This window comes from Cygnus olor, chromosome 16, assembly GCF_009769625.2.
Source record: "Cygnus olor isolate bCygOlo1 chromosome 16, bCygOlo1.pri.v2, whole genome shotgun sequence".
In the NCBI taxonomy this organism is placed as follows: Eukaryota; Metazoa; Chordata; class Aves; order Anseriformes; family Anatidae; genus Cygnus; species Cygnus olor.
In genome coordinates, this window is record NC_049184.1 from 3,182,043 (window position 1) to 3,310,777 (window position 128,735).

Below are 128,735 nucleotides of genomic sequence, written 5' to 3' on the forward strand. Positions count from 1 at the left end.
TGGTTTTGGGGCCTTCAAATATGAATTTAAGGTGCAGCTGTTTCTACTATCATACAGAAACCTCATGAAGACAGTAATTACTTTAACCTCTCTTCCCTATAGCTAAGCTATATAAATTCCCTTCTCTGTCAGCTTCCTTTGCGGTCTCTTCTCTTCCCCCCACAAAACCTCCTCAGGAGGACCTGGCAGTTCCTGTGCTAAAATTATTCATGGTACACATGCTTTTAGGACAGTACATCATCATTACAACAGGGATCTCATGCATACCGTAAGTGGGCAAGTTAGCATTTGCTTCACCTTCCTTTCCTTACTCTGCAAGGGAGGTGGACAAAAGCCAGAGGAAAGACAGGCTGACAGAGCCAGCGGAAGCTATCTATCACAAAAACCAACAAGAAGGGCGTTTTTTCACTTTTCTTCCTGAGCCAAAAGGACAGCAAGTCCCATGCAACTCTGCTTTCCCAGTATTCACAATCTTAACAACCAGAGTAAAGGCAGGTAAAATAAAGTGCATGAAGGCAACTGTTTGTGTGAACAGATAATGATGCAAGTGCTAGGATAATTTTGCAATAGCTCAAAATAGCTGAAACGAACCCTTCTCTGCTATTTCTGTCTAGTTCTGGGAACCTCCTGTTCCTAGACACATTGAAAACTGGAATAAAAGGGCATTTTATCAATGAAAAGGTCAAGCAGATCATTTAACTCCTGACTCGCACTATACCTTCTAAAGTATGTGAAACAAAGAAGACTTTATACTAGAGTATACAAATGTTAAACGGAAGGACTTACTCTAATTTGCTACTTCTTCACAGCCCAGATGAACCTGCCATGAATTATTCATTTAAAATCCACATACCTGTAACTAGTCAGACTGGTGTCTAACCTCATTTCAGTCGCTTCACTGCATTTTTCCCCACACTGTTGCTATTGCAAGTTGGAGCAAAAGATTTCTCCTCTACCTATTTCTCCTTTCCTCTGTTTCTGGGAGTTGTTTGGTTCCCAGCTCACTTCAGATATTACCAGAATGCAAACGTTACCAGAACACAAGCAGTGAACGAACTTAGTGCTCTACTTTACCCTGCTGGGCACAGAGATGATCTCCAACGGTACCTTCCAGCCTCAGTCATCCCGTGAGTCTGCGACTGTGGTAATATGTACACAGATGGGGGGTAACAAATGCAAAGCCTTCTGCCTGCTAAGGTGCAAGACAGCGTGACTCTAGGATGCAGGGAAAGTCTCTGGAGAATCTAGACAGCCACCGTGAGTCTGAACATTTAAACAGCCTTAAGCTGTGCAGGGAATGCACAGTGCTTTCCAGCAGCCAAAGGCCTGGAGTATCAGAGTTCAAGTTTCCTGCTAGATTTTGTACCAGCAATTTGACTAAAAAACTTGCTCTAGAAAAAACAAAAAATTAAACTAGGGAGGTTTGATTTCAGGTGAGGCTGTACTTCAGTCTAATCTCTCAGGGGAAAAATCTTCCAGCAATGCAATTCCTAAATAATTGCTCCAAATTACATTCTTAATATCACGATTCTAAGAAATAAAAGTAAAAAAAAAAATAACCATGCTCTCATATGGTAAATAAAAGTCTCTCCTATACTAGGACAAAATAAGTGTGGAGTACATTGTTCTAAAACAACTGGGTTGATTGCAGAACACAGACTAGGTCGTGTTTAGGCTTTTCTGTTTTCACTTAGCACTGGTGCCTCTTGACAGCAGTCTCTGCACATCTACTCATTGAATTATTGGTCCCCATTTAAATGCCTGTGCCCTGTGATAGCCCTGTCATTACCTGCATCCCTCAGCCACATGTGATTAGAGGAAACCTAGCAATACAAGCAGCCCTATCTTCCATATGTAAACTGATTCAAGAGCAGGTTAAGGCTCCAGCTTTGTGGGACATCACTAGCAGAAGATGAGCAATGGTACCACTGCTACAGTCAGGGAGAGGGAGCACCGCAAGAATGCTCTTTTAGTTTCGCAGCTGAATTTTGGGCCACGACTGCAGTTAGATTTCTGAGCAGAGCTGGGTCAACTCCTGTGGTGTCCTGGCAGCACTTTCAGGAGCAGCCTGCAGAACTGCTGGCCCTCCCCAGCATCACTAGCTCCTTGCTTCCCTCCAGAAAATAAACCATTTGATTTGCAAAACCCCTCTTAATACCACAGCAAACCTTTGTGCATTCCAGTTCCCTGGTTGTGCCTCTCCGTAAAGCTGCTTTGTCCCCTTTGCACTTAACAAGACAAAGAAGATGGTTAACAAGAACTTTTGCAGATACATTTTATTTTTATTTTTAAGACCTTCGCAAGCCAAGTCATCTGCTCTCATGGGCTTCTTGCTGATACGTCTCACTTTATTAGTGCCTTTGGCCTTGAGTGTCTCAGCTGTTTGATCAATACTGCAGGGGGTCAGTGATATTTTCTCACTTTTAGTGGCTCGCTGCCTTTAACTTTGTCACCTGATGAACAGCACTACCCCTGGAACGCTTATCTCGTATCGATTTTCTCCAGGCTCCTGCTGCATTTCCAGATGTCCCACCATTTCCCCCCCTGTCACCACATGCCCATTTAATGTTAACTTATCCCCTTTCTCCTGGCTCCTCATTCTTACAGAGGCTTCCCCCCCCCCCCCCCCCCCACTAGCAGATTGTCAAAAAAACAATTTCCTTTTTCCACCTGACTCATTGTTATCCTTCAGCCGTTTGTTGTTTGTCAGCCGGGCGCCCACAGCTCCGCGCTAGGATGGGACGAGGAGAGGGGCTAAGCCAAAGCAGATGTCCAAAAGCCACCTGCAGCCCCATCCAAACCCACACCTGGTCCTACAGCCAGCCTCCTCCTGCACCAGAGCTGCGGTGGGTACGTGCTTAGGCTCGGCCGTAACGCATTAAGCAGTATGCACGTGCTCAGGGCCGTGTGGGGTTGGGAACGATGTGGCCTGGTGACAGGGACCCTCAGCCCCCACCGCTGTCGGGTGCTTCAGCCCAGCCTGAGTCTGGAGCAAGTGACAGCCGCCTGCTGTGAGCCCCGGCAAGCAGCTTGTCATGCGCTGTGCCTCCCGCTGCAGGGGAAGGGACTGACGGCTACCAAAAGCTCCATTTGTAACGGAGTGAGGGTTTTAATGCTGTTGTAACTCTGTCATACCTGATACAGACTGCTTTGCCAGCAGAAAGGACCACAAATCGAGGTGTCACCTCATCCCTAGGCTTGCACTGAGCTGCATGGCAGAGCAGAGAGCTGGGTGCTGCAGGTTTACACTAGTAAGCTCTGGTTCTTTGCATGTTTTTTTCCTGCAACTGAAACCGTTTAAAAAGATTTCTATGATAACCTTACATATTCTGTCCCCTAGAGTTGCACACCTTCCCTTAGTTGGGCAAAAAGGATCATAACCAAAAAGTTTACCTTCCTCACCGAAAGTGAAACCTTTCCTCCTATCTCAGTAGCACAGAAAGCAAAACAAAATGCATTTCACATGGTATGGAAAATGGAGCAGCCCTGCCAATGGTTTCCAAATGTCTTCCTAAATCGAAGTAGACTTAAGCCAAGTCCAACGAGGATTTTGGGGGAACCCTGCACACACAGGGTATTTAATCACACCACACACACATTGCTCTAAAACAGCTAGAATGTGAAAAAGCCTTTCCAGCCACGTCACTGGCAGTAGATAGCTGGTTATAAAACTAACAAGGTGCTGCCCAAGAAGAATCAGCTCACTCCATGCTCAGTATCTGGGAAATACCCCAGGTACAGTAATACTCCTCCGGCCAGCCTCATTTCCAGAGCTTTGGGGTTCACCCCACACGTGCTTCCCCCAGCAGCTAGTAAGGGCAGAGTACTGCTCACATCTTTAGCTGAGAAGTATTTTCTGGTCAGAAACAAGTTGCAGACACTTTCACTTACAAATGTGTCTAAATTTAAAATGAACTAAGAGCAGAGCAAAAAAAAAATCACCTGGAATAATAAAAATATCCATACCATCCAAAACAGTATTTCTGATTTTGCATTCCAACAGAAAAATGCAAAGCAAAAAGTTTTCACCTGATAGTTAACTTTTAAATTTTCAGCTTATCAAGAAACAAAACAAAACAAAAATCCTCTCTCCCTCCCCCAAGTCAATGATTTACACAGCTTTTTTCAGTCCCGTTAGAGACATATCAGTGGGGGGGGAGTCTTTTGATTTCACTGGACCAGATCTAACAGGTTTCCCTAGTGTTTTCCTGTGACTCTGTTGTAGACCATGACTTTTAGCCATTAGACGTCCTGAGCTTGTGGATGCAGAGATGGTGAAAAGTGATGGCTTACCTTGTTGTACTTTTACTGTAGGTCACTGGCTTGAATTTCCCTATTTTTAGGCAAATAGTGTGGTGAATTTGGGGAAAACCACTATGTTAATAAGAGCACCAAATGCTGCTATACTGTACTGCTGTGCAGAACAAAGGGAACTAAACCTGGTCCAAATGGTGCAAAAGGAAGATGCTGCACTGGGCAGTGACTGAGGCCAGATCATCCCCCGCCAGGGAGAAGCCAGAAGGGAAGATGCACTATTAGACATCCAGCTGAACTCTCACAAAGGAGGCTGGAGGTCGTGATGAAAGAGGTGACCACTGCTCTGGAGATGAAGCAGCAAGACTACCCCCAGGACGTCAAGCAGGAGGGCCAGGGAACAATTTTTACCATTGAAGGGTTTCACAGAAGCTTCAGTTTCCCACTGGGACAAGTGAGAAAGGAATCAGAGGCAAAAAGCCCTCTGCTCAGCATGAAAGCCAGAGTTCCAGGGGGTGAAAGAAGAGAGAAATGGCAAGTAGTGCTGAGAGGGCACCTCTCCTCTCCTCTACACAAGGATGCTTCACAGATCCTGGCCTCCCAACTTGCCTCTGCTGATGCCACTCAGTCCCAAACGGAGTTATGAACTGGTCTCTCCCACTTCTTTGCTCCTGAAGCAGATTCTACACATTTCTAGGGCTGCTGGGTGGCTTGTTCCTCTCCCGCCTGTGAGAAGCTTTGGAAACCTCCAGGTCTTACTGTGCCTCCCTCCAAACCACCCTAGAGGCTGGAGCAACATGGCACAGCCCTCCCCAATGCTCAGCATTTCCCTCCAGCAGCTTTACCCATTTTCCCATCCCTCAGTTAGGTGCAGCCCTCTCTGTCTCCTGGCGTTAAACTCTGGGATTTAATATATATGTGCTCTTTTATTCATCTAACAAGTTTATTCCTTTGTCAGGTGCAGCCTCATATCAGAGGGCTGTGCCGAGATGGATACACAGGGAATTTATTGCTATAACAGGCTTATTCTTACAGCATCTATTCATTTATGCAGACTTCCCTCTGTTTGGCATCCCTGTGCATAAACAGCAGGGGCAGCGAACTCCCACGCAGCAGCCGCAGAGCGAGCCTGCATTGCCCTCCTGCGGCCAGCCGCTGGATCCCAGAGCCTGCACATTAATCATAGCAGCAGGAGTGTAAAATTCAATTTTACCTCTCCATTCATTCTGAGATGAGTTGAAGGCCGGCCTTGTACATATAAACCACACTTTACTTCATCAGAGCCCCGGTAACAAATGGAGTGTCTTCTTCGGGGAGTTTAACCATCAAAAAACACCGCGCCATTTAATTCCACGCGTGCCTAGGGTCAAAGAAGTAGCTCTTGGCATCAGCAAATGCTTCAGCCCTCAGCTGCGCAGTAAACTATGTTTTAGAGATTGTTCCTCAATACGAAATGATCAGTCCATTTATCTGCTAAAGCAGCCTGTCTCTTTGTTCAGTCTCCCAATATTTTTTCCGCTGACCTGATCTGGACAATAAACCAGAGTCATCTTAAGATATTCACCGTTCAATTTGTTACTTGAGTGCCCCCAAGCCCGGCAGTCCCTGCTGCCAGCATCACAGGCTGCCCAGCCTTTGCCACCAAGCTGAGTGCCCATGCCGGAGTCCCTTGGCCCATGGTGGGGCCGGCACGGGCACGCTGCCCACTGTGCCCGGCGTATGGTGGTGGGCTCTCTGGCTGCAGTAACCACACAGCCCCAAGCCACTGCCGTGCCCCAAGGCCCCTGCCAAATGTTCTTCTGTCCACCCTCCCTTACACCAAATACACAAGCAGTACTCGTGCATGGGCTGGGGTCTCTCTGCTCCATGGGGTGCTGCTTGAAGAGCTGCATTCACAGTCCTTCCCCTAAGCTGATAAAACGTTGGTTACCATCTATAAAAGAGTCTGACCTATACTAGGAGGCCCCCCTTTTCGTCCTAAAACTCCTCCTGGAGGTGGTGAGTTTTACCACCTTCTGCTGAAGGAGACTTGGAAGCACTACTGCAGGCTGCTAAGTGAATGCATCAAACACAGAGCCATCACACAGAGCAGGAACTTACTGGTAGTCTATCTAATCCTATGGACATGACGAGTTTTGTAGCAGAGCGTGGTGCTGAGGTACCAAGAGCTAAATCCAACAAGTCTTCCATGTCCTTAGCAAACATCAATGAAAGGTGTGACTGTGTTCATCTCCCTCGGAAGAGCCTCATAACTCATGTGCACAACTGTATCCCTGCTGGACATCAGCAGGCCACCGCTGTCTCAGTTCTGTCTTTCCAGTTCTGGAACTGGTTCATCTATGTCTACACCACCTTGCCAGCAGGATTTTAGAAACTCATTTCCAGGAGATTTTTCAGTGTCCCAAAGAGCTGAGCTCCCAGCTGGACTACCAATACAAACTCACTTTTCCCTGGCTATCGTAGGTGGGCTCCCAATAAACAGGCTGAATGTCATGAACATTATCCTTCAGTATCAACAGTCCCTTTGCATTGCACAGAAGATTAGACACCTACACAAGGCTGTGGTGTCCACTACTGGAGCCAGATGTCCAGAATTTTGACCGCACAGATCCCTGACTCACCTCCAGAGCCCTTTCATGCGTGTAGCTGTAAATAACTAATGCAAGTTTACACTACAGTGATGGAGGGATTTAATCTTCAAAGACGTAAAAAGAGTATCCAAACCACAGAATCATACTTGCTGCTCAGACAAGAAACTTCCTAGAAAATCTGCTCCTCATAATCATTGTTTTTGATTCATTTGCCGTTCTTCATTATGCATGTGCCACTGTGTTGCCCCACTTTGGAATCCCACATTGCCTATTCAGCATGGCAAGCACCAAGATTTTAACAGCAGCCTGCTGATAGCAGGAGCTTTCTCAACACTTCTCACCTCAGTTGCATCACACCAGCACTCAGCTAAAACAACACGGGCACAGTGAAGCAAATGAGGAATGCCCGAAGCCTCACACATGGCACTTCCATTTTGTTACAAAGGCCCAGAGGGCTGGAGCATGCACAGCACAGCGTGGGGAGAGGAAGCCTAAATGTCTGCGCAGTTGCAGAGGGGGCCATAACCCCAAATTTTCCATGGAGTCTAGCCTGCTTGCACAGAGATGTACAGATCACCTGCGTCAAGGAACTCGCTGGCTTCCATCGGGATGCCTCCTGACAGTGTGATGATCCACGCTGACTCACAAGCTGGTCAGAAGAGAGGATCAGACACAGGTATCTGCTTGGACTGTTTGCTAGTAGTGGCACAACTGCTCTAGGACCGCAGCTGGCTGTACATTCCACAGAAACCCTCCTAGCCCTAAGATCTGTGCTAGATGTGAATGTTTTGGTTTTGTTTTGGTTTTTTCCTTTCCAGAAAACTTTTCTTAAAAAGGTTTTGACTTTTTTCCATGGAAGATTCTAAAACTTTATCCATATTTTGAATTTTCTCCCTAATTCTATTCCTTTTTTTTTTTCCCCAATGGAAAAGGATGAGGATTATCCCTCACTTGTAAGTCTGCGTCTTTCTGCCATGAGAAAGCATGGAGAAGAGAGATACCTAGCAAGATGCTTTCTCCCACCTAACTACGTTAGGAAAAGGGAGAGATGGAAGATTTGCTTTCTATACTACTTTTCCTCCAGTGCCCACAAAGGAGGAATTAAAGGTTGACAAGGGACATAAATAAACGCAAAAAACTAAAATAGAAATTGAAGTGAGGGAAAAAGTGCAACTCAAATCAAGTATAGCGTTTAAAGATCAGTCAGCACTGAAGCACTGAAAAGTATTGGATGTCAGCAATCTGCTAATTCCTATTTTATAAGGGTTTTCTCTCAAAGTGTTTCAACTAGCCTTGGACAGGAAACTCAAAACACACAAACCCACTTGCCAAAAACATTTCTGCATTCCAGAAAGCATCACATTTGTGGGTGTCAGTATATCTGACAGACATTACAATCTTGTACTGCCGTAGGAGATAAAATTTCACCCCTATTTACACTTCAGTAAAATGAAATACAAGAGGATTTCCCCAGTGAGACACAAAGTCAAGAGCTAAATTCAGATGTTCTAGTTCTGTTTCTAACTCAAAATTCATTCCAGAAAAAAAAAAATGGAGGGAGAAGACTGATACAAAGTGTTTATCCTCTAACTTCTGTAAAAATTCACAAAACATCCCGATCCAAAACAGTTCACAGGACCACTGGCCTCTGTAAAGGTTTGTCTTCCTCGAGAACCATTGGGAAGACCTGCACCCACAGAAGGTGCTTGTGCTGTGGCCGTCTTCACATGCTCCCAAGTGCCATCATGGTGGCTTTGCCCTGGTCAAAGCTCTGTAACACTCAGCTCAACTCTTTTTTCCCCACACCTGATGCAGGATTTCTGGTAAAGCCTAAAGTACCTGTCTTGCCAGAAATTATTACTTAGGTACAATGGCTCCTTTAAAGCTTCCCAGCCCTAATGGCAACTTCACTCAAATTACTAAGGCCTGGGCAGCTGGTTCACTTATATTGGATCGCTTCTTGCTACACGTCTTCCCCCTGCATACCACTCCTCACAGGAGTAAGAGCCCTTAAATAGACATAAAAGGACTTGGTGACAAATGGCCTGAAATAAAGAAGCATCTAGAAAAGGCTTTTGGATGGCTATAGGGCAGGAGGCTATAGAGCAGAGTCAGAGCAGAAGTCCTTACCAGCAGTGTGTCTGCAGCCCTTCTCTGCCCTCTTCAGTCTTCAGCTAACGATGAACATTTGCCACTCAGACCTCTTCTCTCATCTTTGTACGTCTTCCTTGTGGTGCAGCACATCCTCAGGAGGCCTCCAAATAGGACTTAAATTGAAAGGTGTACACGCAACGACGAACAACACGAATGCCCGATGTGCCTACACACATGGAACCTGCACAGTGCACGCTACACACGTGCTCACAAACCCTGGTCACCAAAAAGATCCAGTGATGAACTTGGGGTTCCCGAGAGGCCTGAGTGGTACAATTTGCCATTTAAAGATGACTGAGAAGTCACTTTTCCCTAGATGTTTTGTTTACAGGATGAGAGCCTGAACACATTATGAGTGGAAACTCCTCCAGCTCATCTGCATTCTCAAGGCTGAGGAACATGGATCTGCTGTGACCACATGGGCTCCCTCAGCTGACAGGAAGGACGCCCTGCTTGTTCTCCCCACAGCAAGAGACACACTCTGCCTGATCAAGAAGGGCACATGCAGGCTCTAACAGCTGGCCTCCCGCTACATGGCCTGCAGTGATCCCTGTTGGCTATAATGCACGTCCAAGCCCAGGCACCATCTCTGTGTAGGTGCTCAGCCTGTCAACCAGCCAGTTACAAAAGCAGGTTTTGTTACAGGGCCAGGAGAGGCGACCTCTGGAAGCGCTCCAGCCACAGGCCCCAGGCACGCAGCGGCAGGAGGCCTTCCACTGCTCTGTCTAAAGCAAGAGGCTCCAAGGCTTCTCCGATCGATCCCTTGCCACTGAAGTGCACCGCTTTCTCCTCAGTGTCTCCCCCTGCAGTGCAAAGGGTTAAACAAGCATCAGCAGATATTTTCAAGGAAACAAAGTGATTTTAAACAAGACGAAGCCCTCCTCTCCCCTTGCTGGCCCTGACCGCCCTGCCTGCACTCCCGGGGAGCCACAAAATGCCTGTGTGTGTCAGTGTGCTGACCGGCGTCACTGCTCCCCATGGCCACCAGGACCTCACGCTGCCTCAGCCCACATTTCTGTGTCAGAGCAGCTGCTGTGACTGGCACCATGCACAAAACAAGCCCGGCCTATGATTTACCTTTTCCCCCAATTCTGTCCCTCATTCCACTGGCAGAGGGAAGTGAGCAAAGGGCCGTGTGGTGCTTAGCTAACCAGAGGGTCACACTGCAAGTGCTTACGGGCAGCTGTTTTCAACTCGAAGGATTCTAGTAACTCTTCCATTCATTATTATGAAAATATCTCTACTAGATAAGACAATTGCAAAATTTAACTTTATTTAAAATCTGAGAGCTGAAGCCAGAAGTCACCACCAAAAAAGAAAGTGAGAAAAACTTTTAACTTCAGCTATGGTTGGTCACTTGGGTAAGCTAAGTATAAAAGCCACTGACAAACACCATCAATCTCCTTGACTTATTAGCACGCTCCCATCCAGAACACTCTTCTAAACCTCCAGCTATAGTCCACAATAAAAGTTGCCATTTTTATGGTTAAGAGTATAATTGAAAGAACTGCTATAGAATGTATTGACTTATGGGTTGGCTGTTGGGTTTTGTTGTTTTTAAACCAGCGGGGCACACAGCACTGGGCTTTTTCTCTAATCTCTGCAGTTGAAATACTGACTTTATCCTATATCCACAAGAGCTTTTCCCTTTCCCCTTCCTGCGCCCATTTATCACAAAACTGATTTAAGAAGAAAAACGTTTTAAGAATTGACCAATTATTTCTTCCCCCAGTTACTACTACTCAAAACTGACGCCTGCCATCTACTGGCATTTTTCTCAAAATGCAGTCAAGCCTTGGGCAAAAATGCTCATTTCTCCGAGAAATCTTACAGAGCGGTGAAATTATTGACAGGAAAAAAACGTGCAAGCTCTTGCGTACAAAAGCTCTGCAAGCCTGAGAACCAATGAGACGCTGGATATAAGGTCAGTTTTTCTGTATGCCATTTATGTACATCTTCCAACTAGTTTGTTCCAAATTGTTTTGTAAGAGAAACTTAACTCCAAACTCTTTCTTTGCCAGTTGTTGATAGTATTGCCACTTGATAAATAGCAATATAAAATTATGGAACCACACTAATAAACGGTGATTCCAAGCTGCCTTCACTGGAGTTACTCAAAAGTGATGAACTAGTCCAGCAAAGGCCACTCACCAGAATGATGGGATGCCACCAGTTACCCACGCACATTCATGCTCCCAAACATGTAGGTTCTGAAGGGTTAGTGGAAAAAAGATACAACAAGTTTTCCTTGGTAAAGAAAGCAGTTGGAACATCAGGAAAGATTTTGACAACTACATTTGAGAACAGAATCACCCTTCAAATCCAAAGGCAGTGCATGGCCTAGTTTTACCCCCAGCATGGCAAGGTGGGTTATCACCTCTGTGTTCCTGCATCAGCAGCTGCGGGACGCAAACAAGCAGTGCAGTCCTCAGCTCCAGGACTGCGGGTCAGTGATCCTATCACAAGATACAGACATCACACAAAGGGGACAAGCACAGTGAGGCTGCTCAGCTAATTAATTCCTAATCAGCTTCTGGAAGTTTAGGTTCCCACCAAGCAAGCCAGCAGCTCAGTAACCGCTTGTTCAGCAGCAGTCAGAGGAGTAAACAGGCAAGGCACTGCAGTGAGTCACCTGGTGAACCAGCGATGAAGAAATTTTGCACGTATTTGCACCTTCCCTACAGATCTCTCTGCTTCTCAGCACTTTTCCCTCCCTTATTCCCTACGATGGGGGTTCCTGACAGCTGGCCCAGCCCTCCCTTGTGGTCAGAAATGTCTTTCCAGAACACCTCTGGAATTACTGAAACTATTACTGAAACAATTCTAACGTGTTACAGCCCTGTCCTCCCTCATGCACCCTCCCCGTGGTAGCATCGCTGCCCTATTTCTCCATTTGCTGGAACAGGAAACTATTCACTGTTTGCGCTTGCCCACAAGCTAGAAAAGATCTGAACCACAGGATCCAGAATGAGTCACACATATCTGACTCTAACAAACAACTTTATACTTTAAAGATGCACACAACCTGACTTACTGCTTTTTTCCCATGCCCGTCTACCAAGTGCTTAGTGTAACATATACATAAAATCAATCCATCTTAAAAAAAATCATATCTTGAAGTTCAGAAAACACCGCTCTGTGCATGCCTCAATTATGTATTCTATTCTCATTTTATTATCTTTACAATAATGCACTATTTTTTTTATCATAAAAAGTATTTTTTAATCATAAAGCACTGAGAAGTAATGGCAGATAAATCTCCCTAAGCACTGTATTTACACCTTTAATTTTAGTCAATAAATGCTCTCTTTCCTCAGATTAAACAGGCAGAGCTCTGGCTGTTTTCCTACCCCTTTAACGGAATTATTTTTAGTCTGAAAGAAATACATTTCAATTAATAATGTCTTACCTGAATTTTTATTCTGATTTAGCATCATCTTATTCCACCACTGACAATACTAAAGTCATGAGCAGGAACCCTGACAGCACTTCCCCATGGACTTCAGTATAGCTTTTTTCCCCCCATAGTAATTTGAAATTGATGGATTGTAGGTTTACTTTTTAAAAACATTTATCTCCTTGTCAGTGGTGGCATGACTTCTATTTCAAACATCATTTTAATTCAAGAGTGATATTTTAACATCATTCCCTAAAGGCCAGACTTTAAATCTTAAATTGTTTCATAAACTTCTTTGCATTCATCTTCAAATGCCTCCAACCTCCCCCTCAATAGCACACCGACTGTTTATCCAGCAAAGAGCCAACAACAAGGCAGAGTTGCCCATCTCCTTAATCAAAGTTATTTAAAGCATAGAGCTACACAGACAGCTAGCAGAGAGCTGCAGGCCACAATTTTATAAAGTAAAGACATTTTCAGTCCTTTCAAGTTTTGGGTCTCTGACTTCAAGCACCTTCAAAGGGTCCACGTTTCTGATGAAAGCAGTGCTTTCTCTCTAAAGATACCTTAATATGGATACTAAAAACACTTACTCTTGCCTACATGTCTAGTATAAAGTCTACGTGTTCGACCTGTGTGCGCACCTCCAGCAATCCCTCCATAGTCTGTAAAACTACCTACCCACTGTGAAGACAAGTCTCCATTTCTGTTTTTGTTTATAAGACCTATTGCACTCATTCTTATAAAAGTACAATTGCTTGCAGCATGTTACAAAGCTTTTACATCCCTGGGTTCTGAACTTGGTAGGAGTCACAATCATTCCAACAGAAAATTTTGCAGATGTAAAGCCAGGCTGAAGTACACCTGGAGAAGAGAGTTCAGACCCAGCTGAAATACTGAAAGCAGCAAGTTATAGTGGCCACCCTCTGCATGCCAAGCACCATCCAGACCAGCACAGTACAGCCACCCAGTATGCTGGGAAACCACACTCTAGTCAGCCTGAAGTAATGCACTCTCAAGCTTCCTTGATTCAATGGTTTTATTTTTCGTAAGAATATTTCCAGAGGACGGAGCGACACAGACACTTTACAAGTCTTCATGTTTAGCTCTTTCTCTGATCCTTTAACAGAAAAAAAAACCTGCAAATTGATTATGTTTAGTAAGTGCCAGCAATGCTCTCAGCTCTGGCTGGGAGACAGACCCTGCCCCAAAGAGCTTCCATTCTAAGAAAGTAATACAAAGGTGAGGATCCCAGGGAAGACAACAAAGAAGGTGACATGGTTTGTCGTGCTGCTGGTGGCTTACGTTGAGACTGGTACATCTTTTTGTGCTGGCAACCAGTATGGAAACACTGCATAGACAACACATCGCACATGACAGAACATGTTCTTTCTGCAGGTGTTTGCAAAGGAGAAAGTAAAAAGCTCTCAGAGTTTTCAAGGCAGTCCTGTTATGAGGAAGGCATTTACCCTACGTAGAAATTTCTGCCTATTTACGTACTGTTGCCTTTTTTTTTTTTAAAGAAAACAAAATCATAGCTAATGTGCCCAAAATATTCATCACATCAATTGCCTTACAAAAATAAAATTTTAAAACAGTAAGTTGTGCCTTTCTAAAATAAATATTGATACAGTAGGAAAAAATAAATACATGTATACAAGCTATCTTATTAAAATGCAAAAAACACAGTTCTTTACTGAAAAGTAGCCATGGAATTCTGGTTAAAGCAGGAAGTGTTCAGAGCATCCTTCTCTTGCAGTAACACATGCAGTCCCAGGCAAAGAACAAATTCTTTTTCTTATTTATATGTATATATATACACATACACATATATGTGTGTATACACACACAGTGTTCCTTATTAGTAAAGTACAGAACATATTCATCTTTGCTGAATGAGACACTAGAAAACGTGTTCCCTGATGAAATTTTCTGGGATTTCCAAGCCGAAAGAGGCTAACAGCTTTTTCTTGTTAGAAGAAAAAAAAAAAAAAAAAAAAAAAAAAACAGTAAAGCCCCATCTGCAAATCTGAATAACTGTTAACAAATGTATAGTCCCTTGACTGAGGAAAAAAAATAATCCTTCCTAAAAAGGCTGAGCTGCTTCTCTTCCTCCCCCTCCTAAAATAACTATTCTCAAGTATGGAAATGAGACATTTTAAATATTATGCTACTTTCTATAGGACTGTTACAGCAAAGGAAGCAAGGGACAGCTCAGCTTCAGACAGGAGACTTTTACTGCTTGGGAGCACAAGCTGCACCAGTTCAGGATGGTCCGACATGAAATCAACGTTTCCATGGCAGTCCCTTGCATTTCAAGGGCGACTTCCTTGCCCTGAGCTACCTGCTGTCAGGAGTCAGTCTCAGTTTGGCCGGTAGTAGTCACAGTGCTCTAGGTAACAGGAGGCAGGGTACCCTATTCCCCACTCTCATAAGGCAGCCGTACCACTCCAGGAAATCAGCTTCCCTCTTGAAGGCTTTTTTTGTGGTCCTGTATGTCCTCTTACTTTTGTTTTTTGTTGTTGTTTGCCTATTTATTAAAAGGAGCAACATGCCTAGATTAACAACAGTGGTCAATTAGGCAAAGAATAAAACGTCCACAATGCAAGCTCTACATAGGTTTACAATGTACTGGTCATGCATAAACCCCTACAGATCCTGGCAGGCATTTAAACATTTAACTTTATGTAGGATCAAATTGGTAATGAACTAACTGCTGAATGGACTGTAGCCAACTTCAAATCACTGGTAGGTTCTGCATCTGCTGTCACAAGTCATGTCAAATCAGTGGTCATCCACTTTAGCTCTTTTTGCTTTCAAGGAAAGATGCTACAAAAAGAAAAGAAAAACTTCTTAGCACATACACCACAAACAGAAAAAAGTTCAACTAGAATGTTTTCAGTTATTAATCATAAATAAATCCTTATACAAATATTACCCTTCCCAAGCCCTGCTTATTATTAATAGAGCTAAAATAAATACATGAAATCCATTAAAAAAAAAAAGAAACCCACATGCATCCCAAAATAGTATTTTGGCTTGGTATAAAATAGCATCTTCTAGTACTTCTGTATTGACTGCAAGCATATGAAGATTCCCCAGCTGAAGCAACTTGCCAACATGTGAAAATGCATAGAAAGATAGATGTGCTCCCAACAATGCATCTGCACAAACACCAGGAACACATACATGAAGTACAAGATTTTAACTAATGTATTAACTCTGCTGCTGTAGTTTCACTGGAGCTTTGAACCTATTTGCTCTTAAAGAAAAAGGCATGCAAAAAAAGTGCAATGGAAGAACATCCTCCAAAAGCACTGCAGAAGTTGGAATGAAACACAATTGTCTGAAACTGTAACCAAACTGTAGAAAAAAAAAGTCTTTTAACAGAGAATCTAATCAGTTCTAATTTGTTTTTTTTTTTGAACATGATACAGGAATAAAAATCCTCGGATTTCAGAAATATTTAAGCAGAAAGATGTGTTCTTCAGTATAAAAAGTCCAAATGACTATAAATCAGCATAAATTTTTGTGCCTTGCAATTGTTTGTATATACAAAATTTACATCTATAATTCAAAGCTTTACACAACAGATATATATCTGATTTTCAAACATTTTTATAAATACACCCAAGCCTTTTGGCTGATGAGGATAAACAAACTGAGGCTGACCAAACTGAAAACGTTTTTGAAAAAGTTTTCCTCAAAAATAGCACCACCTTCGGTAGCTTCCCTTTACTTTAGGATGAATGCAATGCTTACTTCATCCTGCAAACAGAGATCCTCTCTATCAAATCTAAAGGATGGCAATGCTAAGAGTTGGGTGATTTTATGGAGTATCTGCAACAGTGGTAATGCTGCCTTGGAAAACATGTTCTCTCAGTCAGGTAGGTAGTACAGTTCAAGACGACTCTTACTCACTTACAAAAAGCAATTCAAGTTTTGCCTGAATGAGTCACTGAATCACATTTCCCAACACCACCTATTTAAAGGAAAACCTCACACCGAGTTTTAGCCCATGGAGAGGTCATATCCTAATGAGATGTTGTGTTACATATGGGATGTTACAGCATGTAAACATGTGAGTCAAAAGGATGAATTATTCCAGGAGCAGATTAGATAAAACAGGAACATTGGCTCATCTTTTTACACCATGCTTGCAGAATACGTCTAACAGCAGCTAAAGACTCAAGGGACTACCCTGCAGGGTCATTACTACCTTTGTCAAATGCATTACAGAGTAAAAGGCAAAAAATACTCAGCTACTTAATAAATGTATTTATAGATGGCAAATGTCTGGATAACCGAGATGAATAATCAAGTTCAGCATTCGTAAAAATAAGAAAAAACACCTTCTCAAGTCAATTATATGGACAGATGCCAATTCTGTTGTACACTGTAACCACATAGATATGTTCTAAGACAATCCATGTAGCACGTTTTTCTTTTTTTTTTTTTTTTTTTTTTTTTACCAAAAACCCCAAAAAGCAAGAGAAAGCAAGCCTGAGATTCTAAAAAAAAAAAAAAAAAAGTCAAATAGCGTAGCAGATGTATAAATCAACCATTTTTGCAACCTGGCTGCTCATACGCAGAAACAAATCTCGTTTTGCATCAGTCTGATACGCAAGTGCATTTTTTCACTCAGCATTTTGGAAATAGTTCACTAATTCATATGATTAATATTAATACCCATGGGAAACTCACATGCAAGAACAATTTGGTTATCTTGCCTGTACAGTATCTACATGTAATGTGGTATCAGAAGCTTCGGCATAAATAACAGTTGGATAATTGTGAAAACTGGATTGGCATTAAATATTATCAGTGAGTAAGTCTTGATTGATGAATTTGCATAGGACAGAGCAGCTAAAGAATGATAGGAAAAAGTGGTAACTTAAGAGATACCTGTGAAGAACAGAACCACACACAAGATGGTTGAGGTTGGAAGGGACCTCTGGAGTCCATCTGGTCCAACCCCCCCCTGCTCAAGCAGGGACACCTACAGCAGATTGCCCAGGGCCCAGTCCAAGCAGCTTTTGAAGATCTCCAAGAAGGAGACTCCACAACTTCTTTGGGCAACTTCTGCTAGTGCTCTGTTACCCGCACAGTAAAGAAGTACTTCCTGATGGTTAGACAGAACCTCCCGTGCTCCAGTTTGCACCCACTGTCTCTTGTCCTGGCACTGGGCATCACTGAAAAGAGCCTGGTTCTTGCTTCCTCATGCCCTCCCTTCAGGTATTGATTAGATTGATAAGATCTCCTCCTGGCCTCCTCCTCTTCTTCTTCCTCTAGGTATGTATATCACACATTACAGAACTTAAAATAAAGGTTTGCACAAATAGCAGCTATTCTTTGACATTTCATGTTTTAACAGATCAGAGCTGACTTTTGCAGCTCTGAATCATGAGCAGAAGGCCTGGGATTTGGACAAACATTTGCAAAGCATACAAAGACTTAAAATTGTGAAAAGCATGACCTCTGCCAGTCCTAGTGCTGCTCCCAGAAGTAATACCAACCACCTACATTTAAGTGTAAAATAGTTCAGGGTTTCATTTACTGGAAGAATATACTATTTTGTAACTTCAAGATCATGCCTGTTGGCTGGATACTTTTTGTATCATTACACAGATGACAAAAAAAAAAAGCACTTAAAAAGTTCAGATACAAGAGCTGTTAATACAGCAATGGTACCGTTTGGGCTTTATGCCGATTCCGTACCGTTCCTTGCTGGTAAAAATGAGGTGCCAGTTCCAAGAGCCATGCTGATTCAATGGCAGTCACATCTCTCATGTAGTATTTGGCAGTCTGTATGACTTCATTGTAGACTACCCTAGGAGAAAGAAAAGAAAGAACGTGCTATAAAGCAATGATGGAGGCAGGTATATAACAGCATATTTAAATAATTTCACATGCAAGCTGCCAGACGTAGTATTCACAGCACAACAAGGAAGTCTGTAAGTTGTATGGTCTCTTACCTCTTTCCTTCCAGTTGTTTAGAGTACTCTACATTAAGACAATTTCTAGACTACCATTAAAAACAGTTCCACATACTACCATGACAGACTGCTACAAGGTATAAAAAGAAATAATGGGGCCAAGGAGACTCAAAGCAAATCTTTTGGAAGACAGAATATTAGCTATTCTGTAATATCAGAAGGAAGGTTGTCAAAGGCACCAAAACCCTGTGCCCGTAACAAGCTGGGCACAAATACAGCATGACTACCCCTGGTGTCTGCAAGCAAGCAAGATAAGGATTAGAAAAAGAAATCAGCTTCATACCCTGATAGGAAATTTAGGAACAAAGAGTCACGTGGACTCGTTCATTACTGCCTGCATGAACAGAACGGGCAACCCATTTCTGAAGATACCCTTCTGCAGGGAAAGTCATTTTTACCAAGGAAGCACAAACCGACGCCCTGAACAGTTAGTCACCAAAACCAGAAGTCGTTATCTGCCTTCTGTAAACATAAAGCTGCCACAAGGTTTGTGGTCTCTCATTAGTTGGTATTTTTGCTCTCAAAGCAAATAGGAAAGAGTCCAAAATTCTCTTCTCTGCCAAATGCAGCCAGACTCATGCTAACCAATCCAACTAAAGAGAAATCAAAGGAAGAGAAACAAGAACACACGATGTATACCTGTAACAGATCAAGAATTGAAGTTCTCAGTACAGGAGGTGCTCTGAGGCAGAAGTAGCGCTGAAAGCAGGGTTGCCAGGTAAGTTAAACCCGTCTTAAAAGATGCCCTTAGCAAGTAGGGTGTTGGGGCTGGCAGTGACAATACCGCGTAGCCTTGGAAGACAGCTCCAAGAAATTACTGCTGCCACCAAACAGCCAGTGAAGCAAACAAGAGCTTTCAGGTTTTACCAGTTAAGGCTTCCAGCTATCTACAGTTCCAATTTCTTTATGTCTGGAAGCACCCAAGGCTAGGATGGAGATTCTACTCTGACCTCACTTAAAAACTGAACCCTGCAGTACTTGAGCCCTCTGCTAAGAGATTGCCGAAGGTGTGTGCTGGAGCAAGGAATTCTTCCAGTACTTTTCTACCACTGGATTTTCTTTCCAGATGATTTTCTTCTCAATTTATTCCTCTTACTGTCTGTCACTCTCCCATAACAGAACTTCTTCCAGGATGTCATCTTCAGCAAGCTAAAAAGTTTCAGAAGTTTATCTGCAAAGCATTCTTTTCATCATTTCAAACAGTTCGTGTCTTATTTTTAGTCGCAATGACAGGAGGTTAAAAAATGGCAAAAAGGGGAGAGAATCAGGCTGGTTTCATTGGCAAAATTTACTTTAGCTACACTCTGCTAAACTCAGCCCTGAAGAATCGGTCCAGTTCACACCAAGTGAGAGCTGGACTCATTTCTATTTTGTGAGCCAATGTAATTGATGGCTAACTTCCAATCAGTTACGCTTCTGCAAACCATACACACAAGGCGTAGGAGCCCAGTTCCAAGATAACAGATGACACGGGCCAAGTTTACCCTTCAAATTCTCAGCTACAGGACAAGAGTCCAAATACATCAGGTTCATCATGTTGATCTGGCAGTTGGAAACACATTTCTAGTTATCCGAGCATTTTTGGCATAAATAGAACTGTAATATCCCAGCTATTTTGAAAGTAAAACTATTAATGTCATCTATCTTTTAGACAACCATATCTCCTCTCAAAGGATTTTGGATCATTAAATTTATATCTAAGCCCTCTACCAGTAATCCAAATGCAAGTACTGCAGCATTTGACAGGACATTTACTTATTAGGTTTAATAAAAGCAACTTAACTCTAGCCACATCTAGGTACAGAGACCACTCAGAGAACAATCTGCAGTGCAAGACATGGTGCCTATTAATAGAGTCACTTGCCTCACCTTTCCAGCCTCTGCAAGCTTTTTGATTGTTAAACATCGTTTTATTTCCCTGATTTATTTGGATACTGCCTACAAAAAGTTGCAAAGGAAACACCAACCAAATTATCTCTGTGAGAACCATGACCTGCATTTATCCCTCTCTCCACAAAAAGTCATTCATGAAAATGTCTGGATGCTCAAAACGTCTTCTAAAGCTCACAAAGCAAGTGCAAGTTGCTTTCACTTACCAGCGCGGAGGTTTCTCCGCATACAACACTGAAGTGGGGTGGATATGAAGCTCGTGGTCATCACGGATAGTCCTTGAAAGCAAGATACTATTTCAGACCAGGCACAGATTTATTATTTAACATTTGGTTTCTTCCATCCACAGTAAGAACGTTAACAAATGGCAACAGTGAAAGAACTGGAGCAAACTAAAAATATTCACATTTAATGAACAGGCTTTCAGTTGAAACCAGGCTTAAATCCTGGCAAAAGGAAAAAATGGTAATTTAATGATCTAGAAGAAATCTATCTACATTAAATGAAAAGCTAGTGTTTCAGGCTTTTATTCAGTGCTCTGAAGCACTACAAAGATGCAGTACTTGCTTGTATTAACACAAGTAATTCCTATTAGTAACAGCTTCCTGCTATCAATAATTCTATTTGCTAAAAAGAAGAGAAAAATTGAAGCAGTTTCAACATACAAATATTCAAAGATGTAGTAAATCAAGTGCCACATGTTTCTTACTACAAGTGCCTAGAAGAGCACCCATTTGTTGATCTATCCAGTCAAAGCTTTTAAACCAAGCAACAGCTGTAATGAAAGTACATATATTTACCTGTAAGCACCGGTAGAGTGGAATTTAGCTGCGTTAGCAAAGAATCCAGAAACTATGCATCTCAAAACAGGATCTGGATCACCTGAAGAAAATAAATTTTTCTGTCAAATTCGTCAATGTAATGGCAAAAATCCCTTAAATTCCCCTTAATCATCTAAAACAACTTTTCACACTGCATCAAACTTTGATAGCAAAGGCTTGAAGGCAAACCCTGCAATCTCTTCTGACTTCAGTTTCGCAGCAAATCAAAATTACTGTGAAAAAACAGTTGCCACTGACATCTCCATGAAGATAGTTTCACAGTCCTGAGAGCAACCTTGTGTGACAGCTAAGCATTGAAGTCTGATTTTTCAGAGCAGTTAGAGACAAGTTTTGGGAACTAGTCATAGCATCCACATCCTCACAGCACAGCTGGAAATCAGATCCCAATGTCTATGCATTTTGAACATCGTAGAAGAAATGTGTTTTTTGAAAAGTCAAACAGGTCACCCCATTCCTTCTTTTATGATTTTTTAAAATCTGTCCTTTAAATATATAATCAACGGTCATAATCGCTTGCTGGAAAACTTACCTAATGAAGACTGGACTAAATTCAAATTGTAAAAATGAGCTAAGTTGCTCTTTTACAGGCATTTTTATGAGCTAAGTTGCTCTTTTACAGGCATTTTTATGGAAAAAATATGGTTTTAATTAATGTTATTTTTAAGCCATAGAGAAAAAAGGTTACAAGAAAAGCAAGAAGCAGACTGACAATTTGGAAACTATCCTCAAAATGTATCGGACATGTTTAAAAAAAAGCAAACTTTCACCTTCACTGGACTTCTTTGGCACTTTAAAACGTACAAGAAGCTTTTTCAGCTGCTCTCTTACAACAGAAGCTCTAACAAGACCTTTGTAGTTCAGAAAGTGTTCCTGACACCACTGAGAGCTCTTGCTGTGCTGTAGAATGAGAAGAAAAAATTACAATGAAATACCTCCAGCAAAACAAAAAACAATCTCTCTTGGATCACAGTCTTGTTCTGTTTTCTTTTGTCTCCTACAACACTATTTATTGTTCTTTTCCCTGAAAATTATCTGCCTACACAGCAACTAACATGAGTTAGTAATCGACAGTAATTACAGAACGTTTGAAGCAACTTCTAAATGGCAACAGAACAAACACTGTGAAGATATGTTCAAATAGTTGTTCCTCATTTCTTCACATGTAGTGAAAGAGAAAAAGCATTAATCATTTCATTTTCACACACAAGTGCATCATATCATAAATTAGTCTGTTTTTAATCTGAAAATGTAAACGAACTTTTCTGTTTACTGTTTTCATTAGTTCAAATGTTTTCATTATTTCTCCAGAAGCCAGCACTTACTCCAAGAATCTCTGCAACTGGCTACTTCTGAGAGAATTACGCAGGTACAAAATCTAAAGGGCAAAGTTTTAGTTAGTACCTGAGCTTTGGTTAGTACCTGGAGCTGGGGAGAGGAAAATCGCTTGTTTAAATACTAGAGCCATTACACTGGTTCAACTCAAGACTGTTGCAAATATATCATTACAGAAGTGCTTTACACCAACAAAACATACTTCTCCCCAGCAGGTATAGTACTTCAAAACTAATAGGTAAAACCTCAGCTTACAGAAAAGTATTAAGATTGCTGTTAAACCTTAGGGTAAATACATAACGTTACTGAAAAAGAGGACGTGTTGATCAATGAGGTAATTATTTAAAAAAAATGCTAGACTTCGATGCAGTTTATCACCAGTAAAACTCAGATACGTTTATGAAAAAGATATGATAACATGAATTTCACTTAGAATTTGAATACCCGTTTTTCCTAGACCTTTTCAAAAATTCCAATGGAAACAGTTCTCTACAGACAAGAATTTTGTGCTGTACCCAAACCACAGAATTCTTTCTATTTCCCGTTCAGAGGAACTACACAAGGTCTGTAGCAAAATACAAACAAAGCAGAACTATCATTTAACAGATTTGGCAAGTCCTCAACTTTGAGGATGCTATATCCAGAACTTCCAGAATCGGAACTGGGGCACGTTCGAGTTCCTTATGTTTCTGCAAATCTACATACACTTGAATCGACTTACTTTCACAAAGGCTTCATAAACATTAAGCATAGTGAGATGATCACCTTCTTCCACAGCAAACTTTCTGTGTTGCCTGGCCTGAAGAAGAAATATATTTTTACAGGCAGATTGATTTTTGCAATGATCATGTCTAATACCCTCAGTTCCCATCATCTCTATGTTGCCTAGTGACTGTCAAAATTCTTACCTGAAAGAGTAGTAGTTCTAGGCAACATCAATATTCTACTAGCCCACCTACATTGAGGTGGTGTTTTAAAACTTAAATTAGAAAAATGAACTGAGAAGGAATGCCAAAAGCGTATGAGAAGGATGCATTAAAATTAGGCTCTTGCTACCTTTGAAGAATTTGCTACATCCTAATACTTTTTTTTGTTTCTCTCAAAAGGAAAGAGACTTGGGGAGATTTTTTTAATTTGTTTCTTTTTATCCCCTCCTTTAACAAACCCTCGTGCTGGTCAATATTGGATTATAACCCTCCACATCTCTGATCCTCAGAAGGAGACTTTTAACACTGGCAAGGAACTCCAAGGCTCCCACTATTACTCAGTTTCTCCTTTTACCTATAACCAATAGGTAGAGTTTAAAACTGTTTCATTTTCATGTAAACTTGCAGTATGCAACAGGCATCAGTATAATACCTTACATATGGAACATACAAAACAACATGGTTGAACTTACAGCTTGAGATTTTTGATTTGGAGGGATCATAAAAATATTCTGAATCTGCATCATGGCAGCAATTGTTAAAATTTCCTGGGAGCAGCCAAAATTTCCTGAGGAGTAAGTGGAAAAATTCAGTACATGAAATCTTTTATCATTCAACTTATCACCATACAAAATAAAGAGGAAAAGAAGCACGAAATATTTTTAAAGCATATGAAAATGAAATATCTAAACTCATGGATTTTCTTCGCAAGTATAACAATGAATGTTTTTAATGGAAAATTACAAGACAAATATGTTAGACTTAACAATTATTGATGTGTTAAATGTGTTAGACACTATCAGAGAGGTCCATTAGTTTAACGATTCTTTTTACTAAACACCACGCCAAGATGAAACACTGTATATTTCAAGTTTAGCAAATGTCTAATACTACTCTAGAGTTACTAAAGGCAGTATTCACTACTCAACACAAGACTACGAAGAAAAGTCTGAGGTGGTTTTATTTTTTTTCCTCTTACCTGATTCCAGAAGCATCTTTGCAAACATAGGATTCAGAGGAAACTCTGCTATTCTTATTCCAAGAGGCTCTGTTAAACGGCAGTGCATATCCAGACCTGCAGCACATTAATAAACGCATCTGTGATACAGGCAAAAGTAGCACAGAAAGACTTCTTTCGGAATTTAAAGCGTACAAAAGAGCAGAATTAAGAGCTAAAATACAGCAAATACACCTAGGAATAGAAACAGTTTTGTGACTTATATCTGCTTAGGTCACAGAGAAAAATAATTCAATATAATCTGAACTAGAGATGCACAACTGTTGAAGATTCTCTGCAGTTTATCCTGCCTCATGCATCAGTAAGTGAACTGGCAGCCACGTTCCAACTGTAGCCCTTTTACTGGAGCTGAAGCAGTACAGGACAGAGGCATGGCAGCTTGATTTTCAGCACACGAGAGAAGCCCCACAAGAAGACTAACAGGAGCAAAGGAGCAAGACTTTGGAGCACCGCAGATTGCATAAATAACCATAGGGTAGTCTGAGGAAACATAACTGCGACCCAGGCATTATATAAACATGTTATTTGTCAGACTGCTTGGTGGCAAGAAAACCACAGTTGTACTTCAGCTGTGTTTCACAGAGAAAACCAAAACCACAAATCATTTCAAAGGAGAATAACTCTGATAACTTGTGTCAGCATACCTAAAGCCATAGATACCTCTATCACGTTTACTTTCTTTTATTATGTGATATACTTTTATTGAACTTCTCATGACAATGTAGTAAATCCCTCACCACACCCCTACACTAACACTTTAAGACATTTCACATGTCAAAATATTTTCCTCAGAGGCAGGTACAACAGTCAGCTTATGTGAAGTGATGAAGTTAATGTATTTAAACACGAACTAAAAGAAATGGCAAAAATTAAAGGTATGATTAGCTATCATTTGACCTGCACAATAGAAGAGGCTTAAGTGCTACCACCATTGCTATAGAGCCATAGAATATCCCGAACTCGAAGGGACCCATAAGGATCATTGAGTCCAACTCCTGGCACCACACAGGTCTACCCAAAAATTCAGACCATGTGACTAAGTGCACAGTCCAAATGCTTCTTAAACTGTGACAGGCTTGGTGCAGTGACTACATCCCTATGGAGCCTGTTCCAGTGTGCGACCACCCTCCCAGTGAAGAACCTCTTCCTGATGTCCCGCCTGAACCTCCCCTGCCTCAGCTTGACACCATTCCCGTGGGTTCTATCGCTGGTCACTAAAGAGAATAGATCGGCACCTGCCCGTCTCCTCCCCCTTGTGAGGAAGCTGTAGACCGCGATGAGGTCTCCCCTCAGCCTCCTCTTTTCCAGGCTGAACAGGCCAAGTGACCTCAGCTGCTCCTCATACGTCTTCCCCTCTAGGCCCTTCACCATCTTCGTCGCCCTCCTCTGGGCACTCTCCAACAGTTTAATGTCCTTTTTGTACTGTTGGTGCCCAGAACTGCACACAGTAGTCGAGGTGAGGCCGCACCAGCGCAGAGTAGAGCGGGACAATCACTTCCCTCGACCGACTAGCAAGGCTGTGCTTGATGCACCCCGGGATATGGTTGGCCCTCCCGGCTGCCAGGGCACACTGCTGGCTCATATTCAACTTGCTGTCAACCACAACCCCCAGATCCCTCTCTGCAGGGCTGCTCTCCAGCGTCTCGTTGCCCAGTCTGTACGTATAGCCAGGGTTGCCCCTTCCCAAGTGCAGAACCCGTCACTTGCTCTTGTTAAACTTCATGCAGCTGGTGATCACCCAGCTCTCCAATCTGTCCAGATCTCTCTCTGCAATTTACTATCTTAAAATAAGTAGCCCTTCATTTAGAGATATTTAACTGAGTTCCCAAGTATGGAAAAGGAGAAATTTACATCTTTTTAACTTTCTACAGGTACATCAAGCCATAATCCATTGGTTTCTGCTGAATTCTACAAATCTCAAAGCAATTATGCATGAATATATACAGCTTGTGCACAGATGCCTTTGTAGCAATACGCCTAAATATAAACCAAATAAATCAGAGCTCTGCTTAAAGATATTGCTAAGATTATTATTGAACATGCTCAGCAGAAATTACTCAAGAGTCTTGTCGTTAAGCTTCAAGTAACAATCACTAGTAACATGTGATGGGCTGAAGGAGACAAAGTTATTTTAAGCTTAGCTGGAGTGGTTGTTTCTGATAGGCAATAACTTACACAAATCTTCACCAAAATCCTGGATCTGAAGTAAAGCTGAAAATTAAGTCACTTTTTGCCTACTTATCTGTATTCCCCTAAATTATACTTAAAACTTACACCAGCTGACAACTGAGACCTTCAAAGGAGCATCAATGAAGGCTAAGAGGTGCTCCTGATGTAATCTGTTTGCACCACTGTAAAAATAATTGGTCTGAGAACAGTGATGTGTTTATCCAACAGAACTATCTCAGCCTTACCAGCGTTTGCTCTGCACGTTTCTGTTGGCACTGCATTGGCACAATACGGTCCTGACCCTAAACTGCACATTTGCATGCTGTTACAATGCAAATGATGAAACACATGTTCATACTTGCGTAAGAGATTTATTCATGACTGCACCTGCAAACTCTTGGGCAGCTTCACCTCTGCAACTTAAAAAAAATAAAAAAAAATCTATAGTAAGTCACTGAAAACCTTAAACTTCAGCAAAAATTTGAGAGTGAATCTATATCATGCACATACATTCCTTTCCATCTCAGACACCAACATCAGCCCTTCTCTGCTTTGCTACAAAAGCTGGACAGCCAACAAAGTAACAGCTCTACACTTTCCTGTGAACCTACCATGAGCATAACGCTTTTGCCAAAACATCAAAGAGCTAATCAGTGAGTTTATTGACCTTTCCTCTCCATTTCCCTAAGGTGGCTTTGGCTGCAAATTCATCCTTGCAACACACTTTGGAGCCAGTGTTCAGGCACTTGTTCCAAGCTTGAAATGGCTGCCAAGAACCAAGTGCCTTGAGTGAAACCTTCCTTCACAAGATGGAAATGAATCAGCACAGAACAAAATCACAGCCAAGAGAGCTACAGTTCCATGAGAATAAGAATCGTGCTGACTGCCACAAGTTACAACATGGCATTTGTAAGTGAGGTAAAAACAGCCCCAAATGTCTAGAAGCTTCCAAACTTTACAGCCTCTTTTATACTACCCTTTTCCTAATGTTTACATTATGTAGCAAATACTGTTAACTTAGTATTTGTAGTTAATTAAAAAGTAGAGCAGACTTTCATGTTGATTACTTGTTCTTGCATCAAATTTTTGTTTTGCTTTAAGTTGGTTGTGCTCAAAAAGATTAAATAGCTGTCAGAAAAGAACTGTTCTGATAAACAGAATTAGATGACATACGTTCTGCTAACCACAACAAAACAAAACTGAAAATTTTGTATAAAACTATTGCTAGAGCGTGATTTTAATGTTAGCAGTATTCAACAGGAGCATAACAAATACAAACCAAGACGAACACGTTTAACCTCTACCAAATTTGAGAATATGCTATGACTAGTAATTTAGAAAATATTATAAAAAGATACTCTATGAAGTAACTAATAAAAAAGTACTTTGAATTATACTCTCATGGTTTTCCATGTGCCTTAGCATGGTTTCCAGGAGGATCAGTCCCATGATCTCGTCAGGCACAGAAGTAAGACTGACTGGCCTGTAGCTCCCCAGCTCTTCCTTTCTTCCCTTTTTAAAAATAGGGGTTATGTTTCCCCTCTTCCAGTCAGTGGGAACTTTACCAGACTACCACAACTTCTCAATAGTACTTTCATGAGAAGAATCAACAAGGCAATATGCAGAAGATAACTACAAAGTACACTTTTAAACAGTTAAATTCTAGTTTTATACTCCATTCAACCGATTTCTAGTTGCTCCCATAAAGTTACTGCTGCTTTTTGCTTGCTTACCTGTGTAAAATAACCTTACAGTAAAAGAAAGTAAACTCAGGAAGCTGAAATACTTTTCAAAAAATAAAAAAAATAAATCTTTCACTGGTCAAATCTGCTATTTCTCTTACTCTGTTCTCAAAAGCAAACTTAATTAACATCCATCCAATCACCAAATCCAAATTAACAATGTTTTTCATAACTTCTGTAAGATAACTAAGTAAAGCAAAGTATATTCTCACCTCCTAAAGCATACAGCAATTCCAAAGCTTGTACCATTGACTGTGCAGGAGGTGGCTGTGAAGAAAAAACACGAATTGTTTAAAGTTATCATCACAGAACACATGAATTTTCACAAAAATTCTTCCACAAAATCATTACATTCTAATTATCTACTTTCTTAAGCAAAATGAAAAGAGTTCTCAGACTCTTCCTGTCAGCTTTCCATTAACCACCAGTGCTGCAAGCCAAATCCATCTCAACAGGCTCATCATGATTACTATGACACTCTCAAGACCCTATCAGCATACGGAATTAGGCCAAGCTAGAAAAGGCAAACTTTCTTTATCCAGAAGTGACTGCCGTAACAATTGCTTCTTAACTTTCTCTTCTAATGCTATCATATCAGATTTAGTTATCAATATAAGAGTAGCTAGAAACTTCACAGAAATATAAGAATTGGTATTGCTCTTTTTAATGAGACAGATTTAGTTCTGTAGATATTTCTTTTCGCCCTACAAATTTAGTGTAGGACAACTAGTTAGTTTTGCAGAACCTTAATGTGTTTTTCTTCCCAAGCTGTTCTCAGCACTTCTAACAGCAAACTCCAGAATACAAACAGTTGTTATTTCTAAGTTGCCACACACATTACTTGTACTAGCTGATTTCCATAAAGCTATTTTACTGCCTGATAGTAGGCAATGAGGCATGCTTTCCAAATTAACAGAGCAATAATTACTGGTTAATGGTTCTATGGGTTACCAGCAAGTCATCTCACAACATCTGTTCTCACTAAAGAAAGACGACAGGCTCCATTGTCTAGGACTCACTGAAAGAAAGGGGAACCTGAGCACGTTGTCAATTCCCAAAGCCTTCAGCTGCAAGATGACAGGTGCAAGGTTACTGCGCTGCATCTCAGGAATGGTGGACTTCGGCAACTTCTCAAAGTCTTCCTCTGTTGCAGGAGAAAACAAAGCCGTTTGGGATTCAACTCTTACCGTGGGCAAGCCAACATGACAGAACTGTACCCATTTCAAGTTAAAATGGGATTTGAAAGACCAAACAGGTGTTAAAACAACTAACTCAAAGATGATGTTTCTCCAATTACTGTATTTAAAATTACTTTAATGTGAAAATTCTGTTTTATCTACACTGGTGATTCTGTACTTGACCCACATTTCAATTGGAAATGTAAATTCTTCATAAAAATCTGGAAATACTTTATTTTTCTTCCAATAGTTTGATATAATACTATAAAAAAAAGCTTTGATTTTAAAAAAGGGACAAGGAAAAGTTCAAAACAAACATGTTCTCAATATAAAAATACTATTTTTAGTAACTATTCAAGTCAATGAGGTTTTAAAAAGCGTATTGAAAATAATGACTAAGGATTGAAAAACAATTTATTCAGCAATGCCTTTTTTTTTTTTTTTTTAAAAGGCATACTTACTATAAATTCTAAGCCTGCAGAAACACTTCGTGTAAGGTCAAAACCCCCATAACCTCTCTATCCATCTCTTCTGCATTACAGAAGGCAGCAGAGACACATTCCTATGCTAAACTCAACCCAAATCAAGACAAGAAATACCTCACTTATTTTTCATGTCCCGACAGAAACTTCCTCTATCTCTGGTCTCTCTCATACTTTCACTAAGACAAAGGTCGCTTACCTTTTCTGTACTTTGGTCCAGTCAGTGCACCTTTTATTTATTATTTTTTTCTTTAATGTTTCTTAAAACACTCATCATTAGGCCATCTCTGGAGCACACGAAAATAACTTAAGTATAGTCACGTAAGAGATTATGTTGACAGGAGCACTAAAACCACAAAGGCTGACTAATCCTGAGACGCAGTATCATCATGGCCACCTACAGAGTAAAAGTGCTCAGTGCCACTACAAATGTCGTAAGAGATCACGGTGGTATCACCTGAACTCTTAAACAATGCTCTACAGTTCCACATGGAAAAATACTGCAAACCAATATGGGAAAAGGTGCTCTGTTTCAAAGATGCAAGGACCACACATGTGAAAGACAACTATGAAATAACTTTTTTTTTTTAATAAGATGTATCAGCAAGAAAAATGCTCTGTAGTACATCCAAACACCTACCTTGTGAAATGCAAGCAGATCTCACACAGATGTATTTTAACAGTATCACCCAGACCTAATGACAAATTATTAATCTCAACAATCTACTAAGCACTTGCTTTAGTCTGCCGGCTCTCGTCCATTAAAATGTTTGCTAAATTTAAAGCAAAAGCAATTACATTAACTCTCGGTTCTTCACTGGACACACAAATTTAGGGAATAAGTCATGCCTTTGTTTAATGTGGCAAGTGCTGGAAAGCACATGTATGTTGCAAAAAGATGTAAGCCTCAAAGCTGCAGTAAATCTAGAGAGAACCTCAGGCACGTAAGCTACTACTGTGCTCAACTGTAAAGCCTTTTCTCATTAAACAGCTGAGAATAGAGACAGTTGGATTGCAGCTTTCTGAACACTGCCAGGTGGCTGACAGATCCATTTGTAATACTCATTTTTCTACAGTGCCAGCCTAAATAATTCAGGATAGCATTTGGGGTTGGCACCTATTGCTCTGAAAAAGAGATCACATAAGGAAGTTTTCCTCAACCATCTGATGAATCCTTTATTAGACACACAGTCTAAAGGGGACTTGAGTCACAGAGGAGAGTGTCATATGCGAAGCAAATCCTCAGAAACCAAAACAGGAGTGTTTTTTCTTTTTTAACCAAGAAAGGTAAATGAGTAAACTTGTCACTCTGAAAGCTGTCAGCAATTGCAAGCCTGAAATGTTGATACAACCTCACTGCACTTTCCCTGCTCAGTTTGTATTTCTGTTTCATAAAAACGATTCAGTTTCCAATGCTTAGCATGTACAAACAATGCACTTTCAAATATGCCAAAGGAATAATCAAGGGAAATTTCTATCTCTTGCTGAAAGAAGAAAATGCAGTTTTGTTCCCCTTTAGCTAATGCTAAAACAAAATGCAAGTCATACCAGCAGACTCATCTTCCCTACACAAATTACTGACCTGTATAAAGTCTGTAACATTTTCCAGAGCGGTTCCGGCCGGCACGCCCTGCTCTCTGATTAGCTGACGCTTTGGACACTGGTACCACCACGAGGCATTCAATGGCTGTTTTTGGATTATAAGCCCGAAGCTTCACAAAACCACAATCAATTACAAATGTAATTCCATGAATTGTGATAGAAGTCTCAGCAACGTTGGTGGCTACTATCACCTGCAGATATGAACACAAGGAGGATACTGTGAAATGCCCCGATTTCCATTACACTGTCAAGTTACCATCAGCGCACCAGGACTGAAATACAAGCCTCCATTTGAGATTGAAAGAACTCAAATACAACAGTTTCAATCAACACACACTGCAGTTAAAAAAGACACAGCGGACGCAGCAGAAATAGCTGTCAACTTGAAGTAAGCCCAGTGTTTCACAGTTTCACAATTAATTTCTTATTCAGATTTATTCTCCCTTCATAAAAGCAGTAGAACTTGGCTGTGTTTACAAAGAAAACCATTATCTGACTGCAAATTGAATGTTATTATGTAGTGAACTAGAGTATCTTCTCTCTGCTTCTCAGTTATAGTGAGCTGTTACTTGTAACACTCATGCAGGGCAGGAGATCAGAGGGGGGCAGAGTTGATTCATTGTTCCATGTTCAGTATTCCTGCAGACATGTCCTAAAATATTAAAAAAATAATTACTCCCTGCTGACAGGGGGAATTTTAATCCTCATTTCACCTGAAAATAAAAAAAAAGTAAGTCTTGGCAATTAATTGACACATCCTGGAGAGAAAATAAGTATTTATCACTCAATGTTTTCCAACATCAGATGAACAGTTTTACTCATTAGACTCCAGCAGGCACAGGAAGTATAACAACTCAACGCTGTGTAACTGACAGCTTATCTCAGCCCCAACACAGGCTCTGCCTAAGCAGAAAGCACTAATAATTGTGACCAATCGGATGACAGTTCTGTGATGTTTAAACATCCAAACAAGACTTTCAGAAGTCAAAACAAAGCATTTTCTATGTAAGCCAAGCAAGTCTTAACTTGTTTCTTAAGTGAAAACAGAGCATTTACCCACTGTCATTAGTTTTTCCTTTACTAATAGAAAATAGACATAAACAGTCCACAGAAAGGAAAGAAAACAGGTGAAAGCAGAAGACTTCAGGGTGTAAGAAGCTGCAACTGGATATAAGCAAAAGCTGCAAGTGGATACAGACATACATAGCATGTAAAACAGCTCTTAAAAATTGAGGAGTTGAAGTAGGCAGGAGAGCTAGAGCTAACTTATCTAGGAACGATGGAAGATGAAAAGGGAAGACAGAGAACATGATCTCAGTTCGCAGTATGAAAATGACAGACACTATCAGGAGATGCAAAAAATTTTCATCCATAGAAGTTCACAATAGTCTTGTGATGTGAACGTTATATATGGTGCCTGTGAAACACAGACGCCCTTCTGGGTGGTAGAAATGAAGACATAAATTACAACTGTACCTTCCTGACATTGCGAGAAACTCTCTCAAACACCTTCATTTGCTCCGGATAAGGCAGCCCAGCATACATGGGGAGAACACGGAGGTGTCTTTTCATTCCAGTACGAGAAAGGGCCCGAGCCTGTTCTATAAGCATTGAAACAACAGTCTCCACTTCCTCCTAGAACCACAGCAAGACAAAAAAGGGCATGTGGGAATTTTTCACTTTAGTATCATACAGCTATCACCTGTGCAAAAAAAAAAGCACAAGAATAATCCTCATATAGTTTTAGTTGTTCAAAATCCAGGACCACATGAATAGCTCCCTCAATTTCTAAATATTCTTATATTAATTGCCATTTATGAAATATATATTTATATAAAATATTTATATCCATTTATTCAAAACAGCGTTCCTTCACAAATACATGAGAAAAATAGCAACGGAAGGACTGAACAGAGCTCAATAAGGAGGAGGCAGGCCTGGTTTTTTGTGCATCTCAACGCGTGAGAGACCAAAATGAGAAGCCATATTTTGACTGTGCTGTGGATCTTGATGAGGTATGACACAGTACCAGCATTAACACCTATCCTCACATTTTCTCAGAGATTACATTCAGAGATCAACTGTGGCATCTCACTCAAAAAATACAGACAACAAGATGTTTAGACATTGCCTTATCATATATTAAATTCACTTTTTCAAAGTTGAATCAGTAACGGGGATGAAAACTTTCTTGTAGAAACATGCAAGACGCTAGTGAAGCTATTCAAGGTAGCTTGCTCTGCACTGGAAGAACAATAAGCCACCTCCCATTTACTCTTCTGGGCTGCAAAGTGAGCTGACAGGCACAAACAGAGCAAAAGAGACTAGCAGATCTCATAGCAATTTGTTTTTCTGTCACAGACTTCAGATTTCAAGCCTAACAAATGAAAATTCCATTTGCCCTATTAATGATGATTCACTGTCAATTTTAACAACTTTGTAGGTGTGACTAGCACCAAGAAACAAGCTGTTCCGCGTATCAACAAGGCCATAACCATACAGCATTAAACAAGGGAAAACATTATCCATTACTAGCTCTGATAAATTCAGACCTAATTACATTTTCTGAAAGTCCTTGGGACTGGCCTAATTCTGCTCCCATTGACCCGGGAAGGTTCATCATCCTTAACGACTGTAAAGTAAGCACAGCTAGGGAAAGATGGAGACTTTGCAAACCCAATAATACAGCACTGTAAAGCAAAAAAATTGCTTTTGTCTATACCTGGCCAGTTAAAAATGCCAGTATATCACCATCATTCTCCATCTGGTGAATTTTCATTGCAGTTTCCACAGTTGATTTTACGTAGTCTGGAACAGGACTGTGGGGAGAAAAAATAGCAGAGATGTTAGTAGAAAAGTAAATACAGATGCCTCACTTATGTAAGAGTAGAATAAAAAGCTAGCTTTTGGACACTGCATATCACATGCACAACATTTAATTCAGGATGTATTCTTGGGAATCAGCCTTCGACAATTCATTTGTTTCCTTGACACCAATGTAAGTTTTAAAAAAAATGTCTTTCTACATGTGTTCTGCTGCTGTAAGCAACATCCCATCATTTCAAAGGCTTTTTTTAATGCTGTTTTTCCAAGCAAATATGCAAGTGTTTACTTCAAACGTATAACTCAGCTATGACCACGGGCCTGCTCTAAGAAATGTAACCATAAGGATTTACACATGCTATTACCATATTTTTCATATGATCAATTTACCGTTTATTAGACATGTTCCCAAACACATCCGAGAAATATGTCATCTCCCCAGAGTGAACTGACATGACCAGAGCTGGTTGTACAAATGTGAATTCATGTATACAAGTTAGAAGGTTCTTTTGAGAATTCTGTTTTAATGATTTCCACTTCGGGGGCCTTTGAGAGGCTATATGCGTTTATTGCAAAATGAAACTGATGGATGAAGAAAAGACCTTTCAATTTGTCCACAGCTTTCACTGTTTCATCACTTTTGTACTTATGTTCCTGCTCTTCACAAAACCAGAAGATTCATTCAATCTGAAAACAACACTACACTTATATCCTTAATTTCTTGGTATGAAGGCTATGAAAATATTTTGAAAGAACAGCTCTGTTTGCCAAATCAAATGTTACACCTCCTCACTGCTGGTTTGTGTTTCTGACCTTTAACTTAGTCAAAATGACACCATGGTCAGACACTCTCCTAATCATCACTGAGAAGATCAAAGAGAAACACACCTCTGTAAGTAAAAGATGTCCACTGGAAACGTTCTCCCCTCCACAGTAAGGATCACACTGGTATCTTTGCTGGGGTCACCGGTGTCATTTTGATTAAAGAAATCCCTGAATTTCTACATTAAAATAAAGACAAACTCTTTCAGTTTGATAAATTCAAAGCAGTGAGGGAAAAATCTAAAGACAATAAGAAGTCAAAATACTATTACTTGAATATATTCTTCACAAATTCGACAGTCTTTTAATAAAGTACTAAATAAAAAAAATGATTTTGTTGCCTTATATTCTGGTTGGGATTCAGGCACTGGAAAAAGTAGATGTATAATCTTTTTTCTGGATCTAGCGAAGCTAAGTAGAACATAGAAATCATTGTTCTTACAAGTTTGAGTGAGGCTTGCACATTCTCACCTATATTTTTTGGATAAGTAAATTTTACAGTTTCTACTGAAAACCAAGATCTCACTTTGTAAAAGCAGAGTTAAGCTGATTTATGTAAATTTGGGACTTGTGTTGTGAGGCACTTCCATAAATTTTAAGTTTATCACCATGAAATATTTAAATACACAATAACAAGAGTGAACAGCAAGAACGCAAATAAACCATCTCAAATCAGAGATACCACAAACTCTCTATATTTAAACAAATGTATATACAGTCACTAGTTAGTATGAGTAAAATTACTAGTACTTTACATTCACTGCAAAGGCAGACTATTATCACGTTCTCTGATGTAACGTACAGAATACACGGTATTATACGTACTACCAAAGCACAGCATATTATCACTATTTATTGCATATGGTGTTTGTCACTAAAGGAAGTCTCAGTACACCTGCATCATCAGTGCTAGATGCAGCTCTCACCACCACATCTCATGAAAGACGTAGTGGAGTTTAGAGAAGTACAGAGAAAAGCAATGAACACGATAAAGGAGACAGAGTAGCTGTCTTACGAGGAGAGGCTGAAAAGGCTGGGACTCTGCCTGGGGAACAGAAGGCACACAGCTGAGGTTTACAAAATCAAAGGTGAGAGAAAACTTTTTTTTGCTTGAAAAATCCCATACTACTTGAACTAGGAGGCACTTGATCAACCTAGCATATTTAAAAGAGCATCTCATTAAATAGTAGGTGGCAAACTTCTGGAAATTGTTCTCACTTGAGGTCACGGAGACTTACAGATTCAACAAGCAGATTCAAAGACAAATTAACAAATGGCAGGTCCACAAACAAATGCTAGAAGGAAACAGCAGGAATGTACTGTCTAAAAACCCTATTATAACCATTGTGGATGCTGAGGCAGCTCAAAAAGAAATGGACCCACAGCAAACGGACGGGATCTCCCTAAATAGCATTTCCCAGTGCTGCAGCTGCTGCTACATACAGATCACTGTGCTGGATAAACTGCTGCTCTGATCTAGGAGAAAATTTCTGTTCTTACTCAAAGTTAAACTATGACATTTTTAATAAGTTAGATAAATTCCCAGAGGCTGCAAGTCAATCACAGAGTTTATTTCTCACTGAAATAAAACCTCCTTGCCTGTCACTTACTTTTAATGGTCTATGGTTGTCTCAAATTATTGCTATCAGTAAAACAGAACTAAACCAATGTCTCTTACTAGATTAGATTAAGCCAAAAGAACATCTTTTTATACAACAATGCCACTAAGATGAAAAAAGCCATGAATATATGAAAAACAGATTCATATTTAAACTTACTTCCAAAGAAATTTGGTAATGTAATACGTAAAGCAAATACAGCAACCTAACTGTAGCAGATTTTTTTTCCTGCACTCCTTCCCCTCTTCACCACTCAAACAGAAGCAATACTTCACAAGAAGAAAGCAGCACAGAAGATAAGCTGTATATAAACAGAGGTGGAGCTGCCACTTCAGGTCACTTCATTACAAACGAAATTTGAGGGATATACCTCTGCATCCAAGGTGGCTGAAGCCACAATCAGTCGAAGATCCCCACGCTTCTTTTGAATCTAGTATCAAAGAGAGCAAAAACATCCATAGTAAAAATTATTTTCTGAGGTATAAGGCTAGAAGCAAGTTTTAGAGCATCAACCAGAGAACTGTGTGTGGAGCTTTATATAATTAAGAGTAAAAAACAACTGGGGGTATTCAGTGAGTAATCACAGTTTACTCTTAATTTCTGGTGGTAGTCAGATCCTTAGTAGATTGAAAGTCAGCAGCTCCCTGTGAGATTACTTCACACGATCATCAGCAGCAGAACCAAGATTGTCTTTTTGCTATTACCACATAAAGAGAAAAGCCAGCCTTACAGGTAGGAAACAGAGCAACCCGAGTGTCAGATGTATAATGTACAACAGGCTGTAAGATAAATGAGGAACTAGAAATCTCCCTCTCTCAAATGGGTCCACTAACCAGCCATCAAGACCAGAGGTCTAGCAAAAACGATTGCAATGAAAAAGGTTAGAGGACACTAAAAAAAATAACCTTTTTTAGTAGGCCAATGGCAATATCTGTATAGAGAGTCCTTTCATGGGCTTCATCCAGCATGAGAACACTGTGAATAAAGCAGAAAGGTAAGATTTTAGAAATGGTTAGATTAACACTAGAATCTCTATCTTCCTATGTTCTATGAAATATCATTGTTTGAAATTTGTTGTTGGCTTATTAGTGTTTACAGCCTCTTAGAAAACTGTGGAGATTAAAAAAAAAAGAACAAAAGCAAAAAGGGAGGGAAAAAGTAGCTAATGCATGTGGTACAAACACAGTGTTCTTTATTCAGGCTGGTTTTTGGAAAGGGGTGGAAGAAGCAAGGTTTATCTTCACTATACTGCATAGTTTTTTTTAAGAATAAACCTGTGTTTTTTTGTTTGTTTTATTAATTATTATTAGCATAAGAAAGAAAAAAAATTAGTTTAAAACTAGTATATGAATCAATTCAGACTCCACAAGGTACATTTATGTTTTGTTCCAAAAATCACAGCACCAAATCCTGCTGGGTTTGGCATTGCAATGATCAGTTGATTTTCTAACAGTCTTTACAACATAGAGAATTCAATCTCCTGAATAATTTTCACATCTTTTTATTTAACCTATCGTACCTCAGCCTAAAAAAAAAAAAAAAAGCTGTCTAACAAGTTACACTTCAGCAAGCATCATTCCATGTTTCCTTACCTGTATCTTGTTAATAGAGGATCAGCCATCATCTCCCTCACCAGCATACCATCAGTTAGGAACTAAAAGTGAATGCAAAGAAAAATGTTAAAAACCAAACAAACGAACAACACACACCCTAACAGATAGTCCTAATGACCCATGTGATTTTTTAATATGAATGTTTTTTTGCCTGCAGTTTTACTTGTCTTTCATTTTCTAATGATCTATTAAGCTGAATTACTTCCAGCTACAGAAGCCAAATCTATTTCTGAGTATTAGCCTGGAGATAAGCAGAGAGATTGGTATTGAATCAGTATTGAACTGTTGAAAATGAGTTGTTTTCACAATGAAAATATAATGGACTGGAAGCAATGGAACGCTGCAACAGAAGTTTCTTCACACTCGCCTGCAACATGACCATCTCCTCTACAGATAACATTCTCCATGTCAGTCCAGTTTTGACTCTCTCAAAGTAAACTACTTAACAGCAATCGGGCATCTGACCAGAACACAAGCCTTAACATTCCAACAAAATACAACATGTTAATTTAATAATTTCTTCTTACTAGCCAGTGGGAACAAACCAGCTTCCCATAGCCATCAAGCAGAGTTTGACTGAGGACTCCAACTTTGACTTTGAATTGGGCAAGAACTTGTTGTCAAGGTAAAAATCTCCAAATTTCCAACCCCAAATGATGAATCATCATCATCAAAAATGAATAAACATCTTTATCTTTCAAACTGCTATTAGTCTCAGAAAAATAAAAATTAAAAGACTAAATTCTCATTCACCCTCATTCCTCTTCCAACGTAACTAAAGCAAACTCTCGTCTGTACACTACAGAAGCAAAATGTTGCTCAGAGGGCTAAGGAACAGCTGCAAAGCTCACTATTTAATCCATATTAAATTACTCTCAGTTAGCCTGCTCATCTTCCCTTTTATTTGCACTTTTAATCAAAATCTATTTTTATGGTGGTGAGAATAGTTGTGCTTTGATTCACTGCAGCCTTTCACTATGACTTCGAATGGTGTATCAGGTCACACTAGCACCGTATCAATAGCTAGCAACTAGCTTGAAAATCTCCTTTACTTTTAAAAAGGTGGCTGCCAGACCAGCAGAATACAGCACGTTCTAGTAAGGTCTGGAGAGCCACAACCATTTAAGCACACTCTTGGGGTACCCACCCGGAAACCAGGAATGCTACCTGTTCTCTTTACTGGGCATTACAAGGTTCTCATTAATTTTGCAAAAGTACTTTAAGAGTTTCAGCTAACCTTTCCAGAGGAACCACATACTGTTTCACCTTAATTCTTGTAGCCTGGGGATCCGTGCAGTCATCGAAGCGAATACAATATCCAACTTCATGACCCAACACTGCACCCCTTTCATCAGCAACTCGGCCTGCGACCTGAGAAAAGAGATCCGCATAAACAAGAGACAGCTCACGGCAAACTTCACTCTGTCATCGTTTTGTCCATAGGGAATTGGCATTAAAACAGGAATAGAGCTACTGCTTCTAAAGAACTACTTGTTCTTAATGAAACACAATTCTGTTTCACACCACAGTGCATACCTAATATAGACCTGGTAAATACTTTTTAAGATGTTTCAGAACAAATCTGTTTCACACTGCTTCCACTTAGAAAAGCTACAGAAGTACTTTTTTGTGATAAGGACTCAGAGACCTACAAAAGCGGCCCCTCAATCAGTCACAAAGCTGGGGAAGGACTCCATACCTGCAATTGTGGGAATGCAGTTTAAGAACACAGCATGCAAACAGGACAGGCACATAGCATGCAGAAAAAAAGTCATCAGTTAAGCTAATCTGTCCCTGAACTTATTCAGACTTTTTTTTTCTTTTACATGAAGATGCTACTCTCCATTTCACAATGCAGAATTCCCTATGCAAAAGTCAGACAGAAAAATGGCAGAATAATTAAAAGCAACAACAATTTTTGGAACAGTAGAGCTCTGGGCCAGTTTTAAGCCAAGAGCTCATTTAGCTAAAACTTGAATCATTTAGATTTATCCTACTGAATATTATGTATTATCAGATTATGATTTCAGCAAATTGCAGAAGACATTTAAAAGCTAAAAACACAATAAAAATCCAGAACACATACATTAGTTCTGTTTAAATTCCAACAGCAAGCTATCTTCAGTCATTTGAATGACATTCTAAACCATACTGGTAGGCAACAAATTCATTTTCACTTGGAATCTTAACACTCCTTCACTTTCAGGCAAGCCTTCAGGACAACTGTCAGCCTGAGTTATGCAAGCAGAACTTCAGGAATTTCTAAACTACACTTTATGTCTCTGCAACTACTGCTCTTCACTTCTGACAGCCTCCATAGCCTAGCTGAGAAAGCGGGTAAGCAAACTGATTAAAGTTAAAAAAAAAAAAAAAAACAGTTTAAATTCAAGTAATAAATCAAAGTAATAAATCATCATCAGCGTCTCTCATCTCCCTGCAACCGCCATATAGCACAGGCAGTTTGCAACATTCTTAAAGAAAAATCCTACTGTGACTATATACTAAGCGCTAGTTGAGTAATCCTATTTTAGACTTAAAAATAACATGCTAAGAGAGAAAAGGGAAAAGAGAAATAAGTTTGCCAGGAGAAGTCACTGCAGTATATGCAACATCTTGCGTAGAACCATCCAATGTCAGATGAATGTCCTATGAAGGGGAAAAGGAAGGACACTGCAGGCAGACTGCCCAAAGCGCAAGACGCAGCTCACTGCTAGGGACCGTTTCCTTAACCGCAGCGGATCTAGCCAAAGACCGCTGGATGAGATGATACAGCCAGGTAGACAACTGCTCAATCTTCTACATTTTTACAAGAGACATATGCTGATGTACTGCAGTTACAGTTTAATGCCATTAATAAAAAAAAAAGGCAAAATGAGGATTACAAAAAGGCACCTCAATTTTCTATAGAAAGAGAAGGAAATCAGGTATGAATTGCTAAAAAGAGGTACACCACCTCCCATTTCTTCCACTGGCGATGTTACTGCACACAGATTTGCATCGCTACTTTACTTTCAGAGAGCAGTTAGGGGTTACGCAAGCATTATTCTAGTTGAGACTCAAACACAGCTCAACCTTGCACAGTCCTAACTCCCTGTACAGTTCTGCTGATGCCACTCAATTTCATTTCTATGCTTTTACCTCTGCAATTCTGGGATTGGAATCTTTGGCAAGACCTACTAATCCGGTTGAATTCAGCATATACTACCAGCAATTCTGGAAGGAAGATGAGCAGAAATGTCTATTCACTCAGGAGCTCACAGAGTTGTCATTCCTGCCTTTCAGCAAAACTGCTACGAAATCGGAGGTTATAATGACAATAAAGTGAAAAAACTGTAGAGAAACTCACTGAAACAGCAGCAACTCGACGAGGCTGTGTCACCCCAACAACTCTTCCTTCAGCTGTCCAGCCAGCTTCTGCTAGGTACTGCAAACCAATATGAAGGATAAGAAATGAGTCACCTGTGTCATGATTACAGCAAGGTGTTGGTTCTCCACGCTCTACGTTTCTTCCTAGTTCTGACACAAAATGATGTATGACCCTAGGAAATCAGTCACTTGGAGATTTTGTGCATTATTTATCTCACCATTAAAAACAATAAAGTACCATATTACTTCCTAAGCACATTAGCTTCCAGAAAGCATTCTAAAAGCAGTTCTTTGGGTCTCAAGTATTAATCTGATTTTTTTTCTTTTCTTCTCTTTATTTTATAACCTCTCTGAGGAAAACGAAACTAAGCAGCACAAGACCAGTGCTCACGCTGAACAGATGACATTCATCATAACCCAAGAACTAACTTCTACATATTCTTGGACTTCCTTCATTCCTGTCACAACAGAGAAAGTTTTAAGAAAATACAGAAATATATACTTCAAAAATCTCCAAGAGCAAAGCTCATTAGAAACCTGCACCTTTTTTCCTACTCAAAAACATATTCTCTACAACATTTTAAACTCAAGTCTGACAGAATAAGGACACCTACTATAGCACAGTAACTACTATTTGTACCAGCATAATCTTGTTGCGTGTGGTCCTTCAGTGTAGCGAAAGAAAGCTTTGTATTACAGATATATCAGCTCCTGCTATGCAAAATTAAGCTTTATTTTTCTCTCCTTTTGTTCACACACACACACAAAAAAGCACTAGTAAATTCCCACTCCTACAGTGCAGTTCAGGGATGCTCTTTTAACATTTCATGTAAAATTCCCTGAGGGAATATTTGATTTTACCAAGCTGAATGCACACTTACTTGTGGAATTTGCGTTGATTTCCCACATCCTGTTTCCCCAACAATCACCAGAGTTTGATAGTTCTCCACTAGATAAAGTATGTGATTTCTTAGCTGAAAGATGACATTTTAATCTCAAAAACAGATTTGTACAAAAATAAGAAAATAAATTAACATTACAGTAGTTACATAACGGCACAGTAAACTCATTTTACAAAGTACTTACTGTCAAAAGTTAAATCATACTTTGAAATTTACAAGCATTATATGTACAACATATAGTAACTTACATCTACAAAGCTTGTAGATTTGCATTAAGGTAATAAACTTTTGCAGGAAATTTCCTGCATAAAGGAAATGCAACTATTGCTGTATGCTGTAAAATGTTTCTATGCTGCTTTCTCAAAACAAAAACATAAAAGCCAGGCACCACGCAACAGATTTAGTATTCCAAAAAGAACTTCTGTACCTTAAAAACAGGCAGCTTTTGTCTTTGTTGTTCAATAGAAAGGGAAGCATAAGGATTGTAGATGATAGTTACACCACTGCTCTCAGCAGGACTCTGCCTCTCCTCTGAAACACTGACACCAGGACCTTCTGTGCCTAAATGACATAATTTTAACAGGAAGAACACACTTCTGTCAGCTGCATCACAGTACTGCCAAAATCAGTATGTTCCTTACAAAGAAGGATCATGGATAGCAGCACGCATCAGAAGACCAACTTTTCTAAGAAAATAATCAAAAACATTCAATAAAACAAGCAAAAATTATTTCAAATGAAATATCTTTCTTGAATAAGTATATGAATCTTTAAACGAAGATAAACGGGGAAAAAAAAGGAAAAGTATACAGCAAGGTCTTGGGACCTTTCTTCTTCTGTGCAACAGCTCAGATGGAGATTCAACAGCCATCTCAGGAATATACTCACGACTTTAAGCCAGCCAGCCATTTAACAGAACTTCTCTTGACTAACATGAACTGCATAAGCATTCAGCCTTGTCAGCTTATGAGGTACACCACTCACTTCAGCTCTGTATCTACCTTAGTAGTTGAAATTTGATTTATTTCTGCTTCAAATTAACATAAAACTGCTGACAACCAAAAACACTGAATTATGTAAGCAAACCTGAAGCTAAACCTCATCTCGGTAAAGGAACGTATCATCTCTGGCTACACGCTCAACTGGGAAAGTCTGAAAGCAAAGAGAAGGCTTCTCCTGTTTTGTAGGATGTGTTTGTTTGGGCTTCTCCCACTGTTTAAATACAGTTAGTCCCTATTCCAAGCTGCCCAGCAAGATTCATAGCCCATTGACACAATCTGAAGAGCCGTTAGCAATGCCTCCGATAGCTATCTGCTCCCCAGTACACCTGGGGAAGTTAAGAAACTCAGAAGCCTCTTGTCCTGTCACTGGGCACCACCAAGAAGTACCTGCTCCAGCATTCCCTGCTCCCCCCAGCCGGCGTTTGTGCACAGAGACACACCCCGAACCTCCCCTTCTCCAGGCTGTCCCTGCCACCCCCTGCACCGGCCCCACATCACCTCTGCGGCCCCTCGCAGACCCGCACCAGCCCACCCCCGCCTCTGTGGTGCCGGGCAGCCCACGGAGCGCACCGAGAGGTGCCGCAGGACGGCCCGGCTCCCCCAGCGTCCCTTCCGCATAGCCCAGACCCGCAGGGCCCAGAAATCCCTCCGGGCCGAGGGCACGGAGCCCTCAGCGGCTAGAGGCAGCCACGGGGAGCACAGGAGGCCGAGGAGGCCCCCCCCGGCCGAGGCCCCGCCGCCCTCACCCGGCTTCCAGAACTTCACCGGCCCCACGGGCGCCGCCATCTTGAGGCGAGAGGCCACGCGGCAGCGAGAGGCGGGGACGCACCGCCCATTGCCACAGCCCCGCCGCCCGAGCGGGGAGGCGCCGAGCGCGGGGCGGGCCTCGGGGCCGCGGCTGCTCCCCTGTGGTAACAGAGCCCAAAATTAACAGGCTGAAAGAGTTCAGCCTCCAAAGCGTCCTCCTGTCGTTAATTAACTAAAGATAATTGCTTCCCTCCCCGCCACGAATGATGCCACCTCACTGCGAACGTGAGGCATTGCACTTCACGCCAGGCAACTGAGGGACTGAAAGCAATTACAGGAACAGTTACAGCCAGCGTTATTACAACCAATTAGAATTATTACTGAATCAAATTTAATCTAGAGTTTGAATTATTTAAGTATAAGATAGAGTTAAAAAAAAAAAAAAGTAATAGTTTCCAATAAGTAATGCTGTCAAAAATTCACACTTAAGGAAAAAATTAACCACATTTTATATTCCTAATCATTCTCCATAAATAACTTAACACACAAGCAGTGCATCTGTGGTGACAAAAGCAGAGTACACTTTGTAACACTGTACTTCCCAGTAACTCCTGCTATGTCTCTGGATAAGCCCCTGATAAAACCATCATTCAGTTATATTTAAAAGACATTCTTAAAATTCTAGCTACTTATTTCAATGGAGTTGTCAGATTGAAAAAAAAAAAAAAACCACTATCAAAAGTAAACACAATTGTTACCACAGAAGTTTGTACCATCAATATATTAACAACTGCTGAGAAAAAAGTCCTACTTTATGGAAATAGTGCCCTATTAAAATAATGAGATGAACAACAAAGTTAAAAAGTTGTATTTGAGAAAACAGATATACAGACAATCATCGCTGTGAAAGTAATATTGCACAAACAACATTTTGCATAGAGTACAAAATTATCATTTTGCCTTTACGGAAAATATAGTTAAGAATAAAAATATATATTTAAAACTTTTTTTTACATCAGGATAAAACCTAAGACTATTAACCTATAAACTATTAAACATTTACAAATTAGGAGTCAGAACTATTACATTTCCGTGTTTGTTAGCGTAGAAGGACACACAGTAGTTGTATCCTAATCAGTACATTATCGCATTGTCAGTAAAGACCATTTCTGTACACTCGCATGTTCAATTTAATATTGTCCTACTGGCGTTTAACATAGACCCATACAACATTCCCTAGCTAAGTTTATAGATTCCCCTTTGAGGCCCAGAATCCACAAGAATCTACTTAGGCAAGAATATACCCAAGATTTCTGCAGCAGCAGAGCCCCAAGAACATCTTGAGACATGGCTACCATGGTTGGGTTACCAGGAGTTTCTGCACTGGAAGGCTGGTGGAACGTCAGTGCATCTAAGTACAACAGTTTGGGAGGGTGTTTTATTCATTTATTTTTCTTCTCCAGAAAGCAATGGATTTTTAAAAAATTGAGCTGACATGAAATTTTAAAATTAAATGCTTCTGACTTCCACATTATTACCTGTCAGGTGGAAGTAAGGTTTTTTTAGAAGTAGCAGCATCTTTCCAGATTTCAGATCTAATCAGCTTTTCCCCATAAGAGCAGGCAGTAGTAGCAACCACAAAATAGGTATGTAATGCCAAAAAAAATGTATTATTTGGCTTTGCTACAAATATTAGTAAATTCTTAGTAAGATGACCCCTTGATTGCAGGCATTTAAAATAGATTTTTTGTGATGGTCAACAAGTATTCTTATTACCAAAGAGAAAAGGTAATTTGAAATTCAGTCATGAGAAAACTGTGATGGCCTGATGTGTTAACTCGTTCTGCCAGCTGCACAGCTTCATGTGAAGAAGACGTAACATTTGAGAACTAGGACTGGTAATTATCTATTTTCTAGATTATGACTACTTCAGTTCTGTCATGAAACGGTTTGTGGAGCACAAGATCAAGCTTAGAGTGATTTCAGAAATGTACAGCAGTCCTGATATTCATCCTGAGAAGCCCTTTAAGCAATATATACATATTTAAGGTATCTGGGTATAGAAAATAAAGTTTGAGCCACTGAGCCAAGACATTGCTAACCCATTAGCTTAAACCATTCAAGAACAGGTTGAAAAATGAAAAACTGCAAGTCAATAATGGCTTTCCAGGCGCTGGGAATTCTGTTGTCTTTGGTATTAAAGCACTTCTCAGCCTAAGACAATACCATAACTGTATCTGTTGCTCAGCAGTATAGAAGTGTTCAACTGAAACCACGACTCCAGTGTCCCTTTGTCTCAGTTTGAGGTTGGTTTCCCAGCTGCTCGCACACACATGCTGTAAGACAGTATGTCATGTAAGACGTGGACCATGGGACATGGTTTCGAGGTTCTGCGTCTCACTGTGAGTGAACTTGCAATTCATCTCTCTACGATCCAGTGTGGTCTCATAACTTGAGAGCCATTCCTCTTAGTCAGTGGCGGAGAAGCATGCATTGCATTATTTGACACATAGACTGCCTCCCTTGAGGCATGCAGCCAGTTTCGCTTCCTTTTTAGATTTCCTACAAATGCTCTAAGATACAAAAACTCCATTCTCAGGAAGTTTTCCCTGGTTAAGTCTCTGGAAGCCACTGTTATCCTGACCAGCTGATCCAACACCTTACTCTTCTTGCTGCTGGAAAACTCTTTGAGGTTGACAGGCTTTGACCGTGCATAAAGAATCCGAAACTCCTGGTCAAAGTGTGCAACTGCAGGGCCTGACAGGATCAAAATGTTACTGCTGTTCAGCTTCCCATCTGTCCATGTAAAACTAGCAAAAGAATAAGAAAATTTCAAGTTAACTCAAAATGATAATAAAGATCAAAGTATTAACTGAAAATTCTCTTAACGGTGTGCCTTGTTTCAAGGCTAAATATTACAAGCCACCTGTTAATAAGGAAAGCAGTTTTGAAATGTAACTATTCTTGTCCATTTAAAGAAAATTGAAGTTAAAAAAAATGAAATTGCCACTTGCCTGTAGGAGCCTGTTGTCACTCTAATGCCATCGATTAACATGAACTTTTCACGGACTTTTCCAACAATTTTAGCACCTGACCTTGTGTAGTATGTGTTCCCAGTGATATTTCGAATTCTCATCGACTGTTAAAAAGAAAAGATATGGAAAGATTACATGAATTTCAAAGTTAAATGATTGCATTTAAAGGAGTAGTCACCAACAAACTACAAAGGTTGCTGTGCAGCAGTGCAGGTTTCACCCTCCAGAAACAATTTTGTGTTGTTTTAGCAGGCAAAGAGAAAACACACTAAGGGACAACCCCATATACTGGTTGTGCATAATGTGATTGTAAAAAACGTTGCCTAATATCAGAGGGACCTGAACTCCACGTCTTCTTGAGAACCTCCTCCATCAGCCTTTGAAAGCTCAGCAAGCCTGAGCAACTCCAGTCATCCTTTTAGAAATCAGACATTCCTCCTTCATTTTCTTGAATACTCCACTAGTATTTGTGCTCAGAGAGCAACTGTGACAGCCTCTTGTAAAGATTTCAGCTTTTCTATTAACTACCTTCTTATGCAAGAATGGTTAAATCTTATCAGAAAGGGCTAGAGCTACATAAACCCCATTTTACGTTATGTCAGCAGGCGAAATAGTTTCTTCTAACAGCTCAAAGATTACAGTTATTATAGGACCAACTCTCTATCCCTAGAGATATTACAAGGCTTACCTTTTCCTGTTCAAGGTCAACTCCCAGATCTCTGCACATTTTCAGAAAGTGGGAAAATGAAGACTGATCTAGAAGGATATATGCTTTAACTTGCCGCTGGCTACAAGCTTCCAAGAGGTCTCTGAAAATATCGGTATCTGTGAAGGAATCCATAACCAAGGCAATCATCTGCAACAAGTTTCAGAAGAAATCATTAGGCTGTTTCCACAGCATTCCAAGAGAGATGGCGTGTGAGGAATTTGCCTTTGAATTTAAATATTTTCCCCCCTATTTTCTTCTCCTTGGTGGTTATGCAACCTGGTAGTCTTCTACAGTACAATGCATTCTTCCGTTCACAGAACTGCTGAAACATTTAGGAGACATAAGAAATAGCAGAGAAAGGAAGAAATAACTGACTAGAATAAAGTTATGTGATGAGGAGGGTATTTTGGTAAAGATTATTATAGACTACAGTACACAGAGATACAGGAGATACAACATACTTCACTTCACTACAATCACTTATTCATGCCTCTATATAGTTAAGAAAACAATATATACTGAACTCAAGGACGGAACCCATTGTTATTTGCCCCAGTTTTGGCATTGCTTGACTCACTTATAACAGATAATATCAATTAGGATTTTTATTAACCCATTGTAAAATTTCCTTTTTTACAGTAATTAGAACTGTAATTTCAGTAGTGGACTTTGAAGCTTTTTTTGCCCGGATCTGTATCGTTTTGGTTCATTTGGTACACGCAAACTAGCCTGAAAGCCTGTTGTGGAGAAACACCCCTTACCTATTTAAAAAAACTGGAGTTCATCACTAATTGCCAACAATGAGAGCTCCTGCACCTGTTCAGTAATGCACTGCTCATGGCTTTTCATTAAGGTTGTACTAACGCCTTCCCCTTTTTTACTCCGTAACTTCACCTTCAAGATCCAATTACACAAATCTGAGTGTTTCTGCCTTTTCCCCGACCTCTGGAGTGGTCCGCAAGACATCTCAAGGCATCCAGGAGACTGACACCTCTCCAAAAACTGAGCGAGCTCATATAAAAAAAGTCCGAAAAATAAAGACGTTTTGCTGTCAGTCTTCTTCAGCTACACCACTCCTCCAGCTACACACACTGCTTGGTGTGACAGGAGCACTGAGCTCGCCAGGGGCTGTCTAGGGGTGAGAAGATCTCACACCAATCAGACCAGTGAAAAAAAAACGTGTTGCTTCAGGATTTTCTTCACCCTCCCAGATGCCAAAACAGGGGTCTGGGTAAGACAAATTTGGTCTCTGATTCCTAGACAAGAGGTCTTCTCCTGAGGACAGTCCCCTTGCTGTTAAAAGCACTCCAAAAAAATTTTAAAAGATGAGCTTATTTCCAAAACATAAATGGGTCGAAATCTTTCAAACTTTTCAAATAGGAAGTCAAATAAGAAAAAAAAAACCTCACCTGCGTCCAACCGTGGCTGCTCATTGCACCTTTTTATGACAGATCTGAGCTTCCCCTGCAGCTTACGGTTCAGATTCCCGTGACATGCCGAGCAAAGCCCCGGCGCCCTGCCCGCACTCCTCACACCTTCCTCACAGCTCGCCCCGGTGCTCGCTGCCCTCCCACCCCCTGAGTGCTGGGGCTCGGGCCGTGCGTGCCTTCGGGGCACCCCCTGACGGGGCGATTTATCGTGCTTTTTCTCCTAGCGAGGCAGCGAGGGGGAGCCGCCGCGGGGCCCCGCGCACCCACCTGCCGCGCGGAGCGGATCTGCCGCCGCACCGCCTCCTTGCAGCCGCAGCCGCTCTCCCCGCAGCCCGGCTGGAAGTGCGCCTCCACCCGCGTCAGCCCGCGGAAGGCGCCGCCGGCGAAGCCCGGCCAGCCCAGCTCCAGCGCCGGCGGCTCCACGTCCGAGCGCTCGGGGAAGTAGGTGAGCGAGGAGGCGGCCGGCGAGGCGCCGAGCGACGGCGGCTCCTCCTCGGCCGCGGCGGGCGGCACGGCGCCCCGCGCGATGGCCTGCACCTCGGGCTCCGAGAGGAAGGGCGGCAGCTGCTCCCGCCGCAGGAAGGCCCGCAGCGCCTCGGGGCCGCCCGCCACCAGCTCCTCCAGCGCCAGCCGCTGCGCCTCGCTGTACAGCCCCAGCTCCAGCCCGGCCGGGCGCGGCGGCCAGCGCCCGGCGCCCTCCTCCAGGCACTGCGACAGGTTGGCCATGGCGCGCCTCGCTGCCGCCCCGGCACTGCCTTTATAGCGGCCCCGCTGCCCCGAGGCCCTTCCCCGCCTCACGCCCGGCCCGCCCCGGGGCGGGGAGCAGCCGCCGGCGCTGCCCCGGGCCCGGCCGCGCGCTGAGGGCAGGGGGCGCCGCGAAATGGCGGCGGCGGGGCCGGCAGCGCCGCTCAGAGCGTCCTGGGGAAGGGGGAGCAGCGCGGCCCTCGGGCTGAGCTCCGGCTCCCCACCAAAAGGTGCTTTGTGAGGTTAGAGAGGGCAAACGGTCCTCCCGGGCAGGCGGCTGCGTTCCGCCTTTTCCTTCATTCCGCAGCAGCCAAGCGGGCAGGGCGTCGGTCACCGGGATGCAGAGGGACAGGTAAACAGAAGACAAAACTCGGAAGGGATCCGGTGAGAACCCCCGTGGCAAAGTGAGTTTATTTGTAAAAAAAGGTATTGTTCCTGGGAGAGCTCCAAAACAACCGTACAGCGCACCAAGCTGAGAAGTACAGAGAACAAACACGGTTTTCAGGTGGATTTTGGATACATTCAAGCATTGCTGAACAACGAGGCTTTTAAGAATACAACTGTGACATTGGCCTTGAATGTGTATTTTGGCTCCCTCTTTGCAACCCCCTTTCATCTCTGTTCCAGCTCTAGGAGCTGTGCACCTCACCTGTTTAAGCAGGTGCAGACAGCTTTTAATTTGCCTGCACCTCTCCGTACATCTGCCTTTTAGCTTTAGGAAAGAAGCGGCTGCTTTAACCTCCAACCTATAAAAGTAGCCGAGCCTCTTTGTCAATACAGACCTCAAAGATAGAAATTCTAGTCAGTAGAATAAAGTGCTGCTGTCTACACTTCGGTTACAGCTCTGCTGAGTTTTGGCACTTTCCTATTCATTGCTTCTTGTGGAAATAAATAACAGCTGAAATGTGCCACCTACTGGACAGACAAGTCCATAAATAAGAAGGAAATATCTCACGCAGACTCTGATTTGACTCTGAAGAATTCCGAGTCTGGTTGGTCACTAAAATATTGGCAAACAGGTCTAAAGAATAATATCACAGGTCAGATTTCAGAGAGAACTCAGAAAATCCACATGCTGCTCAAAGAAGTGATCCATCAAGCATGGACACATGCACAGTAATACTAACAAATATCCATGTAGTGTCTGCAAAGTGACTTAACCCAAGATCCATTTAGTGTTGAAAGCAGAGCATTTTCAAAAGCTAGAAAGGCACTTAACTTTCTTTGAAGAACCTATTAGTGGATAAAATACAGACAGAGCAGGAAACACAGAATACTTCAGAAAGCACAGCTTAAGATAAAAACTTTTAAAAAATTACTTGTAAAAGAATAAAAACAAACAATCTGTAATGTTTTTGTAGTGTTTGAGCAGGGGCTTTGTGTGTCCTCAGTGATTGTCTCACCACTAGGCTGACTGCAAAGATGCCATTTACAGGTCTCTTAACAGAAGCAAGATCGTAGAATCAGTAAGGCTGTAAAAGCCCTCCAAGATTATCTGGTCCAACCATCACCCTACTACCAATGTCCCTAAGCACCATGTCCAACCTTTCCTTGAACACCCCTAGGGACAGTGACGCCACCACTTCCCTGAGCAACCCATTCCAATGCCTGACCCCTGACCACTTTTTATGAGAAAACTTCTGAGAAGAAATGTCTCCTAACTTCTAACCTAAATCTCCCCTAAATGGTTCAGAAACCTTCTAGACCAAGCCAGAATATGACTTGGTCTCAATTCTGGAAGAGACATTGAACAAAAGGCATCTTCTGAAGTTGTGCCAAAAGGGGTATACAACAGGAGTGCTGCTATGAGACACTGAGCTCCAACTATTACCTCCTCTCCTGCTCACAAGCACGATTTGCACCCCCAAACACCTCAGCAATACATTTACATTAGTGTTCAAACAGATCCAATGTAAGTGCTTCTAGTATTCAAAACTAAAAACTAGTTAAATGAGGACAAGTTCCCTTAAAACAGGTATGGCTATCTTGGAGCGCTAGGTTGCTGCTTCCTTGATTTTTAAAAGATGCTCCTCTGAGAATGTGCATATATATACAAATGTGTATGTGTATATATATATATATAGAGAGAGAGAGAGAGAGAGAGAGAGAGAGAGACACAGACATAAGGTGATCAAACTGAAGAGGTGGTTAGCTCAGTACTATGTACTCACTACCCTTTCAGAATGCTTAAACAATGGAAAGAGGATACAGTTGAACATAAGAACCTGCAACTGTTCCAATAGACCCTTCACAACTTTAATGGAAGGGTAATATTTTTATCTCTGAAGTCAGAAAAAATAGCTTTATGATTAATTTTTTTCCCCTCATGTTGAGTATAAAGTGAAAGTCCCACTATTAGAAAGGGGAAAAAAGTATATATTGATAAAGTCATTCTGAGCAAGGTCAGTCGGACTCAGATTTTTCCCATGTTTAGATAACTTAAAACCAAAGAATTAGCAATCCTGAAGAGTAAACATATTAATGCTTTCTAAGCCAAGTATACAGAAGTACAATAAACCTTTACCACTAATGCATATAAGGGAAACGTAAGTGGTTATGGTATAAATAAAAACCTGGGTTTTATTACTTAAATTGCATAGTATAAAACAAAGTGCTGGAAAGGGATTTACTCTTGTTGGTATGTGTACAAGTACTGGAAGGAATTAGAAGAATCAGCAGATAAACAAGTGCATTTTGAAACCCAAACTTTTGTGCTCTGCATTCAGTACAGCAGTCATTTATTCAGAGAAAAGAGTGAAACATCTCGGAGGCTGCGCAGGCTGGCACTGATGTCTCGCCTCTGATTTAGGTCGCATCTTCCAGTGTAGTGGTTCATGTAGTTTTCAGGCACATGTCTCCTTCGGGATAGGATATCCACCATGTGGCTGAACTTCGACCTGATGGTGGAGTAGTGGAATTGCCTCTCCTTATGCAGTTTCTGGAAATATTCTGCCCTGTGACTGCTGGAGTATTCAATGGAACGAATGGAAGAGAGTGAGCTGGTAGAGCTGGTAAGAGAACACTGGGAGGAGGATGAAGACAGAGATCGCAGGCTACAATTTGATACAGACTTTCCAGGTGGAAAGGATTCTTCTTTTGATGCCCTTCTGTAAAGCAGGGGTGTTTCTGCATGCTCTTCTTCCTTTGTCTGCGTCACTGCAGTCTTCAGCAAAACTGAAGTCTGAGTCCCTGTCATTCTAGCATCAACAGAAGTTTGGGTGCCAATTTCATCTGTTAAAACGTTGGTCTGCGTGACGGCATTACACACAGTCGCTACGGGCTTCTCTTCCCACCAGCCAGTTTGAGTTGATGCGTTCTTTCGCTCCACTGTGGCCTCCTGATCACTGAACCACTCCACTTCACTGATGAAAGAATGTCCCAGGTTACAAGGTTTGCCTCCAGGAGTATCTTCAGCCAGATCTAGTCCTTTTAACACTTTTTTGGGAGTACTAGACATCCTGGCAAATTCTGCTCTCAAATTGCTTTTCACAGAGTATTCTTTAGAGGACTCTATTCTGCTCACCAGATGATCAAATATTCCACTGTTCCTGGAGCTCGACAGACGTTTAGGGCTGATAGGGTTTGACTGGGCATAAAGAATTCTGAACTGGAGGTCAAACTGTTCAACCACTTGACCTGACAACAGCAGCAAGTTACAGCTGTTCAGCTTCCCATCGGTCCATGTGAAACTATTGAAAACAAACCAAGATTCACAGTTAAATTTCAGCTCACTTCAGCATGTACAGTTACAGATAACAAGACAAGACTCCGCTTAGGACTGTTGTGCATAAGGGAGATATCAACTTGATTGAGTGAGTGTTCACTCTCTCCTTCAGAGAAACCCCTACATAGCCATGGCCATGTTCCTTCCTAGCTGTGTAAACCAAGGCAGTTTTCCCCGCTGTGTTTCCAGTTTTGGGTTAGTTCCACTTAAGAGTCAGATAGCCCACTTTACATTTACCAGTACCAAGCAAACAGCAAAGTTACACACCCTTCCTGCAGAACCTCCCCCTTTGCACAGCATCATCAGGCACTAACAGACCCCAACACTTGCCTGTAGGAGCCTGTTGTCACTCTAATGCCGTCGATTAACATGAACTTCTCATGAACCTTCCCAACGATTTTGGCACCTGACCTCGTGTAGTATGTGTTCCCAGTGAGAGTTCGAACTCTCATCAACTGTTTCAGGAGAGAAGGGAAAAAGTAACATCAGATTTCAATTAAAGTTTTGATCAGTAATTCCGCATAAAAACAAGTAGACACATTACGGAAGATTGGAATGAAGTGAACTTCCTTACATTATTTGGCAAGTGAGTCTTAGTGCTAAATTTCTGTTAGTTTAGGAGAGGCTGTAGACTCGGCCTGGAGAGAACTGCCAGTTCCAGCTAATTACTGACCACAGAGCTAGGAGTGCCTCCCCATCCAGAGCAGCTCTCACTTGGGTCAGCATAAGCCTGTCCTAGCCAGGACATAACACAGTCACATCAGCTTACATTCACAGGAATTGAGTAAGCCACCTGGGTCACATCATCCAAACCCTGAATTAAAAAGATGTTCCCAAAGCCATGCCACCCTTGAGCTTCCTGTGTTTGTTTTCCTTACAGTCATTTTCCTTAGCAAGCCCAAGGAGCCCATTCTTGGGTTAAAAAGAATAAAGCTACTTAGATCTTGCAAAATTAAGTGCTTGAAGGTAGCCACTTTGTCAGGACACTCCATCCAGCACACTGGGGAGCTGCACGGCGTGGCTGTAGCTCCTACATACTGGTAGTGTAGGGTAGAAGTGCCTTTTCTGTATGGTTTTCAATGAGTGTGTGAGCAATTTAGGGACACTGTTTAGTGGCTGATACTGGTAGTAGGGTGGTGGTTGGACCAGGTGATCTTGGAGGTCTTTTCCAACCCTCATGATTCTATGATACTAGCCAGTATTGGGCCTTAATCTTCACGAGCTGAGAAACATTTCAAACCAAAACAAGACACCACCACCCTTTTATTTCAGTTACCAAACTGACAGGATGCTTTAGTCTTTCAGGGAAGTCTGATGATTTACAGAAGGGTGTCTTTGATGTCCAAAACCATAAGCAGTAACACAAGAAGTAAAAAACCAACCACCTCCCCTCCACCATGTTTAGTACTTACATTTTCCTGCTCGGGACAGACTCCTAAATTCTTGCACATTTCCAAGAAGTAGGGTAGAAAGCCCTGGTCAAGAAGGATATAGACAGGGACCTTCCGGTTGTTGTAGGCATCCTGAAGGTCACTGAAGATATCAGTATCTGTGAAGGAATCCATCACAATGGCAATTACCTGTAAAAAGAAGTGGCAACACTTGTTTAAGAGCTTTACCTTACACAAGGCAAGATCATTGCCTACCCCATCCATTTTCTCCTGCTGTACCGTCAAGGCCAAATACATATTTCTTTGCCCTGCTGCTTTGGCCTTGGCAAGTTTTAAACAATTTCTATGTTCTCCCAATGTTTCTGTAAATTCATCGTGTCCTGGTGTGCAAAGCATAAGACTGAAAAGATTTTTCCAACATCTGCTGCAGTGTTTGTGCACAGCCTGCTTTCCTACCTCATCTCCCATACGCAGACTTTTCTAAAACCCGGGAAGCTGACACGGCAACCCAGCTGTCAGCAACCCCTACAAGCCATCCCCACTCCTGTGCTTCCCGACGTATCAGTAGCATCCTGTGCTGCAGGGACTATGCTGAATGAGGAACTGCCATATCCAAGGAGCAGTTCTTATACAGTAAGAAAGAGGGAGGTTTTACACTAAACCTTACCGACTTGTGCCTCCTGCAAAGCATTCTCAAGACTCTCTTCTGTGGCAAAGCCGCTATAGACAGCTGCTTCCCCCAGGAGAATTAGCTCAAACAGCCTCTCTCGGTGTCACAGCTAAACATCTCAGACACTCACTGCTTTCTCTTCAGGCCATGCATCCCTATGTGAATTACCATGACAAACTAGTTCTGTAGCAACATAATAAACTGAATACGTCCCATAAGAGTCTGGAAATGGCATATTCCAAGTGTCCATCCAAAATCCACACAGGAAAACCATCCGGCTGCTCAGGAGCAGATGCAGACTCGTAGTAACAGTTCTTTACAGCAGGCAAGTCCTAAGAGGAAGATTCCTTTCCAGTGGGCCAAAGATAAAACAGTCTTACATTTGCAGACAGCCTCCCCATTCAGAACAACACTGTGTGCCATTTCTGCGCTAGAATCCCAGCCCTTCAAAACTGGGATCATGCAGCTGCGTGGGTGCAGACAAAGGATTTGGCTTCATGACTTACTTTCCTTATTGTTCCGCTAGACCAGCATCAAGGACACCAGTTGCACGAGTGCTGCAGTGCCTGCCTGTATCAGATAGCGGTGTGTGCGCCTTACTGCCACATGCCCAAGGCATACATGCACGCAACGTAGCTGCTGTGTGTGGCATCGCCTATGCTCAGAGGAAACATTTCCCACAAGAACAGACTGAGCTTCGCATTCACACCTGTGCCCTGCTCCTCAGGCAATTGGCTCTAAACAGATGATTTCTTAGTTATAAAAAACACAGACGTGGTGGTATTTCTACATAAAGTTAGTTTACACCTGTGCTTCTTACATACCTCCTCTGGGCTTCTCCACCGTATCACTACATTAAGTGCCAAAATAAGAGAGAGAAAATTAAAATACTCTGGACGAGACCAGGTGAGTAAGAAGCTAACCCCTGAAAACACAGAACAAGAGGTACACAATTCACAGTAAACCCTTTGGAACGCTGCTGCCTTCAAATGACTACTCAATTAGAAGAGCATTTTAGATCTAATCCCAGAATTAGAAACTGAAAAAGAAATAAAGTTGTACTCAAAGTGAGCAAGAGTACAGTTATGTGTATAGGAGGTAGAGAACACACTTTTCTTTATGCTGGGCCATTCAGGATAGCAGAGGCAAGACAGCAACAGTGCCCAAATTAGTCTCTCGAGCCAACTGTATTTTAGCAAGCTGAGAAGGAACTGTACAGCATCTGCAGCTTTCCTGTTCCTCACATTAACCCTGAGAGCTCAGCTGTGATCGCACAGCTGCTCACAGTAGTTCAAGTGACAAGGGTCAAAATTCTCCCTGTTCCACATCCACAAAGCTGCCTCCCAGGCCAGGCACGTATGCTGCAGTGACCAGAACAGCTCAGCGCCTGTTGGCTCCACGTGAGGGAAGACGTTTTGGCCAGATGCTACAGGCAAGAACGTGAAAAACAAGAACAGCTTTTTGGAAAAGCAGCTGTTTTCATGGGGTTTGCTTGAACCACCAGACTGCTCACAGCTACCTGATACAGGACCTTTGCCAAGAGATCTTCATGTGCGACTGCTTCTGGCAAGAAGCCCATGCTCCTGTCATCCTTGCGCACGCCCCAGGCTTCTGCTCTTGGGCAGGCAGGGACCCAGCTCCGTCGCTAATTCTGGGTGTGCCCCGTGGGAGCACCTCACCCAGAGCCAGGATTGCTTCACCTGGAGAGGAAGCTGTACTTTTAAATTTTGGCCAAGCCAATCGAATGGCTGCTAGTGAGGAAGGTGGCTCTCTCCTGGGACTGCAGTTAGAGGCTACAAACTCAATTAGCGCTGTGAGTTACAGAGAACAGTTACAAGTTACTCCTCGGCATGGCTCATTTAGGCCATGCCCTGCGTCAGATCAAAGCCACCCGCTCCTGTGAAACGGGAGCCCTGCTAAGAGCAGCTCCGCACAAAACTTCGGGTCAACCAACGAGATAAAGAAAAGCAAAGAACGGAGTTACAGCCACAGCGCTACCTCTGCGGATAACGCTCCCTTGGTAAGGAAGGATACAACACAGACAAGCCTCTGTAAGGCAGCGGGAGGCTTTGGCAAGCAACTCCGGCTTGCGAGGTGGGGAAGCTGGGTGAGGAAGGGCAAGCCGGGACCCGAGGCACGGGGCCAGCAGCCCGAACAGCCCCCTCGGGCCGGGGGCGCCTCGGGGCCGTGCCCGCAGACCCGGGACGGGGCCGCCGCGGGGCCCCGCGCACCCACCTGCCGCGCGGAGCGGATCTGCCGCCGCACCGCCTCCTTGCAGCCGCAGCCGCTCTCCCCGCAGCCCGGCTGGAAGTGCGCCTCCACCCGCGTCAGCCCGCGGAAGGCGCCGCCGGCGAAGCCCGGCCAGCCCAGCTCCAGCGCCGGCGGCTCCACGTCCGAGCGCTCGGGGAAGTAGGTGAGCGAGGAGGCGGCCGGCGAGGCGCCGAGCGACGGCGGCTCCTCCTCGGCCGCGGCGGGCGGCACGGCGCCCCGCGCGATGGCCTGCACCTCGGGCTCCGAGAGGAAGGGCGGCAGCTGCTCCCGCCGCAGGAAGGCCCGCAGCGCCTCGGGGCCGCCCGCCACCAGCTCCTCCAGCGCCAGCCGCTGCGCCTCGCTGTACAGCCCCAGCTCCAGCCCGGCCGGGCGCGGCGGCCAGCGCCCGGCGCCCTCCTCCAGGCACTGCGACAGGTTGGCCATGGCGCGCCTCGCTGCCGCCCCGGCCCGCCGGCCCTGCCTTTATAGCGGCTTTGAATCCAAACAGCGCCGCGCCGCCGCCGCCACTGGGGCAGCCGCGCTCCGCCTCTGCCTCCCGTTGGCTGCGGGGACCCGGCGCGGCTCGGCACGGCCCCGCCTGGAGGCCGGGCCCGCCCCATGAGGGGATGCGGGGCCGGGCACAGGGCCCGCGCCGCTGGGCCTCGCGGTCTCCTCAGGGCCGGGCGGGGGCGGCCCCGCTCCCCCACGCGGGCCGGGCCAGGAGGGCCCGGCCCGCAAAGCCCCCGCCAGACACCCGGCCTCCAGCAAGGGCTGCCGCGGTTTCGGCCTTCCTCCCCGGCCCCATAAAGAAAGGAAAAAGTTAAGAGTCACACCTCCCCCTGCCCGGATTTACTCCTCTACGCTCCTCCTGGCACTAACAGCCACAGGAGCGGCGGAGTCGCTCAGGGAGAGCCCCAGACTGTAAACCAAATAAATAAAAACCCGCGGGCTTTTCTGTATTATTAAAAGAAATTTAATATAATTTTTAAATTAAAAAATTCAATCTCTATTAAAGACACAAGTCAGGTACTAATACTGTCAGACATACCCTTTTGGCATGGGTTTTACATACAATTTATGATTTTATGCATTGCTTCAACATGTTAAGAAACCACCTTTTCATACTTACAGTAGCAATAAAGTCAGTTCCATACAATATCAAATATCCTTTTTTTAAAAAAAAGTTTTAAATATATTAGACTCTGATTGCCAAAATGCCATTTTATACACAAAGCTGCTAATACAATATACAGTTCTTACATTATTTTTTTCACATAAAATACATTTCATCAAGTTTTATTTGTACATCATTTACTACTGATCAATGGAATTACGAATTATTGCAGAAGGCTTGCCATCGTGTGTTACATCCTGTACATGCAGCAGTCGCACCGAGCTGTACAAGGGCTGCCAACACTGCCGTAGTTCCCTCGTCCCCTCTTGGGATGCCAACACCGCAATCCACAGGCTGAACGTGCCGAGGTGGCAATGCTAAGGCTGCATTTGCACCATTTTAAAACCCGTATGTCCCGGTCAGGTGGAGACAATTGTATTGGTGTAGATTTGGAACAGGTCTCTTGAGCACTGTCTCCTCTACCACAGCTTCCGCAGTTGAAATACAGCAAAATATTCCGCGCTCTATTTTTGCCATGGCAGATGTTGCCTGAAGAACCCAGTGGTATTCGAATCATGCGGGGCCACTGACAAGTCCATTACCAGCATGGCCAACATCAAAACAGCAGAATGAAGCTGAAGAACAACCAGGAACAACGAATTCTGTTGTACGGCCACAGAGAAAACAAAACTAAATTCCAAATATTAACTCTGTTCTGTGGTAAGAGGCTAGACCTTGCTACTCAAAGTATCTTCTGGACTCTGTCTGTGGAGAACTGCTATAACTGAATAGGTCAACAAGATTTGTTAAATTAGAATGAAGATCCTGATCGTTTCCATTCTCTGTGTTTAGAAATGGTGATCATGAGAGAAATGAAAGAATGAAAATTGCAGAATCCTACATGCTCTGAACTGCTTTCCTCTTGCAATAAAGAACGGCACAGCATAGTCACTGCAAACGTTCCAGAGACCAGAAACTAAATTAATTTTAGCAAGTGTGATAAGGCACAGAAATATCCAGACATAGGGAGGACACCTTCCAGCAGGTAGACAACAGTAAATCTGTGGCTCACTACAGACCAGTGCTATTGCTTTCTCTGCTAAGATATTCCTATTTCATGGTATTGCCAATTTTGCTTCAGCATAGATTAAACAGAAGCCCAAGATTAAAGCAGAAGGACACCGAACAGAGTTTATGCCATTGGGAGATTATAAGTGCTTTCACCGGCAACCCCATGAAATAAGACTCGCTCAGTGTACTAGAGAACTCACTGCCTCCACTGCATATCGGACTGATTCGTTATTGCTATTGTCCTGCCATGCTCTTCTCCTTCCCTACCAGGAATTCCTCAACCATGTCATTCCCCGACCGTGCCTACAATATGGTGCAGAATCGCATCGGCTGGAGTCAGTTCTTACCAAAACCAGGAGGGTTTTAATATTCTGGAGCACCACAGAAGTGAGGCTAGCTGAGATAAAATTGCATCACTTGGTACATGAAGTACAGACCCGGGTCTGAAGCCAGACAGATCCCAGCAACAGTACTGAAGCCCTTAACTAATATTTCATTGCTGGGACTTTCCTGGTGGAGTTCAGTAAAGCAGATACGCTATTTTGAGACACTTTTTTTGCATTTAAATAAAGTCTTTCAACATGGGAAGTAAAGCTGCTCTCAATAACTAGTTAGTTTGCTATAAACACTACGACTAGCACTTTGGAAGATTTTGCCAGCAGAAAAGTTACTCCCATGTGCAGCTTTGCCTACAGCAGGCCTGTCAGCACACCCGTGTTCTCAGAGCTTTGTGTAGCCTGCACCAACTACAACCTTCGGCTTACAGCCGATGAAAGTGGGACTCTGATCTGACCTTCAATCTGTACATAGAGCTTTAGAGAACCTAGAGTCACTGAGTACGGTATAAAACCCCCAAGTCTTCCTCTAATAAGCCAAGTGCTTGATATGCTAGTCACAATACGATTCACAGTTTCTACAGCTTTTTAGCAAAATGAAGATCCAGTGAATTAGCCAAGGTGCCTTCTGCTATATACTCGAGAGCTTTCCACTGGGATGGTCTTATTAAAATGCACAGATAATTGAGAGCACTATTATTGTAACATTGCTAAATTTTACAATGAAAAGCCCTGTTCCTAGAGGTAGGCTCCTACAATGCATGTACAAGAACATCTATGTTTTTATTGCTCCCCCCAAAGCCTGTTTGTCTCTACAGCACTTTAGAAGCAGGCTGAATACCCGCTGTACTGAACTGCTCATCCCAGACCTCCAACCAACAGCTCTTCAGGCAGCATAAATTATCAGCTCCTTCCCTGAGCTTATTTGCCAGTGCCCCGTGGGCAGTGACTGTTACATCTGAAATGTCACCAATACAAAAGCATGAATCCATTTTAGGTCACTCTTCAACTGTCTTCCCAAGTCCCACTCTGATGCATTCTGTGCAGTGGAAGATAAATACTTGGCTTGGCTGTGAAACAAATCCTGGGATATTTATCAATTACCAATTCTCTCCTCTGAATGAGAAATGATTACATTTGATCAGACAGCACTTGACTTCAGAGGACGTGTTAGCTTACAGTGCTAACACCAGAAGAGCTGTATTATGGCCAATTTACAATTACAAGGCAAAGTCCAATTAATGGATGCTTTATAATCTAGAACCTGTAGCCTTTTTCTCCTGATAGTAAATCAATTGTTGTTTTGCTCAAATCACAGCTAGAATAATGAATTTCTGGGGCTTCACACATAACCAAAGTGAGGTACCAATGAACTCAATGCTATTTGTCTAATGTGGACTGGCGTCCTACAGCTTTGCTGTATCAATAGCTCCCAGTGAGAGCAAGCCTCTAACTACTTAACACCATTGCATCCAGCTGCCTCCTTTTCAGGTGCGTGGAGCTACGCAGCATTCAGTACACTCGATAGCACAAAATTGCTCTGAGAAGGAAAATGGCCCCACTCCACCTACCTCTGGGAGGGAAGGCATCAGCAGGGCCAAATCTTGCACCACTTACTACCTAGTGGGTAACAGCACCAACATCTGCTATACTGAGTCCAGAATGCTCATGGGTTTGGATGTGAGGAGGCAATCCCAGCACCATGGGAGAGCAGGGGCATCTGGAAGATCATCTTCCCCCACTCAGTAACACCCAGGCTACACTTGGTTTTATCCCAGATAAATTTTCTCCAGGTAAGCAGAAGATCCCCTGTTAACTACACACAGATGCTGTAAAGTCTGTCCAGTTACTAAACCATCTTCTTTCTACTGGATAGCCTTTTAATTTCCCTTAAGGTTAAGCACAAGAAGTATTTTCTAGTCTTATATTTATACTATGCATTCCAGGAACGGAGGAAGATCAGCTGAAGCCGGCACATTAGCCACAAACAGGGCAGCACAAGCTACTGGCTCTGTGTCAGAAAAAGCCCAGCTTCTCTGTTTCAGAACAAACACAGAAACCCCTTAACTGAAGGGAGGCTGCAAAATAAATAAATAAATAAGCGGACTGACTGCTACCATTTCCCAATTCGTTCCTGAACAGGCCCGTGGCCCTGTGACATTACACAGCCAGCCCCAGCGAGGGGCCAGACCTCAGGGCACACTGCCACGGCTGCGCTGGGAGCAGAGAGCCTTCCCTCCCTCCGTGGAGCTGCCCAAAACGCTGCACGTGGAGAGTGAAGGATGCTTCTGGCTGCCGGCGAGCAGAGGGTAGCGGCTTATGCTCGCTGGCAGCCTCAGCCAACTTTTTATGGCCTAGAAAAAGGCAAGGCTGTGGGGATTCCGAGAGGGGAAGCATACGAGTGAAGTGTAATACTGATGTCTAACAGCTGCCAGCTAAAAGGATGATGGGTGGAAGCTGCATTTTCTGTTGCTCGGCTGAAGCACAATTACACTGCTGCCAGCGTGATTTAATCCACCGATGGCTTACAGAGCCCCAGGCAGGCATGTGTTTGCAGTCTGGGATTTCAGCTGCCCAAGATGACATACTCATAGAAATAGGTACCTATGGGATAGCCCCTGTGCAGAAAAAGGTCTGAACATTTACAATTATTTCTGCAGATGCAACTTGTTAGCTCAGCTGTAGCCAGTTCCTCGGAGCTGGCTCCCATGGGGCACTTTCCTTTCAACCTCACCCAGGTACACAAAAAACGTGACTTGCTGAGACACCAGTGCCACAACCCCCTGTTATACCATGCAGGAGCTTCTCAGGTCCGTCAGAGCTACATGAACTACATCAAAGCAGTGGTACTGGTGTGCCAACCTCTCTACAGCAGAGACGCTTTCCTGAGTACGGTGTGGTGCTGGGTGCCCTTGCACACAGAGGCAGTTAAGCCCCATTCTGACAGCTACTGATGGTGATGATTTCATCACGGGAGCAGGAAAAAGCCAAAAAGTCTCCTGTCCTGCTGCAGTGTTCAACTACCAAAGCAATGACTTAACAGTTATTCATCAGCCGAAGACTGCAGGTTAACCTAAGTGTTGTAACATCTAGGGAGGTTAGAAACATTTTCACACTTTTTTAGGTTAGTGCAGGCAAGCCTTTCCTCCTCTTCCCTCCCAAGCCCTGTGGTTCTGGAAATCCAGAAAAATCCGAACACAAAGCACACCGCCCCAAGTATCTGTGTTGAGCATACAGAGTAAACAGAATCAATAAGAAAGTGAGATCACCAGAAGTCTTTTCAGGTTTAAACAAATTAAAGTCTAAATAGTACAAATAGGTGTTTTAAATTACTTATCCCAATATAGACCTTTGTCAGTATTTTATTGCAGTAAAATTCTATTGCCAGGGCCCCTTATTGCAACACCGGTTTTAAAGCCTGTCGAGTGAAGCCTGTTCCAGGAAGAGTTCTGCTTAAAACCTGATGGCAGTCTGCATGACGAGTTCACACGAGCAGAGCAGGACCCAGCCAGCGCACAGTTTCTGATGGTGAGCTGGCACTGCAAGGAGACAACACCTTGCAAACTTCCTAAAGCAGGCGCAGCATCCACACTTGCTTGTTGCTCAGCCCCTGTAGATGCAGGATCCAGCTGCAGGCAAAACAGCTCTGTCCACTCGTGCAAACCTTGTGTTGGGGCTGACCACCCGTCCAGGATATGTGCATCACCCAAGAGAGAAAATTCAGGTCTGAACTGTCACCCTCCAGAAGCGTGGTGGCTTGCAGCAAGAGGCTCAGATGCAAATATATTTTAATTCCGATCATTTCTTCTTTCCAAGCCATCCCATGACTCCTCAAGGATGGGGAAGCAGCTCATACTTTCTTCCCCACAGGGAAAGACATGGGCATCTCCTTTTACATCCTACCGATGCATATCCCTTCCTCTCCTGAGAGCCTTGCTCCACCTGCATTACTCATTCAACTTCAATGGAAGTAATTGGCAGGGTAAAGTACAATTCAAGATGAACGAGGCCGACACAGTCAGGATGTCCGTAACCAGATCCTCCCCGTGGAACGCCAACAACCTGGCCACAGTGATAGATCCAACCAGCCCACCCGCTTCTCGTTTCCTCTGGGGCAAGTAGCAGGTAAGACTAGGAAATTCTGCAGCACCCATGCACCTTCTCTTCCATTTCCTCCATGGGAGCTTTGAATTTCAAGAGGGGTGGCTCACCACTGGACACCGTGTAATACACCGAGGTCCCATTGGAGCTGTAGGGAGAAGTCCTGGATCCGATTAGGTGCGACTTGGCCTCGCCCCCGTTTTCGGCAACTCCTCCCATGCCGCTGCCGAAGTGGGTGCTGAGGAAGGGGTGGTTGAGGAGCTTGGCCGCAGCCCGCTGCCGCTTCAGTTCAGAGAGCGTCTGGTGGCTGTGCTCCTTGTAGGCGCCCCAGAACTGCTGCGTGTCGGGGAGCCCAGGGTTGCCGTAGGGCAGCACGTGGCCTGGGCTGCCATCGGGGTCAGCGTGCATGCTCCAGATGTCCCCGTTGGAGAAGGTGTACTGGTAAGTGCTGGCCGATGCCATGAGTCCATTCTGGAGGGGGATTTCAGAGTCACACTGGGTGCTCTTGTTTGCTAACTCTGGAAGGAGGGAGGAGTTCTCCAGCACTGAATTCTGTAACAAGAAGACATTAAAGAAGAGCATCTTCCCCCGTTCTCCACGTACAGTTCATCCCTGTGACAACTTCCTAAGTCAGCTCACACTCAGCCTTTCAGCCAGAGGTACTGCAGCAAAAACATCAAATTCACCCACCAACAAGACCCTATAATGCTGTGAGCCCCAACCAGGGGCTGCTCGCAGCCAGGAACATGGAAATTTTAGCACAGAAGGACTCAGAAAAAAAAATATATAGATTGAGTGATATGCGTGTTAATAGAACATGACAATAACTCAATTAAAAACAAGTAACTGCAAAGTAATATAGAAGTTCCTTTGTGATTACCCGTTTGTTAGCTCTACAGAGAAATGCATGTGTCATAACTAACTGCTATTTTTTCTGAACACTCTGGTTCACTAGGGTCATATCTCAAACCTATTTAAGCAGCTGTAAATCCCAAACAGCCTTTCCACTGTAGTGAGATATTCCTGTTTATACTAAATGAGAATTTGGTCTTTTGCTTAAATCTGATGGATAATAAATAATAAATAAATAATAAATGTTTACAAATTTTTCAGCCACATCCCACCCCAGGGCACCCACTGCTATTGAGCCTGCACTACCCACCCTCCTCAGAAACTCTTTAAGACAATTGAGATTCCTTACGGGGTCTGTATTCTCCTGGTCAGACCGAGTCTCCCCCATTTCTCCAATGAGACCCGAATTCCTTCCTTCTTCTGCAGCCCCCAGCTGCTGCCAGACGATGGCCTCTTTCTCGCACTCCTTCCTGTAAAGGTTTGTGCGGTCCGACAGGCTGGCCCTCCTCACCACCTTCCTGTGGGACACGGGGAAAGAGCATCAAAGCTGTGAGCAGGATACGGAACATCTTACCCTCTAACTCCTCTCACCTTCTCCTCGTGCTTCAAGGCATCTCCCACTGGAATGTAATGTGAATTTAGTTTCCTGGCACCCACGCAAAGCAGACAAAGGCACTAGTGTGGATATTAAAGGTGGGAGGAATTTTAAGGAGTTTTAAAGTAGTACTGCAAATGTGGGTTAGATCTCACACAGCTCACCTCATGGATCTACTCTGCAGCCAGGGGAGTAAATACAGAGGGAAAGGGCCCGTGAGATAAGGGAGTTCTGTGGTCTGCAGGACTGCTTTGATGTCTAGCAAAGGTCTTATAAAGGCATTTGCAAAGTGTCTGAACACAGTATCTTGGCCATGAGAATTTATTGCTCTTCATTCCCCTTCCCCTCCACCTTCCTCATTAAAGCTGTCAAGAAGCTCAAGTTAATCCATCTGAAGCGCTGATTCTCAGTCCCAACTACCAACAGTCCAGCAGGGTAAATCCTCACCACCTGGCTCTGTTCAGGGCAGCTCTAAAGAATCCCTCGTCAGAGGAGCTCTGCCTTCCACTGGCAGCCAGTTTCTGCCTTTCAGAGTGTGCTCCGAAAGGACAGACGGGCTCGTTCTCTGCGCGCTGACTGCAGGGTGCTCGGTGGTCACACCTGGGTGGCCAAGCAAAGACGCTGGGTGACCTGCGGGGAACAAGGCACTCACCCCCGGCTGCCGGTGCTGGAGGTCCTTCGGCTCAGGGAGGATTTGTGCCTCATCTGCGACTTCATGATCACGTCGTGCTTGTGTTTCAGCTCCAGAAGTAAGACTTTGAATTCCTCTTCTTCACAGAGATCTATGGGGCACATAAACCAGGCCGTTAGTCAGACCATTCACACATGGTACCATTCACAGCGTGGTACTACCTGTGTCTTCCTAGTATATACAACTCCAAACGCCAGGAGGAGAAAGGAAATTTAAGCAAAATATGCTTAGACACATTCATCTCCAAACAAACTGCAGGAGGCACAGTGGTTTGGACACCTAAGTGGGATCAGAAAACAAGAGCTGCTCACTGTGACAGTGGCTCAGCTTTGCGATGATCCAGCTGTTCAGCTAGGTTTTGTCCCATCTCTAGCAGTATGCTTTGCCTTTACCTGTGACAGGGTGAAAGATATATTGACCAGTGTCTCAACACTTCAAGGTGTGAGGAAAAGAAATTTCCGTAATCACCAGACTGCACCTCCCCTGGTTATAGCATTTTTACTTAAGTCTCCAGAACTTAAGACCAGAGAAAGGCAGAGCAGGTCAGGGTAGAAGATGAGAACTTCCATCCTTGTAAAAAATCCTGGAAAAAAATGAGGATGCACAGATTTTGCAATTAAGAAAACCTTAATGCCAAAACTTTAATGCTCAGAAAACCTTTTGCCAAAAGAAAATGTAGCACAAGACAATAATAGACATGGTCAGATGCTAACACTGGCGTTTTTACTTCCAATCTGTTCCAGGACTTGTGTGTTTTCTCTTCCCTCTCCAACCCTAATAGGTTACAGCACTTCACTGCACCAAGGCAGAACTAGAGACACACAAGTTTTAGGGCTGCACTCAGCTTTAGAAGTGGTACACCAAACCCCACTGCTGTGGGGTAAGCCAGGTCTAAGACCATAATGCAAGAGCAGGCAGACTCCAAAGCACAGGAATAGAGGGATGACATGAGTGTGGACAGACAAGACAAAAGCTTGGTGCTCGAGAAATTCATTCTCCCTTCTTTTTATGAGCAGGAAGAAGCATTTTCAGGAGTAACAAAGTAGGCTCTTTAAAACTTCGATCCCTGTTAAAGTCCCTATAACTTTGATTCTATACACCTGAAAAATGAAGTGTTAACGCTTCTGAAAACACCATCTGAAGACTCCAGCAGGCTTAGAGGCAAAAGCTTCTAAAGGATTTTCTTAATGACTTTGATGTCGTTTTTTAAGATCAGTAAACCCACCTATTGGCATCTCATCCAAAGATGTCCTGGCACTCAAGCTAGCCCCATGGGACACAAGCAACTCAGCCATCTGCATCTAAAGAAACAGAAAGAAAACCCAGTTGACAGAGGTATTTTAGGAAATCGTTTTCCACCTCAAACTGAAAAGTTGGAAGATGACAAGAAGCAACAGGATGAATGCTCAACTTGCCTCACATTTTTCTGGTACATGTGTGATGTTAAGTATAGTTCCCACCATTCAACTGCACAGACATACTCTTACTGAGCTTTCTCAGCAAGAGCTTCTTTTTGGAGCCCCGTGGATCTCATCTGACACCATCCAGCAAGTCCAGCCCTAGTACAGATTGCTTGTTTGTACAGGCAGAAAGAAATGTCACCCTCGTACACGAGTTTTGCAACAAAATCCTTACCTGTCCCCAGAAGGCCGCAGCATGAAGAGGTTCCCAGCCGTCCCAGTCCTTAACGTCCAGGCTTGCCCCCTGGTCAAGAAGGACTTCAGCTGCATGCAGATACCCATTGGCTGCGGCTATATGCAACTAGGAGACAAGGAACAGAGCATGAACCACCTGCAAGGACCATAAACGTTTTTTTTTACACTGAGCTTCAGTGGAATTTCCTGGATGATGTCTGACTCTAGATTCAGACAGGCGGCACGTTGGGCATTTGGCAGATGCATTTCCATCAGGTCAAAAGCAGTTTGGTCCTGTTACTGACACTCAGCATTACCTGCATGTAATTCTGCTTGGAGAGGAAAGTGCTCAACAGTGCTTAAGATCTCATACATATATGGCTTAAAAAGTAATGTTTTCAAGTTTTAAATCAGGGCTCCTAAGTGCTCCCCAAACAGCAAGCAAACAGCACCATTGAAATGCCAACCTGCCATGGAGAACATCTAATGTGAACTCTACATCCCTCACGCCAGAAACCATCTCCTCTTCCCCACTAAGTGCTGTGGATGTGATTTTTTGATGAAATGTTCAGCATGCTTTAGTCAGGACTCCCTTTGTGCAAGTGCACTTCCACTCATTCTATGATTGCTTTCACCATTTGAAAATCAGAAACATTTAAATCCATGGCGACTTCTAGTTAAAGAAATCTGATTTTTCAGATACTGGCCTCCAACTACACCCATCACTTTGGAGACATGAATAATAGTCTCCTGTACTCCACCATGACCCTTCATGTCTCTGAGGATTTTCATAATTGCTGTCTGCTGCTGCCTCTCTGAGCACACCATTGACCTGTACGCCATTCTGAAGGTATGAACTTCATTCAGAGCTCATCCTACTTCAGCTGTGCTAAAGAGGAGCACAAAGCATCTTTTCAAAATTTTCCGCATGGATTCTACCCCATGAAGTTAAAACCTCATCTGGAAATAAATTCTGATGCTTTCTGGCAGTCCAATTAATTTCTACATAAATTTTATGGCACGGGGTCATTTCCTCTAGAGGTCGTATGATTTAACAAGGAATCAGTTAATGCTCAGAAGCAGTCCGACAAGCAAATGCAAGCTTGAATCTGATGCTGAGCGTTGTTAAAACAGTTAACAGTTTTCCAGGACTGAAAGGCAGTTTCACAGCTAGAGCCTCTACAAGCAAGGTGGGGGTGATACAGAAAGGGAAGCCAATACACCTTCATTTTTTTAATATATAAGCCATTTAACAAGTATTATATGTATAAATTTATATCCTCATCGCAGAATATTTTGAACCTTTCTGTGGAAACTGCCGGTACCAACCACTGTCAGATGGGACACGGGGGCTCAGCAGCCTTACTGAAGGACCTGACCCGTGGGACAAGTGGTGGAGGTCACAGCAATGAGGGATTTGCTTCAGAAAGCTCAGGGTTAGGCACTAAGTTATGTCAGCTGTACTCACAGACAGAGCCCGTTCCTACATGACGATACTAAAACAGAGGAAAAGATCCAGACAGCTTCCTCCCTCCTTGTACGTGTTGATTTTGTATAACCTCCTGCCACAGGGCAGGTTTCGTAACCCACAGGCTAAAGGAAGGCAGAAGCGAAGCCGCGGCAGTTTCACTCACCAGTGTAGCACCCTGGGCATCAGTCCTGTTCAGGTCTTGTCCAGTCGCAAGTATGTCATGAATGTCACAGATCATGACCTGCTCTGGGGCAGCCCGCATCTCATTGATTTTTTCCTGTGTAATTCCTGTTAAAATTCCAATTGAAGAGTTGGAAAGGATCTTTGTCTCCACTGGTTGAGTACAATTATACTCATGATTCCTTGTTGATTTGGCCTCACATTCTTTCCAGAGGCTGAGGGGACTTCACCATAAATTAGGAATCAGAGAAACTAGACAGTTCCAAAACATTATGCCAGGCAGAAGCTCTCTGCTTCTCTCAAGAGGCAAATCAAGAGCTGAGAAGGTCATTTTAAGTACTACATTGGCCCCCTTTTGAATTCTACATGTTCTCAGTCTCCTTACCCTGATAGGCCATGCAAGTCTCGATGACATCCAGGGTTGGCTCGTCTTCACAGAGGTCGTACGGCATGTTGCCATCCGCGTTTACTGCCAGCAAGTCTGCTCCACTGCAAGGGGAAAAAGGTGTCACACGAGAAAGGATTCCCGTAATATCCTAGAGCAGACAGTGCCAAACACTGGGATAAACGTTTGGCAAAAAGCAGCTGGGGTTTCATGGTTGCCCAAATGTCACCAAGATTTGTTAGACAATACAGATTTAAAACAAAGCCATGGAGCTATGAGTGGGGAAGACAAATTCCAAAAGCGGATGAAAGGCAGCACCTCCTTATTGGGCTGTGGGGGACACAAGCCACTGAGCCATTCCTGTCTTCTCCTGGTCCTAGCACTCGTCCTGGCACTGGACAGACCAGCAGCTTCTCAGTGATAGAAGTGATTTATTTGCTGAATTTCTGGATATCAATGCCAAGCAACTACCAGGTGCTTGTTATCTGGGCATGTGGCAGCCCTTGAACAAAAAGTTCACAAGGACCGGAGAAGTTGTGGAAGATACAGGGTGAATGGTGGAGGGAGCCTTCCACCTAACCAAGGGCACACTGGGAAAAATAAAAAATAAAAATAGTAACAATAAAATTTCTGGCAAGTGGTGAATTTTTCCATCTGATTTTCCAAAAGCACTTCTCTAAGCCTCTGTATCACCTCCAGGAGGTACTATTTGGAAGGCAAATAGCCAGTTATATTGTTCACTAACCTCATATTCTCACATGGTAAAAGAATTTCCAGCACCTTCTGAGCTTTGCCATTTTAGCTAGCTGTTAAGTAGTCCTCAGCTGACCTCTGCTCTACCTCGGCAAGATGGCAGACAACATCCACTTGCATTTACATTCCTGTTCCTTTACCTTTTTTCCCCTCTCTCTGCCCGAGCAGAGCAAACTGCATTGAAATTCACACTTGCAATGTTCCAGTGTCAGTTTAATCAGCAAATAAAAAAGAACTAAACATCTCTTGTGGGCTGCCACCTCTGATGGTCTCCCAGGGCTCCAGGTGCCACCACCAGTACCACTGCCTTCCATGGCAGTGTTTAACCAGCCATTTGGTATGTGAGACCTGCTCCAAAGGACGACTTTCATCATAGCAAACAAATCACCCATCCCTCAAAAGTCCAGTGGAAGACTCTTTCCGAGCATGGGATCACGACACCATGCCTGCATCCTCTGCCTCACTTCCTTCATTTTAAGTCAAGAAAGAAGGGCAAAAAATTCCATGCTAGCGTCCCAGATGGCAGCACTGCAGGGAGAAGAGGCCCTCAGGGAGAGGTCACAGGCTCTGCTGTGCAAAGCAGCATGGTAAAACCCCAAAACATATTTTGCCCTCTCCACTGTCACCCTGGCAAATGGAGGAGAGGCCTCCATTTGCAGTCAGGACTGTCTGCTCCAGCAGGTGCTCATTAAAAGCTGCACATGGTATGGCTCAAAATGCATCTTTCCTCTTCCTCCTTGCCAGCGAGCCCAGGGAAGACACGAGCTTTGTGGCCCTTGAAAAGGCAAGGGGAAGGTCCAGGGCGAGCGCCCCATGTCACACCGCTGGGGAACAAACGCATTGTGAGCAGCTATCTGGTCACTAATTAAGAGCCAGTAAGGCAGGTCAAAAAGTTCACCCAAGTATTCAAGCCATATGAACCTGCTGTCCTCCTGCATTGGTGTCTCTCTGACTGTGGCTGGAAGATCTGAAGTTGTGTTTAAAAGCCTGAGAGTAGGTCGTGCTGGCTGCTCCTATTTCTACCCATCCAGCAAGCACAGTTCAACGAGCACAAACACAGGCACGTACACACCAGGACACAAGGCAAAATGGGCAAATTTTGGCCCAGTCCTGAGCAGCTTCCTGAAACTGAGTCAGGCCACCTGGGTTTTTATTGCATCTCCTCAACCTTTCTGCTCTTCCTCCTCCACCTCCTCTTCCCCCACATAGGAAGGAGTCCCACGAACAGCCTGAGAGCAGGCAGTAACCAGCACCGAGAGGTGCCAAGCAGTCCCAGTTCCCGCCCGCAGAAGCTGCGGGTTAAATCAGACTTGCAGAAAGGGGCAGACACAACAAGCCACCTACTGCTGGATGAGGATCTTCACCAGGTTGATATGACCACACGTAGCTGCTGCGTGCAAGGGAGTCCACAGCTCGTTGTCCTTGGCGTTGACGTTGGCCCCGTGGTTGAGGAGAAGCTTGACTATCTCTTCGTAGTTGTCTATGCAGCACTGGTGAGGAAGAGATGTAGACAGATTGTTTCAGTTTGCTTTTTACTTTGGGAAGGTGAGGGCTCACACCTGCTCAGTTGTACCATGGTACCTGGACACAGGGACCTACTTTATGCTGCAGTATTTGGCAGCAAGCCTCTCCAACAGCGTTAAACACCAAGTTCAAAACAACCAGGCCAGAAAGGCACCATGCAGAACACCCACATGGTGGACTGAAGGTCACTGGTGTTTTGCAGGGCCCTCTGGTTTGGGGCAGAAGCAGGAGGGGAACATCAGCAAATATGCACACAGCTGCTGCTTCACTGGGTCTTCCATATTCAAGAGCAAACAGAGCAGAAATTCAAGGTAACCAGCATAGCCGCATACCGAGGGAGGAGCTGACAAGCTGACATTCCCTTTTCTTAGGGAAAATCCCACGCGCTGGCATGCGATGAATAAAAAACTTCTAAGCAGCTCGCGCTACCTACCATAGTTATCTGAAGAGATGCAAGCTGGATTCCCAACAATATGAAGTGCTTCATGGGGCATCTTTCGTTTCCTAGAAAAATCGGCATCCCCCATGCATTCACACCAAGAAGGGCCTCCACTGCTTCCTTTGGGGAAGGTGGAATTTGCTCTTTGACCCACCTCATGCTCATTTCTTAATATGAACATGTGTATGGGACACTAAAATAAGATCAGTCCTTGTGCAGAAAGCCCGTTTGTGGTCTGCCCACGCTGGAGCCTCGTGGCCCAGCACTGCACTGCAGGCTTGTACAGGGGCCGAAGCACACCCACAGCAAGCATCTCGGCAGCCAAGCAACAAGGACCCTTTGTGCATTTCTATTTCTGTTTACTATTTATATGTGGAAGTGAGGCTAAAATCATGCCTGTCAGACAGCCAAGTTATCCCAGAAGCATAAGCTGCATCCTTCACTGGAAGCCACTACTTATGGGCATTTGTGTTCGTTTGGCAGTTTCTCTCTGTTCAGGGATACAATTAATTCTCGTGAAGTCAATGCTTCCACCTCAGCCCCCAAATGCACCTTTACAAAAACTGATCCTTTAGTTGGCAAAGCCTTTCACAGCTCCAGCAGCTGGTGGTGGAAGCAAAGAGGCTGCCAGCAGCACCAGCTGCCTGCGTTTCTCTGTGTGCAGAGGAGCATCGCTTTGGAGAGGAGGTGGCAGGAGCTTTTGCTCTTCTAGGAGCCGCTTTGCCTTTTCAAGCAAGCACCCACCCAGCTTTGAAGACAGAAAGCGACTTGCAGAGGAATCCAAAATGCCAAGTCAATGGGAGCATTTACAGCGGGGACAAACGGAGAGAAAGCCGCGTGTCCCCGTTCCACCCTCAGAGTGAACTCCACAACTACGCTGTTGTTTTTGGTGGAGGCGGTGGCTGCCAGGCACGGGGAGCCCCATGGGACTGCCACGGGGACTGTCCTGAGGCTTTGGCACTGAGCTCACGAGGTGGGGTGGGGACGGGGCCGTGGGAAGAACAAAAAACCCTGGCAGCACGGAGGCTCTGAGGAAGGACACAGGCTGGCACCCCAGGACAGCAGCCCTGTGTTTTCCTGCAGATCTGCTGCTGCCCCTCGCACTGACCATGAAGTCACACAGCCTACAGAGAGCTCTTCAAACACCTTGGGCATCATTTATCTAAGCCCCTTCCAAACCTTGTAAGGTTGCCATAGTCTCAGTGTGAGTTAACCTGCTTTAAGAATTTACTGCCCAGCCCCATAAAGATTATAGAGTGTGAGCAATGTTGGTGTTCGTGCCTGAAACCCAGCCCCAATTCCTGAGCCCTTACCACCACGGAACAAAGCCTTGTGTACGGCACGAGATGGGTTTTATCTCGGCTCGCCCCCCAGCACAATGTGGCAAAGCTTCCCTGTTTTCACTGAGCGAGGAAATGAAACACGGAGCGCTCTCCGTGTTGTGCCTCACCTGATGCAGTGCGGTTAGTCCGTCTTCATTGCACAGGTCGGGGCTGATGTTGCTCTTCAGCAAGTAGCACACTGCAAGGGAGGAAGAGAGGAGAGGACGGTCAGAGCTGGCACCTCCTGTGCACAAGCCCCAGGCAGCAGTGTCAGCGGAGCAGCCCTGCTGGCTTTATCCAGCAGGGAGCAGCAGCACACAGTTTTCCCCCCTGCCTCCTTTCAAAGGAGGCTTTATGACAGCCATCGTTTCCACAGGGCAGTGCTGGAGCAATTTACGTTTTCTTCTTTTGCTCAGTGACAACCGAGAGCGGCCTCTGCACGCTGCAGCCCAGGAGAGCTCCGAGGCGATCGGTGACTTTTAGGTCCTGAGCTACAGCCGTAGGAGAGGTCGCACCGGGGGAAGATGAGGTCTTGCCTCGAGAAGTTATCGGTGTGGTACAGGAAGCCCAATACACTCACGGCACATCTAAAATACACCAGGGTTGCTTTGGACACTTCACATGAATGGGTGGGTATTTGAGGAAAGCTTTCCAGTGGCTTAACTTTTAAATTGCTGCTTTGGGGGGAAAGGATAAGTTTTATTCCATTAAAATGCAAATTTGGGGAACACATGAAAAGCCATTAGCCTCCAGGTAAAAGATGAAGTTTGCTCTGGGGTGCAGCTCTTCCATGGGGTAATAGCAATAAGGCTGGCAGAGGAAGCAATCGAATAGCAATAGCAGGAACCTGCAATCCAATGAAATCAAATTCATTGACAGGTCTTGGAGATCCATACCTGTCTTCTGGTGCTTGCTTTCTCATTCCCTGCTTTTTCTCCAGATGTTTTCCTACCTAATGCTTTTCCCACCTCAGCTGTCACTGCCAGCACAGGCATAAGCCAGAGCTTCACAGTCATTTCCTTGGGGCCAGCGCAGCAACATATTCCAGCCCCACCTGATTTGTTGGCAAGGTTACAACCACTGAGCGAAACCAGAGCTGCAAAATAAGGAGCAGTAACGAAGCTAAACGGGCAGTGAACATCAGAGCTGGCAACCAGGAACGACTGCAGGGCCGGCCACTCCCAAAGCACCCGCAGGTGCCGATGCCCACTGAGGGCAGAGGGAGCTCCCTCCCAGTACAGCCGGGGGAAACTGGGAGCAGAGCAGCTCCTGGCAGCCAGCGTGGGACCTGGGGGACTTCTTCGCTGGAAAACATGTCCAGGAGCACACTGATGTTGATTTACGAAGCTTTGTTCAAGAGAGGTGGAAAGCGCACTTGCAAGAAAGTCGAATTGGAAGCAAAGTGGGATTTTGTTTGGACACCACCGGCCTGATGTCGGCAAAAAGGGGAGGCGAACGCGGACAGAAGTGGAGTAAGGCACTTCCCATCACGGCATCGTTTCACCAAACGCTGGCATTTCCCTTAGCTGGAAACAACCTGAAGGCATTGACACCTGCTGGGTAAAACCGGTACAAAAAGGGGAAAGACAGCGAAGAACAAAACTCGCCCCACACCGCGGCAAAACCCCCTCACCGCGGCGAGTCCAAAGCGTGCTGTTTTTTTTCCAGCTCGGAGGCCAGCGCAGGAAGCCCACAGCTCCCCCGGCTCCCCCGGCACTCGCGTGCGTGCCTGCAGCCAAGGCGCTGAGCTCCTCCAGGCAGCACACCCACCCCAATGACTGCGCTCCTGCGGCTGCTGCTGCCCGGCCTGAGCTCCGCTCTCCTCATCGGGGCTGACTGATAGGCACGTCACCCCCAGCGGATCTGGTCGCCTGCTATTTACTTTGGATGCTCTGCCATTAAGGCTTTAATTCAATCCGGGCCATTTAAGAGCCATTGTGTCCTAATGACAAGCAGCTCCATAATCGCGTTTCGCCTGATTATGGAGATTTGGACAAGTAGATGCTGGCGGATCGACCTTGCGAGTGCTGTCTCTCCATGGGGAAGATGCAAAAGCATAAATCCCAGCTCGTTATGGTGTTTGGGGTTTTGTGCTGAAGGCTTTGTGGTCACAGCTTGACAGAGCTAGTGACAGTCCTTAAAGGGTTAAGAATCAGACAAGGATTTGTCTTACCCTAAAGCAGCTTTGAATTCTCCACTGACCCCTGCAGCAGCCCTCGTCTTGGCTGTACACCATGGCTCCCACCTGCCCTCGGGACCTGCTCACCACTGCCTGCAAAACATTTCCCTTTACATCTCAACACACCAGAGACCGATGGCCAAGAGACACCAAAAAAAGCCCCAAAAGGTAATAAAGCTAGTTATGGATGGGGTGCCAATGATTTCATGAGGACACTGCTTGGCTAAGAGGCCAGACTCCTTGCCAACTCGCCCTACGGTAAAGTTGGCATCGAGAGGCGCAGCAGTGGGAGCACAAAGCTGGGCAGCAGCGAGTCCTGGCTCCTTCCTCCAAAGCCAGAGGGACGTCACACTGAGTGCTCGCCCACTGCCTGTGCTTCAGACAGGCTGCAGAGGGACACGGCGGGAGGACACGGACATCTTCGTCCCCCTGCCGACCACCCTACAGCGACCTGGCTTAAAAACTTCCCTCCCGTGTGACTGGTAAGAACAGACCCGGCTGTAGGAGCCGTGTGCATTTGCGGGTTTTCCAGTGCCTGAAGAAAGGGGAGCACAGCTGTGATGCTTTGCAGTGCTGGAAGACAACCCACCAGTTCCAGCGCTGCACCCGATCCCCTCCGTTGTTTGTAGCACAGCGCAAGAGGCAGGGACCTGAGCGAGCAAAGGGCTTCTCTTCGAGGCTGCCGGTGCCACACGCCTGGCTGTGAAGCTCAACTCCTCCTCCTCCTCCCACCGCCCAGCACCAGTGAGGCCATACAGGCAGGAAGGATACGCTCCAGGGATGCAGAGCGATCACCCAACAGCAGCTGATCGCCTTCTGCTGGTGAAAGCCTCAGCACACCACTCGCATGTACACTGCTGAACGCCACGGCTCAGCCGGCGCAGCAGGAAGGGCTTCAGTGGTTAGCAGCCAAATCGCTGCCAGCTTAAAGGGTTGAGGTCGCTGCGGCCTGCAAAATGGGCTTTTATGGGTCACATCTGAGCAATCAGCAGGCAGCAGCCTCCACTTCAACACTTCTGATTAACTCCACTCTGACCCTTATGATTAACTTCTTAAAGAGAGCTCAGTGCCTAAAATGCTGAGCTCTTTAAAATCTGTCCTTCGTGGCGTGTAGGCGGGGGGAGGTGGGGAGAAGGGGCTGGATGCATGGATATACTTCATTACAAGTTGTGGGAAGCAGTTTCAAACGCTGAGCAAATGAAGGAACGAAAATTATTACAATAAGAGTGGGGGTGAACAAATTGTTGTGAATAATTCATTGCAAACGATATTAACTGAACAATCACTCAAACGTATTTTCCATTATTCTGCTTGCTCTGCCAATAATTGAACCTTTCACACGCCAAGATGGTGTACATTAATCTTCAATTTATATTTTATCATTCACATCTGTGCTGAGTTAAATGGAAAATGCTCTCACAAAAGCTGTGAAAATACATCCCCAAACCAGTAGGTTTTAAGTCACCCTCCATCTCAGGTCCTGGGGCAGCCCCAAGCAGATCCTCCTCCCCGCACCCCACAAACCCACTTCCAGCAGCTCCCGCGCCTCCTAAGCCTCACTTCTTCTCCTCCAAACCTATAAATCAGGGGGAAGACAAAGAAGCCACTGCAGAGGCCCTAAGGAAAATTCAGCGTGGGGTAATCAGCTCTCTCACCTGAAGAGACAGGACAGCGCTATCATTTTACATTTATGTTACTTCCCACAGAGGTTATACAAGAAACAAATGTTCCAGAAAGGTTCCTAAACCAGATGGAGACTTTTCCGTGGAGAAAAATGCCTTTGTCAGAGCAGTTCCCCCAAGTCAATAAGCTACACCATAAAATTCTGGATAATATTACACTCCCATCTATACCTGGCTTCTGCATACCTCAAGTATTACTAATTCATCAAAGACAAAGCCAACTGATACTGGGAAGAAAAATAAACAAGAAAACAAACAAACAAAACACCTTTCTGATAGGAGGTCCCAAAAACACCTTCCTGATAGCAGCTCCCAAAAATATACAGTGGCAAATTGTCCAGACTGGCAAGCAGGCTTCCCTGTGTGCTCTGAGTTTACACACACGCGCACACTGAGTTTTTACAAGTCCAGGTTTTTGTACAACCTTTGCACTCAGTGACTTCTTTTTGAAAGTGATGTTTAAGCTCTTCTATTTCACTGTCTGGTTCTCCTCTCCTAAAGGACACTTAAAAGCTGCTCTTGCAGTGAGGTTTCTAAGGCAGTGGAAGGATTCTCCGACATTTATACACAATTTCACACAAGTTTCACTTGGGTTAAGATGCACACGTTTGCGCACCAGTAGAAGTCACTTCCACCCAAACACAGCTTTAAGCAAAACCCCAGTTTGGCAGAAGAAACTCTTCCAGCATCACTCGCAGTGGTGATCACACAGGTGGTGCCTGCACCAACACGTGTGCCAGCAAAGGCCTCAATAGCCTGACCCCCGGCCAGGCACGGCGCTCTGGACGGGCTCAGCTACTTCATGATGGGTTTTCCTGCTATGGTTTTGCAGGGGTATTTATCACATAGGAGAAACTTTGCCAGAAAAACGGCTTTGAAGCTATGAGTGCTTTGCCAGCAACGCATCTAGCTTCCTAACGCAGCATGCCATGATATTCATACTTAAGAGCACAACTAAACCCTGAGCAATCCCAGGAGGAACGTACTCAGCCCTGTCCTCTGCTCCTGCACCGTGCCACTGATAGCCCACCCTGGCCCATTGACAAACTCTGCAGCTCCCTGGAGCTTTCTGAAAGACAAAATAAGCCATGGAAAATAAAAACCACGCTCAGCTTCGAACATTTAGCACACCTAAAAATAAATATGGCCCGTTTTGCCTGCTGAGCTAGCAAGCGAGACATCCCATCGTGATTGATGGCTGAGCTTTCTCAGGCAGGATCAAAGCCTGTGAAGACACCTCCCACCTAGTTTATGGCTGGGCACACACGTTCCTCCTAACATACCCACAAAATCTGGGAGGTTTGGAAAGAGGCCAGCAGAGTCCCATCTGCTTTGTGCCACGTCCACAAGGGCAGGGAACATTTCACGCCATTGTACTCAGCCCAGGTGCTCGCAAGGAAAACCTATTTCTAATTGTGACACTTCTCGCCCATCGGAGCGCACCCTTGGCCACCCGCAGAGCCAGCCGTAACACTATCTGGTGACTCCTGCCTACAGAGAAAATGCACTTTGATCAGTGGGCACAGCCAGCTGCCCAAGCCCTGCCGCATCCTGCATTTCCCGTGTTCTGTGTCTAGGTTCGTATATAATCCACTTAGTGCTAGTGATGCCAAAGCGTCTTTCTTTCATGGCTGCCATCCACCTGGGATTATTCTGACAAGTAACACTGTGCAAGCTGCCCATCTGCAACCAGCAATGCTCAAAGGACACGGCAGAAACAAAGCCAAATTCGTTTCAATAGAGAAAATAAAAATTATAGGAAGCTGCCATCTGACAAGCCCTCCTAAGGATGCAGCGTCGTGTTAAAAGGCACCCTCACCCTCTCCTCCTGCTCAGGCTAACAGTGAAATTGCTCCACTCAGGAGATACTAAGTACATAAAAGAAAGCTGAAGTCAGAGATTGTTTTTTCAGTTTCCTATTCCTCATCTGCTATTGGAAGAATAAATAAATCATTTTGGTATGGTCTTTAAACAGATGATGGGCTTGAAGGGATGAGTGTTTTATGTAACCTGTGGGCTCAGCTGCCTTCAGCAGGATTGCTGTGGGCAGGGAGCCAGATTCCCCAATATCATCGTGACAGTGACACCTGGGCTGCCAAAGAGCCTCTTCTCTCTTTAAGAGGCATTTTGGAGCAGGTATTTGTGAATTGTGCCTATTCGAAGAGGGCCAAAAAAATATTTATGTCAGATTTACGGAGCTGTGGATCAAGGAGACCAGGGCCAAGGTCCCCGGGGTGACTCAGAAGCTGTAGCCATGAGCAGAGCAATGCCAGGTTTTGGGGTGCCGTGGTGCTGGGCAGAAGTCCCTGCACAATGTGCAGAGGGACTTGCCCGCCGTCTTCAGAGCCATGCGAGGCAGCAGCCTCAGCAGGGAGGTCCAACAGAAAGCAAGGGCTGGAGGACAGCCACGTCCTCTAGAGCAGCTCGATAGGAACCTGCACCCCCCATCCCCTGAGCTGGCTCCTTACACGCGGGGTCTGGTGCGTGCAAGCAGGTAAGCAGCACACCTCGCTCCCTTGGTGTCTCAGGCAGAGTCAGATGAAGGGCACCTCCAGGATCAATAAATGCTGACCAGGACCTCCTCTTCCCCTACTGCTCTGGCCTCTTCCAGCTTTCTTCCCACAAAAAGTTCTTCCTGGAAGTCATGAGAACACCTTCAAATCCATTCGGACAACGCAACATCAAAGCCTTTTATCCGAGTAGCACAGAAGATCCCACTTAAATACCTGTTCAAAGACTACTTTTGATCTGCAGGACCAAAACCTACCTACTGACACATGCAGCTGCAGCAGTCACCGTCTGTGAAGTCTGTCCTAAGCCTATTAGAAAATAAACCTTTCTGAGCACCAGAAAGAAAAGGCAGGGAAAAAAAATAATTGGCTTAAATAGAAATCTAAACACTTTTCAAGCTGTAATAAAAGGGAGCAGTGGTGTCAGGAGGTAAATTTCTCCAGCTACCCAAGTACATGGAGAGCTTCCCCCGTTACCCTAACGCAGTCACGTAACAGGGGAGCGGTGCCTGGGGAGCAGAATTGCTCCATACAGGGCCAGCCTGCCAGTATTTGCAACAGGATACTCTAATACGCTCTGTATGGCAGGAAATAGTTCATATTGCCATTTTAAAGTGTTATTAGGTTCCAGAGTCAACAGCCTCTGCCCCAGCTCGTATTTCAGGCATTTATGGGCTCAGCTCAGCAGCTGTACGTTGACCTGAACACCACGAAGGCTTTTAAGAGTCTCAATTATAAAACAGGAAACTTTCTATTTAGAGTAACGGAAAAGAGGTTTTGCGAGAGGGGTGGGCAAATGTCTATTTGCTCTTCAAGCTGCCCTGCATTAACACCAAACGATTCCCTGCAGGAAGAGCCTGCGGGCTGCAGCCTGGGCTCCTGGCTCCCCAGCTCCTGCTCCCCAGCCCCTCTCCAGCTGGGAGAGCCCCAGCTCTGATGGGCAGCTCCGACCTTGCTGCTCTCCTTGGAGAAGCTCCTGCTGCTTTGGATTTTTCGGTACCTTCTCCACCCTCTGCAGCACCCCCTGTGACCTTGATCAGCACGCTGAGTTTTTTTTCTTCGTGTGAATTTGTCTCCATTTAGTACAGGATGAGTACATATGGGACGAAGATCTTCGAGAGACCAAATCTCGTACTGAGGTCTGATCGCTGCACCCGTGAAGCAGGCTCCTACCTACCTAAACACTCGCTCAAGGCAGGAGCACGGTGTGCCACGACACGCTCCGTGACAGTGCCCTATAAAACCCCTCCTGGTGTGAAACGGCACCAGCGGGAGCCAGTGGCAGCCCCCAGGTCACCCAGCCCCGACCTGGCACACACCACTGCCCCGCATGGGAGACCCTGGGGGCACAGCAGGAGTTAAAGCATAATCTGCTAAATCATCACCCCCTGCTCGACAGCACGGCTTCTTACTGGAAACTCTGCATTGCTATGCGGTGCCGGAAGGGAAATGTCTATTAAGGAGAAAGTCCCCCCCCACGCCTCTTTTTTCTTTTTTTTTTTTTTTTAATAAAAAAAGATTGTGGTTTCCTTTTAAAAAGCAAACGCTACAGAAATAAGACTTTCACACAAGTTTAGCAGCACCCTGCACTTTACCAGGGAAACACCGGCTGATCCTCCGCAGCCCTCCTGCCTTAGCAGCCTGCAGTTATTCGGCAGCAAGTTTTAAGCGATGCAGAGATTTGAATTTCAGCACAGCCTTTCAGGCAGAGATCTCTCAAAGCCCTGCTGCCGTTAGCAAAGCAGCTCCAGACTCTCTCCCGGGATTTTACAACCGGCATTCGCCTCATTTCACAGATGTGACATCTCAGCCTGAGTTAGACCAAAGGCTCTGGAGGCTCGGGTTTCTTCACCAAGGTCACAGCGACGGTCCCTGGCATGGCTGTGACGGTGCCGGGTGTCCCAGCTCCGCGCACAGGAGAACATTTCTCTCCTCTCCTCTCCTCTCCTCTCCTCTCCTCTCCTCTCCTCTCCTCTCCTCTCCTCTCCTCTCCTCTCTCCTCTCCTCCCCACTGGTCAGCCCAGAGGAGCTGAGCGAAGGAGCTGAATTCTTAACGCTAACAGCTCCCATATGGCAAGGTGAACCTTATTTTAGACAGAATTGGGTAATTATGTGTATGGGTATTTTAAAAAGAAGAAAACCTGAAGCCGTTGCTCAGCGGCAGCAGCTCTGCCTGGTGCCCCCTCGGGAAGGTCCCCACGTGGAGCAGACACGGGGCTGTCTGTCTGTCTGTCCGTCTGTCTGTACGCTGCGCTGGGGAGCCAGGCCAGGAAAGGAGCACGGGGACACGGCGCAGAGCAGGGACACCAGGTCAGCACGCTGCACTTCGTCCCGAGTCAGGAACACTGTCATGGCCGAGGTGGAGAGTGAAGCACGTCTGGTCACCAAGCCTACCTTTTACAACCGTCCCTGACCTTCACCAGCAAGCTAGCCGGCACAGCTTCTTTTTTACGGTATTCTTTTTAAGTCTCCCCTCTCACAAGCCTGAGAAGTTTGCAGGTTTTCAGTCCGCATTTGGCTGCCTATCACACCAAGACAAATCGCACAGTCGAGAACCTTTTTTTTGGTATCAAGAAAAAAGAATGTTTCATTTGCTCTCCAGGCCAAACACCTCCGATCTCCAGGATTGCCCCGGCTCGAGCATCAGCCCCGTGCAGCTGCTGCTCGCGGTGCCTGCGGCAGCCTGACACCAGCACAGGCAGCTGTCACGGCCACCAAGCAACTGCACAAAGTCACAGAGCCAGCAGCAAACTGCCCTCGAAGGGACCCGGCCTGGAGGCACGGGAGGTCTTCGGACCATTGCGTACCAAGCAAAGGTGTTTCCAGGAAGTATCCGCAGGTTTGGTTTCAACACGACCAAACCCACCACAAACTGATTGCCTGCAACACCAACACGCCGCTGCTGGAGGCTAGGGAAAAAGCAGCCGGGGGTGAGAGCCCCGGGGACTTCTCTCGCAGCTTTTGGCAACCAACAAACCGTTGTCAGAGCAGTCGGAGATGGGGAACGTCAACGAAGGCATAGAGTGCTGCGTGGAAACTGATTTTTTGCCTCGTGGAGCTGAACCTGATCCCACTGAGGATGCTCTGCCCGGTAAAGACCACAGCATAAACTTGCTTCAGGTTGCTACTCCCACAAATCCACCTTTAAGCCCCATTATCTCAAGCATCCAAGTTAAAGAAAATAAAAAAGGACCCATTATGAAGAATATGACAAACACTTCACTGCCTAATTTCATGGCAGAAGCTCTGAAATCCCCTACCACGACTCCTCAGAGACTGCACTAAGACAAAAGACCTTTAGGTTAGGTCGAAACAAGTGACTCTAAGTGGTCCCTAAGTGACAAGAAAGTGCTCTGCATCCAGACCAACTTGTTTCAATACTCGTGCTACCCGCCCCATCACACAGAGCTGAGACTCTCTCCTCCTGTCCCAAGTTTTACAGGATTTCTGCTCCCCACAAAGGCAGCCAGTAGAAGCTGAGCGTTCCCAGCCCGGACGACACATTACAGGCAGGAGGAGAGCCCACGAGGAAGCAGCCTCAGAGCTTGACGCGTCATTTGGACTATTTCAGGGGGAAAAAAAATAGCCCAACTGGTTGCCTTCGCCCATCCCTGCTGCACCGTCCCACAGCACGGCCCCAGCCCCGCACAAGCCCACGGTGAGGCAGCTTTTGCTGCCAGCGCTCCTCTGCTGAGCTTCCTGCACTTTGATGCAGCAACGACAGACGCTGCGCATGGGGTCGGGAGCGCTTCCCTTTTCAGCGAGCAGCTCCTTCGCTTCCAAAAGCCACCTCAGTCGACTGACGGCTTTCACCTGCCGCATGTGCGTTGAATTCAGCAAAAGCATTCAGAGCAGAGCTGGGAGAAGAGAGCGAGCCAGCTCCCCTTCACGGGCTGCAGGGACGTTGTGCACGTTGTGGCAGAGGAGCGAGGATGCTCCCTCTTGGGAAGGGAAGTCTGGGGCCCAAATGTACGGGCACAGCTCAGACCGGGACTCTCAACAGTTACAGGAGAGCTCTAACAGGCTTTAGGGTCTGTCTAGGGTTCTCTGGGCTCTCCAGTGAATATTTAACATAAAGTAGAAAGGAGACAGCTGAAATTCTCCTCCACGACTTGCTCTGGCTTGGTGCTTCACACCAGGTCACTCGTGGCTCAGATTCAGGGCAGCACATTTCTCCCAGCTGCTGAGGGGAGTGCGTGAGTCTCAGCACACACAACGGTTTTGCTGGGTCTTTTACTTTGTTTTTCACCTCACGAGCTTACTGACAAAAGTTATAGTTTAAACAACCAAATACTAAATAAATAAGTAAACATAGTTCCTACAGTCCTTAGACAGGTGATTAACCTAGGTTTAAGGCATCCTGTTTATCAGAGCAGTGTCACTGAACACCGAGGACATAACTCCTCGATGCTGGGAGCAAGGAACTGCACGTAACAGCAGGGAGCAGAAAGAGCACGATGCGTCCTGCTTCCCTCCCTTCATCCCTTCGAGAGGTCTCCTGACCCGGGATGAAATATATTGTCCAACTTGGCATTAGCTCTGCAAGTCAGATGCCTCCCACTCCCTCTTCAGCAAAGAGTGAGCTCAGAGGAATCATCATTCGCCTTTCTGCAACAGTGGAGAAAAGCTTCAGTTTGCCAAAGTATATTGCATTTCCCAAGAAGAACAATTTTCAAAATAATTAAGTCATTAAAATCTCCCATTAGGTTACACCATTAGCAGTGACAGGACCATTTTCCTCTCCACGGTGGTGGAAGAACTCCGCTAACTCGCGTATTAAACCCAGCTTTTTTAACGAACCATTTTATTCCGTCCTGCTTGCTTATCAAAGAGTCCCTTCCCCATCAGATTCCCCACGTCAGGGAGTTTTTCGTTACGTATTTAATACTACAGGAACCCTGCCATCGTGGGCCACAGCTGGGTGCCTCTCAGCTGTCACAGGACAGGAAAGGTGACATCCATCGTCTGCGCCTGAATGGCAGGTTGCCCTGTGCTGCCTGCGGCCCTTACACCCAGGTACCAGCAAGGAGGGGAGAGACGAGAGCTTCCCCGTGCTCCCCTGCCGCGCCGCCTGCCATGGCTGGTTCTGCACCGCCACTGAGGAAAGAATGGGTGACTCCCTAAAAAATAATATAAAAAAATCTCAGAATTAAAAGAGAAGGAAAGACAGGCTCAAGCTTTGCATCATCTCCCACCAATCCCACAATCTCATATTTTGACTTAAAAATTTATAGTAATAACAGAATGCTTTAGTAGGTAAACCCACCTTAGTAAGTTCATTAAAGCAATTAATGATGCCTGACGTGGCTGCTCACCCCGCTCTGCTGACAGCACTGACAAGCGGCTGCGGGGGAGGATGCCAGTGCTGGGGGCTCGTACACTGTGCTGGGAGGGGTTGCAGTCCTGTCCTGCACCCCTCCCTGCCTTTTCCTGCCACTGAATTTTATTTGGCTTTCAGTACCTCCAGCACGGAGCGTAACTGAGCACCTTTGGCAGAAGACCACGGTCAGAGCATCCTGAGGACGGGACTCAAGGGGTACAGGTTGCTGGGGACACCACGGGCCATTTTACCCCTTGCAAAGTGACCCAGGAGGGGTGAGCTCTCGCCCCCCTGACACTACAGCAGGGCTCCAGCCTCCCTCCCGCCGGCAGTGCTGTCCTCCCAGCACGTGCAGCCACCCAGCCACCCGGTGTGACTCGTGCCCAGAGCGCACGTACCTGCCTCGGGCGATGCAGGAGGCCTGACCCTCATCGCCAGGTCTATCGCAAAACCCCTCCCTCAACCGCCTTTGGTCCTACCTTTGCCTGGCAAAACCAGTTTTTAAAATAATAAATAAAGAAGTTTCCAAGCAGCTGCTCGTGACAAATGCTTCTGAGATGCTTCCCACAGTTTGCAAAGGCTGAAGCAAACCCCATTCCAAGCCCCCGCTCCCAGCCCAGCCAGTGCTGCAGCAGAGAAGACCCGTTTCTCTCTGTACGTCTCCTCCTAAGGCGTTATTCCCAGGGAAAGCAGCCAGCCAGACCAGGAGCGTCCAGCAAGGCCTGCATGTCACGCGAGCAGCTGAAAGCAGCACAGCTGTGTAATGGAAACCTGATCTACAAACCTCGAACCAAATTCCAGCTATTCCCCCTTGAAAAGAGAGCAGCTGGAGCTGACTCCGCACACCTCTCCGGCCCCGGCTGCTGCCAGCGATTTCAGCTGTGACCCCCACGTGGCTCCGAGCCCCCCGGGCACATCACCTCCCCTGCATGGAAACCTGCGAAGCAGGGGATTGCCAGCAAAAAGCAAGTGCGAATGGGCCCGGCTGTGTGAGCGAAATTTGTGCAACCTGTTAGCAGGGGACGGGGCGCCTTGTGCTGGCCATCATCTCCTCCCACCCCCGCGTGCTTCTGGTTAAAGGACACAAGGAGGAAAAGCAGACTCCAGCACTGCCTCTTCCAGCACACCGGGGAGCACTGAAGCCAGCTTAAAGAGGTCCTTGCACTGGAAAGAGGTCCTTACACTGCCAGCAGTTGGTGGATGCTTTGCAACCACCCGATCCATCCCCCTTTCACCCAGTGGTACTTAAATCGAGGAGTTTCTTCAGAGACTGGACTGAATTTGAAAGATATTCCCCAATTCCTTGGCTAGCAATCCCTTCCTATGCTGCCTCTGCTGCTTCGCCACATCCTTTCCAATATTCTCGCTGGAAATGAGAAGTTTGCTGCCGAAGCACCTCCCCGACCACACCAGCTCCAAGGGAGGGCAGCCCCCAGCGCTGCTCCCGCCATTACTGCCACGCAGGGCGATGCATCTCCCCCGCCAGCTGACCCCTGCACGACAAAAAGAGTTTGGTAACAACTGCTGACCCCCGCTGCTTATCACGTGAGAGAAATGAAAGCGGGAGGCAGGGAACAGCTACGCAAGCCTCGCTGGAAGATGTCCACGTTGGTGCTAGAGACGACAGGAGCACAGTGAGATGTATTTTAGACATCACACGTGACTGCGCTGGAGGATAACTCATTAAAGACCTGATTTACTTAACAAACGTAGCAGCAACTTCTCTAAAAGCGAGTGATTTCACAGGAAGCCGGTGCCCCGCTGCCGCTCTGAGTCACGGGAAGCGCAGTTCGGCAGCCGAGCCCCGCAGCGAGACAGGAACATCTCCACTTCCCCGAACCGCTCTTATCTTGTCTCACAGTAACTCGAGGCTTGTTCTCAAAACCAGGCCCGTGCAAAGCAAACAAACAAACCACGGCGTTCACTACGCCCTGCTGCGTCTGGGAAAACACAGCACATCACGGGTGCGGGCAGGATTTACGTGCAGAAATAAACTGTGCGGGGAATATGTAAATATGTGCGAGGAACGCGCGTTGTGTGATGCCTTTACAGCACACCAGCACGTTTTTGTCCTCCTGAAAACAGGCGCACCAGCACAGGTCATATTCGTGTGCTCCTAAAAGCAGGCGATTTAAATCTGGGGCTGTCGCAGGTTTTTATCCTGAGCTAGTTTTCTCCTCCAAACGTAAGTCACCATCATCGAGAGGGCAGGACTTACAGAGATCAGCTTTCCCAAAGATAGTCAGAGCATGAGGAAGCGATGCTCTGCACGGCAAATCAGTGCAACCGAGGCCCAAAAAAGCAACGATCAATAATTAGCAATTTAGTGTTTTCCTTTTGACAGCTAGCAGCAAATGTCCTCTGCTTAAAGCTAGTGCATTTGCCAACTTAAAACTAATCTGTCTGAAAATGAAACAAAACTTCCGGAAAAATAAAAATCCCAGTGAATATTAGCTAAGATTTACAAAGTGATACACCTGCTACAGCGTGAGACAACTCAGCTGTAATTCAGGTAGGGCTGAGATGGCCTCGTGTAAAGAGCCATCGGATGAATGGAAAATGGATGGGAATAAAGCTGCATCGGTTTGGGTTTCTCCTATAACAGGGGCAGATCAAAGGAAAACTAACCTGATTAGGAAGGAGAGGGAGGCTGGTCCAGATCCGTCTGGCAAAGCAGATCAGCTATGAAGCGACATTTATGGTTATTATTATGGTCGGACAAAGCAGCCAGCATCTACCAGCGGATCTGGCCCAGATTTACAGGCTAGGGGTAGACTCTCTGAAATAAGGGCAGCTTCCTTCCCCGTAGCTTACTTCCCCAGTCCAAATGAAATAGGCCATACAAAAAAGCCTGAAAAAAAAATTAATGAGAGTAAGCGACGCTCACTGCCTGCTGGCAGTGTCCCCCTGCCTTTGCTGGGCAGTCTGTCCTGCTCGCCGGCAGGTCGAAGCCGTGCTGCTGAGCTCGGCCCGTCCCAGGCAGCGGGCACGGCTGTGCGGGCAGGAGGTGGTTCGGGTGCTGGCATCCCGCTCCCAGGAAAGCCACATTCCGGCTAGGCCAGGGCACGTCAGCATTGCCCTGGTGCTCAGCCCGGGGTGCTCGGGGTGCTGCATCTTGCAGGGACACGATGCGCACGCAGGGGCACCGCATCCGTCCCCGGAAGAAGCCCTATGGGGCTCCCACCTCCCAGTGGAAACCCTCGCACCCCGAGGTGAGCTCACTCTTATTCAGGGCCACTAACACCACTTACAAGGGGCTACTTTTGGTTAAATGGGACCTCTCGGTGACTTGCTGGGTGTCTGGGCTCCTGCCCCACTGGTCAGGCATTAACGCTCCCGCTCACAGCACAGCTACGGGGCTGCTCATTAACGCGGGGCTGGCTAATGAAGGCATCTCCACTGTGGGAGGCACGCAGGCTGAGCAGACCCTGCTCTCCCCAAAACGTAGTTAATGATTAGTTAATGATGAAAGTTAATGACTCCCTCCCCAGGGCCGGTCAGACAGCGCTCTCAGAGGATGCTGCTCTGGCTGCGTCCCGCGTGCTCCTGCCCATCCTACTGCTTTCTGGAGCTGTGCCCATGCCAGGGGACGCACAAGAACAGGTAGATGTTCTCTTTCTTGCTCTCTGCATGCTGAAAATCATGCCAAATCTCAGGAGACTTCTGTTCCTCCAGGAGGCTGTCCTGGAGCTGGGGCAGGCTGCACCCCAAACGTCTCTGCGGGACCACCAGCTGTGGTGGGTGCCCTGCCCACGCTCCTCCTGCCGCTCCATGCCAACAACGCTCACCCCAGCACTGCTCCAGCTTCCCCACTCTCCTCCTGCAATGCCTCCATCAGCTTCTGCCCCATAAGATCCCTGGTAAATGAGACTTTCATCCAAGGCTTCTCATTCTGTCCAGGAGACCTCTGGCCTTCCCCCCACCTACCCCCAGAGCATCACCCCGCTTGCCTTTGCCAGCCCTCGGAGCTGTAACGCTGAGAGAAGTCGCTGCTGTGCAGAAATGCTCCCATAGCATCGGGAGCAGGCAGATGCACACCCCAGGAGGCACCTGGGGTTCTCCAGCTCCAGGGCCACCTCCCTGGGGGGCTCCCCCCTTCTGCACACATCTGCCAGGCTGCAGGCTGCCAGCGGAGCGGCAGAACCCGTGGGCTTCCCGACAGAAACACAGGGACTGACCACGACAAAAGGGCCAGTGCCCAGCCCGGACAAGGGTCCTCATATTTTAGCAAGAGATAAGAAATGTAGCCAGGGCTCGGCAGGAGCCTCACCAAAGGTCCCTGTTTGTGCTTGAGGCAGACACCACCCAGCACCCTCAGGGAGCGGCATTGGGTTGGACATTGTTAGGTACTAGGACAAAAAAAGCCCGGCATGTGATCGGGCCCCTTTTGGGTTTTGTTGTTTAGCACTAAGAACACACGTGCTAACCTGTGGGAGATCTCTGGCCCACACAGCCCCCCTTTGGGGCAGGACTGTCTCTTGCGGCCCAGTCCAAGCACGGTCTGGGGGTGACAACTAGCTGCTACTTTCATCTCCCAATTACACAGCAACAGCGCTGCCGGTGTCCTTATCCCCAGGGTCAGCCCACGGGGATTTGAAGCACCAAAGCTCCAGCATCTCGGGGCCCCCAGGCATGATGCTGCAGGGGGCAGCTCCTTCCAGCGGGCACAGAGAGCCGAGGCTGCTGGCGACCGTGGCGCTGCCGCCGTGACATTGCAAAGCCGAGTCTGAAGTCAATGTCAGCAGCTCAGCGGGCAGCTGGCGACATCCCCTGCGTTTTTCCTGTTCCTGGGGAAATGCTCCTCCCTGCAGCAAGGAGAAAAGGCATTTCCACTGCTGCTGGGAGCTCCTGGGGCTGATCGGGGCAATCCCCAAAACGCCACATCGGTGTGTTTTAATGCCCCAGGACAGGAACGCCTAGCTGGGGCTCTGCACGCCATCCTCCAGAAGGGAGCTGAATATTCAGCAGACGGACTCTGTGTTCTTAAGCAGAACAAAAGCATGAGGTGACCAAAACAAATGGACTTCAGTGGAACTTAAAATATCCCAGTATCTTCACAAGACCTGGGCCAAAATGCTCCAGGGTGCACAAGAAGCCCACAGCTAATGGTAGCTGAATGTGCTCCTACCAGAGCTCGGTCCAGAAAGGCTCAAGGAGCAATGTGCTTCTGGAGGCTTTCAGGATGAAGAGAATAACAGAAGGATCACGCAAAGCCAGATGGCCAGACCTCTGCCTCGTCACTGCTGCACTGCTCGGGGCACAGCTCCCTTCACCTCTAGCTGCAGTCCAAGCTGCCAGGCCCACCTCGCAGGAGTGCATTAGTCAGCAAGCATTGCCCTTCAGCTGGCAGGCAAGTCTTTGAATGCAAGTGAAACGAGAAATATTCCCTGCTCTCGTTCCCCTTAGGGTAACTGGATAGACCAACACCACAAATGTTACCATTACGAAGTGCATGGGAAATGTTAGAGCACTGACAATGCGACCATGACCCAAATTTTGAACCCGTGGTACAGCTTCGGCGCTGACCGGTCCTCAAGTGACAGCTCTCCTTGCTCTGAGGAGTGATGGAAAATTGTCACAGATCAGAATAATTTGGGCCAGGGGGCAGAGTGGCAGCTTGTTCATGGCTGTTTCACAACCGCGTGGTTCAAGTTACTGAAGAATAAATTTAGTATGAAAGCACACAGGGAATCCCTTTGGCTTGCCTTTTAACAGGAAGTTTTAACGCCACCGGCCTTTCTAACAAGAGCAAGGTGGACTGTGGGCATCTCTCCATGACCTGCTCTCACCTACCAGCCCAGACACGCTGCCACTTCAGCACCGCACCAAGAAGCAGGTTGGAAGTTGACTGCTTACAGCCTGTGCTGGAGCCTCGTATCACATCCAGGGCTAACATCATTGTTTTGACAGCATCACTGTTAGGAAGAAAGAAAACCCTGTGCTCAACAGCCTGACAGCCAGGAGAATGTCCCTGTGCGGGTCCACGGGGACTGTCCTCCTTCGGGGGAGCTTGGCCCTTCCTAAAGGCTGCTATTTCGGGCTACCAAACCAGAGTTGGAATTAAAAGCAGAGTCCCATTTAGTGCCTGTGGAGCCCTGCTGTGGCCTAACAGTTTGCTAATTAAAGATGAACCAACAGAATCCGAAATGGAAAAATAAACCAGGTCGGAAAAGTTCGAAAGTCACAGAAGGAGTCTGAGCTAAGTAGGTTGAAACTCGGGGTCTGTGGGAGCCCCGCGTGTCATTTCTCAGCCAGGAGCTGGTCCCTGCAGGGCTGACAGACTTTCCTGGGGCTTGAGCACAGCCCTCCAGTTCAGACCTCTTTTGTCTCCGTGGGCAGTACGGGGGACACAAACCTAACCCTGGCAGACAGACGCAACAAGTGCTCTCCTCTCCGCGTCCTTGACACGAGCGAAATGGCTGTCTTCTGCTGCAGGGGCATCGCTCCTTCCCCCCTCCAGAGGCTGAGGGCTGGTAGGCATTGCCAGGGGATTTCCTCACCCCAAGGCAGGGGCAGAGGGTAGGCGTCCTGCAGCGGTGACACCTCGGCACAGGAAGGCTGCTGTATCCCTCTGCAAGGGCTTCGTGTTTTCATTCAGAAGTATTGTCTTGGTCAATTTTTGCTTTTATTGAAACTGACATTTTTGACAGAGAGGATCTTTCAGAGTGGAAAATGTGAAGGACTTTGCTTGAATACACCAAGCCATTCTGTCTCACTCTGTGCTCGAGCGTTACCATTTCAGCCGGCACCGGGCAGCTATCAGCACTCGATCTCCAACCTTTGCTGTTCTGAACCAGACCAACGTGGAAATACTTTGAAGGTGCCAGAATCCCCCCACACACACTCAAGACGTGGAGGCTTCCAGACAGATGTGGGTGTAACACAACCAGGACGAGATGCAAGCTGCATGCAGACAGCGCTTCTCCGCCGCACGAAGCATCAGCTGCCAGCCAGGTTAAAAGAGGGCTGGAGAAGCCAATGAAGACTGCGTGCGAACACAGTTTACTAATAAGATCTCTCTTGCCAGCCCGGGCGAAGGCACACAAATTGAAATGAGTCTTTTGGAAGTTCCCTGTAGCAATTAAGAGCTTGGTGCTCAAGGCAGGGACCACCCCTCTGAGCCACCTGCAAGGCAGGGCCAGGCGGAGCAGGGCAGCCGACCAGGAAAAAGGGAACCACGATGGAGCTCCACCTTGACCAAACCGATGGATGCTGCAAACTGTTACAAAATGTACACTGAGCATGAGAAACAGAGCAACTTAAGCCACTTTCCTACACGAATAACGTTTACAGCCAGTCTGCTTCATGCTATCTAGGGAATGCAGAGGCCACATTCAGCAATAAGCAGTTGCAAATTGCAGGGACCTCAGTGGAAACTGCATCTGCTTGCTAGGAGCTGCACATGGGCTCTTGTTCCCCGAATTAAAAGGAGTGCAGGGTGCTTGATTGCATCTCAGCTCTTGATTACAAAGGCATCAGCAGACAGAATTAAACAGTGTGCTTCCTGTCCTATTTAGCATCCTCCGGGTGACGGCTTAGAGAGTAGGCAAGGCTTAGGACATTTTTAATAGTGGTGCCAGAATATGATTTTTTTTTTTTCTTTTGTCAAGACATTTGCTGCAGATGATAAGGTTTGCCAAAGATCTGGCCAGGCTCCAGAGGAAAAACCAAGCAGTGAATGTGTATGTAAAAGCAGCTCTGCACTAGGTTATAAGGCACTGCCTGAACCAGCTGCCATAGCAACTGCTATTAGAGAAAGAATTAGAGCATTCTTCGTGGAAGTAGGAAAACTCAGTCAATAAGCATAAGGATGGGATGCAAAGCAAAAAAATAAAATAAAATAAAATAAAATAAGAAGATAAATAGGATAAATATAAGCAAGTGGGAAGAATGCACAGAACTGAAGGAGAGGCTGGACTGTTTGCACAGGTAATATGTGCTCTCGTGTTGTGGAGATGCCTATAAATACACTAAGATACCTAACTCCAGCCTCATTAGCAAGCATTTTAGATACAGTTGATCCTGCCTTGGGGCAAGAGGGGGATTACATGACCTCCCAGGGCCTGCTCAACCTCTATTTTCCATGATTCTAGGAGGAAGAAACCTACACCAGCTGAGCAGGGCTGGCCTCAATCCAGCAAGGAAGGAATTTAAATCTGGAAAAAATAGATTTAATCCACCTTTAAAGTTCTCCTTGGCCAGGAGAGGGGGCAAAAAGCAGAGCCTGCAGCCATGCACTGCCACAGCTTGCAGCCAAGTTCCTCCTGTGCAGGCATGACACCCAAACACTGCATCCTCAGGTACATGAGGGTAAATCAGAACTGTACAACTTGGTCCTGCAAGAGGGCTTCACCTCCAGAAATATTCATTTCTCCACCACTATTCATTTACAAAGAGTTGGCTGTGGAACCGTGCCTTTTTTCTTTTTTTTTTTTAAAGTACATATATAAACAAAACCTAGGTGTAAACACAATGATGCTGCAAAATGCCAGGTAACAGCGAGTGCTTAAGAGCGACCAGGCTGACACCTTCCGTACCTCTGGCAGAACTGGATTAGCTATCACAGCACAGCGCTGCAGTGGGGAGGTCACAGCCAACGTGGGCAGAGCCGGTATTTCGCTCCGGGTTGCTGCTGCTTGTTACGCAGAAAATAGCCGGGGTCCCTGACTGAGCTGTTATTCACGCTCCTGTTGCTCATTATTGGAGTGGGACAAAACACACAGCTATCTGAGCGTAGGAAACAGCACACACCTGGAAGGCAGCCAGGCAGGCAAGAAGCACAGCGAGTGCAAGAAACCCCGTGTTACAGCCCCTCGGAGCGAGGAGCTGCAGCATTAGCCCTCCAGCCTTATCCCATCGAGCAGGCAGCCAGGCGAGCTGCTTGGCCCAACCCGTATCAGCGCCATCGCTTCCCTTCTGTGCCTTGGTCCCTCTCATCCGGACAGCAGGCAGCGATTCCCCCTGGGGAAACCACAAGGACAAACAAGCTGGGAAGCTACTGGCTCGAAATGCCAGCAATAGATCAGCAAATATTATTGGGCTGCGATTTGGAAGTTCTGACTTTGACATTTGGCAGCCCATAGATAACAACAAAAAGCAGCCACTCAAGGCTGCCCCAATGCCATCAGGGGCAGAGCAGCCAGGATGGAAAATGGAGAGGTTCAATGCGAGACATTTAGCGCTTTGCTGTACGCACGAGCATTCCCGAGCACCCGGCTGAATCGCAGCACCAGCAGCAACCCGCCTTTGGCTGACAGAAGCCCCGAGGCTCCCAACAGAGGCAGCCACAGCGCCCGAGCCCTCCCTGCTGTGATTTGGCCGGGCAGGGTTTGAGAGCAGATGGTGACCTGACATATCCTACCTGCTGCACTGCGCCAAGAGCTTCAGCCTCTGCTGCCCACTGCCTCGATCTCCTTCTGAACACTCCCTTCTTACAGGTGCGTGGAGACCATCAACAGCACAAATACGTTGTGCTGGATTTAAACGCGTAGCCCATGCATCCTCGTCTGCACAGCATCCCTGATACACAGCAATGGCAGGTAGGAGCCATTCACTGCCAGGAAACTCAACTTTTTAGCGTGCTTTTCTAAAAAAAAAAGAGAACGATGTGCAGACAGCTCAGGTTTTTTAATGCAGCCGAGCAGATGGTTCCTGACTTTCACTTCCACAATATATTGTAGGCAAATTTTAGAAGCAAATTAAGGTGATTTAAGTCTCTTTTAGTAAGAAACAAAATCTGGGAGCAGCAACAGCCATTGACCAATCCCTCTTTAATTTAAAACATCTTGAATCCAAACAGAACCACCTTTCTAGAGGGACAAGCAGCTTGAACCCAACATGCAGTGCTTATTTGATAAGATTATTACAAGATGCACAAAAAAATACTTTCAGTAGCATGAGAAATGGTAGAAACTGGCACACATAAAAGCCAGAAACTGAAACAACATGAAACCAACCCATTTCCATGGCGTGAGCTGAGAGCATGCACTGCTGAAATACAGCACAAATGGGAAGATGTGCCCAGGGAGGTGTGGGTGGGCAGACGAGCATTTGGAGGCTTCATTTCAGTTAAAAAAATCCCATCCAGGATCCCTGTATTTCTATGTCTTAGCAAGGACAGGCAGGATGTGTTACTACAGTGTGCATTTGCAGTTTGTGTTTTAGCCAGGAAAAGCACTTGCTCGCTGGGTGCAGTGTTACGAGCCTTACTAGGAACTGAGAGACTCCACAGATGCAGAGTTTCTGGTGCATACACATGGGAAAATCCCACTTCTCAACTCACACCTTGAAACGGCACACAGCGATGCTCAGCACACCCAGCAGCCAGCGCCCAGCGAGCAGGCACCCCGGCTCTTCCACAAAATCACCATCACGAAGAGGCTCAACCCACTGAAACCAATGCTTTTCCACAACGGCTTGTGCAACAGTAAAAAAAAAAAAAAAAAAAGAAGAAGTTAAGGGAATATTTCATTTTGATATTTAAAAAAAATAAAAAACATGCGTTTTCTGGTCACATCTTAAAATTTGTTGAAAAAGAGTTTGAAACAAAAACGTTTCAGTTGACTCAAATCCGGGGACGTAAATCTGAGATGGACTTTCAGCAGTAATTTCCAAAAAGGAAAGTTTGCATTTCAAGCTCTTATGGAAATAATGTTCCCACTTCACTGAAACTCCAGCAAGTCAGGGGGAAAAAAAATTTACTTGTTATGACAACAGAGAAAGTTGCATATTCAATATTGCTTGTGCTCCCAGATGACATCTCGTTAGCTGTCATATGTGAGCTACCCCGCCTTGGCATCAGGTTCAGATTGTGTGAAAGAAGCCAAGTTAAATCTGGCCAAGTGCGTGAATCTGCTTTTGGAAGACATATCAACTGCCATTAACAAAATTAACAAAATCCATCACTGCCAAGAGCTCCCACACGTAGCTTCTTGAAGAGAAGGGGTTTCATTTCCACACCAACGGAGTTTAAAAACTCAAGAAATGCTTTTGTTATTGAGCAGAAACTCTTCGTTTCTGACTCGAGTCATTCCCCAAAAGCACAGGTATACACTCAGACTGCTGGCAATAAAAGACACTTTCTTTCAGAGCCCTTCAAAGGGCACAAAGCCCAGGAGAAAAATCTTCTGAAACAGATAAATGCACTTGCTCATAGACTTGGACACAGGAACTCTATGTAAAAAGCTTCAGGAGACTAATAATGTGGGTGGAAAATTAAGGCAACTCATAAAAGGTTTTTAGTAACAAGGGAACAGATCACATCAGCTAGGAAAGGTTAACGAAAGCAATTTATAGACACTAATTAGGGCCTCTCTTTAAAGTGCCTTTGCAAATGACAAGGTTGGTTTTATTCCAAAAAGTGGAAAGGAGCTGCCCGGGGAGGGCTGTGCTTTTTGCACACAAGGGCTTGTCACCCTCCGTATTACCAAGCATTTAGGATTTAAGGGTCATTACAAAGGGAAACTTGGGGGATGTGCTTGTATGAATAAGCTGTGCAATACTTACACTCTTGTGGTGGAAATCTCAACGAGATGAAAGGCCACCTCAGCTTGCCCTGCACTACCCCATACAGAGTGTGCAAGGTGGTGGGGTGGGGGCAAGGGCCCAGCAAACCCCAAACTGCTCACAGGATCAAGTCTGCTGGATGCCAGGTCCTACACTGAGTTTTCATTCCCCTTTTGGCACACCAACCATTAGGATCCTTTTTATATGTTTGAATTCCCCCAGAAACAGTTTCACGGAACTCTCTGGCCCTGCCAAAGTTTTGCTCACAGGAGGTGGGGGCTGAAGGACTTCGCCGCATGCAGTGATGCTGCTGGAGCTGCGCCCATAGGGACGGGAACCCGCAGGGATGGAACAGGAGAAACCAGGGCACTTTCAGCACTGCGGGAAGGTGAGTCAGTCCTTCAGGGGCTTTATTTCTCCGATGGTTTCCTGAAAGGAGCACAGCTCGCCCCATAACTAAGGTGAACCCTCCAGCCTCTGCCATTGGGGTAGAAGCTCCCCCTGCAACTTGGCCAGGCATGCAAAGGCACTTCCAGGCAGAAAATGCTATGCGCCCTTGCAGGTGGCCGCTGGGAGCTCTTTTTTTTTCCATTTACAGGATGCCAGCCTCTCTCCCAGCTCCCCAGAACTGCTCTTACGGCAGCTCAGTGATGCAGAAAGCCCCAGACTCGACAGCCCGACAGTAGACACCACCCTGGGACCAGCCTCCTGCCAACAGCATCCGTCCGCCACCTCGCAGCCTTCGGCAGCCCTTGTAATTTCTTGGAAATTAGTACAGTAGCTATACAGTTTTTTGCATTATAAAGCAAATCTCCTTCATAACTGTTAAAACAGAGGTTAAATACAACAACACCACTATAACACAGATAGCCTGGGGTCCTCCCTCCTAGCTTTACCCCAGTGCCCGTCCATCTCCTATCCCACAGCAGACGCACTTCACGACAAGCACAGAGCTGCCATTCTGTTTTTCCTCCTCTCATCCCCTGTAACTGCACCCCCTGGTCCAGCAGACACAACGGACAGATCTCCTTTCCAGACCTCCCAGTGACTCCCCCACCCATCCAACCCATCTACAGCATCATCCTGCAGCCAGCTTAGGTTGTGCCTAGAGCTGGGCTTGGGGCTTCAGTATATTTTCTTTTAGAGTAACTATTGGGCATGATGCTCCTCCAGAGCGTGGCCTTCCCAGCTCCTCCATGGGGGAGGATGGAGTGGGTCCTGTCTGGCACCTGGGAGCCCCCCATTCTCCCCTCGGAGCTGTCTGTAGGTACTTCAGCTTCAAACCGCAGGTCCCAGCCAGCACTCTGCAGCCGTGGGGGGCGGCTGGCCCAGGCCTGGTTCTGTCAGCAGAGATCTCAGCGAGCATTTCGCAGCAGCTTGTTTGCTAAACCGGGGACATTTTGACAGATCCGTTGCAGGAGATGCACGCAGCTCCTGCCCACATGCCCCATCAGAGCCATCTCCTTCAGCCCCATTTCACTGCCTCGCCATCCCCAGACAGGAAGCTGTGGTGGCTTGGCCTTTGGCTGAAAGGAGCAAGGATGACGTGAACCCATCGTAGTGCCTGTCATGGGGCTACAAGCCGTGTCCCACACAGACCTACAAGGCTCCACACAAATAACTCTTTCTCCAAAAATCCCCCCACATGACCACACCACGTCCACAGTGCCACCAGCTCGGGCCCTGGGCTGCGCATGTGGCAGCAGGGCCAAGCAGCTCCGCTGTCACCTCTCCTCACGCCTGAGCTGCTCTCAGCGTCTCCACCCTCCAAGCAAACACTTTTCAGGCTGACACGGGATTTTGAAAGCAAAAGGTTGTTTTTTGAGCAAAACAAGTGCTGCTATTTCAATCACACCCGTGTGAGACGCAGGAAGCAGCAGACGCAGTCAGCACGGCCAGGCCCCGGGGGACACAGAGCTCTGAAGGGCAGGGTCAGGTTCCTGCCCTGCTGCTGCCATCTCGCGGGACTTGGCCCACCTCCATCAGGAGGTCACGCCACAGCAAAACACACCTTCCAGAGAGAAAGCTAACTTGCTCTTCACCTCCGCTCATCCCTAATTTCATTGCATGGCACCTACTGTCATCCCTTCTTCCACCTCAGGAGTGAGAATGTTAAAAAAAATAGAGAAAACTAATAAAGGATGGAAATTGCACGCCCGCTCAGAGGTAGTTCAGAGATGACGAGTGCTAACGGCACCCCCAGCTCTAACTTTCCTCACAGAAACTTCTCAACTTTTTAATAATGTATATTTCTCCTCCCCCTTCACTTCCCACATGGAAACAAAAGATGATTCATATGCTGAAATCATCCCCTGGGACCTTCAAAAGGCCATGAATTCACTCTGGCCTAGGGCTCTTGATAAGGAATTTTCCCAGTTTGGCATCTGGGATCGATGCCATCCCCTCCTTCCCTTTATACTGGTGCCACAACACAAAAGGACAGACCCTGCCCACAGGCTATTTTTAGGACTTAATTGACCACCAAAGCCATCAGGTTTAAGAAACTTGAGGCACCTGAGAAACCCAGCTATGCAGGGGAAGCACCCATGGTTAAGGCCTGCAGTCGCGACCTGGGCTCACCAAGGGAAAGAGGCCAACACGATGAGAGCCCCAGCGCTGAGCAGATGCACCACCGCTGCATGAAGAGGGGGACGATGAGGTACTCACTGCCCACCCCAGCACCGTGAGCACCTGCAGCTGTGCTCAAAACCATACCACATGCTGCCAAGTGTCTTTCTGTACAGGCATGGGTGATAAATGTCATATATCTGTCACCTCAGCTGATGCTAGCAGATATAATTTCACAGCACGGCTCTAGTTGGCTTCGTTGATGGGGCTTTCCTAGAAGACCAGAACTGCTCAGGGTGAGAAACACAGGCTCAGTGGAGCAGAGAGCTGGAAGCAATTGTTAAACCTTTAAAGCAAGGAAGAAAGAAAGAAAAGCCTGCAGGTTGCTACTCATTATCACAGGTCTGCTCTCCCATGGAGAGGTAACAAATGAATGCACAGACACAGACACAAAGCAGGACTTGGAAATGCTTGTAACCACCTGGGCGGAAATGCAGTCCGCCACCAAATCCCTCCATTTCCAAACAGTATGAAACGTGCACTGGTGGGATGTGAGGGCAAGTAGTGGTGCATGAAAGGCCTTCTCAGAAACAGGAACATAACTCTCGGAGGTTCCTTACAAGACAAGTTTCTTACTTTCTACCCACATACACTGCTTCTTGCAGAAGATGCTGGAAACCAGAGCAACATTCACTAGCAGAGATGCAACCCAACTGGTCAGGTTTCCTAGGCATCTTCCTTTGTCTCTGCAACACCAATGGGTGATGAAGATCACACCAATTTCACTACCTGGCAGAGCCGCAACCCCAAAGACTGCTCCAGGTCTCCTCAGAGAAATGTTTTTACATCTCTGGGGAGCATTTGTCCTTATTTCCTAGTAGGGTTGAGCCCCCTATCTTGACTTAGACTTTATGAGCAGTGGTACACGGTGACTGGGTTGGTAGGAAATGAGGCAAAGATGGAGGGAGAGGCGAGGCAGACAGATTTCTGCCTCTTAAAGGTATCTTCAGCAATGGAAAACCAGGTGTTTGCCCGCTGCTTGTAGTGGCAGGACTGGGAAAACAGGCGACCCAAGCTCTCTTCCCAGAGAGGATTTCGCTTTAAAAATGTTACTGTGTTGGAAGAGAAAGGTTCTGTATTTCATTTATAGAAGTCACAGGAGAATTGCAGTGGCCACTGTAGGAACAAAGCCCCAATTCTCTCATTTGGCAGAGTAACAGAGGCCTCTTTCGTTGTCCCTTCAACAGGGCTGAGGAGCCCTCAGACCCAGCAGCAGTGTTGCTGGAAGCAGCAGAGCTCAGCTCAGCTGTCCCATTTCCAAACCACTGCCAGAGCCCTGGCTTCCCGGAGCTTACAGGTTTTTCCCATTGCATTACTAAGGCTAATTTGGATTGACTTTTAGGCGTTTTTTCCCCTTCATTTTAAACAAAAGCAAAGCCTTTTGACCCACTTAGAAATGGAGCAATTAAACTGATTTCTCAACAATTTGGAGTTTTCACTTCTATGGGAAGCATTAAGCACAGAAATGAATTTCAGTATTCTAAATGGAGAAAATTCATACATCCATGTAGCTCTCAATCCATCCCCCAAGCAGAAAAGCTGAAAAGATTTACAGTGACATGTAAATCCCTGTGGCGGACTTCCAAAAAAACCTCTAAAATAGGCACACCCAAAAGGCGAAGGAGTGTTTCTCACCTTCTGTAAATGGGAAGTGTGAAAAGGAAAGAGATGAAAGCTGTCTTCCTTTTCCCAAATCTTGGTCTTAACTCCTGCCCCATCCTGTCACTTGTGCACCCACTCCTGGTGTCATTCTAGGTAACGATGGTGTCTCACCGTGCTTTCAGCAACCCAACCCTGCAGCTATGCCAGAGATGGCAACACTCTAGAGATCAACACCATGCCAAGGTTAGTCTTGTCCGTGGATGTCAATGCAGATGCCTCTGCACACCAAGGAGCTACACGGACCTCACAGGTATCCAAAAAAATAAATTGCCAGATACAAGTATCCTACCTTCCTCCAAGTCGTTCCTCAGAGAGGCCTCCAGCAGAGCAACACTGGCTTCAAAAGATACTTTCTTCTGGTTAACAGCATTTCTCTTCTTTTCATGCTTCCGCTTCTTGTGCTGCATCTCCTTCTCATACTGTGCCCACTTCTTCAGCTGCTGAGCCCTCCGCTTCTGGGCTGCCCGCAGCCTCTCCAGCGTGGGCACCTTGTCCAGCAGCTGCAGCTCTGTCAGGAGGTCCACGTGGGCATCCATCGCCTCTGCCGGGAAAGAGGAGGTGAAGGACGTCCCAGCTGGAAATGATGTCCTTCCACAGGTCCTCAAGATCACGGTGGCCTCGTGCTATACCAGCATCTTGGGGCTGAGCTGGGAAGGGCCCATCGCAGAGTGTGGTAGGAATGTGGTGGAAGCCTGAAAAGAGGAGGAAAGTGTGAGGGATCAAGTCACATCCACGTAGACAAATGATTAAGACCGGCCCACTGGAAAACTCAGCAGGCAACACTACCATCTCAAAAGAAGGCTCTTTTTATTGCATTTTAATTGCTTGGCTCTTCTCACTGGCCTTTGTGATTCCACCTCTCACCCACTTCAAACACCCAAGCAAAACCCTCTTGACTAGGTAGCAGTTTTAGCAAGCAATTCCTTCATGTCTACAGTTCAAGGTAGCCTTCTTTTATCAGCAGAAAAAAGCTTAAGTGAACTAACAAAGATCTTACTTAGTCTTTCACAAACGTCATTCCTCAGACAACCCGTGAGAGAGATACCAAGACACATCCTCAGGCAGGTTTCTACCTTCCACAAGCATCACCTGTGCTCCACTTCCTCATCCATCACCCCTTCTTACTCCAGTCCTAGCCGAGGGCAGATGGGTCAGATGTCTCCCAGAGAGGCATTACCAACACTTTAACCACCTCAGCCACTTAAAAACATGGTGTTTCGTGTTCATTTCACTTTTCCCCAGATATTCTCTTCAGCACGCAGTAGGCCATTCTGGTTCTGCTGTACAGGCTCTATGCTCAGAGCAAGAAGCACAGTTAAATCAGAGCTGGACTCGTGGTGCAACCACAACACCAGCCAGCATCTCGCAGCAGCACCCGCAGAGCGGTCAGCTGGGAGGCCCACGGGCAGCCACCCCATCACCGGCAGAAGGAAACGCGCCCCAGATTTAAGGAGCCGCTCAACAGGGAAAGATGCACATGAAATAAAGTCAGTGCTGCAAGCAAACTGAGCAAATCCATTCCAAATAGACTCACGTGTAGCACATCGAATGGCAAGGCTAGCGTGCCAAATCAGGGTAAGCTGCAAATAACCACATACAATATCAGAGCTCCGAGGAGCTGCTGGGAGATGTCCAAGCCGTGCTGCACACCCGCAGCGTCCCAACAAGTTGCACAAGGCAGAGACATCCACTCCTTTCAAACATTGCCACAGACCTGCCACCGGGGTTTGACCTCACCTATAAATACCTCAGCAGACTGACAGCGAGGCATGTCCTTTCCTCTGCGAGATAATTGGTTTGAAAACTGAAAACAAACAAACTCAGCCAGAGTACACAGGCAGGTCCTGGGCAGTTGCTTTATCCAGTAAAGGGCCAGCAGAGGCCAAGGGCAGCTTCAGTAGCACCTGCAAACCTTATTTTGAGAGTAGAATAGATCTGAACACAAAAAAAATGTTTCAGTCCCATGAGAACTCAAGATCGCAAAAGTAAAAGTAAATAAATTATTAATAATAATGAGAATAGTAATTAAATATTCTGTTCATATTCAGTAATATTCATTTTCAGTAATATTTCAGTTCATATTCAGTAATAATTAAATATTTCAGTTCCACATAGGTACAAACCCAAATCCTTGCAAACTTTTTCCTAAGAAAGACGCTACCAAGAAATTCAAGTACTTGCTCAAGCTGACCTCCACCAGCAGCTCTGCAAGGTTGGCACCAATGCAGGCCTCTTCCCAAAACGGCTTTGTTTTGGGACCAATGCCTTTCCCAAGCACAGGCATTTTGCTGGGAAGCTCTTCCCCACCTCCCATGGCTCCTGCCCCACGCAGGCGTTCCTGCACAGGTATCTTTTCTGGCGATCTCCGCTGCAGTAACACAGGCTGCAGATCTGAAGCCCGCTGACAATACCTCGAGTGGCGGAGATAAGGGCAGGAAATGCCTCTCAGCATACCGCGCCGGCACTCCCACCCGGCGCCTTTCCCACCCCGCTTCCACCATTGTTTGCTGAAAGATGAACAAATATTTCCCAAAATACACCTAAAGTAGAAATGATGGCCAAATTCTGCAGGTTTTGGAAAGCACGTAAAGTATTTCAGTGCTTCTCTGTTTACCCCAGGAAGCTGGAAGCTTTCCTCGTGGACGGCACCTTGGAAGGATACGAGGCGAGGAGAAGCATGGCTTGCTCTGCTCCCCCGTGTTCCAGCTCTCCTGCACGCACACAGCTCTCTTGGTTTTCCTGCTCTCACAACAGCAGAAACGGGGAGAGGTGAGCTGCCTACAGAGGGGAAGAAATGAAATGGCAACGAGGGATGCACGAACACCAGGAGACATCTGCTGCTCCCGTTAGGATCAAGCTGCCCTAACACCAAAACCAGCCCATCCCCAAACCACCCAACGAACCTCTAAAGGAGCAGAGAGGTCCCCTGGAGAGGACTTCTTGAAGGGGATACAGCTCAGCTGCTTAGGCACAAGTCCCTTAGCACCCTCCACAGATCCCAAAAGCCTCATGAAGACTTTAGCTCCATCACTCCAGCTACCTGTTTTCCAACAGCCTGGTTTCCTCTGTACCAAAAGATGGCATGTTGCCTTCTGGTCACACAAACCAGCCGGCGTCATTACAGCAGAGGTACAGGCCCAAGTGTTTGTTTACCTGCAAAGTGACACAGGAGCTGGCTGTGTGGGTGTCTGTGGTTTGCAAGGCATCGCATTTTGGTTTCTGTTTTATTTAAGGAAATGAAAAAAAGCACCGTCCCTTGCACTCGGTTTCCATGAGCTCAGCAGATCTGAGCCACGGAGCCGAGCACATCCTGTGAGACGCAGGGACAGCGAGCACTGCTGTGTCGGGGCCAGGAGGGAGGCGAGGCGCTCGCTGTTGTGTTGTGCTCGTGGCTTTCAGCGGGGAAGGACCCGCTCCAACAGTGCCAGACAGCAGGCCCTGCAAAGGGCGTGCAAGCATTGGCAAACACAACCTTTAAAAAACGTCGTGTTTCCTATATACTTTGCCTCACCTCAACACAAGATATGTCTCGCTAAGTTCAAAAGGACTCTTTCTGGGCATTGGTTACTCACTTGCATTACCAGAGACCCTGATTCTGTGCCTTTAGTGAATCCCTGGCTGCAACAAGCTGCTGCCGTGCAGGGACTGGCGGGGGCCTTCATCTCCTGTACACACACTTTTTCCACATCAGATTTAGTGGTTAGTAGAGGAAAACACCGAGTGCATCTGTTTTCCTGTTCCAGAAAGCACTCAGGGCTGCCCCCCAGTCCTTCCTACCAAGCACTCAACTTACAGACACTTTGCCACAGCGTCGCTGAGAATGGAGCTGGATCCATTCAATCAGCAATGCTGCTGGGTGATGCCAGAGAGCACTCTGCTCTCCCCGCCAGAGCTAAGACCTGCAAATCCTCTGCCACATCTCCTCAAGGAGCTACTTAAAGCACAGCATGACACCAAAGCAGAGCGCACACACTTGCAAGAGTCATTTGCTTAAGTATCATTAAGCGATTTAATTTTTATTCCACTTAAAAAAAAAAAAAAAAAAGATAAACACAAACTCTGGCAGAGCAACCACTGAATGGGACACACTGAAACAAAATAGTTTGGCAAACAAATAATTCCTTTAAGTTGTGCACCTTTCAAGCAAAAGTAAAATTCAAGGCCTGTGTACGTGAGCAGACTCCGCTGAAGTGAAGGAGATCATTTTTGTTCCCTGGATCGTTTGTGGGAAGACACCTGCAGGACTGGGCCCAGCTGACTGGATGAAGTGTCTGAGTTTGCAGCATGAAGTCAAGCCAGTGGCATGAAAAGCGACAGAAATAGCCCTCTCCTCCCCACCTCACGTTAATCTTCTCTCAACTGGAATTGGAAACCAAGCACAAAAGCCTATAGCAGGGATCTGAGCACATAAGCAGCCTGCAGCAGAGGCGGCTGCCCAATTTATTTATTTCCTCAGCATCGACTCCTGCACCATGGCAAGGTGAGGAGTTTCCAAACTTACCCCTGCTCCTTCCCAGCAGGACCCAGGCTCACCCATGCTATTCTGGATGACCAGCCTGTTGCAGTCCTTCTGAACACATCCTCCAGCAACGAGCACCACTGATGAATTCACAGGCTCCTTTTTCAAGCAGTACCCTCAGCACTGTCACTGCTCATCGATACAAGACACACCTGCACCACGGCCTGGGTGACCAGCAAGGATCTATCTCCCCAAGGTCTGGAGAAAGCAGCTCTTCATCGTTTTCTCCCCAACATGGGGATGAGCTCCCTGGCAGCACAGCAACGCGGTGAGGAGACAGCCAGAGAGATGCCAGAAAGCCACCAAGAGCGGGAGGTGACAGGCTGTGGGATGGGCAGGAAAAGGCAGGCACAGGAGCTCAACTGTCCCCGGGGAAAAACAAGGCAGGAGGCAGGCGGGGGCTGCCCAAGGAGCAGGGAAAGCAGATGTGCTTGCGTGGGGCCATCCAGACATGAAGAGCTGAGGTCCAGTCCTTCCCCCAGCCCGGGTTTGGCGAGTTGGAGGTTGCTGTTCGCACAACGCCATGCGACGAGGACGGCAGCAGCGTCCCCCTCATGCACAACAAGCTCCAAGCCATTTCCTAACTGGTGTCACTGCTGGGACCTTCAGGAAGATCTACTTCCAGATCTTCAGGAAGACGAGAAAGCAAACCCCTCTCCTGGCTTAAGGACAGGAGCGGCGAACTGCCTCTGGATAAAAAGCTCTTGTTTGTTTTTTAAATTAGCACAGGATGCATGAAGACAAGAGGGTCGTGTTACGATAACCAGAGCCTGGAACCGTGTTTCTTTCATTATTAGATCACTGTGTCTCTCGCCTCTTGCCTTTTGGGCAAATGTTTCATCAGAGCATTGCTAACAAGGACGCTGCCAAGCGTTACTGCCCGAATGCCCAAACCTCCACAACCTCACACACCTGGAGCAGAGGACTCAGCCGCTGGGCCTGCCAAATGCAAAAGGACAGAGCACCAGGCACCAGAGGCCACAGAGGCAACCGGGAAGGGAAGTTCAAATCACCCAGAGGTTGCACAGAGACGTGCCTGCCCCTCCAAGGAATCCCAGCCCCGAAACACCAATTTCCCCCCACAGTGCCACAGGAAAGTCACATTTCCTATAAACCCCAGGGGAGGAGGATGCCAGAATGCCTGTGGTGAAAGGCCGCAACGCAGCGTTTCCCAGCCTCCTGAAGTGTTTCCCTCCTACTTGAAACTGAAATGTGTATCTCCCCAGTCCCACACCGTGGCAGGCAGGTTGCACCCTCACCTTCAGCTGGATCTCCAGGCAACAAGGGTGCCACCAGCTGCCACCTCCTCCAGGACGGCACGGCCGGCAGCAGAGCTGAAGGCAGAAACCTGCAGCTGCTAACACACAGACCGCGAATGCAGCCCAAGGCAGCGCGTCAAACAACCCATTAACGCACACCTGAGCCAGTGCTTTCAAGATAAAAAGCAGCAAACCCTTCTGCGGGGGTCAGGAGCCTGCACAGACAGGCAGGGGGAAGCAGAACAAGGTCACCTGCCTGGCTGCGGGCTGCAAGCTCACTGCGAGAGCCCCCTCGGGACTATTATTTCTGGCTCTGCGCTGCACAAGATATCGGTGAAACTCTGCTCGTCCCTCAGTGCCACACTGACAGCTCTGACCGTGGCTTCTGGTTGCAAATTATTCTTGCAGGCACCATGCAATTCTTCCTGCACCCTGCTGCAAGCCCCACAGCACCCGCAGGTTAACCACACAGGGGAGTGAAAATTCAGAAAGTCACTGCCACATGACTCAAGTTCACTGGTATCTCAGAAGCAAACAGCTCCTTCCCTCGCTCAGCTTCTACAGCATTTCGAGCAGCACACGTGCAGCACGACTGAACGAAAGGAAAGAAGGTCAAAGTGGCAAGGAATGTTACCTGAAAAAAAAAATAACAAAAGATTTCAGCTAAGACCCCTCAGGGAACACAACTCCTACAGACTGCCGTGGCGTGCTGGTGGGGAAGAGAGGGTACAGAAGTCTTCTGGGTGAGAGATCTCATCAGAAACTGGGAGTCTGGGGAGAGATTCTTGGCTTTCCCACAGGTTTCTTGTATGCAAAGTAAGTAACTTAATCTGTGCCCCAATTACCTTCTTAAAGCGAAGATACCGCTTTACCTGGCTGCCACAAAGGAAGTTCCATCGCTGGTAAAGGTAAATTTGGTGGGGAAGGTGCATCAGTGTAAGTTGTATTCCTCACTTGACGGAAAGCTCAAAATTTAAAGCTAGGTTCTTCCCCAAAGAATTGAAAACATTTTGCTTTGGCTGCGTTAGCTCTGGTTTCAGATAATCTCTCCCTCTTCAATGAGCTCTTTCCTAGCAGTGGGAATGAAACACGAGTAAGAAGGAAAAGGAAAAAAGTGAAACAGCAAGTCCAAAAAATTCCTTGGAGCTGATGCTGGTAGTAGAAAAATGCAAGTGCCTCATTCTTTTCTCCTCCCAACTGTTCCGCTCTTAACAATATTGGCACTTGTTTGAGGAAAGCCCCTCAGTATTTTCACTGTATATTTCCTGTGAACACCCAACACAGCACAATATACGTTCTTTTTCCCAGCAATATTTCAACACGGGCTTATTTTCCTTGCTTCCTTAAAAAAAAGCCCTCCCATGCCAAGCAGTCCTCCCCCACACGAGCGCGTTTGGAACCACACTGCTCCTCCGTGACAAGCAAAACAAATCCAGCGGTGGTCCCCAGGCGTGTGCACGCTGCCCTTTAACTGCTGCAAACAAGGGGAGAGCTGCACCTTCAGGTCCAGCCTTCACCACCAGCTTCGCTTTAGGATGCAGGTAGGATGCGGGATGCAAGTCCGCTAGAGCGCCAGGCCAGCTCCTGTCGAACGCCGGCAGTTTTACCACACGACACTTGTGTCCCTCCGAGTGGTTCTTGGGCAAAGCCACTCTTTGAACCCGATTCCCGTCGCAAGGCAGCAGGACTTCGGGGCATTTTATAAAACCTCAAGCTAGAGGAGAACACCTGCTGTACAGAGCTCCTGCCTCTGGTCACCGCAGCGCTCTCGAGGCTGCTGCCCTGCTGCATTAAGCAGCCCCCTTTGGCTTTCCAGGTACGAAACCGCAGTTTTGCCTTTTGCTTCCAGGTCAACCTGGGCTCTTGGTCACCAGCTTCCAATCTGGAGAAGGGAGAGGGACATTTCAATCAGCTTGAACTTGGGAAAAAAATCTAATTACGGTTTTGAATCAAGTCCAAATTATAACTAAGTTTGGGGCTCAGTTTCAAACTGCACATCAAACGAGTCTTGTGCAATAGAGAAAACTGTTCAACAGCCCACAGATCTGCAGAGACCGCACACCAACTGCACCGATTCCTCTTGTTTCTTCAATTAGGGCTGTATCCTCTAAACAGGGAGCAAAGTCCCCACTGTGCCCCCACTGTGCCTGTCCCCGAGGCAGCGCAGACGCCGGCTCAAGGGCAGCACTGTACGACTCCAGAGAAGACGATGCTCGAAGACAAGGAAATTTTATTCCTTCAAGAATTCATTACACACCACTCCCCTCTCCCCTTTGCTCTCCCAAAGAAGAGTATCTGCTAACAAAATTTATCTCCAGCATCAGAGGAGCAGCAGGATCCCTGCCCTTAGGCAAAGAAAGGAAGATCAGAGCAGGATTTCTGTGCAAACATGAACCGAATCCCAGCTTCCCTCGCACGGGAGCAGGCCCATCCTCTGAGCCAAGCAGCTAAATAGTGAAGGCAAAGCATGCAGCAGCGCCGATTATGTGGAACAAAAATTAATTGAGGGCATAAGTCTCCGATTCGGCTCTCCATTTATTTTTCCACAGCAAGTTATGTGTGAGTGCAGGTTGCAACACAGACACCTGCAGGGAAAGCAGCCCGACCCGACTGTGACAGTGAGACTACCTCCTTTTATTTGTTTTTTGGGGTAAAGCTTCCATTTTTTATCAGACCTGCAACAGGCAAATGTACTCGACCTTTCAGACCTGCATCCCCCTTCCTGACGTTTTAAACTACACGCTTGGAGATTCTGAATGTGAAAAACAACAACAAATGCCCGCAAAACAGGCTTTAAAGTAAGAGATGGGGGAAAAATAGCTAATTTCCAACAGAACCTCAAAAACACCACTGCAAAGCCCACACCCTTCCCGTACGATACCAGCTGAAGCCCTGTTTGCCTGCACACCACTTTTTGACCGAAGTCCTTTCATTGTGTAAAGCCACCCGCACGCATTGTGGCACATGGAAAAAACACGGGGAACAGCCCTGCTCCGGCACAGCAGCGAGCTCGATAAGGGAATGGATTTTCCATTTGCAACCCCACGGTACCTGCGGCCATGCCAGCCCTGGGACGTTTCAGCAAGAGAAAACTTCTCCCTGCACGTCTGCTCTGGAGCTGGCCACACCGGCATCAATGCCGAGAGCCCACCGCTGCGTCCGAGCTGGACACCCAGCCCTCAGCACCGAGCGGTCCCAGCAGGAACCAGCCCAAGCAGAAGATAGGAGAGGTCCCCAGACCACGAGGCCGCAGAGCAAACACCATGGAGCCCGTCAGCAGCAGGCACTTGGCCCCGGCCGTGGCCCAGATGTCACCTGGGCAGTGACGGTGGCACGTGGTGGGAGAAGAGGGCTTGAGAGCCTGGGAAGCAGCTCTGCCGTCGGGATGGTGCGGTGCTTTCAGCTGCCTCTGCGGTCGGCGTGGATGTGACTGACAGGATCTGAAAGCGTCTGCTGCACACCTGGCAGAAGGGATATCGATTTTTGTGGGAGATGTACGAGAGGATGCTCTTCCCCATCATCTGATTCATTCCTTTTAAATAGCAGTTGTATTTAATTATTGCTAACCAAATGCCTTCACCCCTAATGCCTGCAGACACTATGGAGCTCATCTATAAGCATTCCGATGATCCTCGAGAGATCTTAACCAAGTAACACATGAAGGCGCCCGCACATCTCCCGTCTGTCTGCTCAGAGGGATTTGCCCACCCGCAGGGAGCCCGCAGGCCCTGCAGGAGAGGAAAGAGGTGAGACCTTGGGGAAAACAATTTATCCACACTACAGCGCATGAAATTTTGCTCCATACAGCTCAGACATCTGGATTTCTGTCCGAGGCACTGCCCTTATGCCCTGGTGAACTCCACAACGCCTTATTAATTCTGCTGCTAAGCCACGCATACGCTGCCCCCCCGCACCAAAAAATTCACCCCCTTGTCCACCTCTCCCCCAGGCTGAGGTCAGCCACAAGCAAGCAAGAAGGGGGCATGAGGCTGCAGAGGGTCAGGCTTCCCTGCAGCACAGAACAGTTGCTCTAGGGTAACACTATCAGCCCATTCACGACAGCAGCAAGGACCAGCACCACCAGACATTGTTACTGCAGGGCAATCATCAAGATTTGTTTCTCCTGAATCCCACAGGAGTACTTGAAGTGCGTTTCCCAGAAAGCTGCCCCCTAACATTTCAAGAGCAGACCAGCAGAAGCCCTGCACGGGATGCCGTTTGCTGCCAGCTGGGCTTGTCGCAGGAAAAGCATCCCCACCAACAGCCCCACCACTGCCTCTCACCTCCACCTCGGCCCAAGCACAGCTCGAGAGCAACTTGTCTTATCTTAGATGCGAACCGTCAGATTTAAACAAACACACAGCCTTCTGCAGCGCTAACATCACCAGCTTCAGTCTCAAATCAAATACTCGGAGCAGCTTGCCACTGCCTTGCTTGCGAGGCAGATTTTGTGTTTCTAAAGTACCTTATTTTTAGGCGCAGCTATCAACCCGTACGTCACCATCCATGTCCTACTTTTCATGTTTTCTGCATCTACACTTGGCCACAGTCAGAGATGGCACGGTGGCTTGACTTGCTGCTCTGACCATGCAGTTGCTCTTACATTCAGTTTCAAACCTTTACCATTTATTACTTTGCAAACATGACGTGGGACATTTCACACGGACTTGATTACCAACACGGTGTCAGAACTGCAGGTACCTCTCTCCTCCTCGGCAGTTACTTTGCTTCTGCCGCTTCTGCAACTACGAGCACCAGGGCTCCCCGGCCACAGGTCCCTCTCCTCTTCTACCCATGAGCACAAGGCTTGGCCATCCTTCTTCTCTGCTGCCTGGGTGTGCAGCTATGCCTGGATTTGCAGACACATAGACTTGCCCAGGGGAGAAAGACTTCCCCGAAATACTGAGATTTAAGGGCCAGACCTCAGCCGGGAAGAACGGCTGCCCTCAAGGGAGACTTTCTGGAGCTTTCCAGGCACAGGTACCCAGCTCGCCATTCTCTACCCGCCTCAGCTGACACTGCTCTGAGAAGCGGTTCTAGTTGGATGGCAGAAAATTGTTTGTTCTGGTCGTGAAAGTCGTATTCAGGTACAGGGACATCTTAAAGCCAGAAATCCAACCCCGCAGGTGGTGGAGATGGTCCTTCTGTATCCCACTGCCACATCTAAAGCACGGCTCCCTCCAGTTGCTTTGGCGGGTCAAACAGGTCAGCAAGCACGGCCCACCCAGGACAAAGCCCCTCTTACCTTCACATACCAGCTGAATGCTGCTTGCCCAGGACCTCGGTAATAAAAAGCCAAGCCCTACACAAATACCTAAACGTCAGCTTAGCGCCAGGCAGCAGAACATGTTGGTGAATCTCACTAGACACTTCACAGCCAGCACAGGCCTCACATCATCCTTGGTCTTTCTCCTCTGACGGGTATTTGACCTCTGAGCTGCTTAGCAAGCAGCTCCGCAGAGCTCATGGCTGTGCAATGCTGCCAGCACCCAGCATTGCTGCATGGAGCTGCTGCAGTGCCTCCTCCTTGGGGTTTTCCCATACAGACCATTAGAGGTGCCATCACTGTACCGCAATGTCACACGTGGCAGCTGGGACAAAATTAAGGCAGCTGGCACAGGTAAGTGAAACTGTGCGTCTCCAGCCCTCCCTCCTAGCTGCCTCCTCTCATCCTTCCTAAAAATGCTGGACCTGCAGCTCCTGCCCCCTCCGGCTCGAGGGCAAAGCCCCACGGCGCAGGGTGCTGAGCAGCCCCTCACCTGCAGCGCGGAGGCAAGAGCTAACGAGCAAACTCACAGGGGAGGTCTCTTGGCAACACGGGGTGAGAGAAAAGGAGGGGAAAATCGCTGCCAGCTTGTTTGTGTGCACTTAGGGTGGCATTTCCAACCCTGTAATTGTTGCATAATGAATTTAGCAATGGAGTTCAAGAGCTATGATTCATTCAGGCCAAAAAAACATGAGTCAGCCCCCAAAGAATCATGAGATGTTAAAATTATATACATTTAACTTGAGCTTGACAAATCCGAAGGAGCAGCGTAACAGCAGAGTGTCTCAGCGCAACTCAAAACATCACGCAAATATCCCCGCAAGACGAGCACAGGGCAGAGCAGCGAGTCGCTCCGGCAGCGCAAATTATTTACGGCCAGCACCTGAACGCAGCTCAGGTGATCAGCCCCAGCTGGGATCCGGGCACCTGATGCTGTGTCTTACCTGGGACTCAAATCGCCTCCTGGGTTAAAGGGAATAAGGTCCCGTCCAGCCTGGCACGAGGTCTTTGTGCCACCTCCCTGCGGAGAGGAGCGCTCGAGATGCTCGTTCCTGCGTGCGAGCAGCACAAAGGCCGGACAGACGACAGGGGAGGAGAGGAGAGGTTGCTACGGGGAGCTGGCACTCCGGATGTTAAAACAAACCACAGCGTGGGGCTGGAGAGGGAGCGCAGATCTCTGCAGGGGCAGAGCAAGAAAGAGGGCAGATTCATTATGGCAAAGGATGTCTACGTTAAGGAGCGTGTGCGGATCGCCAGGAGGCAATGCAGAGAAGACCTCGGGAAAAATAAGATTTTTTTCCTAGCTGTCGGGTGAACTTGTTTAAATCATGTCCTGTATTCTGTGCTTACAGAGCTTGCATATGTGGAAAGAAACATTATTCTGAAATGAGATAGGGTGCGAATTCAAAGCAGAGCAACTATTCTGGGTTAACTCCCCAGGTGGCTTCTTACTCTAGAGTGACAGTACCTTTTTCTAGTTTAATTCACTTTAAAAATAGATTAGGCCAACGGTTCTGATCCGTAAGGCCATCACAGCCGGCCTGCTGCTTTTAGAGCATCCTTAATTAGAGCCTGGATATGGGGACAGGTGGGGCTCCGGGACGCAGCTCCGACGGTCCCAGTTTGGCAGTGTTGTTTTAACCCAGGCCGGGAAGGAACGAGCTGCCTGCAGGAGGGTCTGCACAGAGCCCACCTGGCCGGGAGCTGCTGCCCAACAGCCACCCTACACGGACACACGTTCCCTTCTCCTCCCTCTTTGTACAACAGGGGAACGGCCGGCACAACGCGCTCTGCCAAATCCGAGCCAGGCAGCGCTACCACGAGCCTACAGTCCGTGCTGGGCGCGCAAGCAAAAGCTGCCTTATACAGCCGTTTGTGTTTAACGTTCATTTGAGTTTACCATTTATCAAAGTTCTATTTAGCCTCATTAATCACAGCCTATCGAGCTCTTTCAAACGCAAACAGAAAAGAGTACCCAACAACTGCACTTCGTGCTTTATCCTTCTCCTCCTGGAATTACGGAAAGCCATGAAGCAGGAATGCCCACCCACCTGCCTCCTGCTTTCCAACCACTTCCCATGGGATTAAATCAGCTGACTATTCTGGAAAAAAAAATTATATCTCTTTCCCTGCCAGCTAGCAATATTCCAGGAGAGCAAACAGTGTGTTATGCTGGAGGAAGAGCAGAGGGAAGGCAGATACACCGCTCCCAGCTCTCGGCAGCGGCGGTACCTGCATCAGGACTCGGGAGCGGTGTCTGAAAGCAGGGATGGCCAAGCCACCTTTGTCAAAGGCTTTGTCATTTCCTACCTTGGCCTCTAGAGCTGGAAACCCTGCAGCTCACCTAATCCACACCAAATGATACACCATTTGTTTGCTTCATACCGGTATCGAGGCTTAGTGTTCCTAAAGCTATTTGTTTTTTTCTAGGTGTGGACGGGGCTCTGTTAACCACAGTATTTACACGCTTCTGTGAGGCTTGGAAGGAGAAGGTCCATTAGAAGAAACGCGTTACTCTGGAAGCTGTACTTGCCCCTGCAAGGAGGTGACGCCGAGTTCAGGCTCACACCGAGCAGCCCAGCAGGACCCGGCACAGCAGCAGGCTCTGGGCTGCTCACCTCCACCCCAGCCAGCAAAGCACCAGCATCACCTTAAAAATAATTTATTCTTACTAGAAATATAGAAATATAAATATATATAGAAAGAAAAACATGTCGGGGAGCAAAAAGCGACAGGCTGCAAAGGAACATGCCCAAAGCAGGAGCACTTGGGCGAGCGGCACAGGCAGTGCCGATGGGCAGCAGCGCCGGCAGCACGGCGCTGTCGGGATGAATGTGCGAGGGAGCACGTGGAGAGGAGCTGAGGAGAGACGAGCAGATTAACAGAAGACAACAGATTTCTAGTAAGATTGCGATAAGCCTCTTTAAACATCCCTGAAGGATGAGCCAGCTGGCAAGGCCGTCCTCGGAGGTGGTGTAACTCAACTCAGAGCCTTGCAAAAAGCGAGCAGCTGACCCCTTTCACACATCCCGGCTCGCTCCTGCAGCTCTTTAGGCAACGTGGCCGAACGTGCAGTGCCTGGATGCTTCTGCACCTGCCAGCAGCCTGCAATTACAGCCTCCCAGCAGAGAGGAAGCCAGCCCTGAACTATTTTCAATGAGCAAACAAGACGCGAGGTCGGGCTGATCGTTAGTGCCGGCGGAGCGCACCGTCCCCCGGACCTGGCCAGGCAGCAGAGAAGGAAACGCGCTGTGTGCGCGGGCTGATCCTGAGCCACGTCCCCAGCACGAGGCCGTGCCGCTGCCCCACGCGTGCCAGCAGGGCTGGGGGCAGAGGCACGTCGCTCCTGGTAAGGGCTTTGCCAAAGCAGGGACGGCGAGGTGAAGAGGGGGGCCCCGCTATCGTGCTCTCGCCTCCTTCCAAAATTCAGCTCTGCCAGGCTCGGTGGAGAGCCGAGTCCCCCTCCTGGGGACATCACTTCCCCGTGAGCAGTGCCACCTTCTGAGGAGGAAGAGGAGGGGAAGCAGGGGAAGGCAAGCTGGAACATTACGATTTTGATGCTTTTTTAAGGGACAACACCTGCAAAACCTCCTGAAGGTGGAGTGGACCCCTCACAGATACGGCTACGGGAAGAGTTTGTCATGTCCCTTTTCCAATGCCCCAACAAAAACCCACAAGCATCAGAACCCAGAGGGATCACCTGGAGCAGGAGAGGGCTTCAGAACGAAGAACAGCAGCAGCGGGTTTGTTTGATATCAGGCAAGATCTTCGGCCAATTAGCTGGTGATGCAATTGGCCCACTCGGGTCACTGAACCACCATTTAGCAGCTTCGAACGAGGCGAGCAGAACTGCGGCCAGTCTGCCCCCTCCAGCAAAACGAGTGATTCAAAGTGCAGCTAATGACAGCGGTTCAGGAGGATCTGGCCGAGGATTTGGCCTGCTGCTTTGAGAGGGCCATTTATTGCCCAAAAAGAGACCGACCTCTTTCAAGCCACAGAAGTTAATCCTGTGAAGACGAAGGACCTGAATTTCCTATCGTAATTCACAACCATTAAATACCAGAGGGCTGCCAAGCTCGAGGCAGACGCAGGTAAAAGCAAAAAAAAAAAAAAAAAAAAAAAAAAAAAGAGAGAATCACACCCAAAATCAGGTTAAGGAAGGTCACAGTTAAACCCCCCTTCATCTCCAGAGAGCAGGAGACATTTTTAAGGATGGAAATAAGAAAGGAATAACGTCTCCTGAAGACTTTTTAGCACAAACCCTGCTTTTTCACTAATTTACATAAGACAAAAATGAGACATCCCCTCACCCACAAAGGCTTCATTATTTGTCAGCCTCAGACTCTGTAACCATTATTCCAGCAAACATTGGTTGATGTTTTTCTTCTTACTGGATGAAATGTGCCTAGAGGCAACAGGCATTTTATAAATTATTAAACCAAGGGAAAATGAGGTCCTGACAAAGTGGCTGCAGAAGCGATGCAGAAGCACCAAGGAGCCGGTACAATTGGTACCAGCACACTCACACAGGGTCATTTTTCCAGCACTGAAGGACTCAACAACAAGACATTGTCTGAAATGGGCAGCCTGCACACGCAAAAAAGAAAAAGTTGTATCTCAGTGTTTCATCACATCCAGCACAGACATCGGAAGTTCAACACTTTACAGCTTATTTTTGTTATGAAACCCTCATATGTGTCTTCCAGCTAGAAGGAAAATAAGCTTTTTAACCTCACAAGAGATCTCAGAACATGAAGCAAAACCCATAAAAATAATGTACTGAGAGTATTTTCTAATGTAAGAAGAGTGTTTTCAGAATCACGCGGAGTTTTTGAGCAAACCCTTAGCACAGAGATGAAGCCAGGAAAGCATAAAAGAAAAGGTGCTCTTCCTAGTCAAGATTTAGCGTGTCTTTCACCAGAACAACACAACCGCTCCACTTTCAGTTTGGCTCCAGACTGGAAAGCCCGTCCTGCTTTCTGCCCGACGGGCTCCGGGCCCCTCTCCATCAGGAGCGGGGCGCCCGGCGGCAGCGGCCAGCTCGGGGCAGCCGTGCCGAGGCAGCCGGGGTCAAGGTGAGCACTAGGGCAGCCCCTGGGCCGCTCCTCCCCAGGCTCCCCGAGCTCTCCAGGAGCACGGAGGGCTCAAACCGAGGTCATCGACTTCCAGGTTTGCGAACCTCGTGCTTTCCTCCACGATGACGAGAAGCCACCTTCTCTTCTCCTCCCCTGTAGCTTGAGACACCCTCCTCAAGCAGAGGTAGCACAGCGCAGGAAGGACCTTCCCACGATAACTAAGCGGGGTTAGGAGCAAGAACCTGTTTTCTTGCCAGCAGAGCCAACCAAGAGCATCCCCAACGCCGCGACCCCGGCGCTGCGGAGTTTGGGCTGCGGTCAGCCCTGCTGCCGGCGTCTGGAGGAGCCGCTCCCCAGGCGGGACCTTCGCCGCCTCACACGCAGACCAGCTGCAAACCCGGTGCCACTGCAGGAATTACGGTTGCTTACGTTTATGCTGCCTCAGGTACATCTCTTCCACAGCGCGGTTATGCCAAAGGGGAGAGGATTTCTAAAGGCAACCAGCAAAATCCCTCGGTGAAGCGAGGGAAGATTCCCCCCTTCGGTTCCTTGGGCTCTGGGCGATGACCCACGGCCCAAGGGTGTCCTCAAACACCAAACCCAGCCTGTGTCCAGGGCAGCAAACTGCCTTGAGGACCTAATTCCGTCCTCAGCGCTAGCTGCGTCCGAGATAAGGTCGGACAAATTTATTGTGGGATTACCCGGGTGCCTTGAGCCACCGGGGGCGGGCAGCGGGCTGCATTATTTAAGCGGCTCTCACCAGCCCCGTCTAGGATTGCACAGGGCTGGAGTTACCGAAACTCCGTGATTGCAGCCACCCGGGAGAGGCGACAAGGACCCCGGCGGGGGGGCGGGGGGGGGGAGGGGGGACACCCCCCCGGCCCTCCCCTCTCCCGAACCCACCCTCGTCGGGCGACGAGCTCTGCAGGGGCTCTGTCGCGCCCCCAAAGGGGTCAACCCCCCCACGCCCCCCCCCCCCCAAGAAATCCCCCTCTCCATCCCGGCTGCCCCGCACTCACCCGATGCGCAGCGGGGCCCGGCCGCCGAGCTCCCAGCGCCCCGGCTCCGGCTCCGGTCCCTCCGGCGCCTGCCGCTGCTGCTCCGCCCCGAGGTGGGGCCGCGGCTTTCGGAGGCGCGGCCGCGGAGCTGGAGGCGGCGGGGGGGGGGGGGGGGGGGCCGAGCGGGCCTGCAGGTGGCCGCCGGAGCATCCTCGGCACCGGCCCCTCTCGCAGCGTCCTCCGCACCGGCCCCTCCCGCAGCATCCCCCCGGGGACACTGCTCCGCAGTGTCCCCGGGGGGATGCTGCGGGAGGGGCCGGTGCGAGCGTTTGGCTGCGAGATTGCGTGCGGGCGCGATAAATGTGATTAAAAAACGGAAAACCTGCATCTCCGTCGCCTTTCCGTCGCAGCCACCGGTCGCGGTGAGGCTGCTGGATGGGCCTCTAGGTACGGGCTGGGCTCGCTCGCACGCCGCCGCCTGAGCCGGAGTCGGAAGGTCTGGCGAGGAAATCCGGGCGAGCAGCCGTGCTGCCCTTTAGTGTCAGCACAAATAGCCGAGGCTGGTGGCAGGTTCCTGTTTGTCACGGAGCGGCGTTACAGATTTGGGGGGGGGGGGGGCTCTCGGGGTGTTTCTGGGAGAAACTACGAGCCAGCCCCAACGCCACGCCGGGTTCGCGTCAAGCTTGCAAAACACGGTGATGCCGAAACCAAACGGCGTGCCCGAAGTATGCCTCATGCCCATTTCACAGGCCGACAAAGCGAGGCAGATAAGAGGCTTTGCCCGGAGCCCAAACCAGTCACCGGGGCTGGGAGCGCAGCCAGGGAGCTCCGGGGAGCTCGCGCTCACCCTGCAGGGCTCGGGAGCACCGCCGAGGGGATGCTTCACGCTGCTGTCAGATCCTGCCTCCGTGCTTTTTCCAGGGTGAGATAGGTTTCGGTAGGTTTGGAGGATTAATCACCACCCGCCCCGTTTCCTTTTGGGAAAAGGCCTCAACACAGGCTCCGGATAAAAGCAACGGGGAGGCAGATCTGACCATCGAGCTGTGGGATTTCCTTAAAACGTTCTAGCTCTACGAATAGCTATCGGCTTGGGTCGCAAATTGCTCCTTTGAACGGGACAATGTGGGGGGAAGTGCTGAGCGGTAACAAATCTGGATCTTTGCAGTTGTACCTGGGCGCGAAAGGGCATCCATAGCACGAAAGTCTTTAAGGTGGGAGTCTCCTCCGGTGTGTCTCAGGCCATCTATCCAGAACTCACGTACTTCTGCTGCAGCACAGCAGAAATGGGTTTCAAGAGTCACCAAGTGCCTTAACTGTACAAACTTGTCTTACGGATGGATTTATAAATGATCAGGTCTGGAAAACAAAGCTGATGAGAAGGAATTACGGCCATGTCCTCCTCCTGATCCACGAAGGTGTGGGTTGGGGATGGAAGAAATGGGAAAAAGTTCAGCCAAGGTAAAGGTTAGTTACGGATCTGGGACCAGACTCAGATCCTCACCAGCCAGAGGCCTCGGCGGCCCCGAGGCTCCCAGGGAGGCTCTCCAAACCCAGCAGCTGCAGCCCTAGCCCAGGGCGCAGGAGAGCCGAGCGACTTAGGATTGTCCTCTGAAGTCCATAATTTAGTTTGTTTATTGAAGAAGTGCTATAAGCACAGCTGCTTTCTGAGGCACGTATGGTAATGAGGGGGGGAATCATATAAATAAACTGGCTCGGTGCCAGAGCAGTGAGTCAGCGCGGAGAGCTGAAATGCATCCTAACAGTTACAGGATCAAAAAAAAATAAGGCTCGCTTTCTGTTCAGGCTGGGGTATGAGCATTGCAAGCAGGACGAGAAGCCAGCTCCCACGTCTGCAGGCCCTCGCGGTGCCCAGAGCCCAGCAACGGAGAAGGTGGAGAGCTTCAGGGCTGAGGGAGGACCCGCAGGCATCTGCGTGTCCTCCTCCTTGCTGGCAGATCAAAGCTCTCGATTCAGTTGCCAACTCAAAGATTTGGAGATAGAATAGAAATAGAGCTTGTTTGTTTTCGAATGCAGTCAAAATTCCCTGGGTCAGGTTTTCACGGTTTTCTTTGGTAAAAATTATTTAAAAAATAATAAAAATAAAACAAAAAGAATGCAAAGATTTAGGTTTAAACAAAAAAAAAAAAAAGCTATTTCAAAACTAAAGTTCCATGAAAAGCACTCCCAAAGCATCCAGCATGTTCAAAGACCCAGTTCCTAGCATCTCTTTCCTCATCCAGACTTCAACACAATTTCACAGCTAGTTTTGGTCCCTCGGGTTCCTTTCTTTGTTAAGTTCACCCTTTGCTGGAAAGATTTCACCTAGGTCTAAGAAGAGGATTTTTCTCTCGTGCTTTCCCAACAATCGAGTTACTCAGCGGGCAGACCAGGCGCTGACAACCGACCGAGTCTTCCAGAGGAAAGAAAAACAAGTGGGAAGCTGCAGCGATTGCGGCAGCTCTCACGCACAGAAGGAGCTGCCAGTCTTGTGCTGGGGATAGAAATGCAGAAGCGAGGGGATGGCAGAAACCGAGCCCCTGCTCTTCACGTGCGCAGGGCTCGTGTGCTTCCCATCACTGCATCACACTGTGTGGGGACCGCTCATCTCAGCGGGGACCAGCCCAGCACGGGCAGGCTCCAGCACCAGCTGAGCGCCCTGGGAGCCACACAGGTCACCCCGGGCACCAGCTGAACCCACTGCCTTGTTTTCCCTCTCCTCTTTATTTCACGCTTCCAAAGATTCTTTTCAAGGTCTCATGATGTACGTTCTTCCAGCTGACTGTAAGAGTTTCTGTTTTTTTTTTTAAGAGGCCTCAAATGGCCCCAAGCAGCCCCTGTCTGTGCTGAAACCTGCCCCAAACGAGCACAAGCCTCTGCGAAGCACGGGAGCAGTCCAGGCTCCGGTGTCTGCTCTGCTGGGCAAGGCTCGTGGGAGACATTTGGCAGCACCACCAGGGCTGGGGAAGAAACGAGCCATGAGATAAGAAATGAAGGCAGATGTTGGTCATGGCAATGGGCTGCTTCGAGCTGGCCCAGGGCAAGAGGCAAAGTGAGCTGGGCACGGACACAGAGGGGGTGGGAGAGATGGGGACAGGAAAGGAGGGTGAAGTGGGAAATCTGCAGGTTTAACGATGAGGATAAGAGGCTCTGAACACAGATGGTGGGAGGAAATGAGCAGTGCAAAGGGAGCTGTGGGGTGGTGGAAGGGGAGGAGTGACCCAGCGGTGGGGCCTGGCTTGTCGAGAAGGAAGCTGCCAGGGACAAGACAAGGAAACGGGGCTGAGACGGGTGCTGCCGTGGTGAGACCGCAGCTGAGAGAAGGGTGCTCCAGCACGAGCACTGACATTGGTAATTCTCTGGGAAAAATAAACTAATTCAAGGGCTTGGGAAGTGCTGAAGTTATGGGAAGGCTCTCAGTGTCTTGCAGAGGGTTACATGGCATAACCAGGGCGCGACTGGAAAAGGAGAGCTGGGGGAAGGAGATCAGCAGAGAGGAGGCAGGAGGGCACCCAGGGAAAGCTGAAAGTTGAAGCAGAGATGTGGGACTAAAGAGACAGAGGGGCAGATCGGCTGCCAGGCACCCGTTCCTCCTCCTCCCTGTGGGCACAGAGGCCAGCTCACCACGGGTAACGCGTTTCACACCAGCTCCAGCAGCAACACCAGCCCAAAGCAACACAGCGTTAACATCCAGGACTTCCCCAGGGGAAGGACCATTTGTAGGCACAAAAACAGGAGTAGGCTTAGAGCAAACCTCTCCAAAAGCTGGAGAGAGCTGGGGCCAGGCTGACCTGTGTACGTACAGCACGAGTTCACACCCTTGGCAAGAAAGAAATATTTCAGACCGATGGGCAAAGATCCACGGCCTGCAGGGTTCCTGGTTAAAGTCCCCGTGGTCAGGAGCTGGCCACCTGCCCGGTGCCGAGCGTGAAGCCGAGTTCTCCTTTCTACCACCATCCTCCTCTCCACCCTCGGGTGCCTCGCCTGGGGGCAGGACGGGCAGTGCCCGGGGAGGGGCGCTGGGTGCTCAGCTCTCGGTGCAGGGCTGCTGAGCGCCCAGCACTGCGCCAGCACACTGACACGTGGGGCTGGTTTCCACCTCCCAACGCTGCACCAAAGTCGAGTCCACCTCAAGCACCAGCCCCCAGCAATAGTGGCTTTAATCCCCTAATTAATCCCTAGGTCTTTGCTAACGCCCAAGTCCCCTGTGCAGCCTCTGTCCTGCATGGGGCAAGCGCTGTCCCAGAGGGTTTCTGGGGGAAGCCCACCTGGACAACACTGCTGTGGTCGTCTTCTGCCTCCAGTTTGGTTTGTGGGCTGAAAACCTTTTATGCTATCACAGCTCTGCATCTTACTCCTCTCCTCCAATCCCCAAACTGCAGTTAATGCCTGTTACTTACCTTCTTCACAGCAGGGTGGGAAGATTAATTAGAGAGATTGTCTCAAGGTGCAAACTTTGCATCTGGCTGGAAATTTTGAAGGTCAGAAGCAAGCTGGTTTAACCCAGTGTTTGCGAGCCTCCAAGAAACTCTGATGGAAAGACTTTAAGGGCCAGACACAACTTAGAGTCAAGACATAAGGGCATGGCACACTTCTGGTGCTGCACAAACTCACTGTGCTAACATTAGCACAGGTGCTGCCATTGGGGAGTTTAAAATGACAGCTCAAAGCCACCCTCCTGTGCCAAAAGGGTTTTGAATCAGAAGCAAGAGCTTCTGGCTACCTGAAAACAGACACCTCTGGGCAGCCCAAGGGTCAGTGCTGAAGAGTTTTGGTATGAGAAGTTGGTCAAAGCAAGACACTCCCAAAGCACCTGGATGCTAGACCTTATTGAAGGGTGGCTTAGCTTTTAGATAACACATTATTTTATTTTCAGCTACGCCCACTCCCCTCCTCTAACTGAAATAAGCCATTGCCCCAGGTAACGGCCTTGAACTTTAGAGAAAGCAAAGATTAGCATGGAAAGCCAGCAGAGAAGTGGCTCCATCCATGACCCGTAAAGAGCAGAGCCTGCCCCACAGGAGCGAGGTGGGTGCCACAAGGAGGCTGCAGCACAGCCCCTACCCTTCCGCTTTCTTCTAGGCCGACGGCTCAAGCTGGATCAAGACTTGTCCTCAGAGGCAAGCAGGTTAGACACAGCAGTAGCACCCATGATTTGCTTTGATATTTTCTACCCTACCAGTCCCATTAAAAGCCCTTCTACCTTCAGCTGGACACCTATTGATTGGCAATTTATTAAATTATCTCCGTGCACTGCACTTGAAACTCATCAGTGCTTTGTTCTCATCTGCAAGCTTTCTCCCCAGAATAAGCAAATATTGTCCGATAAGCTGGTTTGCGCAGCGCACGGAGTGTTTAGCCATAAAATCCCCTGTGGCATTCAGGTATTTAACAAGCTGAAGTGTTTAAGGGTGTGTCTGACATTTGTTTAATATACAATTATTTAATGTATTCTTGAATCCAATCTGAGAGAAACTTGGCCTTGCAACCTTTGGGAATAGAAAAAAATGCAAAGGGGGTTCCTGAATCCCAACCCCAAGCCCTTGGTTTTTGTGGGCATTTTTGCCCTGGAAGCCCTCAGATGAAGCAGCCCTCAAACGGCACATGGGGACATGGCAGAAGCTTCATCTTCCAGGTGCCAGGTGAGGCTTTTCCATGGAGCTGCCTCTGCTGCCAGGGCTCTGGTGCCACACTCAGGTCCCTCTCCTCTCCCGAGAGCATCCCCACGCTGCTCTCACCCTGGAGTGGAACCCCTGGAGGAGATTTCCTCCAGACTCCAAGCCCATCAAGGCGCTGACGGCTCTGCCCGGCCGGTCTGGCTCAGACACTCAAAGCTCATCAGCTCCTGACCACAGGAGAGGAGCCCACAGAGAATTTCAGCGCTGCAGCCCCCACTCAGACCCAAGCAGCCCTCGCCAGCCCGCCAGGAAACAGAGATGCCACAGGCCATGCATCTTTAATGCTGCTGCTCGGCGGAGCACACATCTGATAGCCAGAGGCATAAAAGCGTCACCAGGAGCAGGCGTGTCAGAAGTCTTTGTCCATCTCTTAGGGCCAGATCTGGTTTCTGCAGTTAATGGAAGTCACCCCATTAGTTTTCGCAGGATTTGAATCAGGGCCTGAGCAGCTGCATGCAAGAGAGCTACAGGCAGGACATAACGCTGCAAGAAACAGGGAGCAGGTCACAGGGATGTAGATGCCTGCTCCATGCATATGTCTTTCTTTTCCCTAAAAACGGCGGCCTTACCACTCAGGTGCACTGACAGTTTTACATAAGCAGCAAAAAGCCAGTACGTGGACGGCTGTTGCAACACAAGAGGCACTCCTGCCACCAGCTCTGGGTTTATTCTGCAGCAGCCCAGACTTCCCCCGCTTTCACTGAGCTTTCAGCAAAAGCAGAAAGCTGTCTCCTTTCTCACTGCATTCAGCAATCAGCCTAGATATGGCTCTACAACTACTACAGGTCTAGTTTTTTTTCCCCCTTAATTGTTTCCATATGTAATCCAGTTAACTAGGTTTGTTACTGATATAGAAGAAAGGAAAGGCCATCTTTTCATTCAGATTCCAGTGAGTAAACAAAGCCAAAAGACAGCTGTAACAAGAAAAGTGCTAATGACAACATACACCACACTATAGTGGTTGCAATAAGAAAAAATTGTTTCTAATCAATACTAATTGGAAGTTTCCTGCTTTGAGAGCTTGTTAAGCATCTGTCTCCCCCTTGTACCACCTAGTCTGATAGCAGACAAGACTCTCCTGCTGTTTGCCAAATTCATCCTTCTGTCTAAGCATATTTCACAAGGAAGATAAATACCAAAAGAAAAGGAAAAAAAGAGCAAGATGATGGCTCTCTCAGGTGAGGTTGTTCACATATCCCTCATTTTCATAAGAAAAAAACCTCTTACTCTTGAGTTCTAATCAGGAGACTTGCTGAATAACCTGGAAGGGCTTCACATGTTCACTGACACACTGCATCTCCTCTTCCCTGCAGGGAACTACCACTGCTCGGCTAACAATGATGGGATTTAATTGTGCAGTTATCCAGCTGCTATAAAGGTGATAGTACACATGAGAACTCACACCACCAGGGATGAATTTCTCAAAAAATGAGCCTCTGCCACTTACGTTACATAAGCATCTGCAACATATGAACGCATATTCCATTCTGAAAGCATTACAGGTGTTGACTCATTAGCAAGGAGATGAACAGAAGTACTAAACTGTTCAGCTTCCCAGGAAAATACGAGGGCAGAAGGGAAGTCAGCCTTGCAGAAATACAAAAGACTTTGGGTAAGTTATCACGAAGCACGTGAGAGGCTTCTGAATTTTGATAACTGCTTTGCATTTAAGTTCTCTTTTTATTTTAATTCCACCCACAGACAAAAGAATAAAAGCCCAGTTTTAGAAACAAGTCACTCCCTAAACTCCCAGTGCAGAATCCTAACCAAGTCACCGGTGTAATGACTCAGTGCACAGTGCCAGCAGGACTTCAACTTGAGATGTGCAGCACTGAGCACAGCCCTGAAGGCAAGGGGGTGTCTTGCCACCCCCTGCAAGCCTGACCAAACCACACAACCAGGGTTTTTAAACAGGGATTGTTCTGGAAAGGCAGACTAGAAGGGGAATTTGCAATGCTTAACCTGAGTGGTCTTAATTTCTCAAGGAGTCACAATGTTTTCATATTACCACACTCGAGAAATATAAAACTGCAGCTTCTCCACATAGAGGGAGTTTAGGAAGACTTTGGCGCTCCTGTCTCTCCCACTAACTTACAGCAGGCCGTAAGGTGCACACAGAGCTCCTCCATCTGTTAAGATGCTTTGACATCAGCGTTTAATTATTTCCAAGGGGGTTCTTGCAGGAGCTGAAGCCTGAGACATTGGTCTGCCTCATGCTGACAGACCTCTACGTCCAGCTTGGACAAAGGCTCTCAAAAAACAAACAAACAAAAAAAAAACAGCCCCTCAAGCTCCCAAAGTGTGGCGATTAAGCTACCTAGCTCTTCCTCAGAAGCCCTTGCTCAGCATTTCAGGGCTGTAACACAGAACAAAATAGTACAGCTAAGCTTCTTTGGTAAGGTCTTAAATTTTCTTGGTAATGGTGTTTTAGAGGCATATGGAAAGGTCGAAAGGCATCAGTGAAGCCACCAAGTCTGGCAGCTGTAGCAAGTTCTCTCAGTAGAAGTAATTTTCTTCGCCATACCTTAAATCACACTCCAAGAAAAAGCAATGATATGTAAGCTAGGGGAATCTTATGTTAAAATACTGGTATCTTGTATCAACCCCATCCCCGACCATAAAGTCATCCCCGTAAGCACCAGGACTGTGGTGGCAGGTGTGCTGCTATCCATTAGGAGATATAGCAAGGGGTATGGGAGAACTCCTGCCATTTCTTTTCACTGATTCCAGCAGGCAGCTCTTGGCTCCCATTCTGAAGATGAAAACTGGAGTTAACAGGAAAAAAAACACAGAGCAGCACTGAATGAGAAATGCCAGCACTGTTTTCTCCGGCTATCACACATCGATAGCACTCAGCACTGTGGCCTGAGGGAGGCCTCAGTTGGGAGACCCAACACAGAGACAAACAAGAGCTCTTGCCAATGTTACAAGAAAGGCAGAAGGTACCTGGAGGTGCAGGAGCAGCACAGTGAGCAGGCCGAGAGCTCAGGTGAAGACCCACTAGCAGTGCATAGCCCCTGGGACACAGCCTTATTTATACCCTTATTTCAACCCCGTGCTGCAGGAAACCTGTTTGCTGTGAATTTAAGAACAACCCAGAAGTCCGCCCTTCAAGGCTCTAAGTGCTCCAGCACTGCACAGAGCAATAATCAAGTCTCAGCAGCCTTACCTCCTCAACAACTCAGGCTACACCCCTCCATCTCTTCTTTCCCGTGAGTGTCGTTTGCTTTCAATCCTTTCAAAGTCCAAAGCCTTTCTATACTGTGCTGAGAAGGTCACCAAACCAGATTTGTAATTTGAAGTGCTAGCCCTTTCTGTGCCTCTTCATCCAGGGTCAGGGCACGCTCCACGTCCTGGGACCAGAGTGGGGCACCTTAAGCCTCTGACAAGATGCCTCGCTCTCAGTACGAGTATCATCAAAAATGCTCACAGCCAGACACATCCGTGTAGATCAAGCCAGTGTCCAGACCACAGGTCAATGCCAGCAGAAGGAAAAAAAAAAAAAAAAAAAAAAGAAAAGCTTGAATAGTTCATTTGTGTCCTCTCCAGCATCACCCTTCACATGCACTCA

General features: G+C 46.7%; 4 protein-coding genes across 8 annotated transcripts; all 4 read right to left on the minus strand.

Annotated features, from left to right (window-relative positions):
- Positions 1 to 13,421: 13,421 nt before the first annotated feature.
- DHX35 (DEAH-box helicase 35) lies at positions 13,422 to 44,607 on the minus strand. 2 transcript variants are annotated; one of them, XM_040575823.1, is made up of 22 exons: positions 44,466 to 44,607; positions 43,146 to 43,279; positions 42,698 to 42,790; positions 41,797 to 41,874; positions 39,717 to 39,821; positions 38,430 to 38,491; positions 37,743 to 37,812; positions 37,208 to 37,267; positions 35,285 to 35,397; positions 34,296 to 34,392; positions 33,050 to 33,208; positions 31,554 to 31,764; positions 29,331 to 29,455; positions 28,524 to 28,578; positions 24,362 to 24,457; positions 23,856 to 23,950; positions 23,178 to 23,255; positions 21,892 to 22,021; positions 21,083 to 21,164; positions 20,489 to 20,560; positions 18,115 to 18,226; positions 13,422 to 15,225 (listed from the first exon to the last, which is right to left on the minus strand). In XM_040575823.1, the coding sequence occupies exons 1-22, from the start codon at positions 44,503 to 44,505 to the stop codon at positions 15,181 to 15,183; spliced, it is 2,112 nt and encodes a 703-aa protein (XP_040431757.1). In that variant the 5' UTR covers positions 44,506 to 44,607; the 3' UTR covers positions 13,422 to 15,180. The 2 variants fall into 2 exon arrangements, with proteins under 2 accessions (XP_040431757.1, XP_040431756.1); XM_040575822.1 differs by having other exon boundaries at positions 18,088 to 18,226.
- Positions 44,608 to 44,742: 135 nt separating this feature from the next.
- LOC121079297 (protein FAM83D-A-like) lies at positions 44,743 to 50,684 on the minus strand. The gene is made up of 5 exons (XM_040576359.1): positions 50,643 to 50,684; positions 49,908 to 50,558; positions 48,190 to 48,357; positions 47,481 to 47,605; positions 44,743 to 47,276 (listed from the first exon to the last, which is right to left on the minus strand). The coding sequence occupies exons 1-5, from the start codon at positions 50,682 to 50,684 to the stop codon at positions 46,886 to 46,888; spliced, it is 1,377 nt and encodes a 458-aa protein (XP_040432293.1). The 3' UTR covers positions 44,743 to 46,885.
- An 80-nt stretch (positions 50,685 to 50,764) lies between these two features.
- Positions 50,765 to 58,928, minus strand: LOC121078928 (protein FAM83D-like). The gene is made up of 4 exons (XM_040575622.1): positions 58,405 to 58,928; positions 55,521 to 55,688; positions 54,439 to 54,563; positions 50,765 to 54,073 (listed from the first exon to the last, which is right to left on the minus strand). The coding sequence occupies exons 1-4, from the start codon at positions 58,861 to 58,863 to the stop codon at positions 53,119 to 53,121; spliced, it is 1,707 nt and encodes a 568-aa protein (XP_040431556.1). The 5' UTR covers positions 58,864 to 58,928; the 3' UTR covers positions 50,765 to 53,118.
- Positions 58,929 to 64,229: 5,301 nt separating this feature from the next.
- Positions 64,230 to 119,641, minus strand: PPP1R16B (protein phosphatase 1 regulatory subunit 16B). 4 transcript variants are annotated; one of them, XM_040575623.1, is made up of 11 exons: positions 119,511 to 119,641; positions 102,662 to 103,064; positions 75,015 to 75,085; positions 72,946 to 73,091; positions 70,849 to 70,952; positions 70,447 to 70,571; positions 68,814 to 68,939; positions 68,404 to 68,479; positions 67,140 to 67,269; positions 66,242 to 66,410; positions 64,230 to 65,592 (listed from the first exon to the last, which is right to left on the minus strand). In XM_040575623.1, the coding sequence occupies exons 2-11, from the start codon at positions 102,906 to 102,908 to the stop codon at positions 65,071 to 65,073; spliced, it is 1,716 nt and encodes a 571-aa protein (XP_040431557.1). In that variant the 5' UTR covers positions 102,909 to 103,064; positions 119,511 to 119,641; the 3' UTR covers positions 64,230 to 65,070. The 4 variants fall into 4 exon arrangements, with proteins under 4 accessions (XP_040431557.1, XP_040431561.1, XP_040431560.1 ...); XM_040575627.1 differs by lacking the exon at positions 119,511 to 119,641 and adding an exon at positions 114,361 to 114,640; XM_040575626.1 differs by lacking the exon at positions 119,511 to 119,641 and adding an exon at positions 109,023 to 109,195.
- Positions 119,642 to 128,735: the final 9,094 nt, after the last annotated feature.

Excerpts from the sequence above, each read along its gene's own strand:
- DHX35 (XM_040575822.1), bottom strand. The coding sequence starts at position 44,505 with ATGGCGGCGCCCGTGGGGCCGGTGAAGTTCTGGAAGCCGG. Across the intron at positions 42,791-43,145 it reads AAAAGCTGCCTGTTTTTAAG|CTAAGAAATCACATACTTTA; the intron begins GTACAGAAGTTC and ends GTCATCTTTCAG. Across the intron at positions 23,256-23,855 it reads CAAATCAAAAATCTCAAGCT|GCCAGGCAACACAGAAAGTT; the intron begins GTAAGTTCAACC and ends TTTCTTCTTCAG.
- LOC121079297 (XM_040576359.1), bottom strand. The coding sequence starts at position 50,684 with ATGAAGGAAAAGGCGGAACGCAGCCGCCTGCCCGGGAGGACC. Across the intron at positions 47,606-48,189 it reads TTGACCTTGAACAGGAAAAG|TCGATGAGAATTCGAAATAT; the intron begins GTAAGCCTTGTA and ends TCTTTTTAACAG. Across the intron at positions 47,277-47,480 it reads GTGACAACAGGCTCCTACAG|TTTTACATGGACAGATGGGA; the intron begins GCAAGTGGCAAT and ends TTCTTTTGCTAG.
- LOC121078928 (XM_040575622.1), bottom strand. The coding sequence starts at position 58,863 with ATGGCCAACCTGTCGCAGTGCCTGGAGGAGGGCGCCGGGCGCTGGCCG. Across the intron at positions 55,689-58,404 it reads AGATCCGCTCCGCGCGGCAG|GTAATTGCCATTGTGATGGA; the intron begins GTGGGTGCGCGG and ends TTCTTTTTACAG. Across the intron at positions 54,564-55,520 it reads TCTGTCCCGAGCAGGAAAAT|TTGATGAGAGTTCGAACTCT; the intron begins GTAAGTACTAAA and ends CTCCTGAAACAG.
- PPP1R16B (XM_040575623.1), bottom strand. The coding sequence starts at position 102,908 with ATGGATGCCCACGTGGACCTCCTGACAGAGCTGCAGCTGCTGGACAAG. Across the intron at positions 70,572-70,848 it reads GACTTGCATGGCCTATCAGG|GAATTACACAGGAAAAAATC; the intron begins GTAAGGAGACTG and ends GAATTTTAACAG. Across the intron at positions 68,940-70,446 it reads ATGCCCAGGGTGCTACACTG|TTGCATATAGCCGCAGCCAA; the intron begins GTGAGTGAAACT and ends CTTGTCTCCTAG.